The sequence below is a fragment of the Callorhinchus milii genome, unplaced genomic scaffold (genome assembly GCF_018977255.1).
Source record: "Callorhinchus milii isolate IMCB2004 unplaced genomic scaffold, IMCB_Cmil_1.0 Scaffold21, whole genome shotgun sequence".
Taxonomy (NCBI): Eukaryota; Metazoa; Chordata; class Chondrichthyes; order Chimaeriformes; family Callorhinchidae; genus Callorhinchus; species Callorhinchus milii.
Window position 1 is genome coordinate 7,136,441 of NW_024704762.1, and position 121,896 is coordinate 7,258,336.

Genomic DNA, 121,896 nt, shown 5'->3' on the forward strand with positions numbered 1-121,896 from the left:
GGCTGTCTTTTTAATAATCGTAATCTTTGCATTTCATACAGCGCCTTATCATGTCCTTAAGACATACAGCGCCTTATCATGTCTCAAAGCGCATCACCGAATATACTATAAAGTGTAGAGATTGCGTATTTTGTGGGAAGCCAATTGCGCACAGCAGTGTCCCACACGGGTCAAGGAGTGAGCGGCCAATTTTTGTTAAAACATCTTTTTTTTGAAGGGATTGTTACCCCCAGAAAGCGATTTACTATTTGACTAATAACCAGGTTCCTACTTATTCCTTGGTAAACAGAGGCGTAAGGAAACTTTTGCCTTGCCCGGGCTTTGAACCCGGGTCCTCTCATTTGTGAGGCGAGCTCATTAACCACTACGTAACAGGACTCCACATTACAGCAAATAAAACAGATTAATGCAAAATCATTTTAAGGCAAATACAGCTGCCATTTTGCACAGGGTGTTTCTCCTGGTTGACCACGAAACCGGGAGAGACACCCACCTCCAATAATGTTATGGGATCTACAGGCTTAGAACAGGTGGAATTTTGGGCCACGGATTGTGCAATGACCATCCCAAAAATCCTGGCGAGAATTTCTACCACGGTCTCAGCTCCGAGACGGTCTACGCCAGATCGACGCATATATAGGAGTTATTTAATCCCATTTCCCTAACACTTTTCCCATTGTGACCAGCTCTTCCCTTGTATTGCTTCAAAAGTTCATCCAATTCCCTTTTAAGCCTTGTTACGATCTCGTACGCCTTCTCCCTGCCGCTACACTCTTCTCACAGGCACAAACCAGCTTCAGGTTAGCTGCTTAGTTACTGCAGTGCGACCACTTGTGCTCTCTGATCTCCCGCAGGTCGGTCCAAAATCCTGGACGGGGACCTGGCAGAGCTGATCGTGGGGAAAGCAGTGGAGCACGTGTTTGAGAAGGGCGACGGGACTAAGAACGAGTGGCGGGGGATGGTATTGGCCCGAGCACCTGTCATGACTACGTGGTATTATATCACCTACGAAAAGGACCCTGTTCTATATATGTACCAGCTGCTGGAGGACTACAGAGAAGGGGACCTCCGCATCTTGCCTGATTCAGGTACTTGTACAAGGGCTGCTTCCTCAGAACAACTTGCATTTATAAAGCACCCTTCACGCCGGGTAGTGTCCCAGAGCGCTTAACAGTGGCAGAGTCTGACCCCGAGACAGGGGGGAGGTGACCGTAAGCACGGTCAAAAAGGAAGGTCTTTAGGCGGGATTTGAACGTGAGGAGGGAGGAGGCAAGATGTAGGGATTGAAGGGGAGTGTTCCAGAGCTTCGGGGCGTAGAGACTGCATTACTCTCCACTCAACGTGCATGTAATGCAGAGTGCCTGCTCTGCAAAGGTTATTAGCGTCGTTAGTGTGTGTACTTATATTGTGGCACTAACCATAATAATATTAATAATAATCATATTTGCGTTCGATGGAGCGCCTTTGAGGACGTCTCAAAGCACTTCACAGGCTTTACAGTGAAGTGTAGTGACTGCGTTTTTATGAAGGCAGCCAGTTTTGCTCACAGCAATGTCCCACAATCAGCCATTAACTGAATGGCCAATTTTAACCGGGGGAGGATTGCTGGGAGAAAGAAACTCCATCCCCTTCTGATTAGCGCTGTGGGATCTTTAACATTCAACTGAACAGGCAGACGGGACCTCAGTGTAATGTTTCATCAGAAGGATGGCACCTCCGACAATGCAGCTCAGCCCCAGCACCGCATTGGAGAGTCAGCCTAGCCTGTGAGTTCAGAGTCCCGATGTGGGCCTTGAACTCTTCTGACTCAGAGGCGAGTGCAAATAACTGAGCCGGGCTGACACTTGACACCCATTGTGGAGGAGTGTGTGGAGTGAGGAAACTTGCCTAAGGTTACACAGGGTGACCGAAAAGTCGTGATACTATTACAGTGTCTGATAAGTCTTACGAAATGATCAAATATATTTGTTTTAGATAATAGGGTAGATAAAACGACTTTTTGGCCACCCTGCAGTTAGGTTATAGGCAATATAGGCTTGATGGGCTGTAATTTCAGTGATTCTACGCAGCTACTGAATGAGACTGTAACTATGCATTTCTTTCCATTGGCAGAGAATAAGCAAGTGTTGCCAACCGAGCCTGGGGAAGTGATCGAAAGTCTCGTGGGGAAACAGGTGGAATACGTGACAGAGGACGGGACCACGAGAACTGGGTTGGTGATTCATCAGGTGCAGGCCAAACCGTCCGTCTACTTCATCAAGTTTGACGATGATTTTCACATTTATGTGTATGACTTAGTCAAAACCTCCTAGCTGCATGTAACCCTACTCATTGCCTTCACTGGAGAGGTCTTTACTGTGAAGAGTGAACAGATCCGTAAAAGAGACTATGTCCTTTCTGTTAGACCTACGTGTATCTTCCAGACTTGAAAAGCAAACGCCCGTCTGCCTTCACCCGAGGTTCAGCCAGTTTAACCTGTTAGCAGCTGAGCCAAATACAGGGTGTTAGGCACAGGTTGGAATCCTGAGTTAGCTGATCTCAGGCAGGGCAGTAGATGGGGTGCTACAATTGGCCTGGGTGCCCCTGGGTTAGGGAGGGATAAATCAGCCAGGGTCCCTGCTCCTCCTGATGGTTAATTTGTGATCGTTGCTGGACGGGAGGGTTGAAGGTTGGGGTGAGGACAAGATCAGGACTCGGTTTGTGACACACGCGCACACACACACACACACTCATGGCGTGCAAACCCCTTTGCACTCGCTCACTGTTGAGGCTCGCACAGAGGGCACCTGTGGAACCAAATCTGGTAAAAAGAAAAAAGGAGTCAAATGCCTCGGGGAAAGGCGGTGGGGGAAAAGTTGGTCACACAATTTTACCGTTATCGATGGCGTTGGCTTCTGTTTTCATGGCCAGCTCGGTTCCTGGCCTGGTTGTGTCGGACAGCGAAAGGTATTTTCTTCTCACAACAACGCCCGATCCAGGTCTGTGCAACTGAGCCTTGCTGGAGTGCTGTGGAAGCTAAGCTACCTCACCATGGACAGTGGGGTAAGCTAGCCGAGGCAGGTGTGACGTCAAACACCTTCCCCTAGCATGTGAGCAACCTGATAACTTACTGTATTTAGGCTGTTACATGAAGTTGTGGATGGTGAGCATTGGGCGGGGGGGGGGGGGGGCGGAGGTGGGGGAGGAGGGCAGGGAGAAAATAATGGAGTAAAATCTAAATTGAACATAAATTTGAACCTTAAAGAGTAGAAAAATGAAAATCGTGTTTAGGCTCAAATCTAATTAAGGGTTTATGATTATTGTTACTCGTTTTCACCCGAAAAGGCAAAACATAGTGTGTTAGGAGATGGGGTTCAGAAATTAGTGCTTGCTCTGATTTGACTGAGAATTTTTTATGGGGAGGGGAGACCTGTATTGTACTGTATTCAGTGAGAAACGTAGCCCCTCACTCCCTACAGTCTCTGATCCGATCTCTTGCTCCCTCAGCAATACAGGAACCAGGTAAACCATGGCTTGCTAACAATGCACTTTTTCTCTGGTGCCAAAGATCGTGTGGTGGAGAGGGTTTCTGTGTTGTCACAGGACACTGTGCTATGTTAGCACAGCGCCTCCCGGCCTGTGGTTAGCGCATGTACCTGCGCTGTGTTAGGTAGCACTGAGCTGTGTTAGCACAGGACCTGTGTAGTATTGGGCTGTGTAAGTACAGGGACCTGAGCTGTGTTAAGGGCAGCAAGTGGACTAACAGAAAGAACAGTGTCTCTTTGTCGTGCAACTTTTTTGCAAAATTCATCAGACATTGAATTTGTCTTTAATTTGTGTCTTTTCATTTTATTGTACAAGTAAAGGCAAATGGTTTTGCAGTTATGTACTGTACCACACTGGCTTCATCCACCTTGGTCCATTTGCAAAGCCCAGCGTGTGTTGGAATGTGAGCGTGACTCTTCCAAGTTTATTTTCGGGTGGGTTCCGGTGTAAGTGCAGTACTGAGAGGGACAGGTGATCACAGGGTCTCGTCAAGAACCGATGGACAGTTTCTGGCTTCTGGCTACCATCACAGCTCGAGACTGGTGTGACTCATGAACCAAGATGCACTCCCAGCGCTGGTGACAATCTGGATACAAGCTGCTCCTATCAGATAAAGGTTGCATGTTTGTGGAAAAGTAATTGCAACTGTGGTCTGACCCTACACAAAACACCTCCTCCCCAACCTGGACCCTCACACACACACACCCTCTCACACACACACACACACACACCAGTACCCTCTCAAATACACTCTCCAACACACACACACAAATATCCCACCACACACAATTACCAATTACCAATTACCAACCACCCCTCTCTCTCGAACACACGCGCACAAATATACCATCGCACACAAATATCAACACCACCCCTTCCCACACACACACACATCCCCCACACACAGAATTCCCCAACACAGACCCAATACACTCAAACCCATTAACCAGGACAACTTCTACATAAGCACACACAACCAGCTAGCTCATGTGCCATGGCTTATACCATTCTTGTACCCAAAGCGTTATACAGCCTGGGTTGTTGATATGAGTCAATTGGGATTCGGCTGCTAAACGGGCTACAAAGCTGGGAAATTCTCAATTCCTCCAGGGAATTCTTCTAAGCCCCAGTCTGGTGCTCACATAGTTTGGGAGAGAATTTCTGATCTGGAGTTGAATGGGTGCGAAACAAAACAATGCTCCAGTAATCACCACCCCACCCCCCCCCACACCCCGAGGCAAACTGTCCATTACATCAGCCGTGTACTGAAGAGGCACCGCTTTGAAGATGCTTTGAAAAAATGTGAAGTTTTAAGATTTAAGAAATCGTCATTCTTACCTAGAGTAATTCTGGATACTGGAACTCGGGGGAGGGGGTGAGGGGCTGGGGGAGGGGTGAGGGTGTTAAAGAAGGTAAATGAGAAAGGTTTGGAAAAGATGCTGTGCCTGTGTGGGGTAAAGGGAGTGGAGGAGGCACTGTGTGTGTATGTGTCAGTATATGTCAGTCGGTGATACGGAACATTATATCCTCCCTGTCCATCATCTCCATGCTTAACTGTTAATTTCGTGCTATTTTAGTTCAGGAGCAATCAATGCTTAATTAAACCGTAACCAGCTGCAAATCTGCCCCGGTGGCACCTCTGTTGTGGCCATCGATATGTTCCGGTGATTTAGAAGCCAAGATGCTTTGCAATGTATAGTGAGTGTAGTAACCGAACCTGCAATACTCTCATTTGTACTTTACTGTGGTTTTGTTCTGTATATTAACAATGTGTGTGTGTGTGTGTGGTGGGTATCCCGATGGGTTTGGTTTTTTTTACACGAATCCTTCCTACACTGGCCCAGAGGAGGGAGGCTGTGATATTTCGGTGCCTTTGTTGTTCTTTCTGTTATCTAACCATAAACTTTCAAAAAAAAACTTAAAAACTTTACATTTTTGCTTTTTAACTGAAGTTTAGCAGCTTCTACACTAGTCCGTTCCTGTTTATTCTTTAATACATGTTCTTGAGTGAGTATCTGTAAGGGAGGGTGGGAGGGGGGGGGTATTGTTTCTGGTGCATGTACAGAGGGTGAGCATAGGGGTAGGGGGTGGAGGGGATGGAACTCAGGTGCCTATTCTAGATGCATGATGGCAGGGATAGCAGGTCAGGAAAGGAAGTGCAAAGTACAAGAAAGAGGCATGTGCACACCCGTCTGTGTCAGCCCAGATATGCATTCCTCTGATGTGAATAATTTCAATGGAAGATTTAAAAACTTACCAGATTGCCATTCAGAACATGTGTTGGGGCCTTTGCCTCCAAAAATAGTCACTACACTTAACAATTACTGCAAAGCACTTTGAGATATTTTGACGCGATGAGGCGCTACAAAAAAAAACGCAAGTTCTTCCTTGCCCCAAAACATAATCAATGTAACGTAGCTTCACTGCATTTTTTTTTCTCCTGTGGTTTTAAGTCCAGGAACGCTCTCCTCTGCTTCTCTGCACTGCGAAGGGAATGATTCTCTAGTTGGGTAACAGCGGCTTAAAGAGACTGATCGTAAGAAAGGGGAAGAGGAAGCGACCTCAGCACGATGCTTGATGCTGAACGGTTGCTCTGTGCAGGAGGCAGATGGCAAAGGTTGGCTCTTGTAAAGCAGGGTGATCCAACTGGCAGCCCACGGGCTGCAGATGGCACCCACCCACCCCCATTTCATCTGGTCCCCCTGCTCCCTCCATAAACTGCAAATGTTGTCATGTTTCTGGAAGGGAAACACAAAATTATTGCTTATGCGGCTCGCGGATGTTTGTCAAATAGGGCATCCTTTTTGTAAACGTTAATGGTTTATTATTTGCGTTGTGGGTGTTTGGCGTTGGAAAGGCTCGCAGTCCTTCACTGCGCAAAGGACCGATCAAATCCAGTGATGTCTTATCTGCAACTCACAAAGCCCCATGTCTTCACCCGGCTGTTCGCTTTGTTTTGACACTGCAGCATCTTTGCAAACCGTTTACCAATTTTAGCAAGACATTGACATTAACCACTGTACATATATTCACAGCCTAGTCCGTGTACGTGCAGGATTTAGTGTTAAAATGTGACCTGATATGATTTTAAGTGTTTGAAACAAATTTCTGCCCTGAGGTCCATCACTGATGCACGTTTCGTCAGCCTCCCAAGGGTACAAATCACGTCAGTTGAAATAAATATCTGTAAATCTACGATAACACAGGTGTGGAACAGCTCGGGCGGAGGGAGTGCAAGTCTCTGACCTGCTTCACAGAAGATGCCACGCAGGAAAGGCGCTCTGTAAATAATTACTGTGTTTCACATTTAAGTATTCAGTGTTCGAAGCGATATGGAGCAAACAGCTTGCAGAGTAATTGCATTAATGAAACCGGCACCAATTTTTGCTGCTTCTGTGTGGCAGTATTTAATACAACAATATGTCTGGTTGGCATTTTTTGATGTACTGCAGTCATTTCCATGGAGAAACGCAAAATAAAAGTCCATATTATCCACCCTGTGTCATGCAACTTGTAAGTTTATTTTGTACACCAACCAGCTTTCTCACGTACACCCTTCCAGCAGACGATAGCAACGAGGAACGGAAACCCTGGCTGACTTTTTTCCCCTCCTCTCCCTAAAACGTAAGACATTTGTGGAGTCCCGTAGCTTTATTGGTTAGAGTATTCGCCTCGTAAGCGAAAGGACTTGGGTTTGCTTGCCGAGCAGGGTGAAATGTTTGGCATATTACCTTGCTCCACATGCCTCTGTTCACCAAGCAGTAAGTAAAAACCCGATTGTTAGTCAATTAGTGGATCGCTTTTCAAGGTATCAGTCCCTTCAAAAAGAAATAATAATAATAATGTCACTCAATCCACAACTCAGTAGCTAACTATGGGGCTGTGACTGTGGCTCTCATTCACTGAACACAACGACATTGCAATTTGCGACGCCTTTCAACGTCGGGAGGAAAGAACTGACTTCACCGTGATTACCTGAGTATTGAACGATTTTAATTCCTTTCCCAGTTGCTCAAAATCAGACAAAAGGCAAAAAACAGCGACTTAAGATTAGTCAAGATTTTTGCTTCCCGCTGAAGCGACTTATTGTATATACATTCCGACAGTCTGGGCTCTTGAACCGCGAGGTGGTAGTGCCTTTCAGTGTTCTCCTTTTGCTAGGTTCTTTATATACAGCCACCCTTTGCACACATACTCGTAGCTCTTGGCAGGTGCCATTGACAAGGCAGAGGAGCTTTTCTGAACTCCTGGAAAGAAAGCCCAAAGAATATTTAAAGAGATCTTTAATCATTTTAACTGCCAGTTATGTCCCAACATTGCCCCCCTCCTTGTCTATCTTCAGATCACAGCTGAAGATCACAGCTTCTTCCTTGCCCTCCCCTCTCTCCCTGACTCGATGTTATGCTCCGCCACTGAGAAGGGCTTCGAGATGCTACCCCATGTGAAGGGCGCAACTTGTATTAATGCAAGTTGTTGTTGTTTAAAACTGGTTACAAGATTACACCATCCTCCATGCGGGATATGAAACAGGCAGGATAAGGAAACCAAGTCTGCTGGTGAAATGTTGCTTTCTAAACACCGAACTACATCACCCAGCTCCCAATGATTTGTAGTGGTGACACAGACAAAGTCACAATGCCTACCACACATTATTGCAGCTTTTAAAAACGAGTGAGCTTTGCATGTCAAATGAATTGTTAACCTCCGCAGGCTCCAAACAACTGACATTTTGGAATTGTTTACCTGAATTCCAGGCTTCGCAGAGAGAGAAGTTTACATTGGGAACCGCTGGCAGCTGTGAAGAGAGAATAAGCTCACATCAGATAAATGTTGTCTATTGGTGCTTTGTGTTAATACAGCCTCTCCCAAATATCTGCAGCAGTCTGACAGCAAAATACTTTTTTTGTCTCAGAATTCCGGACTTAATAATAATAATCCTTGCATTTGATATAGCGCTTTTCACGTCGGGAGGATGGCCCAAAGCGCTTCACAGAACACACTGTAAAGTGAATTGACTGTATATTTGTGGGCGAATGCGGCAGCCAATTGCGCACAGCAATGTCCCACAAACAGTCGTAGATTGAAAATGACCAATTTATTATTGTTTTTGGTTTTATAAACCCTCCGTTTCCCCCCCACCCCATCAAACAATAACCTAAATTGCCTTTTCTTTGGTAAAGATGCCCATTTCTTGATCCGCCCAGGCACAAGTTATGGCTATCACCAGTTCTGTTCCTTTATAGAAAGCCTTGCAACACCTGCCCATCTCTCTCCCACCCCACCCACCTCGGGTACTGCCCTGGAGTGTTAGCCTGGCCTGCGAGGTCAAGAGTCCCACCTTGGAGCATGTGTTAGTGACTCCTCCCTACCTGCAACCGCAGATACTTGGCCCATTCCTCCACGGCGGGTGGCAATGCCCCAAGCACTCTGTGCAGCACTGCAGCGCCCTGCTCCGTGTCACCCAGCAGCCCCTGGTCATGTGCCAGGAAAACACTGCCCCCACCCAGCACCAACTTTGTCGCCAACCTGCCACAGAAAGGGAATAAATCAAGACAAGAAAGGAACGAGGAACTCATATATTTTAACACCTTCAATGTGTCAAAACTCCTCAAAGCACTTCACAGATATGTAGGGTATGTAGTGACCGTTTCAATGGACCAGTGCAACAGCCATTCTACTCACTGCAAGGTCCCACTAAGCACCAAGGGGTGAATGACTGATGCCCGCTTGTTGAAGTAACCCTCTTCACCAGATTTATTGTAATGTTAGATTTTTGTAGGCAAATGCGACAGGCAATTTGCACATAGTAATGTCCCCACAAACAGCCATTAAGCGAATGACTGATGTTATTTTGGAGGGATTGTTGACTAGAATACTGGTGGAAACTCCTTCTCTTTTCAAATAGCATCGCAGGAGCTATAACATCTAGCTGATCAGGCAGACAGAAACCTTGTTATTTTCAACACCTCCAACAATGCAGCGTACCCCAACACTGCACTGGAGAGTCAGCCTGGGCTGTGAGCTCAGCCCAGTGGAGCTTGAACCCACACATCCTTCTGACTCCACAGATGAGACCTACGAACATATCCGGGATGATACTCGATAATAACGACGACGACGACAATAATAATCCTTGCATTCGATACAGCGCCTTACCATGTCATCAAGAAGTCTCAAAGCGCTTCTCAGGATATACTTTAAAGCGGAGTTACTCTGGACTTTGTGGGCGAAACACGGCAGCCAAATTTTGTGCACAGTATGCGTCCCCACAAAACAGCCTGGGAGTGAGCCACCAATTTTTATTTGGGAGGGGGGCTATTTGTTGGCCAGGGAGACCCCAAGAGAGTGTGAGAGAGAGAAACAAAAATCTCTTTTCAAATAGGGTCGTGGGACGGGATCATTAAGCGTCCACCCCAACCTCGGGGGCGACGGCGGTGGGGGAGGGGAGAGGAGAGAGGGGACGGTGCCGCGTGTTCCGGGTCGCCTCCCCGCGGGCTCGGCCTCGTGCTCCGCCACCGTCGAGCGCTCCGGGCGGGGGATGACGAACACCGACCGTCGGTTCTAAACCGACGACCTCGCGACGGCGGTATTCGGGAGCTGCTTTTTGTTTTGGGGGGGGGGGGGGGGAGGTTCGCCCCCATATATATATATATATATATATATAATACACATATATATATAAATGCAAGTTGTTGTTGATGATGATGGGGATAATGATGATGATGGGGATGATGGTGATGATGGTGATGATGTTGGTGGTGATGATGATGATGATGATGGTGGTGGTGATGGTGGTGGTGATGATGATGATGGTGATGGTGGTGATGTTGGTGGTGATGGTGATGGTGATGGTGGTGGTGATGGTGGTGGTGATGGTGGTGGTGATGATGATGATGGTGGTGATGATGATGGTGATGGGGATGGTGGTGGTGATGGTGGTGGTGATGATGATGGTGGTGGTGATGGTGATGGTGGTGATGGTGGTGATGGTGGTGGTGATGATGATGGTGATGGTGATGATGGTGGTGATGATGATGGTGATGGTGGTGATGATGATGGTGGTGGTGATGGTGGTGATGGTGATGATGGTGATGGTGGTGATGGTGATGGTGGTGATGGTGATGATGATGATGATGATGATGATGGTGATGATGATGATGATGATGATGGTGATGGTGGTGGACACTGCACTGGGCCCTGAGCTGAGGTGGGGTTTGAACCCACCTCCCGCTGATCCTCGGGCTGGACAGAGAGAGGCCACCGACTGAGCCGAGACTCGCACAACAACAACAACAACAACAACCTCAGGGGCCTTGAACCCGCCTCTATCCCCCTCCACCCGCCCGCCATAAAGCCCTCAGACGTCGCCCCCTCCAATACCTCAGCGCTGCCAACGTCGCCATCGCTCCCGGGCCCCGTGTCACCGCCACAAGGTCACTGACGTCATCTCCCGGGGCGCCGACCTGCTGCGCCGTCGCGTCATCAAACCGCGACTACCGGCCACCGTCACCAGCAGCCGCTTCCTCCTTCTCCTCCTCTTCCTCATTTATTTCCATTTTAAACGACACCCCCCCCCCCACTCCACTCCACCCCACCCAACCACCACCCGCGGAGCAGCCGCGGCGCGGTTTTCCCGTGCCCGCGACCCTCAACCAGGAACGTTACCCTGGACCGGCAATCGGCAGCTGGGTCGCAGGGCGCCGCCATCTTTGATCCTGGCGGTGCGCGCCATCTTTGATCCTGGCGGTGCGCGCTGCCTGCCGGGGATTGTTAATTGTCGTCGGATTTTGCTATATCAAATGCAAGGATTATTATTATTATTATTATTATTATTATTATTAAAAAGAACCACGCTTCTTCACCGTGGCTCGGCTCGCCATGGGCCGGTGGCAGGTTTGCGCGGCGGCTGCTGCCTTCGGGGCGTCGTTCTTTGCCCTGATGGGTCGAGACGCTTTCGATCCCGGTGAGACTGGTGATGTTTTTAGTTTTCGTTTCACTATAATAATAATAATAATAATAATATTTTATGTGTTTGTGGGTTAATAGCCTGTTTGTGGTGCAATGCTGACGGTAGGTTAAAAACTGGGGCAAAAAGTTTCAGCATTCATTAATAATAATAATAATAATAATTAATCCTCGCATTTGATACAGCGCTTTTCCCGTCGGGAGGACGTCCCAAAGCGCTTCACGGAACACACTGTAAAGGGAATTGACTGTATATTTGTGGGCGAAGGCGGCGGCCGATGGCGCACAGCGATGCCCCACAGACAGTCGTGGATTGAAAATGACCGATTTATTATTGTTTTGTTTTTTGTTTGGAGGGATTATTATTATTATTATATTCTGTGTATTTTCCTTTTTTGAAGGGGTGGTGGGGGGGGAGAAAAATCGAGGCTTTTCCAACCTTTTGACAAAGTCCAATCGTGGGTTTGGATCTGGAGTTTGCTCTCTCTCTCTCTCCCGCTTGGGTTTAGAAAAAAAAAGAGGGCGATTGAAAGTGCAACGTCCCACAAACAGCCACTGATTTTTACTTGAGGGATTTGCTGACTTGGAGAGAGAGAGAGAGAGAGGGAGAAACTCCCGTCTCTTTTCGAATGGCGCCACAAGATAATAATAAATAAAATAATAGTAATAAAATATTAAAATGATAATAATAAAATATCAAAATAATTATAATAATAATAAAATAATCATCATCTCCTCCACCTTCCACATGCTCTCCGTGTGTTCAAAGCCTTTCTGACCTTGCTTTGATCTCCTTCCACCTCCCACACCATCCATTAAAGAGTTTGCATCAATCTTGTAGACAAACCATGACTTTTTTTTTGCTCCTGAGATTCAGAGCCCTTTGACAGGCCCTCCTTGACAATGACTGGCACTTTATAAATGTAAATTGTTGTTGTCTCTAAAACAAGACACTTGTTTTCCTGTACTGGTTCAGTGTGATCAGCGATTTTCCTCCTCTCTAGGGTCCCTCTCGGGCACCCGGGTCCTTCTGACAGGTGCCAGTAAAGGAATAGGGGAGCAGCTGGCGTATCAATATAGTGGATTTGGGGCCGATCTGGTGATAACAGCACAAAGAGGAGATGCTTTACAGAAGGTTTGAGCCTGCCTCAAGAGTGCGCAATTTTACTGGATAAATGTTTCATTCAACAATTTGAATTTGCAGTCGGGAGACGAATATCCCACACTGACTGGGACAACAACAACCACAACAAAATTACATTTATAGAGCACTTTTCACGTCGGGAGGACGTCCAAAAGCCCTGAAAGGACGTCCCAGCGGACTTACTGTTGTTGTGGAAATGAACATATTCAGCATATCAGGGCTGCGTGTGCATCTCTCTCTCCCTCACTCTCTCTCTCTCGCTCTTTGTGAGTGTGTATCTGTGTCTTTCTCTCTGTCCCTGTCTCACATTTATTTCCATTCATATCGGGGAAGGTCGCGGATAAGTGTTTGGAGCTGGGGGCAAAGAACGTCCGCTCCATTGCCGCTGACATGGCAGATCCGAGGAATCCCAAGAGAGTTGTGCAGTTTGCTCTGGAGAAGCTGGGTGAGTGCATGAGACCCGGACAAGTTTGTTTCTCCTGCACCGATGGGTGCTGAAACCATGTGGCCCCCCAAGGAGGGGATCTGATAGTGGTCGGAGAGTTGGATGGGGATGAACAATACTTGGCTTTCAGTTGGGTTTATATTCCCTTTCCCCAGCTTCTGATTCATGCGATTTCTGTTGTTTGCAGGCGGTCTGGACTATCTGGTTCTGAATCACATAGGGGCCACCCCTTTCCAGATGTGGGACAGGGACTCTGAGCACACACGCTGGCTGATGCAGGTCAGTCCGTCACTGGGCGGGTGGGGTGGGGGGCTTGTCAGCCGGGTGTCTTGGCACATGCGGAAACCCATCACCGTGCTTAAGAGTATCCAAACCAAACTGAGTAGATAAACTGTTGAGTTTATGGCTGCATCGAAGCACTTGTACAGGTCCTGTGTTGCACTTGTCATTGTGTAGCACTGTTTAAAGGAGACATCTGACTTTGAACATGTTTGACTCCATTCAGACTCTCTTTGGAATACAAATCTCATGAGGCTGTCATGTGAGGTCTCACCTGCTCTTGTACAAACATCAGTAATGAGGCCATTCAGCCCATTGCATCCGTTCTCTTCCCATGAAGGCTGATCCCAAATGGAATTTCTACTCCACCCTGGCCGTTAACAGCATTTCCTTCCTTTTCCTGTTCCAGGTGAACTTCCTGAGCTTTGTGGAGCTGGCGGGCGCTGCTCTGCCCCTCTTAACCAAAAGCAATGGCTCCATCGTTGTCGTCTCCTCTCTCTGCGGTGAGTGAGGTCACGTTCCTGTCTCTGTGCAGACCTCCCATCGCTTTCTCCCACCTTTGCCCATCTCTGCCATCCCCCCTCACCCCCATCCTTTCCTCCCGCCCATATTTCTTTATTTAAAAATTATCCTTTTAAACTAACAGAAGACTGAAGACCGTCCTCTTCGACCGTGCTTAAGATTACCACCTCCGTCCCATGCCCACACCCACCCCTCCCCCCCATCCCCACCACCAGTTAGGCATCATGCTCCGCCACCGTTAAGCGCTCCGAGACGCTGACATGTAACTGATTTGCCATTTCTGTCTCCTTCCCTCCCCCCGACAGGGAAGATCGCTACGCCATTTACCGCCTCATATTCAGCCACCAAGTTCGCTTTGGGCGGCTTCTTCACCTCCCTGCGACACGAGCTGGCCATGCAGCGGAAACATGTGTCCGTCACGCTCTGCTTCCTCGGGCTGATCGACACCCAGTCAACCCTCGAGAAAATCCAGTCCGTCTCTTGCGCTGTTTGCAGACACGTGCTCATGCACATATACACACGTGTACATACACATGCTATATGATTAGGCGCTATATCAAACCCAAGAATTCTTATTATTGTAATATAAATTTTCAGACATGTTACATATATGCACACACACGTATATTATATCTAAATACACATTATATATTACATGCCCAGTTCAGTGTGGGTTCTCATAGGATCTACAGTGAATCCCACTGATCCGAAGCTCGACCATCCAGCTTCAGGCACTGACCAGCCATCTTCCTGCCTGTTGCACAGGAACTATGGTGGATCAACAGTGAAGTGAAGAAACTGGTTGTAAAGGCTGAATCCACATGACTGAACAAAGACTTCCACGGGACGTGAAAGGCGCTGTATAAATGCAAGTTGTTGTTGTCGGAGTGGTGCTGACAGTCATAGAGCTTTGCTCTGTACCTGATCATTGCTTTGTCTTTTTGCTCCAGGGGGATATTGTCCATGCAGCCATATCCAGCCTCCGACTCTGCCCTGGCCATCATCAAAGGTGGGATGACCAGAGCGCGTGAGATTTACTTCCCCTGGTGGGTTGATTTAGTCTCCAAGCTCCATGACTGGTTCCCGGAGGCGTCTGATCAAATGATTCGCAATGCCTACAACTACAGCGGTTGACATGTAAAGAGGAAGATGATAAGTGAAGGTTATTGCCATTCACCGTCCCTATGTGTGTGTCGTGTGCGTGTGGCGATAAAGGGAACCTTTCTCTTCTGTTTACTTCTTTTCTCCTTCTCCTCCCCCAAGCCACTAATAGGGAACCTGCTCTTTGCAGTTTGTAGGATATCAGAAAGTTACCGCACAGAAAGAGCTCATTTGTCCCACAAAACTTGTGCTGAGTGGCCTGATATAACCCCGCCCTCCTGCTCCCTTTCCCCGGACCCTTAGCATTCCCCTTCATCAGAAATCAAGCTCATTCCCTTTTCAGAAGAAGACTCGGCCTCAAACTACATTGTTTTTCACAACCTCGTCCCATCCTCATCCTCACCCGTCACTCTTCGTCTGCTCAGCAACCCAGTGTACAATGGCTCCTGGATCCTGGGATGGAATTGGGGCTTTGTGTATGTCCTAGAAGGGCAGGAAGTTTTTGTAAACTCACTGATAAATGACACTGCAGACTTGGGCACTTGGGTCAACTTGGGCATTCATTCCAAGTCTACTCCCTGGAAGCATCTTTTGAGTACTCGGGTGTAATGAGCCATTGCGTCCACAGGGAGGCACTGTGATCTGCTCCAGTTAAACAATTCCTTTTTTTCCGCACAGAAGGAGACCATTGTTCCATTTCTTGTCTGTTTTTTTTCTAAGTCGTCCATTTTTATTAATCCTACTTTCCAGCTCTTTCATCTCTTAATCCCTTAATTCTTTGACTGCTCAGGGACTAATCCACTTCCCCTTTGCATAAATCTCTTGATGATTCATGGTTTATTGGAGCCGAACAATTAAATAAAATCATTTATTTCAATTCTGGCGTAATTGTGAAGGTGACTTGATCTCTTATTGTTGAACTGTTTTCATTACACACACTCACACCACCTGTAAAATGCATTAAAATGAATTCACTTCATAGCCTTGCTCCTCCCTACCTCCGTGACCTCCTAACCCCCTACTAACCTACCTGCTCCCTCTGCTCAGCAGGCTCCAGCCTGCTTCACGTCCCCCGCCTCGCCCGCCCCACCATTGGTGGTCGATCCTTCAGCCTCTCTGCCCCCACCCTCTGGAACTCCATCCCACAGTCCCTCTGCATGGCACCCTCGCTTGCCTCCTTCAAGACCTGTTTCAAGACCCTTCTCTTCAAACGTGCCTTTGGTCACCCTCCTTCCCCCGCCCTCCACTCTCCCCGATCCTGACCCCCAGTTCAGCTTTGAAACTGATTGTCCAGCACCTTGGGACGTCCTTCTGATGTGAAAGCTGTTCTACAGCTGTAATTTTGTTGTTGTTATCATTCGGCAGAATCAATTGAGAAATAATTAGTTTCATTTGGTCTCACTTCTAGGAACTTTTTAAATTTCATTTTTTCCTTAATGTATAATAATCCTTACATTTGGCATCAAGCCTTCACATCGGGAGGACATCTCACAGAGCTTCACAGCTACTAGTGTAGACTGTAGTGATGTGTGTTTTGTGGGCAAACGCAGCAGTCAATTTGCACACAGCAATGTCCTTCATGTCCTTGAAGTGAAATCTGGGATGGGGGTACTTGGCTAGGTTTCTTTCCAGGATATCAACAAACTGGTTGGTAAAATGATGGATTTCTTTGATTCAGACTTGGATGGGTTTAGACTTGCAGGGTGGATGGTGAGGTGGTCAGCACATCATAATAAAAATAACGCTTGCATTTGGTACAGCGCCTTATCACATCAGAAGGACGTCTCAAAGAGCTTCGCAGGACTTACTGCAATGTGACTGTATTTGTAGGCAAACGTGGCAGCATAATCGCGCACAGCAATGTCCCACAAACAGCCATGAAACGAATGACCAGTTTCATCTGGAGGATTGTTGGCCAGGACACCAGGAGAGAGAGAAACTCCCTTGTCTTTTTGAATATCGTTGTGAGATCTTTAACATCAACCTGGACAGGCAGATGGGGACCTCGGTTTGACGTCTCACCCGAAGGACGGTAGAAAGTATAGGCTTGGCGGCAAATCTCTGCCATCCGGAGGCGCTGTAAACCCAATGCCCGGCAACTAATACAACAGCACCACCTGATGGCCCCACCAAGAAACCCAGTCCCTAAGAACCAACTCATCTCAACCTCAAAACGCACACAAGTAGGTAATAATAGCCCGCCCCCTTCCTCTTTCAATAATAGGGCCAAACAGCGATTTCTCCTTGCACCAATTCCTCGGAGGAATGTTCCTAACACATCTGCATTTTTAGTAAAAATATTACATTTTAAAAATAGGCTTGAGGTGGATTCCATGCAGTCAGTTGTCAATTTGCTCGTCGATGAGGTTGCAGTGCACTACAGTGATGCTCTTTATCTAATTCCTTAGCCCTGTAAGGTTAGAGTTGGGACTGGGATGCTCTCAATACATTGCCCTCTGTGCTCTGTAGACTTTCTCTACGTTCTCACCCACAAAGAGTGAGCGTTCTGTGTGTAAACTGGCAGAATTTCTTGGCTGGATTGAGAAAAGTTGCTGAGAGGTGGCAGCCTGACTCAGTCATTGCCGCACTCAATCTCAACAACAGCAAATGATATTTGTATAGCGTCTTTCACATCAGGAGGACATCCCAAGATGTTGGGACAGTCTCGGGATCATCAGGAGGTTGGGTTCAGGAGGGCAGGGAGGGTAGCGGTTAAGAGGGTGACCGAAGCCGCGGTCAGAAAGTTGTGGTTTCAGGACTTTGAGCTCACAGTCTACGCTGACACACCAGTGCAGAATTACAGGAGTCCTGCATTGCACAAGGTACTGTCTTTCGGCTGATGTGTGAAACTGAAGTCCTCTTCTCTCTACCCGTTGACCTCAAAGACCTGCGATACTATGGGAAAAACCAAAAGGAGTTTCTCCTGGTATCCTGGCCAACACTCCTCCGGTTAAATTGATCGGTGGCTTCACGGCTGTGAAATGAGTTGTGTCTTGCGGTGTGTAAAAATGCCTGTCACATTTGCCTACAAATACACAGTCACTGTATAGTTGACAGCAAATTCCCTGTGAAGCGCTGTGAGACATTTCGAAGCGATAGGTGCTATTGGGGAAAAACGAGCAAGGGTTATTGTAAACCATCTGGGTCTGCGGCAGCGGTGGGAGAAACGCCGCAAACATCACTGCTCTGTGATTTATGCCAGATTGAGTGGATTCCCCCCACCTCTCTCTCTCTCTCTCCTCCCCTTTGTCATCAAACCCACTGCAGGGAAATGACCTTTGCATCTCATAAGCCTTTGTTTGCAGGGCGCTTATTATGTGTTCAGCCCAAAGCTCCCTCCCAGCGGATCAAACAGAAAGAGGCCCTTCCTGGGAATCTGACATCGAGCACCTGCAATAGATTAGTGGTGCTAATGTTAGCCAATAAAACCTTGCCTGTTGCCCCTCCTTTTTGGAGACTTTTCACCCCCTTGTATTAACCCCCCTCCCCGATCCGTGCGGCCTTTATCCCCGCTCTCTGGGAGACGTTTCTCTCCGTGCCATTCAAATGGAAAACGCAGAGAAGCTGCAGGACCTGCTCCGTGCTCTTATCTGACAAAAAGAAGTTTCAGTGTTTGTAGTGGAGCCGGGAGGGAACCCAGAGCAACAAAAACATGTGTAAAAGCAAGCGTTTTAAAAGACAGTGAATCGTGTGTCGCTTTCCCCTTCATACCCCACTCTCCCCTTCCTCACCAGCCCCCAACTCCCCCCCCATCCAAGATTTATTATTATCATTATAACCTTATTCCGTGAGAACAAGGCCTACATTAAAAATATATTTGCATTTCTTTCCCTTCCACCAAGATTGTCTGACCCCAAAAATGTTTCAGGGGAGGAACGCTATATCTCAGCCCCACCTGGACACCAGAAAGTTTCGCCCACGAAATACACAGTCAATTTGCTTTACAATATATTCCACAAAATGCTTTGAAGCGTCTCAACGAAGTGATAAAGTGCTGTATTAAATGCGAGGATTATTATTAATAGTAGTAAGTTCCGAGACATGCACATCGAGGAGTGGAACCCTTGGGGAGCTTTTCAGTGACTCAGAGAGAGAGAGTTCCTCGGAATAATGAGGGAGTCAGGACATTAAGCTCTTTTGCTGAGACGCTGATGTGTTTCACTTAAGTCTGTGTTTGGATGGCGACCCCAGGAGATGAAGCCGGTTTCATTTCATTTTAAGGACGGTGCGGAAAGCGTTCTCACACCTTGCGGTGTTAACCTCACTAACTGGTCTCTCTCTAAACCGCCTAATTATGGTTGGGAGGATTTTTTTAAAAAAAGCTGCAGTTTAGTAGAGATCGTCCGGCTCAGCGTGGAGCCAATGTCAGGACAATTGGCTGTTTCTCTGATGAGGACACTGAACAGAACAAGAAGGCTGTTGTGTTTGTGTGTATGTGTATGTGAGGGGGGGGAGGAGATTTCACTGTATGGCAGTTAAACCTGCCAGACGGACTGAATTGGAGGATAGAGGGGTGAAAGGAGGGAGGGAGAGAGAGACAGAGAGAGAGGGGGAGGGAAGGAGGGGGAGATTTTCAAAAACCCAATTAACAACGAATAGTCCGTGACCCGTGAACGCTGTCCCAGCGTGTGCTAACTAACGCTCAGAGCAGGAACGAGGATTTTTTTAAAGAAAGGCAGGGAGAGTGATGCTTGGATTCCCAGAGCAGCAATTAACATTGCCACCTCCAGTTCCCCTCCAACCCCAACACACACACACGCACACACACACACAGCTGCTGATGGCCAGGGTGTTAGGGTTAATAGCGGATGGCTGTGGGGAATTATTCTCCATCCTGTACCCTCTTTCATGCCAATGCCTTTCCAATTGAGCGAGCACTCAAACACTGATGTCAGATGACTTGGACACCTGTAATGGGCTCCGCTGCAGACATACAGGGTGTTCACAAAGTCCTGTTACCACCCCCACCCCCCCACCCCCCCACCATGTTTATCTTCTACAGCGCACTGACCAACAACTGAAACATGTGGAAGAATGATGATGATAATTGTATTTAGAAGTTACTTCATTGTATTCAGTGCAAGTGTTTAACTGTATGTAGACATCCAGAGGATCGGTGTGTGAGTGTGTGTGCGTGTGTGTGCAATCGCCATCGTTTTCATGGCAGATAATGATCCGTCACCATGTTCGGTGTGACATCGTCTGTAACGTGGATGGAGTGAGGAGGAAGCTATTGGAATCAGACAAGAAAAAGAAATTACAATAACTTGTCACTCATATCCACGACTGTTTGTGGGACGCTGCTGTGCACAACTGTGCCAGAAAAAACACAAGGGTGGGTAACAGGACTTTGTGAACACCGTGTACACTGGATGTTCTGGAATGGGAAGTGGATGGGGGTTTCATTAACATAGTTGCTAATTAACCGGGGGTGGGGGGGTGTTATTCTTTCTATTCAACATTAACCCATTCACCAACTGTCCCCCCAAGCCCCACCCCAACCACGCTCCCCCCCCCCCCCCGCATCCAGGGGTGCGAAGGCCAATTATAGCGCTGACACTGATGTTGTATGTGTGTGAGTGTATGTGGGAGGGGAATCACTCATGTTACACTGGCCTGGGAGGCGTGAACTCTCATGATGTGGACACTTGGCGAGGACCGGTGTTAGAGCTCAGCCCTGATGCCTCCCATACACTGTCCAGCCTCACTCCACGTGTGAGCAATGGCTTCCAGTGGACAGAGAGATAGAGGAGGTGGAGAGGGAGTTACAGGATACTATCCATCCCAGGCACAAGCCAGAGCCTTGGGGAGAGGAGAAGAGGGGAAAATTGGCAGAGTAGGCAGGAGAGAGGAGGGGGAGGGAGAGTGAGAGAGAGGGAGAGAATCAAACAAATAAATGCCTTTGAGTCAGGAAAAAGTCCGAACAGGCATGAGCTGAACTCTTGATCTCTACAGGGAACAACACTACAAACGCAATGTTTGTAGCCTCGGGAACTACAGGTCACGTTGTGGTCTGATTACAGGAGGCTGTTCTGCCCCTGGGGCAGCTGGAGCTGTGGTCCTGCGATCTGACTGTCCCCTGTCTGCTCACACTGATAATTATAATAATAATAATCCTTTCTTTTGATACAGCGCCTTATCACGTCTTCAAGACGTCTCAAAGCGCCTAACACGATACACTGCAAAGTGAGTTGACTGGGTGTTTTGTGGGCGAAACAATACCAAATTGTTAATTTTTTTACCGTGAGCAACACCTTGGCACCAGGGGCTGGCAGCGGGTTTGCAAAACTTAATTACGGATGGCATAAGATGGCATGCGAGAGACGGCCATGGGTGGATTTTCACAGACTGATAATGAGCTGGAACGAGAATGCGGGCAGCGGGGAGGCGATGAAGGGGAAAGGCCGACGTGTTAGCAGCCGCTCGTAGGGTCGGTGGAAGATCCTGCAAAAGGCTTGTAGCTCATTGTGTTGGAGGACAATGTCTGCCAGGGTGAAGCTGGGGTCACTGTATCCTTTGCGATGCCTGGTGATGGAGGAAGCTTCGCGATTCACCAATCGTCTACACACTCGTTCCCTGTTCACAGACTTCCCCCCCCCCCCCCCCCCTTAAAATACAAATTGACAACTAACTGCTTTATATTCTTTTCACACAGCAACGAACACCTCGGAGAGTTTTGCTGCGGCCAAAGCGAGTGCCAGACAGGGAGAAGAGGATAGGGGATGAGGGCAACGGTCGAAGAGAGAGTTTTAAAAAGGGGTTTGGAAGGCAGGGAGGGGAGGTGCGAAGCAAAGGGGTTTGGTGAGAGTTCCAGAGAGCAAAGGATAAAACAGCTGATGGTGTGAAGATCAGTGATGAGACAGAAGGAGTTAGGAACCAGCATCAGACCAGAGTCAGAAGAGCAGAGGTTTATATATTAACAGGAGCAATTCATCCACAAAATACACACCTTTCACTTTACAGTATGTTCTGCGAAACGCTTTGAAACATCTCGACCGATGTGATAAGGCGCTATATCAAATGCAAGGATTATTATCATTATTATTAGGAGCGATTTTGAGGCAGCCTCAGGATCCCTGTGCTGAGGTCAATCGGTGTGGAGGGCAAAAGAGTTTAATAAAGTCCAGCTAAACCGGTCAAGGGCTCACGGGATGGCAGTGAACGAGTGACCTGCGCTGTAGCTCTGAAGTCAAACGTGGAGCCAGTGAAATCCTGGATTTTCAATCTAATCAAACTTCAAAGCACAGGATGGGAATGACACTGCCCATTCATTTCCTCGTTCATACATTGTCTGTTTTCCCCATTAGCGGAACGCTTTAGAAACCACCTTGAACGCTCTCTGCGTTTCCCATATCGGGATTCTCCCGGGGGGGGAGTGGAGTGGAGTGGGTTGGGGGGTGGGGGGTGGGAAGAGAAGGTTAAATAGAATAGTTTAACCCTTTCAGAGAATGTATACAACAGCGCTCAGCGCAGGTCTGACGTGAAGAATAGAGGCTCACGTATAATGTTGCCTGATGCGGAGCCTATTTTATTTTGCCGCACCATAGCACCGGATAAAGTGATGACTTTTGTTGTGCCGGCAAATAAAATTACTTTGCAAAGCATTTTTTTTAAAAGAAAGAAGCCCCCCCACACCTTCTCTTTCTCCTCCCCCCAGCCCACATCCCCCAACCCCCACCCACCCGCATCCACCCCGACACCTGTCCAGGCATGGTTTTCACGGATACCCTCTGGCACATCGTCTCAATCCACGACTGCTGCTGTCCGCAATTGGCACCTGTCGATATACAGTCAATTCACTTTACAGTGCATTCTGTGAAGCGCAATGAGGCGAAGACGCGATAATACGCTATAACAAGTGCAAGGATTATTATTATTATTATTATTATTATAAGTGTGAGTACCAATCCTATCCTCACTCAACCACCTCACGCATGAATGTTCCAGCCAAGAAGGTGACTGAGTTGTCATTAATTCAGCACCTCTAGGGTTAATGCCTAGCCTCGTTGTGCACTCTACCCCCACTCTGACCCTCCCTGCCCATGCATGGATATAACCAGCGCCTCGGAGTACTGCTACCTCCCTCTCTTTCTCTCTCTCTCCTCCCCAGCACAGCAGAGTTCGGAGCATTGAGAGGGGGAAAGAGATGGGGTCAATAGATCAGACCAGTGTCGTTCAGCTGAAAAGGGGGAAAATAATTTGCTAATTCTGTAACTTGTACCCATGGTCAGAGATGAGTGTGGTGAGCTTCAGCTCACCCAGTGACCAACGGGTTTTCAACTGAACTGAACTGCACAAAATGATTGTTTTTATTCTATCGTCGTACACCAGTGTCTGGATGGAAGACAGACAAAGCTAATTGCTCTGGGACTTATTGAATCGGGGAACTTTGAGCTCACAGTCCAGGCTGACACTCGAGCGCAATGGTGGGGATGGGGGTGGGGAGTGGGGATAGGGGGATAGGAAGAAAGAGAGCTCTGCATCGTCTAAGGCACTGACCTTCAGATGAGACGTAAGACTGAGGTCCTATTTACCTGCTCAGATGGACATTAAGGATCACATCACTATTGGAAAAGAGAATAACATTTTTCCTGAAGTCCTGGGGATATGGGGCAAGGGCACGTCATTGGACTTGAGGTACAGATCAGCCATGATCTAATGGAATGGCGGAATAGGCTTGAAGGGCTGAATGGCCTCCTCCTGTTCCTATGTTCCTATGTCCTGGCCAACAAATCAAATTGGTCATTCGCTTCATGGATGTTTGTGGGACGGGGCGATGCAAAATCGGTTGCCTCTCTTACATGCAAAATACATGGTCATTACACTTCCCGTTCAGTCTCATCCAGGCAGGTACAGAATGCGTTGGATACAGAGTAAAGCTAACAGTCTGCACTGTCCTGGCAGGCATTCCCAGGTCAGCTGCAGCACAGTTTAAACACACAGTAAAGCTCTCTCTTTGTTGGTCACAGGCCAGTTCTTGCTTGTGTGTAATTCTGTATATGTCCATCCGAGGGAGCTTGTCACGGGCTGCCTGTGAAATGTTTTGCTTGTGAGCCAGGAAACTATACTATAGTGTGACGTTAAGGTTCACAAACTGCCCCACACACAGCCCTGAGCTGCGCGTGGAACATGCAAACCCATTATTTTTAAAAATCAAACATATTGGCTGATTTATTTCGCCAGTCATACGGTTCAGTTTAATCATTGAGAGCAAATGATATTTATCGGCCCTGTGAGGGCACAAACCTCAGCTCCCACTCCCAGCTCCAAAGCAGGTCCAACACCCAGCTCTGCATCTAGCCTCAATTCCTCGGCCCTCCCTTCCCAATAATAATAATAACAATCCTAGCATTTGAGTAGCGCCTCATCACGTCATCGAGACGTCTCAAAGTACTTCACGGGATATACTATAAAGTGGAATGACTGTGTATTTTGGGGGCGAAACGCGGCAGTCAATTGTGCACAGCAGCGTCCCACAAACAGCCATTGAGTGAGTCACCAATTTTATTTGGGGGATTGTTGGCTGTGGGATTTTTAACCTCCACCTGAACAGGCGGACCTTAGTTTAACATCTCGTCCGAAGGACAGTATCTCTAAGAGTTGAAGATGGGTTTGTAGAGTTTGTATAAAGGTGCGATATATGTACCAAATTTTACGGTAATTCCTAAGCCATCTCTCAGTTAAATGGGACCATTTTTTTTTATTGGTTATTTCCATTGGCCTGTAACTGCTACACATCTGGGTTTCCAAGTGGGAAAACAGAGCGAACATTTTGAGCTGCAGATTTTGAAATTATTGGAATACTATTAATAAATCAGGTGCAAAACAAGTTGGTTTTTTGACAGCCCAGCTGTAATAATATCCAACGGACATTACATTCACACAGCGAGTATTAATAAAACTGGCAGGGTTGAGGGAAGGAGAGAGGGGATCTGGGCAAAATCTCCAAATCTCCATCTACCGCAATATTCATAAGCAACTCCCTCCATCTGATCCCTGCAGCCTGAGCCGCAGAGAACGGTCAGAGATGGAGTGCTGTGTTAACCATGTGTACAGGGGGATATTACAGGTGGCCTTGACTATGCAATGAAAACTGATGGAAAGAAGCATTGATTAATTAATTACATAATTGTGGGAACTTCCTGAGAGTTGGGGAAGGAAGGGGGAAGGGGGGAGAGGCAATAGTAAGGGGAGGAGGGTTGCGTTAACATAGCAACAAGACGTTGCCAGAGGCTTCTGAAAGGACCGCAGTTCTTAGCAAACTAACCCAGGTTTGCGCTGAGTGTCTCATGGCTACTGCATTTGAGGGGAGGAGGGGGGGCGAGGTATAACAAAGGTGTGTTCAGCTGCATCATTCAGATGAGCAAAGACCCCCATCTGCTCCACTGCCTTCCCCCCACCAGCCCGCCTCCCCCATACTAACAACAAGACTCATCGATCAAGGGGTTTGGTAGTGGGGGGTGGAGTTCTATACAGAATAAGGGAACCCCGAGGAGTGAGATACAGACTGGTATTTAATTGAGAGATCAAGTGGTTTATATATTGTATAACTAATAAATAGGAGTGAGATTACAGACTAGAATCCGATTGAGAGGTGGGTGAGAAGGGGCGATGTGTCCCAGGGAGTGATTTACAGGCTGGTATCCGACGCAGGCTTCAACGGTGTTTCTAAAGATATTATAGAGAGTTTAAGGGAGTGATTCGGTTATGATCCTAATCCCGTTTCTAGCGGTTCATATGGATTTCCGAGCAATTTCTCAGGTGGCTTGAATCTTGGGATGAGATTTTAAGCCAATTAATGTCAGCAATCAGCTATGGCAGCAACGTTTCTAATGACGCGTTTGGAAGCTTGCAGTTTGCTTTCCGACTGCTGTCTGCCCGCGACCCTCTGCGGTCATCGCTTTGAAACGTTTTCCCGAACAGGGACTGAAGTGTACTCGGGGCTCTGGCTCTACGAGGAGGCACGTGGACCAAAGCTCCAGCCGCTCCCATATAGACCTGTGGCTATCACTGCTCTCATTGTGTGAGGCCAGCCTGTGCACAATGTAGGTTTTCAAAAGAGGAACTTTTTTTTAACCTCCAATCTGCCCACCAGGGGCCTCTGAGGAGAGAGAGGCTGGAGGAACCCTTGCCAGATTCCTTGTCTGCTCTCTCTCTCTCTCTCTGGCTGCTGGAACACGGAGTTCAAGAAAGTATGTATATTCTCTGAAAAGGCAACAGAGAGAGAGAGAGCGAGCGAGAGGTGCTGAACAGATGGTAACGCTGGCCTCCAGCCAGAGAGGCCCAAGATTTCAATGGACGAAAAAATATCTCCGCACAAATGTGCCATTGCAAACTGCTCGCTGCTTTTCCAGCTCAGAGTTAACCCCTTACAGACCGGGGCTTCCCACCTCTATGACCGGGCTTGTGCCTGTCTCCCTCTCGAGAACCACAGAGCAAAATGTGCAACAGAAGTTAAAGGACAGTTTAAAGGACAGATTTAACCCCCAGTGAAGCAGCGGAAAGTGAGGAGAATGGGTTTAAAGCACACAGATATAAATCTTTTTCGGCAGGCACTGGCCTGCTCCATGTCCCCCAACTTGCCTACCCCGCCATCAGCAGTTGGGCCACCATTGTCGGTCAAGCCTTCAGCCTTTCCTCCCCCCAGCCTCTGGAACTCCATCCCGGAATCCCCTCGCCTTGCTTCCTTCAAGACCTGTCTCAAGACCTTCGTCTTTGACCTTGCCTTCGGTCGTCCTCCCACCCGCAAGTGCGGTTCAAAATACAGTCATTACAGTTTATAGTAAAGCCTGTGAAACACATTAAGACTTCCTCCCAGCGTGAAAGGCCCTGTACCAAGTGCACAGATTACTATTATTCCATTGGAAAAGAGAAGGAAGGTTCTTCCTGTGTCCAGCCAACAATCCTCTCATCACTCATCTCATGGCTGTGTGTGGTCACTCACCTCTCGCCTTTAACCATACGGAAGAGTTAACTGTTCAGTGAAGCGGTTGTATCACATTGAAACGTTTCAAAGTGCTTTACAGGTAATTACTGTCAAGTGGAAAACACAGCAGCTATTTACACACAGTAAGGTCCAACAAACAACTGTACCTCAACTCCAATTACCCATACCCCATATCCCTTGATACCCCGACCTATCAAAAATCTGCCCAACTCAGTCTTAAACATTTGAATGGATCTAGCATCCACAGCCTTTTGGGGGAGAGAGTTCTAGATTTCCTCTATGCCTTGTGTGAAAAATTTGGAGTGTCTACACTCAAATGTCAAGGAGGGAGGTGGGTGAGGGTTGAGGGTTTGAACCCACAAACCTTAGGTGTAGAGGTGAGAGGTGAACGAACGAGCGAGCGAGCGAGCCAGGCTGACACAAAGTAAATGACCCCAGAGACCAGCTCAATTCACCTTTCTGTCATGACCTGGCTCTTTTTAGCTTATTCATCATTCCTTTAGCATTCTCCAAACTCCTCTCCCCCCTTCCTTCCTTTCTTCCCTCCTTCCCTCCCTCGCTCCATCCCTGCCTCCCCTTCCAAACACATTCCTGTGACAGGACAGCAGCTGCTGGTAGCAGTCTGAATGAGCTTTTATTATCCGCAGTCGATGAAAGTCTCGTCAGAAGCCCCTTTTGTTCCAGCCACAGGTGTTGGGACTTTGTTCCTCCTCCATTCACTGCTGTTTGTGTTTCCGTCACCAGCAGAGAGCACAATGTCTTCGTTTTGTTTCCCTTTTCCTTAGCAAGAAACACACACCGGCGCCCTTGCCTGCCCTCCCTCCTCCCCTCCTCGCCTCTCCAGCTCTCCTTTCTGTAAAGCTGCCTTTCACGAATGAAAGCTGAGCAGTCCGTGCTTGGAATTCCAGCAGGCATTTCTCAGGGAACCTCTCGTGACCCTTCCAAGGCTTTTGTGCGACGTGTCAATGTGCTGATGAGCCTCACCTAATTATTTGCCTGAATTCTTCCTCTGGCTTATTTTTATTTACATTTTTCGAACTTTTGTCATCCAACCTTCCTCCCTTGCCCTTTCCGCGCACACAAAAGGCCACACACCTCAATGCAGTCAGTCAGTCAATCAGTCAGGCAGGCAGAGCGGACAAATGCGCCAACACGTCTCTTGTTCTATATCCCGGGTGAAAGGAACTTGTGTTTCCACCCCACGCGAGCGCAGAACCAAAGGCAACTTGTGCGGGTGAACATCTCATGTCCGATGGAAGCTTTTGCTCAGTGACTTTACCTAAGGTTGCTGAGCAAAAGTGCCGGTCTAAGAGATATGTGCAATAATGCGGTCACTCAATCCTCCACTGTTTGGCTGCCACGTTTTGCCCACAAAACATACAGTGAATTCATAGTCAAAGAACTTAAGAATTTGCAAGGCGAAACAAGACCAAGGTCCATCCAGTTCGCCTTCCCAAACTATATATTAAACGCCGAGATATTATTTCCAAACAGAAATCCATCTGATTTGTTTCTGAGTGAGTCGAGACTTTCTGCTTCCACCATAAGATTCCACTCTTCCCAGCGGGAGCTGAAGAACACGCTGAGGCCTAAAATCTAGGCTCATCCCCTCTCGGGAATGCAAGCTGCTCATGGAACGTTGGGAGCAGCGAATTGGGAGCTTGTGTGTATTTTCCTGTGGGGAATTTGCCAGGAGCGAGAGGGAAAACAAAGGCCACAGCTGTTTTTCTGCACATCTGGAAGCATTTCGTGGCATCCCTGACCCCATCTCCTTCCTCCACTCTCTATTTCCAGGATTATTTTGTTCCGAGTCCCGCATTCTCGAGGTAGAATGGCGGGCCTGGAATCTGTTCCTGACCCGTACACCGGTTGCTGTGGCAACGAAGTAGACATGACTTGATTTCCCCATCCTCTTCTCCCCCCACCCGCTCATGTGTGTGTAGAGACCAGGGAAAGGGAGCACTGTGATGCCTTCTTATACACTGTGCGGTGCTGGGGGGAGCTCTGCAATGTCCTTCGGATCAGACCGAGGTCCCGTCTGCCTGTTCAGTTGGACTTTAGAGATCCCCCACGGCACTGTTTGCAAAGTGAAGTGGGTTCACCCCATCTAACAATTCCCCAAGTCAAATTAGCCTTTCAAATCGAGGCTGTTTGTGGGACTGTGATCGCTGTGTACAAATTGGCTGCCATGGTCACCCACAAAATACTGAGCCATGCCACTTTATAGAGTAAAATCCTGTGAAAGAGTGCTACATCAACAAGCGAGGCTTATTACTATAAGGACCAAGGACCCCATTGCTTTAAGAATTCATTTGCCTTCGACTTTCTGCAGCGCATGGCAATTTTTTTTTCCAGGAACCGAGACTCGTAGGGTTGGAGATCATAAAGCAGCTCGAGCCCACACACACACACACACACACACACACACATTCTGAGTGCGAGGAATTCACCCATTTCAATGTTTACCAGCCCTGGACTCCTGGCACCGGCTCTGAATAAATAACTCGCGTTTTTTTTTCCCTGAGCAAAGTGAGGGAGAGGAGAGGAGAGGAGAGGGGAGGAAAGGGGAGGGGAGGGGAGGGAGAGGGAGAACGGGCGGGCGGTTACATGAACCAAGGAATTAAAAGCCTGGTCTGTGTAACGTACAACATGTGCACTTGGTGGATTTCACATGTCTGTCTGCCTGCAAACGCGGCCAACATTCCCAGCTGCGGCCGTCCTCCTGAAGAGGAGAATTTGTAGGGAGCGCGAGCGAGCCAGGGCGTCAGTGAGCACTGCACACAGGAGGGGGCATTGTCATTGCGTCCGAAAGCAATCACTGAGATTTCCGTGATTGATGAGGGTGGGGAGGGTTGGCTGCCAGGCGGAGGGGTGGAAGTGGGGGTGGGGGGGAGTGGGGGAGGAAAAGAAATCAAATGAATAAATAAAGATGGAATGGAAGGGGTGGGATGGAAGGGGTGGGGTGGGGGGGGTGGTGGGGGGCAAATTTCCAATGCTAGATCAGAGATTTAAAGACACAATTTCCAGTATCTTGGTTCTACCCTCGCTGGAAAACCGTCATCGAAAAAACAATAGAGACTGTATTTTCTTCAAGGAAATGTGCAGCCAGGGTTCAGTTTGTGCAGTTTCTTAAACCTTAATGAGATGGATTCTTTACATTGAGAACCCAAGTTGCACAAATGGGGGATCTTTTCACCAGGAACCGGAACTAAGTGAGATCCTTCCGTGGGAACTCCATTGGACGAGACATATTCCCGGAGCTCCGTGCAGGTCAATGGAAATTCTAATGGGAATACTGCACTGTGAAAGAACTCCACAAATTAGACCCAGTTATTTTTTTTAGAGGGCAAGCACTGTACCTCCTCACGGTGAAATCAACAGCTGGAACAAGTTAGCAGGGAAGGTGGAGTATAGCCTGACGCTGTAATGGGAGGACGTTAGGTTTGGTTCTCTTGAAGGAGGAGATGAAATGGGCCGAAGGGGCCTCTTTCGATCCCCAAGTGTACATGAGGTTATGGAGCGCAGAATAATTATAACTAGCTCCACTCGGAGAGAGTGAGATGCAAATCGAGCTTGCCAGAGACTGAGATTAAGGTGGTCTTGTTACCAATTTGTGGCTTTGAGGGGGTTCATTTTGTTTTTTGCCCACAAAACGCATCGTCACTCCACTTTACCCTATATTCTTTGAAGCACTTTGAGACGTCACAACAACATGATAAGGCGCTATATCAAATGCAAGGATTATTATTATTATTATGATTATTATTTAAAACCAATGCTGGAGATTATCCAAAAGATTCCAGCACCTGAACACATAGCAAGAATTGATCAGTAGAGAGCGATCGTGCTTATATTTGAGGCAAAGACAGGGAGAAAGGTCCAAGGAAGTGGAGAATAAAGTAAAAGAAAGAACTTGCATTTGTGTAGGGCCTTAACGTTCCAAACTGCTTCACGGTGACTGTTGCCAAAATGTAGTGACTGTGTTTTTTATTTTGCAGGAAAACATGGCATCCATTTGCACACTGAAAGGTTTCCAACAAACAGCCTTGAGGTGAATGATTCATTTATCTGAGGGGATTGTTGGCCAGGAGACCAGAAAAAAAATCTGTGGGTTCTTTAACAGGGAGACAGGGTCTTGATTTAACGTCTCATCCGAAAATCTCTGACAATGAAGCGCTTTTCCCCCCTCCCCACTCCCCACCCAAGGTGGTGATGGTGGAGGGGGGGGAAACCTCTAGCACTTTGCACCCTGCAAGAGAAGTTGAAAAAGCCTTAAACCTCCTGCGTGCAGACATTTCCAGGTACTCTCCTTGGTCCCAGACGTTAGGGGGGAGTGTCCATCTTCCATCTTCAGCCATCTCCTTTTTCCTGACTTCGAACGTCCAAGGGAATGAACTTTTTTTCCTCTTCGGCAGGAACCTGGGGCCTCGATTATTTGCAGTTGTTGGCAGGAAAGAGATGTCCTGACTTTGACCAAGTGGCCCGAGTGAGTGATGGTGAAGCCGCTTTGATCAGAGGCGGAAGAAACAGCTGCAAAGCATTAATGGCAGCCCTATAGAGGAACATGACTGACTGGAGAAGGGAATAGTTTCTCCGCTGCCCTGGGGCCATTCCCCCCCCTCCCCAATCCTTTTAACATCCCATCATGTTAGGAATTTCTTGTTTGCATGCAAAAAAATTCCTGTTGAAAAAAGACCCTGACTGCAGCAGAGCATCCTGCCTGTTCAGTAATTAGCACCATCACACCATGATTAAACGGAGCACTATTCTCCAACACAGCGTTGCTTTTGAGACGGACGGAGAACAGGATCTTCCCCGAGAGGTTTTTTTGTTAAGCACCAGCAAAACCTCCGGTGTGCCACAGGACGTTTTACACACTTTCCAGTCTCTTTAGAGCCCAGGTGGGGCTTAAACAGCCGCAGTACTGAAATTCCAACCCCCCCCCCCCTTCCCCACTCACACCACACACACACACACACACACACACACACTCTCTCCATCTCCATCCAAATCCAGGCTTTGCTTAAAAAACTGAAACAGCTGAAAAAATTATTAAAAGTAAACTGTTCACAAATTCTCCCGGCCTCCCTGAGGCTACTCGAAATAAACGCTTTGCCAGGTGTCTGTCTTTTTGTCTTTTTGTGTGTGTGGTGTGTCTGTCTGTCTGTCTGTCTGTCTCACTGTCTGTGTCTGTCTCTCTCTCTCTGTTTCCCTGTTCGCAGTCTGGCTATCTCACTGTCTGTCATCTGTCTGTTACACTGTCTATGCACTTGGCTATGCACTGTGAGTCTGACGGCCTCACCGTCTGTGTGTCTGTCATCTATCTCCCTGTCTATTCGTCTGTCTGTTTCACGGTCTGCCTGTAGATGGGTGAAAGGGTTTGAGATGGAAGGAATTTGGGAGGCAATGTCTGATGCTGAAAGCTTGGCTGCGGAGGGTGAAGTGGATGAGGCAAGAGACGAGCAGCAGATTTGGGGTTGGGGCACAGAGGGAGGAAGTAGGACGGAGAGTGAGGCTGGAGGAGATTGCAGGGAGAGTGAGGTGGGACAAGAGCATGGGCTTGAAGGTCCGAATGAGAGCCTTGAAGTGGATCTGCTGCAGCAGAGGGAGAGGGAGCCGGGTGAGAAAAAGCAATGGGTAGGATCATGGGAACATAGGGACAGGACTGGGCCAGTCATCCCTCGAGCCTGTTCTGCCATCCTATTAGATCATGGCTGATCTGTGCCTCAACTCCATTTACCCGCCTTTGCCCCATAATCCCTGATACCCTCACCTAACAAATATCTATCCACCTCAGGGTGATGGACAACCCAAAGATCATGCTCCCACGTTGTTTTGTGGGAATCCAAAACATTTCCCTTCATCTGTGCGCAAGGTGAAAGGTTATTATTTCCTCCCATTAAAAGTAATGGCAGCTTTTAAATGTAATTTCCCCTGTAGTTATCTGTTGACCCTTTGTTTTCTTAGTGTAGATCTGCTGGTACAATATCACAATCCAGGCCCCTCTGCACCCTATCTGCCCTCTGAAGTTCAGGAGGTATTGTCTGTTACCTCAAGATGGGATTACCACCCAAGGCTAACATTTTGTGGGTGAAATGCAGCAGTCAATTGCGCACAGCGGTGTCCCACAAACAGTTGTGGATTGAGTCCACATTTTTATTATTCATTTATTTTTGAAGGGATTATTATGCCCGAAATAACAATCCGCCAATCGCCTAACAACCGGGTTCCTACTTAATGCTCGGTAACCGGAGGCGTGTGGAGTAAGGAAACTTGCCTAAGGTTTGCCAGGCGAGTGTCCTAACCAATACGCTACAGGACTCAATGTCCCAGCCTATTGCCCAATGTCCCAGCCTAACAATTCTCCAGTCTGATGTCTGACTATGGCGCCCTGCCGTGTTACACGGTCACTACACTCGACCACAAATTCCCCGTGAAGCACCTTAAGACGTTTGGGTGTCCGGCTCTGTATCAAACAGTAGGTTCATGATTATTTTTCTTTCGGATGTAAGATGGCTTCCCAAGCCCAACTGGTGACTGCTCTGTGACAGTGATGGGTCAGGCTGTGCATTCTCTGCCTCTGATCTGTCCAGTGTTTGGCTTTGACAGGCTTTTTCCAGTCAGTCCCATTTAACCTTTACCCCCATGGGGGTCAGTTGTATTACTGCCAAGGTATAAGGTTACCGTTGCTTTTGTGGCCCTCATGTGGACCTTTTCTGAGAGTCTCTCTGCATGGCTGCCAATAGCAGACGCTACAGTGGATCACCACCTGTCAAAGCAACAGTGCCCCAGCTCCCAGGGCTTGAAGGATGAAGAAAGCAAACATATTTCCTTTTCTATTTCTATTCACACTGCACCTCCCCCCACTCCCCCCCCCCCCCCCCCCCCCCCGCCTCACTCCCCCCTCCTACAGACATGCTGGTATATGAAAAGGAAAGAGAGAGAGAGAAAATAGTTAAAAAAAAAAGAGAAGTTGGCTGTGTTTTTTGTAGTCCCCAATTATATCGAACTATACTGTCCTCCGGATTAGATGTTAAACCGAGGTCCCGTCTGCCTGTTCAAGACGACGTTAAAGATCCCATAGCACTATTCGAAAAGAGAAGGGAGTTTCTCTCTCTCTCCCGGTGTCCTGCCCAACAATTCCCCAAGTAAAAAAAAAATTGGTCACTCATTTCACGGCTGTTTGCGGGACATTGAGAGCTACGAGCAAATGGCAATTTACTGGTTCTTCTTCACAAGTGCTGTATCAAATGCAACGATTATTATTCGGCCACAAATACCCAGTCACTGCACTTGAACAGAAAACACTGGGAAGCTGCTTTGCGATGTTTCGACGTGGTAAGGTGCGATATCAAACATGCGGATTTGTTTATCTTATAATTTTTATTTTTATCTGTTTCCCTCCCTTCCACTGGAGGTTCCCTCCACACAGATTTCCTGCTTCCAGGAACGCTGTGTGTGGTGGGTGGGTGGGCGGGGCGGGGGGATGAGAGAGAGGGAGAAACTCAGTCCATTTCCTCCACAGCTGTTGAATTCGTGAAATTAAACCCTTCCCAACTGTTAAAGCAGTGGTACGATGCTAAACTGTGTGTCTGTCAGGAATGTCTGTCAGGAATCGTGCTGCGTGGCCTCATCCAAGAAAAACCCACCGAGAAATATTCACGACGCTAAACATAACTTATTTTGATTTTTTCTTTGTCACCGCGAATGTCAAAACACCCGCATCCAATCCACGTTCTCTTGGGCTATAGCCAAGTCAAAGATTTCTCGTCTTCTTTCGCCCGCTAAACGTGGCTACCATTTTGTGCATCGCAAAGCCCCATAACCGGTTGACGAGGTGAATTGGCTGTTCATCTGGAGCAGCGTCAAATCAGGGCACCAGGAAAAACAAATGTCTTTCTCTCACTGGATCCTTTATAACAATATTGCGCCTGGTGTCACGCCTTTCTCATCGGGAGGACGTCTAAGACCACCTCACAGTGGACTGTTTATTTGTAGGCGAGCATCTTTTTGGGTGGATGTCTAACACATGTGGAAACCCATCACGGTTGCTTGAGAGCATCCAAACCAAACTGAGAATTCCATGCCTCCCACCTACACATGGAAATCCCAGGGATACATTGTCGGAGTGGAATGCGCGCTCTCTCCCTGGAGGGAAGCATGCAGCTTACCTAATTCCAGAAAGTATTAGAGCCCAGGTTGCCAAGAGCCAAGGCTTGGGGGCAAACATCTGGAACAACTAGCCTTGGTTCAATGTGGCATCTGAAGGATTTTATCTGATAGTGTAGAGCTCCCCCCACAACTCCCCCCACAATTCCGCCCCCCCTCATCGGCCTTCCTAACTCTTCCCTTCACAAGCTGCAGATCATCCAAAAGTCGGCAGCTCGTGTACTCTCACGCCCCCTCCTACCTCTCTGACCTGCTGACTCCCTACCAACCTGCCCGCTCCCTCCGTTCATCATGCTCCGGCCTGCTCCATGTCTCCCGCCCGACCCGCCCTACCATCGGTGGCCGGGCTTTCAGCCTCTCTACCCCCACACTCTGGAGCTCCATCCCACGGTTCCTTCGCCTCGTTTCCTCCCTTGCATCCTTCAAGGCCGATCTCAAGACCCTTCTCTTTGACCGTGCCTTTGGTCCCCCTCCCACCTCTCCGCCTTCCCTCCCCCCTACACCACCCCTCCCCCATGCTCGAGCCCCGACACCTGACTGTTCAGCGCTTTGGGACGTCCTCCCGACGTGAAAGGCGCTCTATAAATGTAACTTGGTTGTTGTTGTTGTTGTTAAGCTAGCTCAAAGTCTCACCACGAGGCTTGAATCCACAAGCTTCTGACCCACAGACAAGAGGATTGAGACACAGCACCGAGTTGGAGCAAAGAAGACAATAACATTCTGAAAAGCAGCTTTCCCGCAATCATTTGCGATGTCCCTTTAATTTATTTCCTGCAGGAATCAGAGGGAAATGAGATTGAAACTTTTTTATTTGCACTGTTTCAGAATCTCCAGACGTTACATCATACAGACCAAAATACCACAAGCACGTTTCTGGAAGTGAGGCTGCAATTACGTACAGCAACTTTCACAGAGAGAGAGAGAGACTCTGTTACTCTGATGATCTGTTGGCCCTTGTGTGACAGAGATCCCACACTGCGTAACGTTAGCCCCACAATTCATTGGCACCCGACCTAGCATTTGTATTGACACCTCCGGAATCTGGGTGAAGGTTGATAGCAATTTTCTTTGCCAACTCTATCTTCAGCTGAATGCTCTGACTCAGGCTTCATGGAATAATTCCCAGCAAAGAGTGGAGGGAAAATAATAATAATAATTCTTGCGTTTGATGTAGCGCTTTTCACGTCGGGAGGAGGTCCCAAAGCGCTTCACAGAACACACTGTAAAGTGAATTGACTGTATATTTGTGGGCGAACGCGGCAGCCAATTGCGCACAGCAATGTCCCGCAAACAGTCGTCGATTGAAAATGACCAATTTACTGTTGTTTCAAGGGATTCAAGGGATTGGGATCAGGGCTTGATGGAGAGGGGATGGGGAAAGAGCAGGGGATTGGGATTAAGAACAGTCGCCTTCATTGAAGGGTCCACACACTCGGAATTCATACACACGCACGCACGCACACGCATAAAGTGCTCAAGCCACCCAGGGCTGGGCTCAGATAATCGCTTCCCACCTCCTTCAGTGAACGGAGAGTGTGAGGGGGTGGGGAGGAGGGAGGAGAAAACTGCAAGGATGGGACAGGATCGGAGGAGTTGGAAATGGAGGTGCAAATCGGCCGCAATGAGGAGATGCTCAACAACTGCAACAACAACAACAACAATAACAACTTGCATTTATATAGCAGGGTAGCGTCCTGGAGCACTCAGCCCAGAAATTGGGAGGAGAGGGAAAAGGGAGGAGGGCATTTCACAAATTTATAAGGAGATGCGTGTGTGTGTGTGTGTGTTCGCGTGTGTGTATTGTGTTGTGCGTGTTGTGTGGTGTTTGGCAACCCGTTCTCTTTCCTTAGCCATCCCAATGCATTTAGGAACATTGCAATTTTCACCCCACAATTACTGCGGGTTTTTTTGCTGCTTGAAAATAAAGGCAGGTCCCTCCATCCTGGCTCAAAACAAATTGATCTCTTTTACAGAGTTCAGTCAACACGAGAGGAACTTTCCCTGCTTCCTGGCTTAATATGAGCTATGTGCCTCCCAGAGAGAGAGGGGAGGTCAAAGCTGCTAATAACGTTTAATTGCCACACTTTGCGGCCACCCTTCCCCCTACCCCCTCGCTCGCTCTCCTCTGGAAACAGGAAGTGTACCATATGGAACCAAATCACATCAACACCTTGCCTGTTTCAATGTTCCACCTTCTCTGCCCCATTTAATTGCAATGTTTTTTTTATTTCTTATTCACCTTTTCTTGAAAAAAAACTCTACTAATAAAAACACACTGAAAGCTTTAATTTGCAAACTTCCCCTTTGCCCCCCGCCCCCTTCCCCCCTTCCCCGGGGAAGGTCTTGACGTCTGACAAAACAAGGCTAAGAAATCGCGAAGGAAGAGACAGGAAGTCAGACCCGAGCGATCGGGGGCGACCGATAATTGGGAGGTCAGGAGCAGCACAACATCACTTCCTGTGGCTGTTAGCACATTGAAGCTACTAACCCCAATGGCTGCCAATGGCCGGAATCTACAATGGATGGACTCAGGGACGAGACCGTCTGCAGGCCCAACTATCGGCTCCTTCAAGGTGTTTACGTCATAATAATGATGATGCTTGCACTCGATATAGCACCTTTCACGTTGGGAGGACATCTCAAAGCCCCTCGCAGGATTTACTGCGATTTGTAATGATGACTACATCAGCTGCCCAGTGATTTAAGGGTCTCTCGAAGTTGAGGTTTGGGATCAAATCTGATTCTGCCCTTAGCTGATCTCCTCACACCCCCTGTGTGAATTGGTCACTCAATCCACGAGTGTGTTGGGACGCTGCTGTGCACGATTGGCTGCTGTGTTTCAGCCACAAAATACTAACGTTTACAGCATATTCTGTGAAGCGCTTTGAGACGGCTCAATGATGTGACAAGGAGCTGTATCAAATGCAAGGACTATCATTATTATTATTATTAGCTCAGGAGGGGAAACCCTGGCTAATCTACTACTCCCTCACTTTCACCAACCAACCCAGGAGGTATTGGGGCTAACTCCAGTCAGACCCATCACACAACACACAATTTGGCTGAAGGTTGGGGTTGGCTGAGGGTAACCTGGTGGGAAGGTGGGGGGGAGTGAAGCAAACTGTGATCTTGAGTCTTGCTGCATCTCGCTTGTCAGTAATGTGCTGCTCGATGCTAGGGGTAGGGGGGGTGGAGAGGGGGGGCAGGAAGGAAGAGAAGTGGGGGTGTGTGGAGCTCAGATGAAGCTTAATACAGCTGCGCCAATTTCTCCCCCCAAAAAAACATTGCTAAGTGCTGCCATGTGGGGAATGGAGTGTAAATCGGAGATTTTGTGGGTTTGGTTTTGAGGATCCTGTTTTTTTGTGGCTATGAACGAGGCACGGAGTGTTTTATTGCAGTTGGTTGTAAAGCAAGAGGAGCCGGCTTCCTGAGAGAGGCAGATTTATGTGGACAATGTTCACTTGTGACGTGCAGACGAGCCCAGCTCCTGGTCCCCTCCTGCCCCCGCTGGGATTAATAAACAAACAAGCGTGAAATTGTGCATGAAGTTGTACCAGAGAGGGCCTCTCGTCCAGATCTCTTTGGGTTTTCACCTCGAAAAGGCAGAGAGAGAGAGAGAGAGAGAGAGAGGGGGAGAGAGAAAAAAAGAAAAAGAGGACATTTCCCTTCTCTGAACTCAGCAATCATTTGGTTTTGCAAATAAAAATACGGCGACAACAATAATAATAATAATAATCCTTGCATTTGATACAGTGCCTTATCACGTATCCGAGGCGTCTCAAAGCGCTTCACAGGATATACTGTGAAGTGGAGTGACTGTGTATTTTGTGTGCGACATGCGGTAGCCAGTTTAATTTAATTTAGAATGTAAGTTTGTCCCGTGCTGCATTCCCAATTTGCACCTCATTCCCAATATTTGCAGACCTTATTTGCAAATTCTGGATATATCTTATGCCTGAGGGCACAAGTACATATAAACACAAGTTGTTATTGTTGTAGCTTATTGCAAGATGCACCCGCACACCAGGTGGTGGGAGGGGTGGTTGGGGGAGAGGAAAAATTGCTCTCTTTGCATTTGATATAGCACCTCATTACTTCTTCGAGACGTCTCAAAGCGCTTCACAGAATATACTGTCGAGTGGAGTGACTATCGAGTTGAGTCGAAACGCGCACAGCAGTGTTCCACAAACAGTAGTCGATTGAGTGACCAAAATATTTTTATTATTATTATTATTTTGATAGGATTATTACCCTTGGAAAAGTGATCTGCCAATCGACTAGCAACTGGGTTCCTACAAGTTACTGCTAGGTAAAGAGACTAAAATAATAATAAATTGATTCAAAATAATTTTGAAAAGGGCACACGGCTGGGTCGGGATTGAAACTCCTAAGCAGCAGAACATGCGTTTATACACACAGAGCAAATTACAGATGCCCAGAGGTAATGCTCAGGCCTATTTCAGGCAATTTAAATAATTGCTACCTTCTTCAGAGGAAAAATATCAGTGGACAGGCAACAGCCAATTCGCTAATTTTGCTAAATCACCCGCGCCTGGCGCAACAATGCAGGTCTTCATCGCGCTCTGTTCCCGGGGCGACTAGAGAAGGATGATGGATTGAGTTATTACTGTCTGGGCCTGTCACTAAATGTCAGTTTATTGGCCAACCCAGGAGTTAGCACACCAGCGCTTCGTAAAAAACGATCGAGGCAGTGAATCTCGCACCTTGTCATCCCCTTCTTTGCCGTTGTTGTTGTTGTTGTTGTCGCCTAACCCCGTGCCCCCCACCCCCCCCCGCCCACATAGTACACAGTCAATCCACTTTACAGTATATCCTGCAAAACGCTTTAAGACGTTTCAATGACATGACAAGGCGCTACACCAAATGCAAGAATAACATTAATAACAATAATAATCCTTGCACTTGATATTATAATAAATCATAATAATCCTTGGATTTGGCACAGCGCCATATCACGTCTTCTAGACGTCTCAAAGCACTTCACAGAATAGTCTGCAAAGTGAATTGACTGTGTATTTGTGGGCGAGACTCGGCAGCCAATTGCGCACAGAAGTGTCCTACAAACAGCGGTGGACTGAGTGACCAAATTATTGTTGTTTTTTTTCTTGAGGGATTATTATCAGGCGTGCGGAGTAAGGAAACTTGCCCAAGGTTTTGCCCTGCCAGGAATCAAACCCAGGTCTCCGGCTTGCGAGGCGAGTGCTCTAACCACTGAGCTACAGGACTCCACTTATTGCGCCTTATCACATTGTAGAGACAAAAGTGAATTGACCGTATATTTTGTGGGCAAAACATCTTTATTATTGTCTCCAGTCTCCAGATTCTCCCCCACCACCAGCCCCAAGTACGTTCGACTCCCAGACACGGTTTGATCAGGTTCCCAGGTGATGGATCTGAGCTATGTCAGAGCACAGTAGCCTTCTCTCGAGGTGGAGTTTCACACACAGTTACAGGCGTCAGGTAGGCCTAGTTTTGAGAACCAACACCCAGTAACATCCTAGGACGGGTGCTAGAGGTGTGTTCGTTGTAGTTCATATTAATTCAGCTGATAGCATCAGCATGGAACGTGCCCTGTAACCGTGGAGAAGGGAAACACCAGACTTTGTGCCTCCAGACTTTGGGTGTCCAATTGACAAATCTGCCTCCAGCGAATCGCTCAGTGATCAATCCCTCCGCCTTGCCTCCTCTTTCTCCTCTAGAACACGACTGAAGACCCTCCTCTTCACCTGCTCCCACCTCACCGGCTCGGCGGATAGTTTAATTTCGAAATTTTAAAAAAAGGCCAAGCCAATATTCCTTTCCCATCCTGAAAAAAGAACAACACCAAAGCTGAAAAAAATGTTGAGGATTTTTTTTCGTGTGTGTTTTTCCTCCCGTTTTTTTACTTGGGAGCGTTTCCAAATCGTATGAATATTATGTTCCAGATTAGCGGTACCGGATGTTTGAAGGATGGGGTCAGAGGAGTCCATAGGGGGAAGTGGGTGGTGAGGTGGGGGTGGAGAGGGGTTCAGGGGCTGGCTGGTGGGGGGGCGAAATGAGCAAACTGTTCATAGCTCATTGTTTTACTGTCGAAGCGACACACAGCTGTGTACTTCGAAGACCCGAGGCCTCGCTTCCTGTCAGAAAATGACAGACAGGTTTGCCTAATAACGGTCAATGTCAGCCTTACATCTTTAAAACAGTCACAGGTGCAAACGGGCTCTGATGGGGAAGCGCTTTTATGTGAGAAAATGTGGGTGTAAAAATATACATGTGTTCTAAACCTAAAAGAATGTCACTTTGATCTTTCAAGCACAGTTTTTTTCTCAAGGGTTTTGCCCTGTGACAGACAAGCCAGCTAAATGGATATCCCACAGCCTGTGAATGGGTGACCAGAGGTCCGAAATTCCACTCCGTCTCAGCCTGCAACTCATTTTCTTGTCTTCAAAGTTACGACTGTGCAGAATGGTGGAGAGAGTTGTGCCTGTTCACCCACAAAACACACACTCCTCTTTACGGTATATCCTGTGAGGTGATTTTGAGATGTTCTCCCAGTGTGAAAGGTGCTATATCATAGAATATTACAACACAGAAGGAGGCTGAGAAGTCATGAGACTTTGCTGTGTACAAAATAGCCATCGTGGTAATATAGCATTTGATATAGCGGGTTTCACGTTGTGAGGATTTACTGTTTAGTCATTGTGTATTTTGGAGCCGTAGTCCAGCATGCAAATTGACAACAATTACCTGTGAATCATTTGGAGATGTTATGGTGTGATTGGTGCTATATCAAATGCAAAGTACTGTACTGTAACAAATACCCCTTCTATGTAACATCTGACCAACTCTATGTTATGGTTTCATTTTGCCTGAGCGCTGTATACTGCGGCTTTATGAGTAGAATTTGGTAATGGCTATGAGCATTAAATGTAATTCACCATCATTGCGAAAAGATCGGAACATAAACTGAATCCTCCATGTCACCAAAGTACAATTAAGCCAGGGTGGCATTCCTATATCTGTCCTAGCCTGTGGAGTCCTGTAGCGTGTTGGTTAGAGCACTTGCCTCGAAAGTAAGAGGACCTGGGTTCAACTCCCGGGCAGGGCGAAATGTTAGGTAAGCTTCCTTACTTCACTCGCCTCTGTTTACCTAGCAGTAAGTAGGTTGTTTATCGATTGGCGGTTAATAATTCTTTCAAAAATAAAATAATAATTTGGTCACTCAGTCCACGACTGTTTGTGGGGCACTGCTGTGTGCAATTGGCTGCCGCATTTCGCCCACAAAATATAAAATTCACTTTACAGTATATTCTGTGAAGCGCTTTGAGACGCCTCAATGACGTGCTATATCAAATGCAAGGATCATTATTATTATTATTATTACAGCAAATAATGGGGAACAACCTCCTGAGCTGGAGGCTTGAGTGCTACCGGCCGAGCCAGGCTAACGCTGAACAAAGCTGCCCCTGTGGCTTGTTCACAGAAGGGTCCCTCACTCTCTGCAGGTAAGAACAAGTCATCTGGAAACGTCAACTGACCTTTCGGGCATTGAGGTGGTCCTAAGGTTCTAACCCAAACCCCCTGCTCGTCCCTACACACTATGCAGTGGCTGTTAGATCCTCACTGGAGAGAGGATGAGCATCTGAACAGGTCCCCCCCTGTTGGTCTATTTCTGGGTTTTGTTGTGTTTGCACAGCTGTCCGCATGTCACTGAGCCATCCAATGGATTCTGCAAACACCATGTGTGTCTTTCTCTGTTGACTGCTGGCAGCGGTCGGGAGGCCTGGCAGTGATCACTGTAAACGTTGGGAGTAATGGGTTGCCCGGATGTGGTGCATAATAGGTGTGCTGTACAGGTGTATTCTATAGGTATGTTTCACAGGTATGTTATGCAGGAATGTTGCACAAGTATCTAGGCATGGTGTACAGTTATTAAATACATGAGCCCAAATCTAAAGCTAATTTTTCCCTTTTCAGCTCTTCCCCTATTAAGCTCCACCTCAATCCTCTCCAAACCCCCTCCCCTCAAAACCTCTACCCCTCCCCCCATCCCCCTCCCCCCTCCCCACATGGTCGATTTCCACCCTTTAAACTCAGCTATCTTTTATTCTTGAACGTGTGTGGTCCTTTTAACTTCCTCTAACATGTAACTCACATCTGCTAAAGTCACATTGCACTGGTGGGGTTTACAATGAAGAGTGTGTGTGCACACAGGATGAATCCACAACTCCTTCTCAGCTTCCCCCCTTCCCCCCTCCTTCCTCCACCCCTTCTCCCCCACTCCCACCGCCCCCTCTCTCCCCCCCCCCAACCCAGGACAGCTGCACCAGCACAGTTGCAAAGTGGATCTAAGCCAAACCCATGATGTGCGAGAGAGCAACTGTGGGCAAGGGCCACATCTGCTTTCCGTGAGGAAGAGGGTACAATGTGGAAAAGGCGGGAGTGGGGAATGGAAAAAGGGGAAAAATATATGTACATATATTAATAGAAGTGAAATGAGGGAGAGGAGAGATGCACAAGATAAACGAAGTAAGAGCGCAATGTGTTCAGACAATTAAAGGGAAAGATGCACATCGCCCTCGCGTGCTATCTTGATTCTGGTGAAGGAAGAATGTTAGCCGAGTATTTTTTTTCCCAGTTGATGTATTTGGCTGCCACGTTTCGCTCACAAAACCCACAGTCAATTCACTTAACACTAAATTTTGTCAAGACACTATATCAAAATGCAAGGATTGTTATATTATCATGCATCTAATCCCATATTTCCTCAATGTGCTAGTTATTGTTAATAATAACAGTAATAATAATAATCTGTCATTTGATATAGCGCCTTATCACATCGTTGAGACGCCTCAAAGCGCTCCACAGAATATATTGTAAAGTGGATTGATTGTCTATTTTGTGGGCAAAACGCGGCAGCCAATGGCGCACAGCAATCAGTTAAGGGGCAATGTTTTATTAGCCGTCAAGGCATCGGTATCAAGTGCCCCCACTGACCTGCCCTTGGAGTGAGTGTCAAAGGGTGTCTTTGTCACTCATTCATGCGGGGGGGGGACTTTTAGCTGTTTGCGGAGGATGATGGGGCAGCACAGGAGGTACATAAGTCGGTCACAAGATCTCCAGCGCTGTGAATGTAAAGAATTTCTTCTATCCCCCCCACCCCCTCCTCCAAACAAAACCCTCTTAATTTGGACCATCTGGAAGCTGCACGTTCCGTGAGTCAAAGTTTCCAGGTTGGTGCCATTGTCGTTGATGTTAATTACAGCCAGTTAGAAGGTCAAAGAGACTTATGTTGAGAATCCAGAGTCCTTTCATAATAAGTTACCAGAACTGTTAGCAATTCCTGCGGAGGGGGCAAGCTATCAAAGTGACCTTGCGACTGAGACCCAAGGCTACAAATGTTCCCACGGATGATAAATCTAGGCCGGGTCTCAAGGCAGCTCACTATCTGTTTGACTGCAAAAGTAAAGACAGGTGGAGGCAATTCCAGGGAACCGAGCAAGGCAACAGCTGAGAAAGCAGAACCTTCTTGCCCTGGCCCTTGGGCTATTTGTAGAACCCCCACCAGGCTTGGCAGTGGAATAATACAGAGTAGGGAGGGGTGTGGGGAAGGGGCTAGGGGAAGGGAAAACTGAGAAGAGTTAAGCAAGAGATCTTACAGCAATGAAAGCTGCACAAACACAAACTCAAACTTGACATACTGTACCATTGTGATTCTTTTTCACAGATCAGTTCGTCCCTGTATGTATTGTGTCACTCACTTTTTTCTCTTTGTTGCATTCTTACCCTCGCCGTTACCACCCACCCCCCCCCCCCCCCACCCCACCTTCATCCACCACCGCCATCCCTTGCTGGCAGGATGTGGGTCGAGCGATTGCCGATCGACTGCCTGACCCAAAAGGAGGACCTCCCAAAATCCCATTGCCTTACGCCCTCTCTTCCTGCCTTCAAAACCCTCTTGAAAAACAGTCAAGATCCCTTCTCCCAATTGCTTGTTGATCCATGTTGTCTCTCTTAAGTGCTTCGAGATGTTCAACCCACCTAAAATGTGCTACACAAATGCAAGTTGTTGTTCTATGTCCAGATCTTCCACCGTATCACCACTTCTCAGCTCCACTCCAAGGTGATGCTAAGATCCCAGTCAGGTTTTTCTGCAGCTCTGAACTGAGAAGGAGAGCACGGCCAATGTGAGAAGGCAAGCAGGAATGTCAGGGAGCCCAGAAGGTGACTGTTGGTACAACCAGATCTGGATTAAACCCCCTCTGGCACCAGGGGGAAAGGGGTGCACAGACTTTTGCTCCCTTCTAATAATAATAATCCTTGCATTTAATATAGAACTCCATCATGTCTTCGAGACATCTCAAGGCCCTTCACAGAATACACTGCAAGTTGAATTGACTATATTTTGTTGGTGAAACGTGGCAGCAAATTGCGCCCAGCAGTGTCCCACAGACAGTAGTGGATTGAGTGACCAAATCATTATTATTATTACGTTTGAAGGGTTTGTTACTGCACAAAGTGCTGGATCTTTCAGCAGCCCTTTGCAGACCCAGAAACCCTTCCCCCCCAGCAAAACCAAATTTCCTTCACAGCCAAACATCTGGGACCAATCGCAATGATTCTCCCAGCTCCGCTGAACACAGTGTCCGGCCGTTTCCAGCAGTAAATCTCTTGCCCAGCTTTCAAAACATTGACGTTTCCACCGCACAGACAGGCAAGGAGCTTGTTGAACAAAACGACCGATAATTAGCCAGCTCTCTGAACAATGCGGTGGAGTTTAGACCGACTTCCAGCAGCTGAACAGCCACTGCTCTAATTTCTTAACTCGCAGATGTACAGATGTCACATTGTGCCACTCGCAACATGAAAGAGGAGAGCGAAATAAACTGAGACCCTGAGATAGATCAAACCTTCAGGGACGTTTCAAAGCGCTCTCCAAAAGGAACAGAACTCATGTGGCTTAGGGAGAGTGGGAGAATCTCTATCTCTAACCCTGATCATTCATACGCTTTGTGTTTGTCTTTTGTTGCATTCGGTACATTGAGTTAGATACCAAAAAAAAGATAGTGGGGATGAATGTCATGCAACCGTGAGCAAAGGGCAAGCACAAAGGACATGAAATCAGTACTAAGGTGTGGGTTAGGCCTAACTTTTAGGCAATGCCAATTTGGGAGAAATCAGCCCCACTCTTGGGGCACAAAATTCCTCATGGTCTCATAGCCTTAACCATTGTTTTGAAATGTAAAATATCAGAGAATTTAATCTTAAACTGGAACCTTAATCTTACTCTGTTTTTCCCCAGTTCTCGAAAATTAATCCACTTCCAAATGAATTTTAAGAATTTTCTCAAATTCCGCACAAACTTGAATGTCAAGACACTCATCTTAAGGCTGAGATGATGAAAGATTTGGGGCCCTCTGATCGCTACCCAACGCTATCCAGTTGCACGGTTAATGTGGGGACCATCACACTAATGATACTCCTAATAATAATAATCCTTGCGTTTGATACAGCGCCTTTCATGTCGGGAGGACGTTTCAAAGTGCATCACAGGTTTAATGTAAAATGTACTGACTCCGTATTTTGTAGGCAAACGCGGCAGCCAATTTACACACTTCAATGTCTTGCGAACAGCCATAATAATAATAATCCTTGCATTTTATATAGTGCCTTATCACATCATCGAGACCGTCTCAAAGAGCTTCACGGAATATAAAGTGGATTGACTGTGTATTTTGTGGATGAGCCATGAGGTCGACAACCAATTTGATCTGGGGGCTTGTTGGCCGGGAAATGATGAGAATCAGATGATGTGAGTTTGGCCACCAAATTCACAAGGAATGGGGTTCAATCTGAATTCCCATCATACACATCACCTGAAGGAAGGTCCATTACAACAGCTGGTGGGTCAGCTTATTCCATCCATTCCCTGCTCCCGTGTTAAATGAATTCTTCACACCAGCCTGAGTGAGTGAAGGCTGTGAACAGGTTCCAGCTCCAGCTTAAACTGACTTGAATGTATAACGAATGCAGAGGCCAGCAAAGCATGTTAGTGGGAATGTGAAAGCAGCCCCTTCCCATGTTCTACAAGAACACGTCTGAAACATGCGTCTTTGTAACTTGGTTGTATCATCTTGGCTCAGTCAGTTTGGCTCAGAAGACTGAGATAAAAGAGTCACATCAGGGCTTGAGCTTGCAGCTTAGGCTGACACTCCAATTCAGTACTGGGGGTGGGGGGGGTTAGTGGGGGTGTGGTGAGGGCATTGCAATTGGTAAGGTGTTGTCCTTCAGATATATGTTAAAACCTCTTGTTCAGGTGAAAGCTAAAAAATAGTGACACTATTGTGAGTTTCTCTCTGGTCAACAATCCTCTAGGTTAATCTCTCAATCGTGTGGGAACTTGCTGGCTCTAAATGGTTGACGTGTTTACCTATCAAAACAATCACTGCACTCACAAGCAATTGCAGCACTTGCAATGAGGTTTGGACGGAATAGGCTGAATCAAAAAAAAACAAGTTCTTTACTAAAAAAAACAACACTTTACAGTAGACTTCAGACTTGAGTGTACGCCTCATTGCTTCGGGCTTTTTGAGTACATTTCCATGGTTGCCATGGGAAGCCTTCCAGCCCTTGATGTTGCAAACACCTTACAGTCAGTCACAAGACAGATCGCTCCTCTGGGAGATAAGACATCCTGCGTGTAATTAGCTTTTTCAAAGCACCAGAGTAGTTGAGGTTCGGGCCTGGTCGTGCTGGGAGTGAGGAACCCAGTGCCTGGACAGCAGCTGAGCTATCAAATTCAGCATTAAATTTCTCAAAGCTACCGTGTCTCTGTTTGTTGTTTTACACCAAAAGGCCTAAACCCACTGAAATGACACGATTTCTCTCAAAGGTTCCGTGTCATCCGGAACCTTTTTCTTGTAATACAAATTGAAAACACTTTGTTGAAGTATCAAATGTGGGTGGGTGGGGTGGGTGGGGAGGATTCACGGAAGGAGTAAGTAGGCTGTGAACTTTGATGTTTTTACGCAGTTTAAAAAGGTTACTCAGGCATCTCCTGGTCCAATGCTGAGACACAGTCATTGAAAGGTCCCATTGAGCCTTTGGTAGTGCGTTCAATGGAAGTAACATAACCTTAATGATTGCTGTAGTTTAGGACATCATTTGAGTTATTGAGTGGTCCCACGTTCCATTGTGATGGGTGCCTGATCTTAGCTGGGTCTACAATCGGACTTAGTACCTCCTGGGTTAGGGAGGGAAGAAAATTAACCAGACTTCCCAATCTGCTACCCAATGTTGTCTGTACCCACCCCATAAGGTTGAATGTATGGGCATCAGGTAAGTTCATGCTGTGGTGCCTCAGTTGATTCCCATTATCCAGTCTCGCTCAGGCAAATCCTGCCAAAAAGTTCCCAACCTGGAATTGGAATGGTATCTCTCCAGCACCAGGTCAAAGGCATTCCCTTCCCCAGAAAACAGATGAACGGAACAGGACCAAACACAGGGCTGCTGCCTTCAGTAATCCCGGTGCGACAGTGAGGGGGAAGAGTTGAGAAAGGAACCTTTTGGCAATTGCCACAAAACCTTCAACCAAAATAGAATTTATAGGTCACATTAAAACTCTTCAGACAATGATAAAAGCAAAGGCTCCTAGACTTGTGTCCCTGTGTAGCGTGTAACAGATACGTGGCTTTAGCAACCTGCATGAAACACAACAGATCTCAGAGTTATGCGCCAACAATGCCTTTCATTAGCGAAGACAGCTGGCTGGGGACCGGAGAGCAAAATGTTGGGATTCTCGGAACTCTTTGATCTTTGACTTTTTCTGAAGCTTCTTTCTATCCTTTGGCTAATTAGAACCTTTGGAAAGATACCTCTTATTGGCTGGAGGGAAGGAAGCAGAGGCTCTCTGTTAGGGGAGATAGGGCAAAATGGGGAGCGATATTAAGGGGTCTGTACTGGGACCCTCTTGTTTCTCCTATATAGTAATGACTTGAATTTTCAGACCCAGTGTAAGAGTAGTTAATTTTCTAGATGATACCATGTTGTGGGAAATTGTGGAATCAAAAGAGGCAGCAAGAGTCCTCCAAAGAGAGCTTGATAGGGTACATATGCCCAGTAGTGCACTGGAGGATCAGCCTAGATCTATGAGTTCAAAATCCCACGAAGGGGCTTGAACCCACAACTTTCTTACTCAGTGTTCAAATGATGTCCTAAACCATAGCAATAAATAAGATTATGTTACTTCCATTGAAAGCACTTCAAATAATTGCGATTATTTGCAATAGACCCTATGAGGGCATCTGTGATAATGAGCTCCACCTGCTCAAAGAAACATTGGTGATGGGCGATCTTCAAATCTGACTTCTAGTGCTCTGGTACACTTCTCTGCGTGATGGCAGCTATATAAATGCAACTTGCTGTTGTTGACTTCACGAGTTACAATTTTGGCTTTGGACTTTACAGTCTGAGCCACAATATTGTGCCTGGGGGAGAGAAGAGAAGTAAAAATGAAAGGTTCAACCCTAAGTAGATTTCGGAAATCCATTGACTGAGTAGCTAGAGGATTTGGCGAAATGTTTCATACGTTCATTTTTCTCGTGCCCTAGCTTTGCTCGAAGCTGCTTCTCCCTAGAATTATGTGGCACTGAGAGAAGCTGGGAGGTGACTGAACAGAAACCAGTATAGCATTTTCCCCACACACACACACACATACACATAACCCCCCCTTTGAGCCAAGTGGTGACTGGAAAAGAGCTTCCCCTCCAGTTGTCCTTCAGCTTCGACTGTGAGCAGCTGCAAGGCTCAACCCAACAAATCCAGGCAACAGAGGCAGCACATCCCTGTCCCCTTCACTACGCAGTTTTTTCCCAAAGTCCTAATGTCATGGAATAACTTCCAACGTGACACATGTTCCTTGCTTAATCACCGTCCCCTGTGCCCGAGGATCAGGGAACGCTGCAATTTGCTGCTCCCTCCAGAAATCCCGGCTTCTTAAAAAGACAACTGCGGGGTCACTCATTCTGTTAGAGCTGGCTTTCTCAGCGTCGGACTCACACACCCTGCCATTCGCTCGCTAGCCCTAGTAGTCTCCAAAGAGACTTTCTACCTATCCTCTGAGTGCTAACAGCACAACAACAGATCGTTCCTTCTGTCCAGGTAAGGCTCTTATGTCTGTGTGCGCATGCGGTTGTTAGAGCAACCGCTGTCTAGCATTTAACTCGGGACTTTGTCTACAGAGTCATATATGTAAAGAACGAAATTGTCAGAGTGATTCGCTGCCAAATGTAGTGGCTGTGTGTTTGTTGGTTAGACCCAGCAGCCTTTTGCATCCGCATGAGATACCGCGCCCAGGCACTAGGCAAATGACCGATTAATGTGATAAGCACATGAGAAGACACTGCTTTCTGGGTTGAAATATTATCATAAGTTGTTTAACATCTCCCCTGAACAAGCAGAGGGGATCTCTTTAATGTCTCTTGCTGAATGATGGTGCCTCTGACAACTCTGTGCTCCTCCCAACACTGCTCTGGATTGTCAGCCCGGTCTAAAGTCTATGAGCTCAGTCCCGACCCTGGGCTCGAAAACCACAACCTTCTACCCCAGAGGCAAGAACGCTTCCGTCTGACACGGAAACATGCTCGGCCCATGAATGGTGTAACTTTATAAATGCTGCGTTAAGAATAAATCAATTGCAGAGAATCGATCCGTGGATGTAAGAGTCAGGAAGGTAATCACCAGCTGTAGTAACAGAACACTGTGACAAGGCGTGGATTTCCAGTGCAGAGTGGATGTTACTCCTCTGTGCTTTTCACCAGTTGCGCTGAGGTAACAGGATACTGCCTTTATATCGGGAGACTTTAAAAATAACTTGGCCCCTTCCCCAAATTGAGGCAAAAGGTGACACTGCGACTGAGCAAAGTATTTGCAGTGTGCAAATCACAATGTGGTTCACACCCTAAGTAAGACCTGTTACTAACTGGAAGAGTGAACCCGCTTGTAACTGGGGAGGGGGCTTTAGGTTGATACACAGACGTGTAGGTTACGCTATTACAGAGCCCCAACTCCGCCTCCCCCGGCTATCAGACTTCAGTTCTTAAGAAACTCTATTTAAAAAAATGTTCACTCATTCCACCACTGTTTGTGGGGACGCTGCTGTGCGCAATTGGCTGCTGCGTTTCGTCAACAAAATATACAGTCAATTCACTTTGCAGTATAGTCTGTGAAGCGCTTTGAGATGTCTTGATGACGTGATAAGGCGCTGTATCAAATGCAAGGATTATTATTAATATTATTAGATGAGATATTAAACTGAGACTCTGTGAGTCCCTTTCAAGTGGATGTTAAAAATCCCATAACACCACTTGAAAAGAGAAGGGAGTTTCTCTCTCGCTCGATCCTTACCAACAGGGAAAATTGGTCATTCCAGTTCATGGCTGTTTCTGGGACATAGCACAATTTGGCTGCAGCGGTTGCCAACAAACTGTACCGTCACTACGCTTTACATTGTATACGGTGAAGAGCTATGAGACATCCTTCCGACATGAGAGCCTCTATACCAAACGTAAGGATTATTAAACCACAGATTATCTGAAGGAAAGGGATCTGCTGTGTGTCCAACTATAATAAGTCTGTGAAACATTCCTTAAACACATAAAGATTTCACCCACAAATAAACAGTCAATCCACTTTACAGTGTATCCTGTGAAGCGCTTTGAGATGTCACAAAGACGTGACAAGGCAATATATCAAATGCAAGGATTATATATTACATTCCCCCACTCCCCGCCACATACACACACACTCTGTTCTCTCCCCCCACTCACCCACACACACACACACTCTGAAGCAGTGAAGATCAGTGACATTTCCTATTTTCTGTTACTATGGCAAACATGCAAGACATTGTGTAACTGAGACCCGGTGTGACAGGTACCAGTATTGCTCTGTGAATTCCTGGTGAGTGAATGACATTCTGTTACAAACTGGTTACTCAACTTGTGGGGAATCTGCGGGGATGTTGGCTGAAGCAGTTGGCTGAGTCCTTTTACCTCTGACAGGCTGACACAATCCAAGTGTTCTTTCTCTCGCTCTCTCTCTTGCTGGCTCTGTGTCTGTTCCGCGCTGTATCTGACTTGGCAGTGCCGGATGGGACAGTGCAGATGGGAGCTCATCTCTGCATCTGTAGCTTGGTGTCAGCCTGGCTCAGCTGGTTAGCAAGTCTCGCTTCTGAGTCAAAAGATTGTGGGCCCCCGGTCGTTAGTCGATTGGCGGATCGCTTTCCGGGGGGAAATAATCCCTCAAAAAAAAATTGGGTCACTTTGATTCATGACTGTTTGTGCTGTGTTTAATTGGCTGCCGGGTTTCACTCATAAAATATACAGTCAATCCGCTTCCATATATTCCATATATATTCTGTGAAGCGCTTTGAGACGTCTCAATGACATGATAAGGCGCTATATCAAATGCAAGGATTATTATTATTATTATTATAAGAGCAATCAGCACTGAAAGGGTTTAAAGGCGCTGCAGAACTGGATGACCGCAAGCTTGTCTAATAAAATTTCAGGGACATTTACGGTCATCTCACCAGGAGGGAGATTTGACAAGTGTGGGCGGTGGATGAGATGTGTTTAGCTTTTAAAGAGAGAGAAACAGAAGCAAATATTTTTATCCAAATGAGTGGGAGCAAAGGAACGAGGGAGGGAGCGATGAAACGAGGGAAGGAGATTGACAGGGCATTGAGGAGTGAGGGAGGTAAAGGAAGGGGGTTCTACAAAGATGGCTTGATATCTTTTACACTGTGTCAGCGCTTGAGGACAGAGATAGAACGAGACGGTAGGAGGTGGAATTGTTGAGAGCATCAAGGTGATTCTCCTGCAGTCTGCCTCCCCTATAATTATCTTTATTGTCTAATAAAGATTTTACAGATCCACATTCAGATTTGGCAGCTGAGCAGAGTAATAACTCAGCAGTCATTACAGAACAATTTGTTTTCTGTCTGTTGTTTCCTCCGAGCCCCAGGGCCTGCAGTTGGGCAGGGAAAGGCCAGGCGTGTTACTGAAACCCTCTTTCAAGCCAGCCACGTAATTTCAGGTTGCGCGAGTCATCGCTCTCAGTACAGGAGAGAGATGAGAGCAGGGAGAGAGGCTGAGCAGGTGGGATCCTTAGAGAAACTGATCCTTCCATCATGGGCTTCTCTACGTTTCTCTCAGTCTCCCTGCAGGTATCACAGCACCAGCTCACACATGGCCTGAAGGTTATTATAATAATAATAATAATAATAATAATAATAATAATAATAATAATAATAATAATAATAATAATAAACTAATCCTAGCATTTGATATAGTGCCTCATTATGTCGTTGAGACGTCTCAAAGCGCTTCACAGATTATGTTGCAAAGTGAATTGACTGTGTATTCTGTGGGCAAAATGCGGCAGCCAATTACGCACAGCAGCGTCCCACAACCAGTCACGGTTGAGTGGGATTTTTTGGAAGATTATTACCCCCTGAAAGCGATCCTCCAATTGACCAACAACCGGGTTCCTACTTACTGCTTGGTCGATAGAGGCATGTGTTGGGTAAGGAAATTTATTGAAGGTTTCACCCTGCCCGGGAATCAAACCCTGGTCCTCCCGCTTGTGAGGCGAGCGCACTAACCACTACACTATGGGACTCAACAAGGTTTAGAGGCTCCTTGGCTGGAGAGAGTTTGCATTAAATCACGAGCAACAAACATTGCTGGTGGGACTTTATCTGAGAACATCCTCAATAACAGGCCTTGTTGCATTAGGCTGTTTCAGTAACTTCAGTAATGTTCAGGCTGGGGGAGACACTAATCACAAGCCCCCCTACCCCCCNACCACCCCTCCCCACTCTAAAATGCACTACTCCGGGGTCAACCCATGGATGACTGCAACCCAACAAATTGCACATTCATTCCGAAACTCAGGAATTCTCCTGCCCCATTGAGTGGATTCCATTGTGCATTGAGGCTGACGTTCAAAGGTCAGACCTCAGGCCTGTGTTACAGACACAACCGGGAAAGATGGGTTCACAATCTCGGGTGCACAGACGGTAGGGAGGGACAACAACAACAAACAAAGATCTCTCCTCCTTCCCCCCCCTCCCATCCTCCCAATAGCTAGTCGCCGTGCGCAAACGGCAGCCACATCGTCTAACAAAGCACACAGTCACTACACTTTACAGAATATCCAGTGAAGCAGGTTGAGACTTGCCCCTGATGTGAAAGGGGCTATTTCAAATGAAAGGATTACTCTTCCTCTTCACTGTCTGTACTTTTCACAGAAGGGTGTCCGTGGAAACCGCCACATATCACCCTCCCCCACCCCCTCCCCCCCCATTCCCCTACCCTTTTCCTAATACACCTCGAGCCGTTGCCTGCAGGAGAGGAAGTGTAGAGCACTGGAGAAGAGAAAACAATTCTCTTAAGTCTCTTTTTCTGGTGAACGGCCTCTCTCCCAGATGTTTAAGATCGTAAACACAGGGAGAGAAATCTTGTGCCAAGGCTCTGCTGTGTGACGTTGCATAAACCTTCCTAAATGCAGCGCTCACTCCCCAGCATCAACCCGGGCCCTGGTGATGGATACGCTCCATGTTGCTCAGACCTGAGGGGATAAAGCCTCTATTGAAAGCCACGGGCAGAATGGAGCCATTCATCTGAGCCAAGGGGAGGAGGCAATCCAAATACTTCCCACAAACTAGTCTTGGCCGGAGTTTTAAGCACCTTCAGTCAAGGGGCAGGTACCGTGTCTTGAAGCAGAGTCTTCCAGGCAGGGTCTGTAAACGTTCACCTCAACCGGCAATTATAATAATAATAATAATAATTGTATTTGATATGGCCCCTTATCATGTCATTGAGACGTCGCAAAGCGCTTCACACAATATACTGTACGGTGGATTGACTGTATATTTTGTGGATGAAACACGGCAGCCAATTGTGTACAGCAGCGTCCCACAAACAGTCGTGGAATCTTTTTTTTGTAATTCATTGTACTGAAAATAAATATTTTTTATTCAGTAATTATTATCACTGAATTAACCGTCCTCTTCAGGAACTCTGTTGCCCTTTGCTTTCGAGTGCTGACAGCGACACTCAGGAGCCTGGCGTGCCTCTCCACAGCCCCTGGAAGGGTGTGTGTAGACATCGAGTGAGGACATGTTGGTCCTCGCTGGCTGCTCTCATTTTATGAAGAGTGAACCTGGGCCGAGGTGGTCTCTCTCACGCAGGTCAGTAGAGGGGAGAGAGAGAGAGAGAGACAGCTCAGCAAAAAGCCTCAAAGTTATATCCGCCCAGCTATTTTTGAAGAGGTGGGAATGGCATCTCCCCCCAAGTCCCTAGCAGCTGCCTGTGTAAGAGAAGACACAAAAGGAACAGCCAGTTGTAGGGTTTATTTTACACACACGGACACGCACACACATACGCACACACTCACGCACGCAGTAAATGAGGGAGCTTTACACAGAGAGGGAGATCCAGATCATTGACGATTCAAGCAGTGGGCAAACCTCAGCCATAAAACCACCACCACCACCAACAGCAAATTACATTTACGCAGCGGCTTTCACTTCGGGAGGACCTCCCAAGGGGTTTCGACCTGACTGAGATGGGGTCGGTGGGGAGTGTGGGTGGGTGGTGACTCGAAGGCAAAAAAAACGAGAGGAGTGACCGAGCCCAACCAGGCGTCAAAAAAAACAGGCGTCAAAACACAGGGGCTTTGAGGAAGAAAAAGCTAAAAAGTAATTGAAGGAAAATATTGCGAGGGACGGTGTGCGGTAGATTTGGAACGTTTAATTGAAATATTTGCGAGTCGACCATGACAAATATTTGATGGCCCCTTGGTGAATAGGAGTTTCAATTTCAGGCTGTAGGTTTGGGCCGTGATGAAAGGCTTTATTGCCGGCCTCCTGTTACAACTGTGGGCCATGTACTACCCCCCCAGGAGAACCCTCACAATATTTATAGCAATTTGGGAGCTCCGTGTTATGACTAATCTATTTTGGGCTCTTTTTTTAAAAAAAAATGTAATTTTAACTTTTTTTTTGGAAAGTACAAGGAGAAATCAGTCAAGTCATCAAGAGTTGTAGTTTAAGCCAGAGCGGGGCTGGGGTGAATTATGGGCAGAGGAGGCCATAACTTGTACACTGTGTTGGAGTTTTACGCGATCCTCATGGGAAAGTCGGTTATTTTAAACATACTTTTCCCTCTGTTGGCCGCCAATGGGGCTCCCAGGTCAGCTGCAGCTTGGTTTGGATAGAGTAAAGCTCTACACTGTCCAATCTAGCACTCCCAGGTCAGGCCCAGCACGCCATGGCTTAGTACAACAACAGCAGCAACTTGCATTTATATAGCGCCCTTCACGAGGGACAGTATCTCAGAGCGCTTAACAGTGGTGGAGCCCGATGTGGGGGAGGGATTGGGGGAGAAAGATCCAAAGCTTCAGGGCGTAGTGATTGAAAGTGCAGATGCCAATGGTGGGTGGAGGGAATGAAGGACAAGCAAGACTCCAGATACAGAGTGAAGCTCTTTCTACAATGCCCTATGCAGAGTCTAGCTGGTATTTTTTTTCTCCTAACCCAGGGAGAGCTGAGGCCAAATGCAGCCCTTACTGTGGCCCCAACTGAGATCAGTAGCTCAGCACCAACCACAGACTGAACCACACTGGGCAGTGGGAACACCACCTGAGCTGTAGTGTAGGGGGAGTTGCAGTTTGTTGTTGTCATCTCAGGAATGGAATCGTTGCAATGAGGTCGGTTGCATTTCTCAAGGTCCGAGCTAAACATCCCCGTGAGGCCACTGACAGAGAGAAGGAAAGAGAATGCAATGCAGAAGCAGAACATTGACCAGATAAATCTACCTCCTTCGTGACTGCCGTTAGGCAGCAGCTGGGAGGACACTGACTGCAATGTATAACCCAGCACCCCCCCCCCCCCCCCGATTCTTAATAAAGCACCAATGCTCCCTGACCCCGGGGTTTAAGCCGGCCTGAAGATACGTTTGAGTGGGTGAAGCTGGAAACAAATAAAACATTTTTTGGTGAAAGGAGATTAAATCTTGCGCCGGTGTTGTTTCTGTGTGAAAACTGATCTTTATCTGTGTTTCTGAAGTCCAGAGGGAGTCGAGGCAAAGTTGGACACCTGAGCTCAGGTGTGGGTCAGTGGGTCGGCCTGGTCATTCAGACAAAGCCTTGAAGAGAAGGAGCTTTATTTTGACTTTGCTGCTTAAAGCCAGCTTTTGGGGCTTCAGTTACATTGGGAAAGCCCGCTTGTCAAAGCCAGTCTGTTATGCTTTGAGAAATGGAGATTTAAATCCCATCGACTGTTGACTGACAGACCGACAAACCGACAGACATCTAAATTAGGATTTTTTAAACTTAACTCTTCCCCCCGCCCCACTCCCCTCTATCGTCCAGAGTGTTGTATGCACTCCCTTTCGGTGTATGTGTGAACATTAACAACAAATTACATTAAAATATAGGGCTTTTCACCTCGGAAGGACGTCCCAAGGCTCTGGACAGTTAAGGGTTTGCACTCGAGCTGGGGGTTGGAATCAAGAGGATGGAGGGTAGTGTAGAGGGAATGGGGGTGGCCGAAGGCGCAGTCAAAGAGGAAGGTCCTGGGATGGGCCTTGAAGGAGGCGAGGGAGGGGGTGAGGACATCATTTGAACACTACTGGAGGCTATAATGCTCTGACAACCTCCCCACCTTAGACCAGAGAGCAAAGATGAGGGTTTGAACATAAAGAAATTGAGCCACATCCCAGTGTGTGGGAGATTTTTATAGACGCACTAAATCTCAATGCCAAGAACCATTCACTCGCGAGAACCAACATCTTCACAAGACAATAAGAGGGAAAGGAAGAGATCGTTTGTTGTTTTATTGCCTTGTTTGATGTTAGCGACTATCTGATGAGCCAGTGGTGTAAGCTACCCCACCCTGACCTTTTGTCTTGTACAGTGGCAATACTTAAACAGGAAATGTTTATAGAAAGCCCTTATCTTGTTTCTCTAAAGACCTGCATAACTCTTTGGTGACACCTCTCACTTGGTTCGTGTGCTGTTTCAGTATCATTGAGTATCGCAGAGTGTAGAGACCAGATAGCCTTGGCTGGGCTACACCTGAACGCACCTCTGGTGAGATAAGATTCTATCTCCTTGCAGTAAAGATGAGGCAATAAACTGTACCTGTCACTTCACAGCACAGTCTCACTCGGCCTGGCTTATCTCACCTCCTTGCCACTGCACAAAGTCAATACATTTATTGTTTATTTTAAAAAAGATGCCAACTGAAGAGCCCTCTGAGGATTAGAGCTTATTTGCGTGCAGTTGATATTGTACTTTAAATAGCTTTGATCTTAACCGAAGCGCAACTATATGGTATGGTTTATCATTTAGTTATCGATATGGTTCTAACCAGGATTAGACATTGCTGTAGCTAACTTTAAAAATGCTGTGGAACTAAGTCAGTAGATCTTCAAGATCCAAATGTATAGAGCAATTGGCTGCTGCGTTTTGCCCACAAATATACAGTCAATTCACTTTACTGTCTATCCTGTGAAGCGCTTTGAGACGTCTAGAAGACATGAAAAGCGCTATATCAAATGCAAGGATTATTGCTGTCATTATTATTTGCCTCCAAGATGTAACTTGTTGATCCTCGTATGGTCTCTTTGTTCACAAGGTTAATCAATAAAAATCAAGCTGTAATATTCCACAGCTTGTCTCCCCACTGTCTCTCCTCACTGCTCCACCCACAGACAATCCAGAACTTTGCAGCTTGTGTCCTCTCCCGCACAAGGCTCCACGATCCCCGGACCTCAGTCCTCACTCGGCTCCATCGGCTCCCCATTCAAATCTCTCCACGGCCTCACCCCACCTGCGACAACGCCTCTCCTCTGCTCAGCAAACCCCGGCAATAAGTCATGATGATTTATGCAAAGTATGGGTTACGTCAAACTTGCATTAAATACAATGTCTTGAACGGGACTTGGATGGATGTGCGACTTAAGTGATTAGACAATTTATACAGATCTTACTTCTGCATGTTTTAGTGTAATAGTCCTTAAATTTGGTATAGCGCCTTTCACGTTGGGAGATGTCCCAATGCGTTTCACAGTATATAATGGAAAGTGCAACGACTGTGTGATTGTGTGATTAAAAAAAAGAAGGACCGGCTTCCAAAAGGAAGACTCGATTTAAGAATTTTCCAGAGTTTGTTTTGGCAGGTTTGTTTTTTGATGAAATGTTTCTTTACAAAGTAAAAATGTAGTTAGCGCTGGTGGTGTTATGTGGAGTCAGGTTACTAGCCGCGCAGGTAGACGTGAGCAGCTGGTGTAGAATTTGAAGGATGTGTGGATTGTTTCCTGCTTCCACACACCTGCAGGAGGCCAGCAGTGAGGAGGGAGATTAAAAAGGTAAAAGAGGAGAAATATTACTGATGGATCCTAAGGTTGGTATCACACAGATGAACAGTCCTATATTTAGTGTTTTGCCACCCACAAAATACACAGTCGATTCACTTATAATAATAATAATCCTTGCATTTGTATGGTACATTATCACTTCGTCTTTGAGACATCTCAAAGTGCTTCCCAGAATGGACTGTATGTTTTGTGGGAGAACCACGGCAGTCAAATGCGCAGTAGTGTCCCACAAAAGTCATGGATTGAGTGACCAAATTTTTTTTCACTTTACGGTATAATCTGTGAAGCGCTTTGAGATGTCTTGATGACATGATAAGGCGCTGTATCAAGTGCAAGGATTATTATTATTTAACTTGAATCTTTTCCAACAAAGACTAAAGGGATAGGACTCAAGATGATGAAGATGATCTGAAGTGCCGGGCAGTTGAATTTACCTTAGAGGCAGACTTGGATTCAGTTCAAAACACATCCATCACAGAACGTACTATCCCCTCCTCCTGCACGATGTTTATTTTATCTGACGTCTCATTCCCGTGGAAATCTCTTCTTGTTCTTTGGCGAGATGGAAGATGGTGGTCACTGAGTCATTGGGGTCAGTGGAGGATGGGGGGGGTTCGAGACCAAAACATTGGATTCATTTAAGAAACAGCTCGATGCTGTGAGTGATGAGAAGGTGGTAAGTTGGGAATCCTAGAAGGATGAGATCAAACAGCCTGAGTGAAGTGACCACCTGATCACATTCTCCCATCCCAACAACCCACGTAATCTCCCTCTCTCCTTCACTCAAACTTTCTCCCACAAAATACACAGTCACTCCACTTTACAGTATATCTTGTGAAGTACTTTGAGACGTCTCGATGACATGATAAGGTGCTGTATCAAATACAAGGATTATCATTATTATTATTATTATCTATTGTGTTCTCACAAAAAAAACTATTTATGGAGTTCAGAGGCCTTTTCCTATCTTCTTATAATAATCCTTGCATTTGATATTGTGTCTCATCACGCCATCAAAACGTCTCAATGAGCTTCACAAAATATACAGGCACTACACTTTTAAGGCACTATATCAAATGCAAAGATTATTATTAGTATTTTAAATAGTAATAATGTAAAGCGTAGTGACTGCATATTTGTATGGGAACGAGGCAGTCAATTTACGCACAGAAATGTCCCGTGAAGTGATTGAAAAATTGTACCAGGGGCGAGGGAGGAAGTCTTTTTAAGTAGCGTCACGGGATTTTTAACGTCCACCTGAACAGGCAGTTTAATTAACGTCTCATCCGAAAGATTCTTAGAATAAAATTTGAGCTTCAGGCAGTTGTTTCCTTGAGTTAATCATTGGCATTTTTATATGACGTGTTTGCCTCCTTAAAGTTAGCCTGCCTACACTTTAAGAGCGCGGACTGGGGAGTGTAACCCAATGGGAGTGAATAGAAAATAGTTTGGCCCATGGGAATTACAGGGTTGGATCAGGAGTCCATTTATGTGGATTTAATCCACCAATTGAGCTGCATTGTTTGATTTAAGTCTAAGGGTTAATGAAAAAGCCCTCTTTTTTTGTGCCTTGCCCGCGAAAACGACTCAAAACTATTCGGTTCAAAGGCAATGCCTCCAGGGTGGACTGGCCTATCAGCCTACAGAGAAGAGCTCCTTTTTATTCTGTCTGCAAATACAATTTCACACCTCCCCGAATCAAACAGACCCAATTCAGCCCAGTCGTCAGCCACACACAAAAAAAGAGGGAAGAAAAGAGCCCCGAAAATTATTTCAATGATAAACAAAAGCAAATGTTAAAGGACGAGAGAAGGGCCAGAACAAGAGGCTTTCCAGGCAGCACAATAGTCCAGTGTGTGGGGGGCTGTTTTGCAGAAAAAGCATTGTGGGACTGACTATACCCTTTCTCTCTCTCTCTCTCTCTCTGCTTCTCTTTCAGGAGATGAGGAACATGGTGAGACCCCAGCACAGCTCCCAGAGGTAGTTCTTTACTTGCGTTTCAGCTTCGTTCCACTGCACTCGCTGCTTGGAAAGTAGGGGGCGGGGAGGAAGGGGAGTAGGGGGTGTTGGGGTGGGGGGGGTGGTGGATGTTGTGGATTTGAACTGACTGACAGCGCGCAAGAAACATTCTGTCCCAAGCAGCTTAGAAATATTCCCAGCAAAAGCTCGTGTGCACAGAGACACACACACACAAACACATTTTTGCACACATCCACATGCGTGTGTGAACTCACACGCAAACACATTTGTGTGCACTCGAACAAATGCGTACTTGTGCACTGGGAGAAACTCCCTTCTCTTTTCGAATAGCCCTTTGGAGTCCACCTGAACAGTGCAGACCGGACCTCGGTTTAACATCTCAACAACAACAACAACATGGATGTATATAGAGCCCTCCACGCTGGACGGCGTCTCAGAGCGCTTCATCTCATCCAAAGGACATCACCTCCGGCATTGCAATGCTTCCACTGCATTGGATTAGACTGCGACCTTAACCCTTAGAGAGCCAGCCAATATCACACCAGGAAGGGTGGGCATGGGATATCTCTTCCCGCAGCCCAGGGTAACATGAACAGGAACAGTTAAAAGGTGTAATATTGAAGGGCATCATCATTAAAGAGTTTGCATCAATTCTCTTAATAAATCTCTACTTGTTTCCCCACTCTCAAACCCACCCCCCCCACCCCATTTCCTCCACTCGGCGAGTTTCACAGATGATTCGAACTCGAGGCCTTTCCACCTGTTTCATTAACGATCACTTTCTGATCTTGTTTCAAAGAAACCCCCGTGCTTCCTGTTCAGCCCAAACGCTGGATACGACTGATTTCACAGTGACTGCGAGAATCACAACGACTAGCAGCAATGAGCCACATTTCCTCGGGGCCTTTCGTGGACGGTGCGAGCCTGGTTCCGCTGTGGTTCAGCACGCTCTGCTCTAAATCAGAACCCACTTGGAGGCTCCGAGGCACAAAGGCCTCAGTTTCAGCAATGACACTCCAATGCGGTTCTGGGGAGGAACGCTGCATTGTCAGAGGTGCCGTCGTCCTTCGGGTGAAACATTACACCAAGGTTCCTTATCTTTTCAAACAGTGAACAGGCACGGTGGGGGGCGGGGAGGAGAGACCTTGGTTCGATGTCTCTTCGGAAGAAGCCACACACCTCTTACAACGCAGTGCGCCGCCCGGCACTGCTTTGAAGTGTCAGCCTGGGCTGTGAGCTCAAGCTCGAAGAATGTTTTTCACCCACAAAATACACAGTCAATTCACTTTACGGTATATTTTGTGAAGCGCTTCGAGACGTCTCAACGACATGATATCAAAATGCATTGATTACTATTATCATTCTAAGCAGAGCAGAGATAAAAGCACAAAGCAGCGAGCAGGCTACGGACTGACAACCAGCGCTATTCCCTGCCGCGTCGGGCCGCGGCATTGAAAGGGTTAAATAGCATTGCTGACCGGGCGGGTAACCACTGACTATTCTATTTGGTTCACAACATCTGTGGACTTTACAGCTTTTAGCAGATGGTAGCTGGAAGTTGAAAGAGACATTATCCCTTTTGTTTGAGCTACACTGGCTGTTTGTTCCCAACTCATAAAAAACAATTCTCTCTGACACCCTCTCTCCACCTCGACCCATTCAAACCCGCGGGAAAGAGAAGGCTTTTCGTTCATTCTCCGAGTCCTTTAGAGTGTTCATTGTATCAAAAATCACGGAATTAATCCAAAATCACTTTTTACAGATAGTCAGATTTTCATAAAAAGAAAATGTTACTCTTAAATTGAATTCAGTTGCTCGACTTTTGGTTTCAGAAGTGTAGTTGAATTAAAAAAAAACTACCTAGAAACAGCCTAGAGACTAGAGGGGGAGAGGAGAACAGAACAAGAAGCCAATGTCAATGAGCAACCCAGCTTGCAACCCCCAACCCCCACCCACCCACTGAGCAGGGATTGTATATTACACCACCGATGGTTATAGATAAGCAGGAATGAGGGTACTAGTGGTCTTCTCTCTCTTTCTATATTCTCCCACTCGCTAGGCTGACCACTGTAGGTCTGATTATAATTATTTTTAATAATCCTTGCATTTTGATGTAGTGCAATATCATACCAGCGAAAGCCTCACCCCCTCCCTTGCCTCCTTCAAGTCCATCCATTTCAACCGCGCCTTCAGTTATCCCCCCCCCCCCCCCGCACCCCCTTCCACCCACAAACAGTCGTGGATTGAAGTGACCAATTTATTAGGGAGATAGGGAGAGTTGCCACTGGAAGAATGATCAAAAGCAGTCTGGCTATTTCCCCCTTTCACGCCAAGATGTGATTTTAATGGGGTGGGGAGTAATGAAGACACGTAGAGCAGCGTGTGTGGAGATTTCAGAGCAATTTCTGTATTTTCAGGCAACTAAGAAAAGCCCTGCTATCTGTTAAATTTGCATTGTTGCGGGCGCGTGTGTGTGTGTGTGTATTCACCAGCGCCGGGGAAGCAAACAAAGTGAAACACAAACGATTCTTAAAAGTTTCTTAAAGATTTGCTGAGGAAAATCAATTCATTCAAACAGGGACCGGTGTGTTTAGGTGTTTAAAACAAATAGCAAAAAGCACGGTCTGGGATTACAGTGTTATTTGTCTATGATGTGGTAAGAATCCTGCTACATTTCATCCCCTCCTTAGCAATTTAATCAACACCTTTTGAGAACAGTGTTTTATGGGAAAATGTTAGTTAAATGTGTATTACATTATCTAGACAAACTTTACACCTCATTACGTTTGATAGCGCTGCCCCAAACTTCACCTCTAACCCAACAACCCTCTTGTCTGATGTTGGTCACTGATAAGAAGGGTTTGTAGATTATGTACTTGTAAATACTCGTCAGTAGAACTGATTGCACCCAGTGGGATCTCAGTAATAGGCAAAGGGAGGCGGGGTATGGACTCAACAGCTCCCACATCTGGCCTAGATCCACCCCTTAACCCTCCTCCACCCCAGACACCTCTGATTTGCTCCTCAACGCTTAAAGGGACACGGAAAAAGGCCACTGCTATTTTGCAACCACCACAAAAGTTTTCATACACGTTTCAATAATAATCCTTACATTTGATTTTTTTTGGGGGGCGGGGGAGGTCAGATGGGCACCTGACACATGCGGGAACCCATCACAGTGCTGAAGAGTATCCAAACCAAGCTGCGATTTGCACACACGCCTACACATGGAAATCCCATTTGATACAACGCCTCATCACGTGCTTGAGACGTCTCAAAGTGCTTCACAGAATACACCGCAAAGCGGATTGACTGTGTATTTTGTGGGCGAAACACGGCAGACGATTTGCCCACAGCAGTGTCCCACAAACTAAGATGTGGTTTGAGTGTGACCAAATTTTTTTTCGTTTGTATTGTCTCGAACAGAAAACAAACACGCTTTGGCAGCAAATCATCACAAACTTTCTGTACTGCAAGTCAAAAAAGTCCTTTTTTCTTTCTTTGATTCTCTTCTGTCGGGCACATGCAAAACCTGATGGATTGGGAAATAAATTAAGTTGTTATCAAAATGGGGATATGAGTATTTTTAAAAAATTATTATTGATTTAATCCTGGGTTTGTGGGGGGAGGAGAGGGGATTGATTTGTTTTGTTCACGTACAGTTGTTGGGTTCGATTGTACAATGCTCTTAACATTTAATTTTTTTGAAACAAAATTTAGATATTTTGCACATTCTCACTAAAATTTTGCATCGATAAATTTGCCATTTGGAAGGAGGTGAGGTAAGCCTCCCAAGTGTTTTACTTAAAATGGCAATCAATACTAGCTCAAGGGGGGGGGGGGGGGGGGCGCGAGACTACAATGATTATTTTTATATATCATTTTTCTTTTAAAAGAAGTGGGATTGTTTTCCAATCCCATAGAAACAATTGGGTGCAACTTCTCCTTTAATGGTGAGAGTTTTGGTGGGGTTGTGAATGGTCAGGCTGGATGTCATTCAGGATGGGCTGTTCCCAAAAATCTTTTGAGCGACAGGTTGAGACTCAAATTCCTTAACTTTTCCTTCTCAGAGCAAACCTCCTCCACTTTGCTGAGCAGTCGACAAACTCAATCGGCGCTGGATGGATTGGCATGGGGAAAGGAGGATTTTACCCTTTGGCTAAAAAGCTCTGGTCATCTGCCTTGCTGATCTTTTTCTCCATGTGTCTGAGTTCAGGTAATAATAATAATAATAATAATAATAATCCTTGCATTTGATATAGCGCTTTTCACGTCGTGAGAAGAACAAGTCAAACATTTTTTTTGCGTGTGTGTGTGGGTCCTGCAAACTTTTTAGCCATTTAGAGTGAGAAGTTGGGAAGGAGAAGAAGAAAGAAATGCTGTTGCCTCTGTTGTGTGTGTGTGTGTGTGTGTAAGAAAAAAAGCACATCAACTTTTCCAGGCGAATAATTATGTGTTTGTTTGGAAAGAAAACTTAAGTTATTCACCCTTACTCAAGAGAGTGCAGCGAGAAAGAGAGAGGGAGAGGGAGGTAGTTAACTTGTTTGGTAGTTTGCAACGTGTTTTCAAGAAGTTAGTTAGACAAGTCTGTGTGTTTGTTTGCAAACCAAGAATTGGGTCTAACGTTGTTTTCTTCTCTTTCTCTCCTCCCCAAACACACACACACACACACACATCCTCTCTTTTTCTCTCTCTCTCCCTCTCCAAAACACACACACACACATTCTCTATCCTTTCCTTTGGTTCCCCCCTCAAAACACACACACACACTTTCCCTCTCTTTGGATTCACCCTCCAAACACACCCACATAAAAACATTCTCTCTCTCTTCCTTTGGATCTCCCCCCTCCACCCCAAAAACACACACACACACATATACACTCATTCTCTCTTTCTCTCTCCCTCCATTTCAATGTTTTCTTCTGTCTTTCCCTTCCTCCTCAAACACACACTTCTACCCCCAACACCTCTCTCTGTCTCTCTCTTTCTCTCCCTTTGGTTTGATGGTGGTGGTGGAAAAAACACGCACACACACATTGTTTGGCCAGTGCATTGCCAACAGTGCAGGATCGAGAGATGTAACGCGGAATTCGTGGCTGCCACAACTCCTAGGAACGGGTTGCAGGAGGACCTGGACGGAATCGGTGGTGGAGGAGGAGGAGGTGGTGGAGGGGCTGATTTCTGCATCGCCCTGCGATCTTACTACCAATGTACCAAGAAGACAGCCAAGTCCTGCCGTGGAGACCTGGTGTATCACTCTGCCGTGTTGGGCATCAATGATCTCATGGCCCAACAGAACTGCTCCAAAACAGGACCCACTGCCCCAGCCAAGCCCCCAGCTGGTACTGAGAAGAGCAGGGTGTCTGACTTCTGTAACTACGAGAGTAGGATGAAGTTTGTGAGAGGTGGGAGTGGGCAACAACAACAACAACAACAACAGCAGCAGCAACAAGTCCCCAAGTTTGCCCACTGCGGGCTGTTTGGAGACCCCCATCTCAGGACGTTTCGCAACGAGTTTCAGACGTGCAAAGTGGAAGGAGCCTGGCCCCTGATCGACAGCAATGTCCTCTCTGTCCAAGTCACCAACGTGCCTGTTGTGCAAGGGTCAAGCGCCACCGCCACCAGCAAGGTACCCAACTCCTCCAAACAATTTCACCCCCAAAGTCATCCCAAAAGTTTTTCAATCTTCTCTTTCTCGGTCTCTTTCACTCTCTAACTTCCCCCTCCCCCCCCACCCCACTCCCCCCCCCCTTTCTCTTCCCCCAATTTTTCTTTTCCAAAATACTTTTTTGGGGGGCTAGTGGGGGGAGATATAGAAACTAGCTTCGTCTCACAGGAGCCAACGAATTGCTAGTGCCCTCTGCTGAGATAGTTTGGGATTTAGAAAAACAACACCCCCTACACTCTTCCTCCCCACCCCCCCCTCCCTCCCTTTGCCTCTTGCTGTTAGCACACAGCAGGACTTGCTTACACAGAGAGAGAGAGAGAGAGAAAGAGAGGGTTTAGACAAAAGTTTCTAACCAGAGACTTTTATAAAAAAGCTGGTTTAAATGCACACACACAGAGATAGATCTCTGGTCTGAGCAACTATTCCTTAAACCTCCCCCTCCCCACCAACCCCTTCCCCTTTTCACAGGCAGAAATGGTGTATTAGGTTCCCAATTCAAGTCTTGCTTTTTTTTGAGGGGTGGGGGGCAGATCAATTGTTTGGAAAATCAATCTGAATTGTGATGATTTAATCCCAAAACACACACACACACACACTCTCTTTGAACTATTTCTTAAGCAGAGCCTTGTTTACACTGATTATTTCAGAGATGGCTTGGAAATCCTATCAACTATACCAGTTTATAGTTTACTGCAGTGAGCTGTGTGTTGTTTTATTTTTTTCCCCTTGTTTTTTTTAAAAAAAGAAATTCAGATTTAACACTGATTTATCTTTTTTTCCCCAAAAAAATATATATCTGGCTCCTAACTTCACACAAAAAAAACTTCACAACAATTGCAGGCAGTTCACTTTCATTCCCTCACACCCACCCACTCTCCTTTCATCAGTTCCATTTGAGTCCCAAGTCAGAGGGGGGGGAAAAAAATGGTCAGTGCAATTCATTGAACTTTCTAACAAAAGAAAACGAGCTGAACTTTTAAATTTGTGATTTTCTTTTTCAAAAAATCTTTCTGATGAATTTTAAAAGTGTTGTCAAAAAAAAATTTAATCTCATTTTTAAGGGTGTGAGTCTTGCAAATTGTTCTAAATAACTGGATGGTTGGGGTGGGAGGAAGAGAGAGAGAGAGAGAGAGTAAAGCCAGGGAACTATCAGTTTTAACCCTCAACTCTTTTTTTAATTAATTTATTTATTTACAATATTTCTGTTTTCACATAACCCCAAAAAATAGCCTGACCCCCCCCAAAAAAGTCTCCACCAGTCTGTGTTGAGTGATGCATTCAATTGTTTCAAGAAAGAGAGAGAGAGAGAGAGAGAATAGATTAGAAACGCTTTGTAAATCATCCAGAGAGAGAAAGAAAGGGGGGGGGGCAGAAGAAAGAGAGAGCAGTGAAGTTTACAACAGACTTTCTGTGTTGAATGGGGCCAGAGCTGTGAAAAGAGGAATGTTTTATTGCAAAGCAGGACAGTCATTGGGTGTAGAGATTTAAAGGGAGTCAGTCTGATGCATTTAATGAGCTTTGGATTTTATGTGTTTGTAAGTTAATAGCCTGTTTGTGGTGCAATGCTGATGGTAGGTTAAAAACTGGGGCAAAAAGTTTCAGAATTCATTAATAATAATAATAATAATCCTTGCATTTGATATAGCGCTTTTCACGTCGGGAGGACGTCCCAAAGCGCTTCACGGAACACACTGTAAAGTGAATTGACTGTATATTTGTGGGCGAAGGCGGCAGCCAATTGCGCGCAGCGATGTCCCATTGAAAATGACCCAATTATTTTATGATTGTTTTCGGTTTTGGAGGGATCATTAATGTGTTAACGTGGTCTCTTTCTCTGCTCAGGAAGTTGTGACTGGAGAGTGTGTGTAGTTTATACTATACTGGAGGCCAAGCTCCCATTATGCTATCTCCTCCTTATCACAATGATGTGCTAGAGAGAGGCTGATAAGCAAGAATCTCTGGCTCTCTCTATCTGCTGAGCCTTGGAGGCATTTTCACACTTAGCTCCCCCACTCGCTGCTGTTTTTAGGGCAGCGTGGTTTAACCCTTTGAGTCAAGTTCTTGTCATTTATTTCCAGCCTGGCTTGGTGGGTTTCTCACTTTACCGCACTCACTAACCAGCCAGCCTCCTGTCTTCCTGTTGCGTTTCCATATAAAAAAAGCATTTTGAAAGTTGATGGGAGGGAGGAAGGTACAAGCAAGCTATTGTTTCCTGGGGCTTGTTTCCAGAATATAGCACTAATAATCCTTCCATTCGATATAGCACCTTATCACGTCGTTGAGATGTCTCAAAGCGATTCACTGAATGCACTGTAAAGAGGAGTGGTTGTATATTTTGTGGGCCACACGCAGTAGGCAGTTTAATTTAGAGCTTCGCCGGTTGTCCCTTGCTCTGTACCCAATTTGCATCTCATTCCCAATATTTGCATGTTATTTGCAATTTCCGGATAAGGCTTACAAGCGAGGGATGCTACATAAATGCAAGTTGTTGTTGTAGCCTATTGCGACACACACACACATACATACACTGGGGAGGGGGTGGGGGGGGGGAGGGGGAGGACAAAATTGCTCTGTTTCCAGCAAATTGTCCCTTTGGCTGATCCCTGCATACTTCAAAGTCACACTTAGCACATCAAAGGCTTGTGCGAGTGTCGCAGATTAGCCTTTGATGTTGTAACGCTGCGCTACAGAGTTTCTAATCATAATATTATTATTATTAGACACTGTAGCAAAAAAGAAAAAAATACACTCTGAAGCAGAAAGCAAATCGAGTGTCTACTGAGGACGTTTGGGGGCGAGGGGGTGAGGAAGGACAATGAGAGATCTCCTCACTTCCATTTCAGGAAAAGAAAGCTTCACTGTCAATGGAGAGAAAAGGGGAATCTGGAGCAGTCATGTATGCCCCTCCTCACCCCACCCCACCCCACCCAGACCCCCACATCAGCTTCTGGGTCCTAAACGCACCCGATCTGCATTCGACGGTACTTGAACGCAGAACTTACAAACACTTTTGCAGCATCCACATACACATCATGTCTGCCCGTTACTTGTCTTGTTTTGCTGTACACTGGGCGTCCCCATCAGGCTCCTGCCAGCACTAGGAAGGTGACTTGGTCGCTATTCATCCAACAATAAAAGCAACAACTTGCATTTATATAGCGCTCCTCATGCAGGGCAGTGACCCAGACCACCAGGAAGATTAACTGGAACCTCTTTTCCCCCATCATTTTGACACTGTTGCTCCAAATGGATCGCATTTCTCATAAACACCAGTCCCAATGGGGCTGACGTTTATGTGGAAAGTTGATCCATTTGGAACAACACTCCACAGTCTGGCTTGAGGCTTGCTGTTCATACGTTAGGAAATGTGCAAGACTGGTGGAGGGAGGGTGGCAGGGGTTAGAAGACCAGTGGGGGGGGGGGGGGTCATTACAAAGTTAAAAAAAAAGTATATAATGGTTTCCCTCTTGCTCTTGTACACTTCACTTATTCTGTACGTGTGTGTGTGGGGGTGTGTTACTCTACCTCTCTTATGGCCCTCCATCATTTCTTTAACCAAATATCTATTTATCTCGCTCTTGAATTTGCTTCCGTGGTATCACAGTCTGTTATATTCACGGTTCATTGTCCAAACACACAAATCTAAGCTCTTCAGGTGAAGCTCCCTTCAACCAGTTTTCTCGCATCTTATCCTTCCAGAACACTCATAGCAATTGCTAGACGAAAAAAGATCAAGGTCCATCTAGTTCGCCTTCTACCATCCTGGTAGTCATATGCTACAATAGTGGAGGTGTTGAAAACAATTAATTCTGTATGGATTAGTCCACAAAGGGGTTACAGTACAGAGTGCTGACATTGTCATTATCCAACATAGCAGCTTGCATTTATATAGCGGACTTCATGTAGGATAATATATAGGACCACTTGACACACAGGAACATTTAAAATGTGTCTTAATGGTTGACTTAGTGGCTTGTTTGCTTTGTTCCTTAAAGTTCAAAACAAATACTGTTACAAAACAATATTTTCACAAACTATTTTCTTAACCAATTTCCCTTTAAATTACAATGTTACACTAAACCTACAGAACTCACTGGGTTAATGGGATACATTTTGACTTTATTTTTTTTGACAATTTTGGGAGGCTTCCTTGCATCATGTGCAAGTGACGGAGAAAGTCAGATTTAATGCAAAATTAGGGTCAGGGTCGAGCTTTGCTCCTGATCTATTGAGTGTTGGGACGGCTTATTGGTAGAAATGTATATTTGAATGATCCAACATTCAGTATCTGACCACAGAGTGTTAAATCTGTACCAGGTGCTGGTTCCTGGTGTGGATGAGACCTCTGGAGTCCAATTGTATGCAACATTATTCCACATAATTGCTGAGTCCAGGAGTTCATGATCAGGGAATGGAAGGAGCTCAGTCACTGAGGTGACACGGCCTTAGTGTTTGGGGTACCATTTCCTTCTGTAAAGCAGGGATTTGAGTGGGGGTTCAATAAACAACAACAAATTACATTTGCATAGCGCCTTTCAGGTCAGGAGGATGTCCCAAGGCGCTGGACGAAAACCCATCAAAAGTAGAGTTGAAATGATGTTGGATGGAGGGTCAATGGGACCTGCGCTGGAGGGAGTAAAGACTCGATGAGGGATAATCTTAATCATATTCTGCCCACCACCCTTTGGAACTTGAGGGCACTGATTTTAAGAAAGTGGACACAGGGAGTGAATTAGGAGATTTTTGGTTTACACCCAAAGTTGTTAAGTATGTAGAATGCTTTGTTGGGTGTGTTGGTTGAGCTTTCAAGAGGGAACTGGATAGATATTTAGAGAAAAATAATAAGGGGACGAGGGGGAGGAGAAATGTTAGGTAAATGGGACTGAAAGGGCCTTTCAAAGAGCCATCACAGCGCACATACGATGGGCCAAAAGGCCTTCTTCTGTACTGTAAATTGCTGTGGTTCTAAATCAACAGTAAACCTCACGTAAAATGCAGCTTGTGAAACACACGGCAGTTAGTGCTTCCGAAGCTGCAGAGAAGCAGGCGAAACGGGGGCAAAAAAACTGATCTGGCAATTCTGTGCTGGTGGAAATGAGTCAGCAATGAGTCAGGAAACACTAGCGATCTGTGGGTCACACCCAGACCTTATCTCTTCCAGATGTTGATTGAGTAGCTGTGCAGTCTTGACTTTTTTTTGAGAGGCGGTTATTTAATGCTTGTAATGTAAACTTGGGATTCTTGTAGTGAGGAAATCATTGGGAAGTGGTTTGGTTCACGGGCGTTGGGAGGGGTGTGTGTGTGTGTTTATGAACCTCTTGCACTTCTATTCAACACTCCCCATAAACCAAGATACTGGTACAGTCAAATCCGAATTCTATAGAGATAAATCAGGGATTGTTGGGAGCAGAATGTTAGGAATTGCGCTCATACTAACCCTTCGCTGAGGTGGGTGGGGAGAGAGTCAAACTGAAGAATTTTCCAGTTGTTTTTCCTCACTTGCTTCCTTCAAGTCTTGTCTCAAGATTTTCCTCTTCAACCGTGCCGTTGATCACCCTCCTACCCCCTACCCTCCCCGCCCTCCACCCCTCCTGATCCCAACCCCCTGCTCAGGTGCACATCCTTGACTATCCAGAGCCTTGGGACGTCCTCCCGACGTGAAAGGCGCGGTGTAAATGCAAGTTGTTGTTGTGTATGAGCTTAAAATGGTGTTGGAAGCTAAGAATAGGTGGAATGTTAGAGCCTGCGGAGCAGCACAAAATGGGGTGCAGATAATTGTCAGAGTGGGCTGACGCAAAACGATTGTCCTTTTTCCCCCCCCCACCACCCCGCAGGTGACGATCATATTCAAGAGTTTCCGCGGCTGCACGGAGCAGAAGGTGTACCAGGCGGTGACGGGCGACCTGCCCTCTGCCTTTGTGGACGGCACGAAGCACAGCGGCAAGCGGGACGGGGAGAGCAGCCTGCGGATCCTGGAGAAGGCGGGGGGCTCCCAGGTGGAGATTCAGGCCCGTTACATCGGGACCACCGTCATCGTGCGGCAGGTGGGCAAGTACCTGACCTTCGCCATCCGCGTGCCCGAAGAGACCCTCAGCTCGGCCGACGAGAACTGGGCGCTGCAGCTGTGCGTGCACGGCTGCCCGCGGAGCGAGCTGATCCGCGAGCACACCCTGCCCGGCCACCTCTCGACCCCCAGGCACCAGGGGGCGCTGCGGGCCTACACCGTGGAGACAGCCACGGCCAAGTGCAGAGAGACCCTGCAGGTCGAGGACGTCTACTTCCACTCCTGCGTCTTCGACCTGCTCACCACCGGGGACCCAGCCTTCTCCATGGCCGCCCACGGGGCTTTAGAGGACCTCAAAGCGTTGCACCTGAACCTCCTGAAGCTGCAGAGCGCCCCCCAGACGGGCGAGGGCAATGGAGGGCCCCCGTCCCAGCCCCGCATCCATCCCCTTTACGTGGCTCTCATGATCCTTTGCGCCACGCTCCTCATGCAGTGAATGTGTATGTGTATACCCGCAGAACCCAAATTGTCTATATAATAATATATTGAGACGTGTACATATGTGTAAAGGTGCCTGTACATATAGTGTGTTGAGTGTTGCCATTAGCAACGGTTGCGTGCGTGCGTGCGAGAGTGCATGTGAGAGCGTGTTCCTGTGTACTCCTGTAAAGCAAAACACCCTTAATTTTCGGGATGTGGTAATGAGGGGGGAGTCTGGTCTGTGACTTTCCCTTTTATTAAAAAAAAATGCCTCCTGCCATAAATCACTGTCCCGCCATCTTCATTTAAAAGCTCATTGGGGGGTTGGGGGTGGGGGGGAATTGCTCAGTGCTGTGATGGGGTGGGTACGTGTGAGATTTTGTTTGGTGTCTTGACACATGTGGAAACCCATCGCCATGCTTAAGAATATACAATCCAAACGGCGTTCCATGCATCCCAACTATGCATGGAAATTCCTGAGATATTTATTGGATTCTATTTGTTATGAGTTGCCCTGGGACTTAGGGTGAGATCCAAAGGGCCAAAGGGCCTTCTTCATCCAAACCGATCTTACGATCTAATGCCCCAGTGACTCTGTGCTGCATTTGACGATTATAATTCTGACCTTACTCAGAGCATTGAATGTCTGTAAATGTCTTATGTGGAAGGTGGTTTCTCAGTGCAATTATTTTTCCATACCTGCCACATTGCACCGTGAATTTGTGCTTTGGATAGGTGTTGTGTTTTGCTGTCCCACATTTGTGTCCCAATTATTGCCTTTTCAGCCAGAGAGAGTGACTGCTGCCTTGGTTCCCCCGAATGTCCATTCTCCAGTTTTTAGCACCCCCACTGGGCACCCCCTCCGCACCAACGCCCCCTTTGCATTTCCTGCCTAAAATGTCCTGCGCTCTGCTGAGGGAGATTACCAACTTTTTATGGGCTGCGAAATCAAACGCACCGGAAACCAAGTTGAAATGCCCAATACGTCAACGCAGGAGCCTTGTACTGACAGTCGTGTCTCACTGCAGTGTGTGTGCGTGTGCTTCTGTACTCTCACCATTTCCAGAGCCGTTAGATTGAGGACGTTGAAGCCCAATTGAATTCGCACACCCAATGCCCAACGTAACCAGCTGTGAGTACACGTAGCTGCGGTACCGTGTATTTCCTGCAGGCAGTGCTGCTGAGCTAGTTAACGAAACGTCTCAACAGCGACACTTGTAGACACACTGCGGCACTGCGGCTTCAACCGGTGACAGACTCTTACCCGGTTTGTTTATTCCCCACGATTGGAGTAAAACGCCACTGGGGTCCAGATTTACTCCGTTAACGCAGCATTTCAGGCTGTCAAATTGCTCGAAAGCACTTTTGGTTCACAAAAGGTTCCGCAAAGGAATTTACAGGACGGGCCGGGCCGCAAAATTAAAGGTCGCATTTAGGAATTTGACATTCTGGAATGCTCTGAAATGTTACCTTAATGGAGTAAATCTAGACCAGCTGGAATATTCCTTCGATGATTCCACTATCCAGCAGTTAATCGTTCACAGCCCTGGAACTAATGCATCATGCGGACTGAACACACTCCCAACCATTTTGCAGCCTGACTTGCTCTTTCTGCACTCAGCGAAGAGACAAAGCATGTGGGTGGGGTAGACAGGAGATTAAATGAAATAAACTGGGCTTTAAATAGGCTGGAGAGTGTTAAAGGATGGGAAGTTGTGGGAGGGTGAATTGCAGTCTCAGATTTCATTGGCGTGATTAAGTTTCTTGCTAATTTCTCATCTCAACTCTGGAAATCTCAGAATTAATGGCTGATTTTTTTTCCCCCTCTCGCTCTAAATTTTTTACATCTAACCTATGTTGTAGCTATTCTTGGGCTCTCGATGTTAACACCCAGCGGGGAGCATGAGTTCGAACCTGCTCCATCACGTACGCTGATATCCTGAGGGGATTGGAAAGAGAGCTAAAGGGGTGGGGGAGAAGAGGAGAGACTAAATCACATCAAATTTTAAGGCATCGCTTATCTCCTCCACCAGAGTCCAGGCTGCTATTAAATGCTGGGACTGAAGGAGGGAGAAGGAGGTGTGGGAGGCAGCGAAGAGCGTCCGTTCACGGGTGGCGCTGAGCTGCCTTTTGCGGCTCTTAATAAGAATAATTAAAAACCTTAATTATGGTATTGAGACCAATTCGCTGCAGCGAAGGGCTGTTTAACTGTTTACGCTCATTACGACAAAGAAGGAGAGGGAATGGAGCAAAATCGCTGGCCTTTGCTTCACTCCATTTAAAAAATATAATTACCCCCGTTATTTAAATGTCTTTTAATGTAGGATACAGTATCTCTTGTCAGCCTGAGTGAATAGGGCATCAGTTTACTTATGTTTTCAAAACGTATCTGTCATGAATAGGTAGCACACAATAACACGTTATTCAAAGAATGCAAATATATATATAAAAAAAACCTGTACTACAGTCCAAGGAGTACAAATTAAATAAAGTTCTTCCGCAACGTAAACCGTACAATAAATATATAAATTATAAATAAGTCGGAGTATGTACAGAGATACCTGGAACATCGAGAGTTTCAGCGTGAGCTAGTTACTCGTGGAGCGAGGCAGGATCTGGAACAATCCGGGAAGGGGAGGGGGAGGGGAGGGCGGGAGTGGGAGGGGGAAAACCACCTGCAAACACTCGATCCCGCTTCTAAATTGTAAACATTAAAAATCGCAGGTTTCCACCAAGTTACTTTTTCAGCATCTACCGAAAGGTACTGGTCGGAATCTCGGATGTAACGGGTTGCCGGTAAGATACCAACGGCTGACTTAAATAGAACGGGGGTGCGGGAAGGGGGGGGAAGAGAGCAAACTGGGGCAACTTTGAGTTAGCAAGTGCCCGTCACCTCCAGACCTGGGTTCGAATGGTGACCAGACTCGTTGAGTTGCAGGGTGTTAAGGGGTAAAACAGGATAACTGCGCTGCCCGCAAATGGGCCAAAAAGGGGGCGGTTTAGAATAATGACTTCTTTACATAGAGGATGAGGAAGGAAGAAAAATATCGTCACCTTTCATCCGAAATAGAAATTTTCCAACACACAGACCACAATGCGACATTCCAAAGCAACACGTTGCCACGGAACCCCTCAATCCCAATTCAATACAATTCACATTTCCATACTGTAGCACCTTTCACATCGAGAGGACGTCTTAAAGCGCTTCACACAGTTGGCTGGACACCCAAGCTTGTGTGTGTGCGTGTGTGTGTGTGTGAGAGACTCAAAGCGTGGTCAAAGAGGTTAGTCTTGAGGCGGGCTTTGAAAGCGGGGAGGGAGGGAGCAAATCAGTCGGAGAGACTCTGGGATGGAGTTCCAGAGATCGGGGCAGCAATAACTGAAAGCTCGCCCACTGATGGTGGGACAGACACCCTCCCCCTTCCCAGTGATGATGTGATGTGCACATTCCCTCCCACCTGTGTTGACAGGCTCACAATCTGGAGGAATAACCAGTAGCTGGCAGTCAATTACAAGCTGTGATCCAATTGTAGGGTTAAGGTGAGAGCTGAGCCCACACTTGATGCTGTCAGATGAGCTCCTGAATTGGATTACCGGCGTGTAATTCCCTCAGAGCAATCTGTTCATAACGTGCAGAAAGCTGAAAATGTCCTCGTAATTCTCTAAGGAGCCCAAGTCAATCCAAGCTTTGAATCCCCCTCTGAAACCATTGCCTATAAACCACACAGTCATTGCGTTTCACTGTCACGTCCTGTCAAGCGCATTGAGACGTCTCAACGACGTGATCAGGTGCTGTATAAAAATGCGAGGGTTATTTAATCATTAATCTTTTTTTTAACCTGGGGAAGCTCACACACTCCTGGCCAAGACGCAAGAACAGGCTCCGTGTTTTGATCTCGTCCCACCTCCACCATTTCTTTCCCTTCGCAGACTCTAATCTTTCTCTATTGCTGATAGTTTTGTGCTCATTGCTCTTCCAAACCTTCCCGTCTCTCTCCCTCATCCAACATTCTCCACACCTTCCCTCCTCCCCACAGCCTCAGCATTGAGATTAAAACTCATCACGTAGGCTTCCCTTTTGACTTGGTTCTTTCCCATAAAACTGTGGAACTCCCTCCCATCCCCACGCTCACAGATGAATTTGAGCGAGGTCGGGGGTGAGATTGGTGTCCGAGCAAAATTCGGGAGCATGGGATGCAATTTGCCCAGGATTGGGAATCTCAGCCCCTGCATCTCTTCCTCTGCTAAGCTTAGCAGATATGTTGCTGTGTGTCTGTAATGATGTTTTAGATATATAACGTCATTTTTTTTTGCTGACTGTTATTCCAAGGGTTGTTTGTTAGCAGGTAGTTGCCTAATCTTTTTTTTNAAACTCGGTGAGAGCAAATCTCTCGAATCCCAGATCTGAGAGGTGAAAAGTCACTGTTGCCCATCCAACCATCAATCGCATTTGAAGGTTGTAAATTCAACGTCTTAAGCTTTACAACACAAAAGGGGGTCGATAGACAATACGGGCGATTAGATCGATCTAAGATTTACCCTGTGATATTGTCAAACAAAACTATGCTAAAGTGATTCCCCCCCCTCTCTACACTTAATATTCTACAGCTTTCAAACCATGCACCAAGGCTTTCCTGCCCCCCCAATTTTTTTAAAAAAAGAACAAATGTAAATCAGAAAAAAAATAAGTAAGAATTTCAGGTCTGCCGTCACTCGAACATGAGAAATCTTTTGCACTGACTCGACGAGAGCAAGTCCGTTCGGAAAACAAAACAAGGGAGCAAAGACGTGGGTCATCTAATCCCCATCACTTATCGCTTTCATGCGGCAAACCATGCCCCCCCCCACCTCCCACCCCCTCCGTCTCACAAAAGTACCACAACGTCCGAAAGCATCATCGAGGAATTTTTCTTTTTAAAACTAACTCCATATAAATTTCTACTATATTACTTTTTAAATGAGATTTACGAATTTTTCCCTCTCTGGTATATGACCTACAGCAATACATTGTTTAGCTTTTTCTCCCCCCACCCACCCTCCCACCCCCCCCGCGCCCCCCCCCCCCCCCCACCCAACCGTACTCTATCAACATATTAAACACGTGAATTTATGCTACATACAGGCCCCTTGATGTTTTTTTTTTAAAAAAATCGAATTTGGTCCTTTGGTCCCTAGAACGCAAGGAGGATGGAGAGCGTGTTGCCGTGCCAACCGTACGGTATCGCACAAAACCATGGCAACTGTCGCCTAGGAGACCGAGTCGGGTGCTTGGCAGCACAAACCGGTGTCAAAACAGCTTTGTCTTTGATGCTCGTCACAGGCCCATCCTTTCAGTTTCTTCATCACTACCATTTTCCGTCTCTCTCTCTCTCTCTCTCTCTTCTCTTTCTGTACAGTCGCGTCTCTCCCCCCACCTCCCTCCCTCCCCCCCACCCCCCCCCCCCCCTCTCTCTCTCTCTCTCTTTCTCCAGTGCCACAATCCACATTTTCACATTTCCAGAGACTCCTTCAAATGTCCTCTTTTGACGCGTGTGGGTTTCAGCAATATAACCCCCCTCCCCCATTCCCCTCCCCCCACCCCCCACTCACAACCAGTCGCTCCAGACTACTTCCTCCCATTCTGCACATTCCCAGCCCTGTGAAAGAAAGGAAAGAGAGGAGAGGAGAGGAAGGCACATGGTCAGTGAACAGGACTAAGAGGCTTTGTTTGCAGTGAGATTTGCCCAGAGGAGCATATTTTGGTACAACACACACACACACACGCACACACAGCCCTCTCTTTCACACTCTTTAAGCCCAACATTCGCAGTCTAAACACCCCGTCTCTTTTTGTCTTTGGATATTATGGTGGCGCAGAATCGTGGAAAATTCTTAAAATTCTTCCATTTTAATTTTATTCCTTTTTTACATTTCCCCATTTCCCTCAGTGACTGAGCAGTTGACAGCCAATATTTGGATGTCAGGCCAAATCACAGCCTCCCTCCTGGCCCTCAGCCCCACATCCACACACTCGCACCTTACAGAGGGGAAAGGTGGGGTTGGGGGGGGGGGGTGGGGGTGGGGGAAGGAGAGAGAAGAGTCTCTGGACAGGACTAGGAGCAGGGAACCTTGGCTGATTTCCCCCTCCCTAACCACACACATGCAAACCATCACCCACCCCCAATCTTTAAGCCAATTGCAGCTCCGCTCAGTCACTTGAGCACAGACTGGGGATGGAACGTGGGCTCAGTGCTGCCCCCCTCCCTCCGGATTAGAAGATCAAATCCTGGTGCGTGTGCGGAGTGGGGTGGGAGGGGGAAAGGTGGCGGGTTTGAACCCACAACCTTCTGACTTATGAGGCCAGAGCGTGACTGACCTGACTCAAAGCCAGACTGACTGACGCTCAGAGTAAAGCTACAGTAATGTCTCCTTACCCAGGAAATCACAATCCAGCCCATCTTCACCATCAGTCAGTAAGGGCGGCTGGAATCTTTTGGCCGTTTTAGCTGAACTTTTAACCTCTTCATCCCAATCTGAAAACCGTTCATAGCTTGGATGGCAGCCTGAGCACTGGTGGGGTTATCAAAACTCACAAAACCTTGATTAAAAAAAATTATAATAATAAAAAATAATAATCATACACCTCACATTCTTATATAGCTCCCTTTATCACAGCCCAAGGTGGACGGGATCGGTTACAAGAAATGGAACGAGGGTGCGAAACAGAGCTGCAATATTCAGCAATAAATGCTTTGACTCAAAACGCCTTCAATTAAAAAATTATTTCAAAAAAGGCCCCTCAGACTGAGCCAAACGGGAAGCCAGCTCTGTATCTGCCGAGCAGCAGGTTCATTATTGGTTCACTTCTCCTGCGTGAGAATCGCTCACTCCAGAGAACCTCATGAATTATTGCCACGTGGCACTCAGTTTAAAAGCAAGAGCACAGCTTGGTCGCAAGCGCGGAAATGATGGATGTAAACATCATAGCGGTTTGACAGGAGTGTCCCTTTAAAGAAGCCGTTAAAGTCATATACACCCCCCACCACCACCCCCTCCTCTTCAGCGAACGAATGGAGAACCTTTGCTTACAGTGGTATTTGCCCAGTGGTGCATTTTGCTACAGCACACACATACACACACACATACACAGCCCTCTCTTTCACACCCTTCAGGCCCGACAATCATAGTCGTAGCAGTTTGACAGGGGTGTCCCTTTAAGGAACCTGTTAAAGACGCACCCCCACCCCCTCTCGCCCCACCAGGATTTTTTTGTCCCCACATTGGGAGCACTCACCGAAGCACTTGCTCTGATTGGTCGCACGATCCATGAAAACCTTGGACGAGATCACGGAGCCGAAAGGCAGGAACATGTGCATGAGCTCAGTGTCTCCAAACTCCTGGGGCAGGTGGTAAATGAAGAGATTGCAGCCTTCAGGGCCTGGGCGAGCAGAGGAAAACAGTCAGGAATTAAACACTCCACTGGCCCGCAACACACACTGTTTAAACTGCGCCTTACAGTATCGCCTCACACTGCCTCAAAGTGCTTTGGGACGTCTTACGACGTGAAAAGCGCTGCGCCAAAGTTATTATTATTATCATCATCACGTTATTACATTTTAAATCACTCTGTAGGGGTAGTGCTTGAATGGCCACTCAACGTATGTGTGGGGTGAGCAGGGGGAAACGGGGCAAATAGATTGCTCGTTTAAGAGAGACACGATAGGGCCATACGGACCCCTTCTGTGGTTCTACGGTTAAAGGTATGAAAGGTGCAAAAAAAAAAATGCTTCTACGATTTTACACTCGTTACGCTCAATTACGATTCAGCTGAGACGTCTCGGCAAATGATCGGCAGGATAAGCAGAGCCTGTGATCTGAAGCTCTACAGTCCCGCTGGGATCCAAGCAGGTCGGGCAATCACACACTGGAGTGTGTGTCCCTGCGGAGGATGAGTAAGTAGCACGGCTCCTGTGGCTCCCTTCTATCAGAATATACTGTAAAGTGAATTGACTGTATATTGTGTGGGCGAAACGTGGCAGCCAATTGCGCACGGCAGCGTCCCACAAACAGTCGTGGATTGAGTGACCGATTTATTACTATTTATTTTGTTGGAAAGAATTATTTCTCCCGGTAAAAGCCATCCGCCAATCGACTAACAACCGGGTTCCTACTTACTGCTAGCTAAACAGAGGCGTGTGGAGTGAGGAAACTTGCCCAACGTTTCGCCCTGCCTGGCCGAGAATCAAACCCGGGTCCTCTCGCTCGCAAAGGCGAGCGCTCTAGTCACTGAGCTACAGGACTCCACAATGCGACTCACCTTCTCTCTGCTGTGTTACCACAGGAGCCGGCTGTGGGAAGGCTTGGCTGATCTGGCCAATAGCTGTCGGGTACATGGCTGCCGATAGATAGCAAGAAATAAAACGCAGATTAAAAGCCAATGCACATCTATTAACGCAGCCGCTCGCTGACATTTACCCTCTAATATCCCTGCTCGTCGTAGTCGAAAAACCCACTCGAGAAAGTGAATGGTCTCGTAACTTCTGGCATGTTGCCTCCCGCCTTCCTACCTCTGAGCTGCTGACTGTAACACGTACAAGATTTAACTAACACGCGCGGAAGCAACGAGGCTGAACACCCGAAATGCTTAGCACCTGATAATTGTGCAACAGATTCAGTAAAGAGCCCGGTTTCAGCACCGCCCGCGGGGGAAAGCGAGATGTTAAAGGGAACTTCAAACTCGTGGGGAAAACGGGAGAAATATTAAAACGTCCGTCACCTGTGTATTGTTGGACGCCTGTAAAGGCCTGCTGGAGGGCATCGGCTGCTGATGGGCTTTGTGCTGTGAGAGAGCGGGAGAGAGAGAAAGAGAGAGAGAGAGAGAGACGAGGAGGGGGAGAGTGAAGAGGGGCAGACATGGAGGGGTCGAGAGATATGGAGGGGAAGAGGGTAGGAGAGAGACGAAGAGAGAGGAAGGGACATGGAGGACGAGGGAGGGAAAAAAGAACACATAAAATGTAAGAAAAAGGACAAGGTGGAATTTTCAAACCAGTAAAGGGTTATAAAAAGAATAATTATGAACAGGGAATTAATTTTTTTTAAAAAATTAGAGGAAAGAGAGATGAGGAAGGGGTAAATCAATAAGGGAAGGAAAGAGAGAGCAAAGATAGAGGAGATAGAAGGAGGAAGAGGTAAATTAGTCAATGTCCTGTTCTCATGAAGACATTTATCTTCAGCCAACAGTATTTTGACAAAAGTTTGATCGCAAAATGTTCCCAAAAGGTCACATCTTAGCTGCAGTAATAGCTTCACTTTTTTTTACACACACACACACACACACACAGTAAACTCCCGATGATATGACCCTGGCTTAACTAGTCGCCACCACTTAAGTCATCACGCTGTCAATATCTCGGTCACATTATTTATGTCTTGATACACGTGCCTAACTCGCCACCCCTGATAACTCGTCACTGAGCCCTTTTCCCTTGGAGTGACTAGTTATCAGGAGTTTGTGGTAGGTGCTTTTAACTGTGTTCTGGGCTCAGAAAGGGGCTATTCCACAGCAGGAGGCAAAGCAGACGAGGAGAGAAGTAACAACAGCAGCAGCAGCAGCAAATTGCATTCATTCAACGCTTTTCACGTCTGGAGGACGTCCCAAGGAACGAGCGGTGATTTTGCCCCAACAGAGATCAGCGTTGTTAACTGCAACATAGGAACGCAGGAGCAGAAGGTGGCCATTCAGCCCCTCCAGCCTGTTCCGCCATTCTATTAGATCTGTACCTCAAGTCCAAATACGGCGCTAAAAAAAAATCCAAGGTTAAAACCCACCTGGATAGGGGTGGATTCCGTTGGTGTAGACTGCCTCCACTGTGTGATGCCCGTTGGGCTGGGCGGACAGGCCAGTGAAGCCGTTCACTGTGATGGGGGACACGATGCTGGGCACGGGGGGGGCTGCCATGCCGGGTGGTGAGGACAGCCCTGAAACGAGAGCGACGTCCAAAGGAAGAGTAAATCCTCCCTTCAGGCTGGCAAGTTATTGGCACAAACACATTGCGCCCTGACTAGAGGCTCTCGCAGGAGATCGTGACACAGGTTGGTGCCGAGAGTAGCTATGAACCTGGCTGCGTTGGAACCAAAGGCAACCGGGAGCAACTCAGGCTAATCAGCTGGCTTCCGCAACGCCCCCACCCCCCTAGCGCTCCCCCCGCCCCCCACTCCCCGCCCTACCTCCCTCCACCTGTGAAGTAACCGTGGCGTTCGGGTACCCAGAGACATTCCATGCCCCGCGCGGCCTCACCTGAGGTGGGTGTGATGGGGGTGGCAGTTAATCCGTTCAGGTTGATGGCAGCCACGTGGTGCATCTGTGCTGCCGGAAAGGCCGGGCTGGGACTCAGGTACCCGGTGTGTGTGCTGGCGGCCATCAGGGCGGCTTGCTGCTGCATCAGCTGCCTCGCAGCAGGGAGAGAGCAGGGATTAGTGCGTCTTTCACACTGATACATCACCTGCTGCTCAACTGCCAGCCACGTAGCAAAAACCACTCTCACCGTCAGCTACAACACGGGTTAGACGCACAGCAAAGCCGCCTCTACACCGGCCACTCAACGCTCCCTGGTCGGAATATATATGGTACGGTATATAAAGTGTAGTGACTGTGCATTTTGTATTTCTGTGTAGCGACCGATTTTATCTGGGGGGGAGGGGAGTGGGGGGGAATTATCAGCCAGGATGCTAGGAGATAGAAATATCTTTCGCTTCTCTTTGCAAATAGCGTTATGGGATCCTTAACGTCCACCTGAACAGGCACAGGCAGGACCTGGGGTTTAATGTCTCATCCGAAGAACAGCACCTCCAACAAGGCAGTGCAACCCCCAGCATTGCAGTGGGGAGTCAGCCGAGACTGTACAAGTTCAAAGTCATAATCTTAAAAGTTCTCAAACATAATATTTTCCACTCCAGTGAGGGGTGGGAGGAGTGGTGCGGTGGGGATGGAGGGGAAGAAGAAATAGGGTCGTACTTTCGAGATCTCTCTTCATTGTTAAAAAGAAATCCCATTAAAAAATACATTACAAAAAGTCACAGCAAGATGCCTCAATCCAGGAGCCGACTGACTGCCTGTCTATTGATTGTTTAACCTGAATATCACGTCTCCTCCCAGTGTCCCAAGCTTGGCTTTAAATCAGACGCCCGGTCTCCATTCAGCAGTCATTTACCTTTAAGCAAAAGCTGTCACATTAGCGGGCCGAGGGCAGAGGGGGGCCAGCGATTCCCGAAGCAAACACGGGTCCTCGCAGTCCCGTTAAGTCAAGCCGCGTCGAGGTAAATCTGTAAACTTAGTTGGTACTTTCGCATAATATTTCCCTGTTGATGAATGAGGAGCGTCCGTTGTGTGTTTACGAGGATGAATTAGTCTGGAGAAGGCGAGGTGATGCCGTGGCACTGCTGTGAATTTTAATTGCTTGTGCTCCTGTCTCACGGGCTAAGGCCTCCTGCCCGTCACTGCCAGGCGCGAGGATTTGTCACGTTTTAATGCGTGGCAATGATATCTGCTCCGGGGGCTCGGAGTCAGATGGGTCCCTGGCGTGTGTGATGTTTTTAAAGGATCAAACCCTTAACCCCTTTTTGCACGGCGCTCCCCATCCGCCCCCCACTCCTCCCCCACCCACCCACCCACCCAACCATCAGCCCCCACCCCAACTTGCCCACTCAGCGATTTCTATTGCACGCTTTCTTAGAATTTTTACAGCGCAGATTAAGCTGTGTTGGGCCCCTTATGCCAGCTCCAGCTCTCTCTCAAAGTGTCGCTTAACAGCAACGTGCATTTACCTAGCGCCCTTCACGCGGGTCAGGGTCTCGGAGCGCTTAGCAGCGATGGAGCACGACACCGAGCTGGGGGTGGGTGGGGGGAGAGGGGTGGGGGTGGAGGAGGTGACCGTAAGCACGGTCGGAGAGGAAGGTCACGTATTGACTCCCGCTGCACTGAACTCAAGCGGGTGTCGGTCTCAAAGGCAAAGGCTCTCTCTCCTCACCTCCCTGTCCTCCCCCACTCCAACACAAGTAACAATCCTTGCATTTGATACGGCGCCTTATCATGTCTTCGAGACGTCGCAAAGCGTTTCACAGGATACACTGTAAAGTGAATTGACCGTGTATTTTGTGGGCGAATTTTCGTTTGGACTCCAGCACTCCGCAGTCTCGCTGTCTCGGTTACTTACCGCCTGAGCGTAGGTGCTGTACGTGTTGTTAAACTGAAACGCCATTGGGTTGAACATCCCGAACTGTCCCACCATGTGCTGCATACGCCTCAGCGTACGCTCCTTGTCTGTGTCCGCAAACTTCACCACCAGGCTGGAGGAGGCTCCCTGGAGAGACGGAGAGTAGAGAGACCGTAAAAGGCCCAAGGGTGAGAGTGCAGGAGCCCCAGGGTGGAGAACCCCTAGAGTGCAGGAGCTGTGCTGGAGCTCATAATCAGCTTTAAGCAATAATTTATCCTGAGAGGATTGTTGGCCAGGACACCAAGAGAAACGTCCAAATAGCACCTTGGCATCTTTGCTGTCAGGCAGACAGGAACTCAGATGAACGTCTGATCTGAAGTACAGCAGCTATGACAATGCAGTACTGCACTGGAGTGATTAACGTAGACAGTGAGAGCTCAAGTCCGGACACAAAACTTTATCCCACAACCTTCTGACCCAGAAGTAAGAATACTAACACTAAGCCTTGGGAAAGTGGGGTGGGATGGGCGTTAGTCTCGGGTCCAGACCACAGATAGCTGCCTGGGCGACTGACTGAGTTGCAAACTCTGTGGTTGAGGGAGTGGAGATGCGGAGCTGGTGAATGGCAGTGACCCAACTAATGGGACAGCTCGAATCAATCAACTAATGGGCTGCACCCAGTGCTTAACTCACAATCTGCATCACTCAATTGCTTCTTAATACCACGGCCGTCATTATGCTGAAAATACTCCTTTTAGAAACATTGTTCTCAGCGTTAATCCCATTCCCTCCTGGAGGGGAAAAAAAAGGTTCCGAATGTGGAACGAGTACTGAACAGAAGACGGTCTTCTGCAATGAGTTTAGCTGAGACACTCAACAACAAGTTACATTTGTGCCACTCCAAGGCTTTTGCGTTGGGAGAGGATTTGCAAAGATTCAAAGGGAGTCGAGCTGGGTGGATGTGTGTGTGTGTGTGTGGGGGGGTTGTGGCTGAAAGCATGGTGTAAGAGGTAGGTTTTCAGGTGAGATTGGAACACAGGGAAGCAAGGAGGTGAGGGATTTCAGGAGAGTTCCAGACAGTGGGAGCAAAGAGTCTGATGGCTTGACCACCAATGGTGGGCGGAGTGGCGTGGGGCATATGAAGCAGGCCAGAGTTAGCGCAATAGAGGGAATGACCGGGTAGGGCAGCAGGAGATTGGAGGAGGGTGATCTTAAACCCGCCCAGCGTGGCGCTCACTCAGATATGGCCGTTCCCTGCCAAGAATTTCCTCTTGTATTCCCAGCGTCGCACTTCTTCAAAACAACGGCACTCGCTGACTTACGTTCTCCCAGGCAACACGAACACAAACAACCGCAAACGATCAGCGAAGAAGCTGAGGGGAACGTGGATGGAACCCGATGTCAGAAACTCACCGCCATAGTCTGGCTCCCATGAAGCGCATTGATTGCCACCTGAGCTTCCGTGTGACTGGAAAACTTCACAAAAGCACAACCTGCGGAGAGAACGCAAAAGAGAATCTCAGTCCTCGGGAGCCGTTTCCTGACCCTGGATGTGGGGTTCGTCCCAGGCACAGGCGGGAGCTGCTCTTACCGTCAGCAAGTTAACCCCGGAAAGAAAGAACCTGCTTTTTTTTTAACAGCAAAAAGTTCCAGAGGGCATCAATAGAAATTACCGTCAAGAGTAGCGAATCAAGGGGTGGGGGGGGGTGTGTGGAGGGTAGGCAAAGGGGGAGTGTGGCCGAAACTACGACCAAAGAGGAAAGATTTATAATAATAACCCTTGCATTTTGATATAGCTCCTTATCACATTTTCAAGACGCCTCAAAGAGCTTCGCAGAATATACTGTAATGTGTAGTGACTGTGTATTTTCTGGGCGAAATGCAGCAGCCAACTGCGCACAGCAGTGTCCCACAAACAGTCGTGGATTGAGTGACCAACTTTCCCCCTCCCTCTCTCTCGCTCTCTCTTTATTTCTTTCTTTCTTTCAAAGCAGGAAAGGTTTGAGGGAAAGAAATATCGGAAGGAAAGGGAGCCACTGCTGTTCCCCGCAAGGTTTCACCCATCTGAGCGTCAAAGGAGAGCTCCAACAGTAACACTCTCCTCCGGCTCCTCACCTTTGCTGTTGCTGTCGGGGCCTCGTAAAACCGTGCACTCTTCAATCCCACCGAAGGGCTCAAAGAGTCTGTACACGTCATCCTCCGTCTGCTGCTTGTTCAGCATCCCCACAAAAAGCTTCCTGTCTTCTGGAAAGAAACAGACTCGTTTAGTGCAGCTCACAACCCTGGGGCTGTTTTGTTTTTTTTGGTCATTCGACAATTGCAGAAAACCGTCACCGTCCTTAAGATTATCCAAACCAGACTGAGGTTCCATGCATACACTGTTATAATAATAATAATAATAATCCTCGCATTTGATACAGCGCCTTATCACGTCGTTCAGATGTCTCAAACCGAATTGACTGTATATTTGAGGGGCGAAACGCGGCAGCCAATTGCGCACAGCAAAAACCTGTTCTCCCCCATTCGCCAGATCCCAAGAGAGATTCGGGTGAATCCTCGGCCCATTTGGCCTCATCTTCCAGAATACCAACCTAACCTCACTGTCTTCTCATTGCAGCACCTTAAACAAGTCCCAGTTTCCTGGTCCTTCCTGGTAACCCACTCCAGCTGTTGATCACTCCTCTTTACAGTAAATCTCGGCATGCGCTATAAGACGTCTCGACGACGTGATAAAGGTGCTACACCAAATGCAAGGATTATTATTATTATCATCATCATCATTCATTTTGATTATAGAGAGGTGGGATCAATCACATTCCGGTCAGGAAGGTATTGCTCGGGGTTAAGGGAATGAGCTTAGAAGATGCGGAGAGTGTTTTTTTCCACTGTTAAAAGGTAAGGAGCTGAGGTTCTAATCCCCTGAATGGAAGCAGAGAGCCGAGCCAGAGCACAGAACAGACAGAAACTTATCTTGTGCAGCAAAACGATTCAGAGCCAATAAGACAAGGCGGATTTAAAATGTCAGCGCTTCAGGAGAGCGTAATCTGGAAGGTGTGACTGTAAGAGGTTTTTTTTTAAACACACACACACACACACCACCAGCTTAACTTCCAGGAAATAACAAAAACGCTGCCGGTTTCTTTCAGGTCTGAGAACAGGGATCAAATGGAGGCAGAGGAGTCGAGGCAACCGACATCATGCCATTTTTGTGGGACACTGCTGTGCGCAATTGGCTGCCGCCTTTCGCCCACAAAATATAGTCAATTCACTTTACAATATACACAGCACATGTGTACCATCTTAATGCCTGCCTGCCCCCATCTCTCTATCCACCTACCCCTCACACATCTATCTGTGCTCATCTCTTCCCTTGTCCTGTACCTTTGTCTCTGATCTGGTCTATACACCCACCTCTAATGTAGTGGGCTTAGCGCCTCTCTCTGCTCCTATTCCCCCCACCTCACAATCACCTGCTTCTGTGCAAACTCCTGCGCTCTCCTCTTTCACGACAACAACAACAACAAATCACATTTATATGGTGCTTTTCACGTCGGGAGGACGGCCCAAGGCGCTGGAGGGTTTGCACCCGAGCTGGGGGTTTTGGGTGGAGGGCAAAGGAGGCCGGGGGGGGGGGCGGTGCGAGACGGAGGGCTATGGGATGGAGTCCTGTGTGCACCCGGTCACCAGACCCCAGTCTCTTTGCCACATCCTCTCACTGGAGTAGCTGCTGAAATTATTTTTCCTGGGAGACAGATGCACATTTACGGTTCTAAGGATTACTCGCAATCAGATGCACATTTACGGTTCTAAGCGCGCAATCAGGCGACAGCAAGGTTCGTCGGATTTGTGAGGAAGGAAGACCCATTGTCTGGGGGAAATGTTTAACCCCAGTGTTTTCCTCTCGGTGTGTAACTCTTAAAACAGTAATTGTGCCGTTTGGATTCCAGACAAAGAGACACAAAGACAGGCCCCGCGATGCTGCAACAAGGCAGACAGAGTGGGAGAAATAGGCCATCAAGAGGGATTGTCTTGAAGTCTGTCCGAGGATCATCAAAAGAGATGGAGAGAGAGATGTGCACGGATGTGCGCGCAAGTACACACACATGCATATCGTGCGCGCACACGAACACACGGACGCGTGTGTGTGTGTGGGGGGGGGGGGGGGGGCCGGAGGAAGGCAGCAGTTTTTATAACAGATAAAATATTGATTCCATCCTCGCCTCCAGCAGGTGGCAATGAACTTTCCGTCTCCCCCCTTCCCTCCCTCACACCACCCCAACCCCCACCCCCCCACCGCATCAAGCAAAGAAGATGGATTCCACCCTTCAGCACCGAGGCAGGCAGTCAGTGCAGCTCTGACAACAAGAAAATGATGAGCAGCCGAGGAGAGAGCGAGACTGCAGGAGCAACAATTTGCACTTATACATCGTCCCTCACGCAGGGTAGCGTTTCAGAGCGCTTAAGCGCGCAGGAGGGCCCGCTAAAGGCAAAGCAGTCTCCCTGACCCGCTGGCAACACATGGTTAATTCCTGGTGTTTCACTGTCATCTGGTGACCGGGAATGAATGCACTGAATTGCGGAGGCGGACGGGCGGCAAGAAACCAGGCGAGGTTTTTATTTGCAGTGTGCCAGTGCCCCTCGCGTGGTAGAGTACCAACGCACAGGGCGCTGAGAGCGGGCACCCTGCCGCTGTGCTGGCTGGTGCCAACGCCGATGTGCCTGTGCCCTACTGGATGGACAAATCGATATGCGGAGAATGTCCCAAGATCGCTGCTCGCTCAGGCAAACGTTCCTGCCGGGCCTGATGCTGAGCTAACGTCATAGAAAGTTCACTGCCACTGCCCTTGCCTAATTTGTGCTGATTTGCCCAAATATTTTGCGATATGCCAAGACAGCGGGACAAGGGAGCACAAGGCACAAGGGCATGCTTAGGGCAGACACCAGGAAGTATTCCTTTACACAGGGGGTTAATCAACAGCTGGAACAGCTGTTACTAGGAAACATACTTGAGGCCAGGGAAGGAAAGTCTGCTTTCTCTCCTCAAGGTGGAAAAGTAATACATCAGTTATGAAATGAAAATACTTTACATACACCAACAACAAGAAATCCTGACATTCCTTCGCCATCCAGCCCAGTTTTTCCCCCACCCTTGCCCAGAATATTCAATATCCGTATTCTCCAACACAACATTTAGTCCATCAAAATAGAATTAAAAGGTGTTTCTTTGCTGAAAGATGCCCTTTGAGAGGAGAGGTGAGCACGGCTGGCTAAGTGCTTGGGTAAATGGCTCATTTCTTTCTTCTGGTTATTAAAGAATTGCTAACACGAGGCAGCTTTAGCCTGAATATTAAAAAAAAACTGAACCGCGGCAGTAAGTCACGGAGGAGATTTATTTTGCTCTTCGCACTCTGCGCTTTTTTGTCACACAAATTGAAGCTAATTATGATATGAGTGTTATAAAATTCACTTTGAGTGTGTAATGGCCTCCTCTGTATCTGCAGATGAAGCCCTTAATGAAGGTTCCTCCATTACGGAGCTGTGCTGTCCTGCTAATGAGGTCTCACACTGTTCATCCATCTGCCAGCGGGCCACTCCATCAGCTGCCTGATCTGTTTGGATAAGGCCCTTTCGGTGCGAGCTTTCGAAAGCTTCATTCATACCCCGTGCTCATTACTTAACTCTTTTCAGTGCCACAAATTTGCAATGTAATTAAAGTGGTTCACAATTCTATTTATAACACACTACAGCCTGCTCCACATCTCCCCTCCCCCGCCCCGCTATTGGCGGTCAGGCCCCTCACCCTTTGCAACTCCATCCCACGGTCCCTTCGTCTCACTCCTTACCTCACCTCCTTCAAGGCCCGTCTCAAGACCCTCCTCTTTGATCACGCCTTCGGTCACCCTCCTACCCCCATCCTCCCTGACCTCCACTCCTTCTGATCCCAACCTCCCAGCTTGGGTGCAAATCTTTGACTGTCCAGCACCTTGAGACAGACATTCTCCCGACACAGACACAAAAGGCGTTGTGCAAATGTAATTTGTTGTTGTTGTGATATGCTGTATGTTACACGCTCCAGCCCGTGTATTATCCTGTGTGTATCCAGGTGCTTCTCTTCTTGTTGCCTATATCCTCACTACTGCTGAAACCAAACTCGTCACACCATCTACTCCTCCAACTCTTTCTTCCCCAGGACCTCAAATCAATGGATTCTTTCTTCCCCCTCAGTCTTCCCTACCTCCTTTACTCTACAGGACTCCTTTGTCCCTCATCCCTCTCTTCTTCCTGAAGGCTACAGGTTTTTAAACCCCAGCTTAGCTTTGCCTAACCACCACTTGGCATTGGTTCGTTTGTGCTCTGCAATTTTACACACCTCTGCAAATTACTTATAAACATCAATCGATTTTGTGTCAAGCACAGTATTAAAGACACAGGAACCCAGGCTGGCCCAACTGACTGAAAGCTTCTCTCTCTCTTTTTCTCTCACTCGTGGCTGGCTCAAGTACTGGGTTTGGGACAGTGGAGCAGGTGTTTGCTCACAGTGAAAAACCAGCACTAACACTACATTTGATGTAGCGCCCATATAGATATAGTGCTTCACAGATGATTGCTGTTAAGTGTAGTGAGTGTGCAGCTGTAGGCAAACGTTGCACCCATTTGCCCCCATCAGAGTCGCACACAAGCCCATGAGGTGAGTGATGAATTTACCTGGATGACTGACTATTGCCCACTGACTATTAAGAGTTGATCCTTTTTGCACACTGTACGGTTAGTTGGAGAACGAGTTAGGAGATGGAGATGGAGCAAAACTCCAGCTTCACCTCCAACATCTCTGCTGTGTAGGCACAAATACCCCTCGACCAAAGGTCCCCTCTCCCCTTCCCAACGCTGGGAAGGGCGGGGGGGGGGGGGGGGAGGGGGGAAGAGGAGGTGGGAGGGAAAAACTCAATCCATTCAAAACAGTTAATAACTGAATCTTTATCTCACCCTCATACACACACACACACACAGACAGACACACAAACACATACACAAACAGTGTGATTAAGTTGTGGTGAATTGTCACATAATCACTAAACGTTGGCTTATTGCTGAATCTCATCCACTCAGCATCGATCCTCATTGTGGTACTCACACACACACACACACACACACGGACACACACATACACAGACATACATGCGCACACAGCTAATAAGCCAGCATTTGCCTACAGAGGGGGAGGTCAATGGTGACCGGTTTTCCAAAAATCTCTCTCTCTCTCTACCCTCGTCCGACTCTTAGAATTACAGTCAACACATCTGACAGGCAACTTGATTGGGCTTCAAGCTCCTTCCAGCAACGGGCAGAATTTAACACCAGCAGCCGCTGGTGAATTTACAGGGGTTTACGCTGTGTGTCAGACCTGTCTCCAGCGAGATTAATGAACCCTTCACAGATGTGCTCCGGGTGTAAGCTCTGTTTGTAGATGGGCTGATCTGCCATCGCCCCTCACTCCAGCTAACGCTCAGGACTTAGGCACAAATCCAAACAAAATTGGATTTCACACACACAAAACGCACACACACACACACATACACACACAGAACCGTTTCACAGATAACTCGGGGAGTGTGTTTTTTTTTGGAAAACAAATCTCTTTCTTTGAAAACTTTTTTTGAATTTGATCACACGTAGCCCAGCTGGCAGACTGATCCCGCTATGCGATGTCGAATGGAAAGAAGGCACGGCTTAAACGGCTTTTTAAATAAGTTTACTTAGGACTCATTTACGTCAAACTTCAGTTAGGACTCATCTGCAACAAGCCTTAATTAGCCTTGAAAGTGGCTCACGCCCAATGGCTTGACATGTTATCCTTCAGGTCACCTCTTACTCGCAAATAAAATGCTTGTTGTGTGTATGTTTCTTTTTCTCTAAGTGTGTGTTTTTCTCTTTCCACGTGCATGTCTCTCTCTTTAAATCTGTCTCTCTGGGTGTCTCTCTTTCTACGTGTGTAGTTCTCCCACTATCTTTGAGCATCTCTCGCTCTCTCTCTTTCCTTGTGTGTGTGTATTTCTTTTTCTTTCTGTATGTCTTTGCATGCGTTTCTCTCTCTCTTGGTGAGTGATTGTCTCTCTTTCTCTCTCTCCTGCTCTGAACATTTGTGTGTGTGTGCATCCCTCTCTCTGTGTTGACATAATAAACATAACTGTTGAGGACAGTATGGGGCAGAGAGAGGGAGTGAGAAGTGTCCTATTGCTGCACCTCGAACAAGATAAGTATCCACTGCTGGGTTTGGGCACTGTGACCTTTTCCACAATAAACGAACAACATTGCAGACATTCACACAGAGCAATTTGACCTCAATAAAAGCGTAGATTATAATGAGCAAAAAAACGGGTCAGTCACAGAGAAAAAGGAAACTGGTACCTCCACGGCTCTCACTGTCAGCCGGCTTCACCTGGATGGGACGATTCATCTGTGGAAACGAAAAGGAAACTGGATATCAGAACCTGCACTGAAAGCGCAAACTTCAGCCAGTTTACACATCGCTCTCGCTTCACACACAAGGAGCTCCCGACGTGTGGTTCACGACCGCTTAGCCTCCAACAAAAAGAGATTCACAGCAAACTACTGTAAATACATCACTGGGTAAGGAGAGAGAACGATATTGAATCATTCATTCAAAACAAAGCGTTTGCTTCGAACCTGTGCCACTGGGTGTTTTGAACCCAACCCTTGGGGCTCGACTTGAGGGACGGAGAGTGTAAGTTGGGGGGAGAGAGCTCATACAACCTGTAGCAATTGAAGGAAAAATCTGATAATTTTATCTGAAAAATAATAGTAATAGTCCTTGCATCTGATTTGGTGCTGTTTCACGTCAGGAGGACATCTCAAAGTGCTTATCAGGGATAATAATAACAATAATAATCCTTGTATTTGATATAGCGCCTCATCACATCTTCGAGGCATCTCAAAGCGCTTCACAGAATATACTGCAAAGTGCAACCATTTTGGTCGCCCAACAAAATAATCACAGAAATAACAAAATAGCCATAGATATATGCCGTGAATCAAGAAATATTCAATCGAGAAGCAATTTGTTTTGTTGGTTGGCCAAAGAGGTTGGCCACCAATGGTGTAACCAATGGGCCTTTGGTAGGAAAAGCCACGATAGCAAAGCCCAGGATTGTTTGGAGCTGTCACTTTCTTCCTGGCAAACAGGCATCACATCCATTCGGATCCCGGGAACGCTGCCAGTTCCAGCACTTTGGGAAGTCCTCCCGGGAACGGTTTAACTCCACAGCACATGCTACTGAGAAGCAAAGGGATTCTGAGATGGAATTCCAGTGAGTGGGGGCAGAGAGGCTGAAGGCCCAACTGTCATTGACAACCTACATACACTGCAAGTAAAAGGCGCTTTACAAATGTAATGTGTTGTTGTCGTCTCAAAGAGCCTTCACGGTTTTTATTAACTGTAACGTGTAGCGACTGTGTATTTTTGTAGGCAAACGCGGCAAGGAATTTGCACCTATCATCGTCCCGCACACGGCTACGAAGTGAGTGACCAATTATTTGTCTGCACCACAGCGTGAAGTGGGATGGGGCACGTCGGAAAATACTGACCGGAGCGCGAGCCGGAATCTCCGACACTCGGTGCCTGTGCTGAGCCTCCTTCCCGCGGATCTGACAATTTCCTGTCTCCGGCTGCCCGAGAAACTAGGACTTGGCAGCTTAGCTGCTGCCGGCAGGCTGGGCGATGACCCACATACACTGCAAGGAGCTACCTGGAAATGTCACGTTTACCGACAGTGAGCCTGCACTTACACATGTAGATATCAGCCTCCTCCAGTGGAAATAAATATAAAACTGCACGCAGGCCGTAAAGAGTCCAGGTGCACTCGTCACAAGTGCCTTGGGAAGTTCTCCCGACGTGAAAGGCGCCAGCTATGTAAATGTGATTTGTTGTGGTCGTCGTTGCACTCACCCAACATGTCCTCATCCACCATCTGGTGGGGAATGCGAGTGCAATCCGCTCAGTGCTGATGGCAGGTTTCAGATCAAAGAGTGCGCGTGTATGTGGGTGTGCGCGTATATATTTGGCTTGGAGATGGAAACGGTTGAGTCCACAGCACTCGCTGCTGAGAAGCGAAGGGATTCTGGGATGGAGTTCCAGAGGGGAGGAGGGTGGGGGAAAAGAAAGGCTGAAGGTGGGATTGGGCAGGGGACGTGGAGCAGGCCAGTGCCTACCGAAGAGGAGAAGAAGGGGAAACTCTGTCATTGGAATGATTGACGCCTCATCAGAGATTTTATTCCTGGAGTCTGAAGTACTGGGGCGTAAAGGATTAAGGTGCAGAATGATGGGACTTATGGATTTTACTGCCTTTAGCAAAAAACAATCTGACGTATCTTAATCCAGCAGTGCCATCCCATGCAATCCAGGCTTGTTGTATCTCTTGAGGGGAATCCACAGCTGTCTTTATACACAGTTTCTTCCCCTACTCGACAGACGGTCACTACACTCTGAAAGTAATTGCTGTGAAATGCCTCGAGACATTTCTTCACTAAGAGCTATAAAAATGCCAGCTCTTTCTCCGTTTCTAAATCAGAATCTCTTACAGAGCTCACGGCTGCTGCAAACTAATCCCCAGGGGGAGGTAGGCAGGGCATCCCTGTTATAAGCCTGGTTTAACATCTCCTGTTCCTAATGTTCCAATGTCTCTTCACATCCCAAACTGTTGGAAGGCAGGGAACTGCCCACATACAACAGTACCTGGATGGTCACTGCCACACATTCATCAAAAATATTGCCTCAAACAGCAATCCGGTAGTTCTCATTGGAAACAGGGACAGGAATAGCACTGGAAGAGTTAAGGAAATACTTTACCACCTATAGCGGGGGAGTGGGACTGCTATAGCAGCGGACTGGGACTAGTTGGATAGCTCTTTCAAAGAGACGTCACAGGCACGATGGGTCGAATGGCTTCTTTCTGTGTTGTAAGAATTTAGGATTCTATGACTCTCAGTGCTCGTTGAACCTGAGGCTGTAACGTATAAAATGGATAAATATTTCAAGCGGAATATAAAAGAATACGAGGAAAGAGCAACAAAATGGGACTGGAGGAGAGAGCTCCATTGGGGGGGAGCCAGAATTGGCACAGGATATGCAGCAAGGCAATGGGATGATAGCAGTGGGGAGCTGGCACCAAATTGGGTTCAGTGGCCTCCTCCTGGGCTGTGATTTCTGTGAAAACGCTGAATATTTGCGGTTACAGGCCACCACCCACCAACTGCCAGCAGGAGACATCTCTATCAGGCTGGCGCTGAGCGAAAGATTCTTCCGTCATGAGTAACAGAGACAAATAGAAATAATGAAAATGGGGTCTTTGCTTTGCCAGTCCGGCTCCATAGCGGAGAACGCAGTACACAGGAGCCACAAGTACTATTCCACTTGTCCGGCAAATACCAACCACATTTTATAACAAGAACAACAAAATTACATTTGTAAGGAGATGTTCTGCTTTTCGATACAAGGTGAGATGCATCTTGATGAGTAGTTGCATTTGACTTGCATTTGATTTAGTGCCTCATCGCATTAGGAGGATGTCTCACTTCCTATCATTCCTCTAAAGAACAATGACTGCCCGTTTTGTGGTCAAACACGGCAGCCGGTTTGTGCACAGCTATCTCCCATGAACAGCCATGGAATGAGTGACCAATTTTACCTGGGGCATTGTCGACTAGGACTAGAAGTAACTCCCTTCTCTTTTTGAGTAGTGCCACTTCCAAAAACACAGCACTCTCCACCCTCACTCCCCCCCACCCCCATCACTCCCAAGCAATACACTGGAGTATCAGCATAGACAATGTGCATTCAAACTCCTAACTTGGAGGTGAGAGTGCTACTGACTGACGCAGATATATTCTCTGGCCTAAGTATCTATTTTACAATATTTTGCCTCCATTTCCAACTGCCTCTTATATTTACACACCAAGTCTATATGACACAAGGCAAAACCCTCTCCCACCCACCTTTCTGCCCATGTTAATTAACAGATGACACTGACAGTAGGTTTCAATAAGAAAAGGCATCAAAATGATCATTTCCACTCCTTGGTTCCCTCTCACTGATGTACCATGGCCTTTATTTGAACTATTTTATTTATAAAGATTGTATTTGATGATTTAGTGATTTTAATGATTCCATCTTTACATTATTTATTTAATGATTTATTCATATATGCACGGGCACTGCAATCTTCGGGTTTTGCAATTTGTTTGATGACAGATTTATTAGCTAATTAAGAACAACTATACAAACTCATTCTTCCCCCCTCCCCCAACTTTCTTTTAGAAAATACACAGCTGTGCTTTTGTAAAGCAGTTCACTAGATAGCGAGTCTGTTGAGAACAGTATGTTGTGGACCCACAATTATTAGGAGTTCTTGTTTTGGGGTTGGGGGTGGTGGTGGGTGGGGAGGGAGGGGGGGGAAATAACACCAGCAAAGACACATTCTTTCTTCCCCCACCCTACACAATTTGTTGGGCCACTCACAAACGCAAGCATGGTAAACCAGAAAGCTTTATTGTAATGTACAGGGCCACAGAAAGTTGTGTTTTTTTTTATAATTTTGCCAAAAAAAGCCAATTATTTTTTTTCTTTTAAGGAAACCTGACACCGTGGCTAACTAACTACTCTTGCTCGCCCCTTCTCCAGCCTGCTCTGGCTCTCCGAGCACATTGCATGTATGTCCCCATTGCATTAATTAAACACAAACGCATTGTCTCGACAGCGTGGGCAGAGAGGTTCAGCGCAAGCAAAAGAGACAGGCAAAAGGTCAAGCCCGTCAGTCTCCTAGTCTGTGCTTCGTCTGCCAATTAAGGCATGACACAAGGAGCCATTGTTATTCAATTAAAACCATTTTTGTTTACCCCTCATTTTCAATTAATTTGGGTTTTGTTTTTATTTCAAAATGGGGGGGGGGAGGGGGAGGGGGGGCTACGGTCCAGGAGGAAGAGTTCTGCAAAAGCTGCAAATGTTGAGAGCCATAATTCTGCTTCAGAGCCTCCAGAATAATGTATGTGTGCGCACCTGTGTGTGCATGTTCTCATGTGCCTTCCTTGTTCAGTGTCTATCCCCGGCCCTGCACAGCACTCTTGAGACATTACCCTACATGAAGGGCGCTATATAAATGCAAGCTGTCGGCGGTATGGGTGTGTGTGTGTGTCTGTGGAGGGAGTGGGGGGGGGGGAGAAGAGAATAAAAAAAAGGAGAGAAAAAAACATCACCCTGGTTTCATGCTCCTTATCTCAATCCTCTGAAACTCCCTGCCTCAATCCCTCCTCCTCGCCTTCTTTTTTGCCCGCTTTCAGATGGCAAGCGAAGACTTTCTCATCGCCTGTGCCAGTTGCTGCCCCTTTCAGCATAGGCTTGGCAGTGTCTTTGAGGAGTGTCCAGCCAATTAGCTTCGGTTGTTGAGGCTTCGTTGGCAACCAAGTTTGTGGCCTCTGTCTGATGCCAACTCAGACTACTGTGTAGCATAATTCTTTTGGTGAGGAAGCATAGTGAAGGGACAAGGACCTGCCATTACCAGCGAGAGAGCGGGCACGGTAATCAGAAAGGTCAGGGTTTAAATACTGTAAATCATGGGGAGGAAGGATCGCTTTCCACCATCCTTTCAGGAGTCCTGTAGCTCAGTGGTTAGAGCACTCACCTCGCAAGCAAGAGTCCTGGGTTCGATTCCCGGCAGGGCGAAACCTCGGTCACTGCATCCACGACTGTTTGTGGGACACTGCTGTGCGCAATTGGCTGCCGCGTTTCACCCACAAAATTTACAGTCAATTCACTTTAGAGCATATTCTGTGAAGCGTTTTGAGACGTCTTGAAGACGTGATAAGGCGCTGTATCAGATGCAAGGATTATTTATTATTATTTATCCTGGCAGTCGCTTGGCATGTCGTGTCCCAAACTATATACTGTATAGTATTCATTGAGTGGCCACCTCTCCCCAGGAATGGATGGTTCTCTCCAGCACCGGAAGGGTTAAAGCCCGTGCCGAAAAGCGTTCAGACATCGGCTGCCGATGGTTTAAGAGTCGCTGAATCAGCAGTTTTGAGCGGAGCTGCACAGCCCAGCACGTCCTGCCATTCACAGAGCCATCAATCTTCAGAAGAAAATGAATTCTCCAGTTCGCTTCCCATCTCCTTTGGCTTTTTTTCTCTCTCTCTCTCTCTCTCCCCGTCTCCATCAACATCATTTATTTGCATTTTGATGTCGCCTTGCCCTCAGCGAACGGCTGGAGTTGCAAACGTGCTGACTTTGCAAAAAAAAAAGACATCCACATTCCCCATCCCCCGCTTAAATTAATTGGATGCTCTATTTCCACAATTGCCCAGTTTTTTTTTGGAAAAAAAGGGACTCATTATAGTCCCACGTGTGCAGAGCTCACTCTCTGCAATTAAGAGCAATGATGCCGCTGTTTATTCTCGGCTCTATCAGACAAAGCGTAGAATGAGGAGAGCCAACAAGGATGGATGCAAGTTACGGTCCAGATAGAACGGTATCGCGGCAACCAGTGGAAAAACCTGAAACGTTGACTTGGCGTTGCCCAAGTAACGTCTCACAAGTGATGACTCAGCACAGGACCTGGGATCAAACCAGGGGAGGAGGAGGAGGGGGGGGGGGGGGGGGGGGAGAAAGATTCGGGTCTTACTTGCGTTACCAGCATGTCATCTTTATTGCTGTAGCTGTAAATAACTCCCTCTTCCTTTGTTCCCCACCCCCACCCGCCATTCCCTCTCCCCTGAGATTGGAGACTGGCACCAATTACCCGCAATTCTTGGCAGGAACAAAAAGCTATCAGGGCCACCGAGTTGCCCTAAATAATTCACCAGCAGGCTCCGTGCCCAGCCCAGCGGAGTAAACCAATCCCTCACCCAACGGTCCACCGCCTTTAAAGCGGAAGGAGGTGTGAGTTATGAAAGTAAGTTTGGTCTTTCACTCTGAAATCAATACAGGCAATGCACAGCCCAGCCATTACCTGCTGCCATAGCCTCCACTCAACACTGGGGGGAAAAAAGCAACTAATATGTATGCAAGAAGGGAGGTGCTGGGAGCTGCATTGAGTGCGAGTGTGTGTGTGTGTGTATCCCATCATTAGACATGGTTAAGAGTTGGGGGAAGGGATTGAGAGGGTGTGTGGTTCTTTCACAGCCAACGGTAAATACATTAAAGAACGAAAATCAATAGCAACAGCGACTTAATAATAATAATAATCCTTGCGTTTGATACAGTGCCTGATCACGTCTGTCGAGACATCTCAAAGCGCTTCGCAGATTACACCGTCCAGTGAATTGACTGTATGTTTTGTGGGCGAAACGCGGCAGCCAATTGCGTACAGCAGCGTCCCCACAAACAGTTGTGGATTGAGTAACCAAATTTTTTATTTTGTTTTGAAGGGATTGCTACTCCCTGGGAAGCCATCCGCCAATCGAGTCAAATGCCTCTTCACCACGTGTGTGCCCTCGTCACCGGGACTCTGCAACCCAAGGTATCAAATGCATTCTGGTCCCTGGTTCTGCTCACAGGCAAAGGCTGCAGAGAGTGAGCGTGACAGAGGGACAGCAATGGGTGATGTCTGTAATCCCCTACAGACCGACCAGCTGTCAAAAGCAGCTTAATGGGTGGATTTACTGCACTGACATAGTCCACTGCCCGCCCTGCTCCCTTGGGGGACACACAGCATATAGTTCAACAGGAACGTCAAGAGGGGGGGAAAAAAAAGTCATCCAGTTTAGTAGTGGGAAATGCAGCAATTGGGAAGCAATTCTTTTTAAGAACCGTAGGCTTCCAAATTAAGCCGGAGTTTGAAGAATATTCAGAAATTGTGAATTTATATCATTCTTAATTTTTTTTTAAGACGATTAAAACCATAAGGAACCTCACTCCTCAGAAGCTGTTAACTTGGGCCAACTTTCATTTGGCTTCCCTCATGTAAAAATAATCCTCGCACTGTACAGCATTTGATATACCGGACGTCTGCCTCAAAGCACTTTGCAGAAATTACTTTGAATTGCAGTGACTTTGTGAGCAAAACACCGCAGCCAATTTTACTCACAACATCTTACAAAACAGTCATTAAGTAAATGACTAATTTTATTGTTTATTTGTGGGATTGTTGGCCAGGGATCTGGGAGAAACTCCCTTCTATTTTTGAATAGTGCCAAGTTTTTTTTTGGTCAGCTGGGTGTCTGACACCTGCGGAAACCCATCACCGTGCTTAAGAGTCTCCAAGACAAGCTGAGAATTGGGACGCTGCCTTGTGTGAGGGGCGCTATATGAATGCAAGTTGTTGTAGTAGATGGAGCCAGTGAGCCTCCTGGTCTGTTGGGCACAAGAAAGCCTTCCATTAGGTTCTCCAATGGACCAAAAATAATGCTTGTATTTAATAGATCACGCCATTGAGAAGTCTCAAAGCGCTTCACAGAATGTACCATAAAGTGAACTGACTGTATTTTATGGGCGAAACACGGCAGCCAATTACGCACAACAGTGTCTCACAAACAGTCACGGATCGAGTGACCAAATTATTATTCGTTATTTTGAAGGGATTATTATCCCCGGAAAAGCGAATTAAAAAATCAGTTAGCCAATCGACTAACAACCGGGTTCCTACTTACCGCTAGGTAAACAGGGCGGTGTGGAGTAAGGAAACTTGGCCTAAAGATCCAACAACACTAATTTCAAGATAACGGAATGGAGTTTCCTCCTCGCTCCCCCACCGCCCACTCGCCGATCAACAACTCAAAGTGGTCATTGTCTTCAAGGCAGTCTGCGGAAACTTGCTGTGTCCAAATTGGCAGCCCACGTTTGTCTATAAATACAGTCACTACACTTTATGGCAATTCCTTATGAAGCGTTTTGAGATATTTCACCATTATAGATGCAATATGAAAAACGCACATACAGTCAATACACATTCTCACTCACACTCGTGCCATATTTCATACCCTCTCATCTCCCCTCCACTCCCATTGGCTTTGGGATCTACATCCACTCTCCTACATACTTTGTGCAATTTTTAAGAGTTCCTCAACCTTCTTTAACCTATTAACTGTAACTAACCTCAACAAATCAATAAAGAGAAGGCACTGGCGAGATTTACCACACTGTTTATCCTCGACACTGCAACATTTCAGACCCTTTTTAAGCCATACGTTTCAGAACTTCTCCACAGTGGCCACAGTTTATATAAGAATATAACACATGCCTTCCCCATTCATCCAGTCCTACGGGACACAGCACCCGTTCACCTGAGGATTACAGAAGACAACAACCCATTCTCACACTGTGAATCCCAACAGAGACAACCTCCTCCCCCTCTCCCCACACACGCAGGAGACATCCAGTAATAAACCTTGCATTCAATATAGCGCTTGCAACGTTAAATGTTTCAAAGCACCACACAGGGAACTGCTGTCAAGTGTAGTGACGCGTCTTGTTGCAAATATAGTATCCAATTTGTGCACAACAACAGCTTGCATTTATATATTCCTTACCCAGGGAAGCGTTCCAGAGTGCTTACATAGCAAAGTCCCACAAACAGCTGTGAAGCGATGTGCAAAGCCATTAAAATGTATACCGAGGATTGTTCGCCAGGCCACTGGAAGAAATCCATTTTCTTTTCGTGCCGCAGGAACTTTCAACACATCAAACCGACCAGGCAGACGAGACCTTGGTGGAACACCTCATCAGAGATGAAGGATGGCACCTCTGCCAATGCAGCAGAGAGCTCCCCCAGTCTTGACTGGAGAGTCAGCTTAAATTCCGAACTCATACCAGCTTCTCATGTGTGTCCACCTATAAATACGGTCACTACGCTTTACGGCAATTCCTTGTGAAGTGCTTCGAGATATTTCACTGTTGTATATCAAACGCACACATTGTACAGTCAATGCACATCCCCAGTCGCATTCGAGCCACATTTCATAGCCTCCAGTCTCCCATTCACTCCTCTACTCCAGGCACTGGATGGTCCACTCTCCTGTCAATTCAGTCAGTTAATTAGTCTGTAACTGAGCCAGTTGCACCTCCCCTTTTTCTCTGAAGGCACAATTATCCCGAGACACCTCACAGAGGAACTGCGATCAAGGGCAGTGACACGTCTTGTTGCAAATCCTTCTTACAGTGTGTATAATAGAATTGGACTCAATACTTCAACGTATGGTCTAAGTAAATGGGGACGCTACCCTGAGAGAGCGTTGTTGTTGTTGAAGACACTACGTTCACAAACGTACACGACCCTGTGCAGGAATTTTATTTTGTACATAGTACAAACAAGCAATCTACAACTGCTGTCCAGTGGACAGGTTCTTGGTATGAAGGGAACTTAATTCCTAAAGATCAAGGATCCCAAACCTGATCAATCAATCAATCCTTCCAAGACTTTGCCCCAATTTACCTTTTGAATCTCCTCCAGCTCTAATTTCCTGCTCAATCTCAAGCCTATTGCACGTCCCTCAACCTTTCTGTTCCACCATCAACGGCTGAGCTTTCAGTTCTTATCCCCAGCTCTCTTGAATGCCCTCTCAAACTCTCCCCGCCTCCAAAACTATCCTCAAAAATCCATCTCTTCGGCCACGCTTCCGGCCGACAACTCCAACCCACCTTTTCTACCTTGCTGAGCATCTGCGGGTAGCACTTTGAAACACTACCCTATTTAAAAGGAGCTTATATAAAACAACAAGTTATATTCGCATAGCGCCCTTCACTCAGGGCAGTGTCCCGGAGCACTTCACAGTGGTGGAGTCTGCAAGCTGTTATATGAACAAAGTACCAAACGGGACTGGAGCTTTGGTGGCAAACCTTATGGTTAGGTCAACGCTAAGGAAATCTTAATTGGCTGCAAGAGGAACGGACCCAAGAGCAATTTTGTGAATCACAATCAACTATCCTTTGCAACAAGAGACAAGCTTCTCACCTCCCACCTCAGATGCGAGCAGGCAACAAATTCTCCCGGCCTATTGATCGCAGACAGAATTACATGTAAGTAAATGTCTGTCTGTGGTAAACAATCTCATCAAATAATAGACGTTGGCGCATTACAGCAGATAGGAATGAAATGGAAAAAGGCTATTTAATCTGCATTGCTTTCCACTTTGAAGGGGTGATGTTTTCACAGACTAATCAATACTTTCCCAGCTCACCCGCAGTACTTATCTCTCTAATGCAGCAGCTCAAGGGCCATCCTTCGACCAGGGAGGAACAAAGCTGTGAAGTTTAACTAGGCTGTGCCAGAAACAGCCATAGCAATGGTGCCCTGTGACTGAGTTGGGATATCTGCAGGCTTGTCATGGACTTGGGAGCGGTGGGGGGTGGAGAGAGACACTTTGAATACAATTAAAGAAAGAACTTTTTGTAGCACCTTAAGTCAAAAATTTCTCAAAGCAATAGAGCATTGTAGCGACTGTTTTAATAGGCAAACCCAGGAGTTATTTTGCATTGAGCAAAGTCCCAAACACAGCCATGTTGAATGCTGATTAGTCTGGTTGTTTTTTTTTTGATTGGGATACAGGGAGAAACTCAATCTTTCCTAGCGTTGCAGGATCTTTAAAGTCCACTCAAAGATGCACTCAAGTACTCCTGAATACCTTATCCAAAGGATAGCACTCCTGACAATGTACTGTTTCCCTCACCACTCCAGTGTTGAGCTCAAAAGCCCTCCCCCCAATGCAGAGTTTAAAACCACATCATTCTGACCCAGCAAGTTCCAAGGACTGACGTTTCTCCCAGTGTCCCAACCAACGAACTTGCACGACAATTGTGGTTACGCACCTCAAGGCTGTTTGTGTGTGGGACGGTGCCGGCACAAAATGGCTGCTACATTTGTTTGTGAAACTTAAAGAGTAATCATTGAAGGTGCTTTAACTACAACAACTTGTACGTTAACATAGCACCCCTCACGCAGGGTCCCAGAGCTCTTGACAGTGACGGAGAACGACTCCGAGCTGGGTGCGGGGGGGGGGGGGGGTGACCGCAGGCACGGTCAAATAGGAAGATCTTCAGGTGCGACCTGAAGATGGGGTAGGAAGGGGTAAGGTGGAGGGATAGAGGAAGAGGATTCTAGAGTTTCGGGGTGCAGGGGCTGAAAACGCAGCCACCAATTTTAAGACGTTCTTTGCCGTAATAAGGTGCTCTGAAAATGCAAGCGGTTTCTTTGTTCACACCATCAACTACTGGGTACCTTTAATTTCAGGGCTGCAGAAAATAAAATGTAGGTTTTCATGATTTAAAAAAAATCCTCTGCAGTTTTATCATAATGTGCTCTCAACTCAGAAATTAGAAAAGGACCCAACTGATCGTGACCAGCCTCACAGCAATGCCTTGTAGCACAGGATTATGCAAGAGACTATATTAAAGCTTTGTGACCTATATACCATTTTGGTGCATTTAGAGATGGAAATTAATTTGTGTTGTTATGATCATAGTAGCAATGGTTTATGCTCAAAGTCCTGGAATTGTGCGCAGTTGGCTGCCATGTCTCGTCCATAAAATATAGTCGATTCATTTTACAGTATATTCTGTGAAGCGCTTTGAAGCATCTCAAAGGCGTGATAAGGCGCTGTATCAAATGCAAAGGATTATTATTATTATTGTGAATGTTTCTCTGAATTGCACCTAAAGCTGCAATCCTTTGGGAATTTAGGGGACCACAAATCTTCCCTCAGTAGAATTCACACAAGAACCCCCAAGGGGAGGAGGATGGGGCAGGAAAGCTTCTCGTCCGATTAAAGCAGACAATAAAATGTCATGGTTGAATATTGACCCTGGGCTATAAACATCACGCTGCCTAGTCCCAATCCCATATCTCTGATACGTGCTGGTCTATTGATCCAAGTACAAATGCCAAATATCATGAAAGGAATGAGGAGGCAGGGTGGGGAGGGGGGAGGGGAATGGTCTAAAACATGGGATTTGATGGATTTGCATAGAATCCACAACTATCAAATCCTGCCAATGACTCCACTCAATTTAATTCTAATTATCGTTAATTAATCGTTATTCCTTTCCCCCCCCGCCCCACCCCCCACCACCACCTCTGCTTTCAACCTTGGTAACACCCCGCCATGTGGGCTTGGACATTTCACATTGGTGTTCAATTCAAGGCACGACCTTTTGGAAGAGTGAGAGCCAACCTCAAACAGTGATGAGTGGCGAGGCAATGGGTAGCCCATGTAGTGTGGGCAGCAATGGGTAGCTGAGCAATGGGTAGCAAAGGGTTGCCAAGCAGCACCCATCAATGGGTCACTTAGCAACGGGTAGCCAGAGAATGGATAGCAATGGGTAGCCTAGCAACAGGTAACCAAGCAACAGATGGTGACGGGCAGCCACATAGCAAGTGTGGGATGGGGATTGGGAGAGGTTCAAACCTACAGACTGGGAGAACAAACCGACTGGATAAATTCTGGGATGTTTATTCAGTCTTCAAAAATCTCAGTGGAAACACTATCAAATGGAAAAAGAAAAGGGAATTTCTGTTGCCTGCACTGGGCAATGGAGAGCAGGGATAAATCAGTGACCCACTTAACATCTGCAGAACAGCCATAAAAATTCGCAGAGCACTCCACTAAATCCGACTGTTGATATTGTGGCTTACACAATATCAAGTCAGTTTAATCAGAAAGTTAATCCAATCAAATCTCCAGTTCCATTAACATATAATCCTGGACATCATCTCTATTGCTCTGTCACACATGAGCAGTGCAGTCAGAATGTTTCAGCCCAGAAGACCAATAGTCAGCCCATTACATCTGTCCCCCTGCTACATTATTTTCTAAATCACCTTTTTTTCTGTTCTTTCCCCACATCCCTTAATTTTTTTATGAACTCCTTCAAAAAAAAATCCACTTAACAGTCACTACACTTTACAGTATATCCTGTGAAGCGCTTTGAGACAGCTTGAGGATGTGATAAGGCACTATATAAAATGCAAGGAATATTATTATTATATTGTCTACGTGCTCTGGGATGCTATCCTGTGTGAGGGGCGCTATAACCGCAAATTGTTGTTGTCCAGTTCCCTTTTGAATGTTCTCATGGATCCAGCCTCGACGGACACCAGTGCTGATAAAAGTCCTCGCTCTTGCAATTGCCCGAGGGAAGAAAGTTCTTTCAACCTCTTCTCCCCCGCGCACCCCATCAACGTTTCGTTACCAATGCTAGCCTAGTTCGAAGTCTAGTCACAACTGGCCTGATTACCTGTCTGGGTTTGGAACGGTCACTAATTCCCATTTGACCAGGTTGAAGAAGGAGCAGAACCTTGTTAAATGTCTTGAACAAACGCTGTAAAGGGGGCAAGAGGGATTTGCTTTCAACCTCAGGCCGGCCTTTCATCAAAATCCCGACACATCCACCAACACCTACATGTTTTCCTCATTAAGAGGCTTTAGGAGAATCGATAACTATTATCGAAAGTTGAAATAGGGAGCTCATGTTTTAAACATGCCCATTTCCTGTTTTGTAGTGTTTATTAATTCTATGACGAAGCATTAAAACCAAGGAAGGGTCCCATCTGCTCAGTCACGTGGACGTTAAAGATCCCGTGACACCCTTCAAACAGAGAAGGGAGTTTCTCCCGGTGTCCCGGGCCAACAATACTGCACATAAATTGGCCATTCGCTGGACGACCGTTTGTGGGACACTGTCGTACGTAAATTAGCCGCCAGGTTCCCCGACAAATACACTTTGCAACAATTATCTGAGAGATACTTTGAGAAGCGCCATCACATCAGAGCCTCATTACAATAATAATATTAATAATTCGAATATTCAATACAGGCGCCTTATCTCGCTCAACGCCAACACCGGCTCTTGTGGGGTTAAATATGGACTGATCTGACGTAACACCACATTGCTTTGTGTTTCCGTGGCGACGGAGATCTAAGGCATAACCTCAGCAACCCGGTCCCTGCTTTGAAATGCGTAGAGGCACAGATGCCACAGACAGGCGAGAGGAAAGTGCATGGGCTTAACGTGGAGAAAGCTCCAAATCAGGGTAGAGACAGGAAGAAAGATTTTTGTTTTCCCCCCCCTTTCCCCCCCCAACACCTACACTCACACTCGGTAACCGTTACGCAGGCCAGATCCATCGCAAAACCCGCACAAATTTAACTCCTACAAAAAAAGATTTCTCCCACGCCCAAATTCATCCACAAAAAAAATGAAAAGATGACATCCGGCCGTTTTCTCGCCCTCTCCCCACCTCCGTCGTCGCTGTCTAAGGGGCACGAACCAAAGAGCACTTTGACCAGCAATCATAACCAGCACCGTCTCAAGGTGCTTCGCGGGTGATTGCTATCGACTGTAGTGACTGCGTATTTTGCGGACAAACACTCGACTTAAAAGTAGCTCGCTGCAAGAAGCATTTTGAGGCGTTGTGACGTTTTGAGACTTAAGGCGCTTTGAGACTTTAAGGCGCTGGGCAGCACCTAAATATAATTTATTAGATAAGTACTGAGTCTAGCCGAGAGCAGTGCTGGAGGACATCAAAGTAAGTGTAGACTCAAGATAGGCACACACTCCACTAGTACAATGGCTGTTCGTGTGTGTGTGTGTGTGTGTGTGGAGTGAAGAAAGAGATGGAAATTTTGTCCGATGAGGCAATGAATCCAGTGGCTGAACTGTGCAGATTGTGGGATGAGTATTCTGGATTTTTTTTTAATATTTTATATTTTTTATATATATATTGGATTACCTTTGGGGAGGATCAGGCAGGTTTGACATAAATCCACCCAGAAGCCGTTTAAAAATTCCATCTCATTAAAATTGCAATCTTTCCTAATTTTTCTTTTTTTTAAAACAAAATTCAAAATTCGCTGTCATTTTTTTTCGGGTGCTGGGGGCGCGGTGGTGGGGGGGGGGGTGGCGGGAGAGAACAAAATAGAAACGGCAAGGGAGGGAGGGAAAGAGGGAAGGGGGTGAAGGGGAAAGAAAAAAAATGGCGAGTGGTTGTTTTGGTTGGATCTCCCTTTGAAGAAAAATAAAAAGTCCTCCGTGCTTTTGTTTCGCACAGCTGGGGTTTTGCCAAAGCGCTGGCAAAACCCAGGGCTTTGATGTAGGTCTTAATTAACTCTCAGTTACCTGGGCAACGCTGCCTGCTGTAACAGCCTCCTTGCCTTGACAATGTCGTCCTGATTTTTCAGTCCCTTCACCCTGGGGTGAGAGAGGACGTCCGCGGATCAGAGACAAGGCGTGCATTGCATGCAAATTGGCCGGCGTGTGTGTCTGTGTGTCACACACACACACACACACACACACACAGCCTCCCCACATGAAAGGCACTCTACAAATGTGATTTGTTGTTGTCGGCCGTTGTCGAAGATGCCCTCGTCTAGGGAGGACCGCTTTAAGATGATCTGACATCGAAAGCACTGTCTGAGGGACCTGGGAGCTGGCACGTCGCCCCAAGCAGGACAACATGGGAGGAATTTTCCATGACTCACCCTCCGTGAAGCCCAACTCATAGCTCTGCACGAGGAAGACACGTGCCTCAGGGGGCCCATTAACGCTTCACGTCCCGCTGTCATCCCATCACAAAGCCGGACGCCTCTCACAAGGGATAAATATTTTTCTTGGCTTTACTTTTGCTGCCACTGGGTCTCGGCTTGCCATCACCAGACCTCCTTCCATGAAAAACATTCTATAAAATTGCCTTTATCTCACTACCCGCCCCCCCAAACGCTACAAACACATACACGCACGCGCGCACACACACAATCCTGTCCTCCACACCATTCCAGAGGCTTTCACAACCTGTCGGCGATTGATGCCTATTACTGTACTGGGATCCAACAAATATTGATCCATATTGTAGTAATTGGCAGCGGGGTGTCAGCTTGGCTCAGTCAGTCACACTCTGTCAGAATGTTGTGGGTTTTTCTTTTGGTCAGCTGGGTATCCTGACAGACGTGGAAACCCATCACTGTGCTGAAGAGTGTCCAAACCAAACAGAGTTCTATGCATCCCACCCACACATGGAAATTCCAGAGATAGATTGTTGGAATGTGCACTCTCCCCCTGGAGGGAGGCATTCTGCTTGCCCAGTTCTGGAAAGTATTAGGCACAGGTTGACAAGAGCCAAGGCTTAGGGACCCCAGAGTGTGCGTTGGAGTACTGCTGGAATCTAAACAGCTAAAAACATATAGCTTGCCATTAAGCACTGCCTCGCAAGTTTTCCTGCTGTTTGTCCTGCTAGGACTACCCTACCGATTAGGGCTTTGGCTTGCAGGGTTAACAGGAGCTGAGTGGGATGATTCCATGCCCCCAGTAACTGGTCTGCCCTTCGGAGTCCTGCCAATGAGTCAGGCTGGGCTGTGCTGTCACCAGCAGTGTCCTGGAGTACTGCAAACCCACCTGGCTCAGGAACCAGACTGGAGACCACCACAGAGGGGTGGTTCGATTCTGATAATCCATTGCCAAATACATCACCATGGAGCCAGTTCAGTTCCAAGGACACCGATATCAGGGCTTGCGTTCAGAGTTTAAGCTGACATTTCCCCTAACTAGCATTCAGGAGAGAGCTATACAGTGCTGTCCTTCGGATGAGACATTAATTCAAGATCCCGTCTGCCTATTCAAGTGAATATTAAAGATTCCCACACCAATATTCAGAGAGACAAGGGAGTTTCTCCAGATGGACTGGCAAACAATCCCCCAGATAAATTTGTCATTCACTTGGTGGTTGTTTGTGGGACCTGCTGTGTGCAAATTGACTGTGAGGTGCAAATTGGCTGCCTTATTTCCCTTCAAACTGATAATGCACGTGATATTGCTACTACAATGTCAAGAAAATCTGTATCATTTTAGGCAAACAAGCCACCGGATTCTCACACAGCAATCTCTCACAAACAGCTGTGAAGTGACTGACCGATTTTATCCAGAGGATTGTTGTCCAAGACAGCCTTCGCTTTTCAAATGGCGTCAAGGGATCTTTAATATCCACCTGAACAAGCAGACAGCATCTTAACCTAACATCTCATCAAAAGGACGTTAAACCCAGGTCCCATCTGTCTGTTCAGGTGGACGTTATAAAGATCCCATAGCAAGATTTAAAAAGACAAGAGAGTTTCTCCCGGTGTCCTGGCCAATAATCCCTCAGGTCAAATCATTTCATGGCTGTTTGTGGGACATTGTTGTGTGCAAATTGTGCTGCCGCGTTTGCCAACAAATACACAGTCACTCCATTTCATGGTAAATCCTGCAAAGCACTTTGAGTCGCCCTTCCAACATGATAAGGCACTGTACCAAATGCAAGGATTATTATCAACATGATTTTCAGTGTTTTCTTACTTTGGATCTCAATCCCCACTGTGCACTCACTGAGTGACTGATCTCAACTGGAACTGGGGTGAGGGGGATGGGGATGAGAAGCCCTAATGGTCTCAGTGCCCCCTGGACTGAGGGACCGGGGGAGCAAAATCTGCTAGGTTTCCACTTCTATTATCCATTACCACCCCTCACCCCACAAAAAAAATTAAAAATATACACAACATAATTTAATACAGAACGTTCTTCTTAGGGGCAAATAAATCACAACTGTATCGATTCAAATCAGATCCATGGACAATAGATTCAGATCTGGTCCATCGACAGACGAGACAGGATTCAGATGGAATGAGAATTGCCTTTGTGTTGCGAGTGCTAAATAGGAGACTCTTGCTCCACACACATTCAGAGCGTCTCATCTCCGGCTTCATCGTCACCGAGTAATCAGTGCCTGAATTTGCAGCAGTCTAATTATTTATGCATCAGAAGCTAGGAATACAATACATTTATTAAGCTGACCCATCTGCCAGCCCAGCAATCCAGTCAAAGGTTTGTTTGCTGGGGTTAAAGCCCTCACCCGTAATAATGCTAATCACGCCAGTCTCCCCCGCTGCTATTACCTCGCAATTTAATGCAATCCTCTCTCAGCCAGATGTCATGGTTTTTCTCCGCCGAGACCCACTCTCCCCAGGACTCAGCAACAAAGACTAAATCCCAGCTTCTTCCTTCAGCCGAAGCGTCACGTTAACCCCTTCAGAGTCAGAAAATTATTGGTGGGGGCTAAGGAGAAGAGGAGGAAGTCTTTGTTCCTTTGCTTTTGTCTGTACAGTTCCTTTTTATCAGGAAAAAAATTGGGGAAGGGATACAAATTTCCATAACACAAGCGTGCTCAATTTGCCACAGATTTTCCCTCGGAACCTGTGATTATAATCATTTAAATCATCCTTACACTTGATAAAGTGCCTTATCACGTCGTTGAGACGTCTCAAAAAGTGCTCCACGGAATATATTGTAACGTAACGTGATTGACTGTATTTTGTGGGCAAAACACAGCAGCCAGCTGTGTACAGTAGTATTCCACAAACTGTCATGGATTGAGTGACCAGATTTTTTGGGGGAGGGATTATTACCCCAGGAAAGCAAAATGCCAATAAACTAACAACCAGGTTCCCACTTACAGCTAGGTAAACAGAGGAGTGTGGAGTAAGGAACCTTGCCTAAGGTTTCGTCCTGCCTGGTAATCCAACCCAGGTCCTCTGGCTTGCCAGGCAAGTGCACCAACCACTACACAATGGACGATAATTCAGTAGGTGTGATGTTCAGAGCCTGGCAAACATTTACAGGTGAAACATAGCTCCTCATGTCCCTCCTTCTGCTCATACTCAGCTCATACCCACCCAGCTCCACATTTAGCCATAATTATTATTCATTAAATTTTGAATACAACAAAACATGGAAGTCGAGCAGCAGGTATCGCGATGTTTGTTTCAAAATTCCCATTTGCATCCCAAGAATTTACATCTGAAAACAACCTTAGGGTGGAAAAACGTAACTTTCCAAAACAGATCCAAATTTTTTTGTCTATTCCTATGGGTGTAACCGCACATTCTTCCTCCCCCACCACATCCACCACCACCGTAGTTGGGCTCAAAGCTGGTTCCAACTTTCCTGCATTGTTGTGCTGTTATGTGATAGGGAGTCAGCAGAGCCTGGCGAGGAGTCGTGTGATGGGGGTACAGAGTATGTGAGTATACAGGCGGCGGAGTTCTGAATTAATTACACTGAAATGTCACGTTATTTATTAGCCCAGCAGCCAAGCTCCAGCAATGGATGGAAAAATGTGACTTAATGACAGCTTCAATAAATATGCAATCTCTGGGAGCAATGCATTTTCCACCACATTGGAGTTCCTCGCTCCATGGTAACCAGTTTGAAACTGATGTCTAAGGATTGGTGGCTTTAAAGCACATTATTTCAATAGAAAACGCACATGCAGTCAATTCACTTTACACTACGTTCTGTGAAACGCTTTGAGACGTCTCGAAGACATGATAAGGCGCTATATCAAATGCAAGGTTTATTATTATTACACCTAGCGAATCTTCCGTTTGCTGAGCACTGGAATGCAAGGGCACAAACCACACAGAATTACCACAAGTCTCACACCCAACACGTTCACAGCACAAGCACCCAGGCAAACTCAAGTGCTGTGGAGCCCCTTGCACACACACAGTGCTGCTGGCAGGTAATTTACAAACTGGGGGGAAAAAAATGAAACATTGTGCTTAGCTGCCTTTGAGTTTCCTCCTGTTAATTGAATATCTCGGGGCTGTAAATCCCTTTCCACTCAGCAGTCTGGTTCCCAGAGAACACCTTATTCGCCGCCCAAATTACCGGCGTGTTAATTCCGACCCCACATTCCTCCCTAGGCCCCGATTATTTTTAATACCTCGATTATTTTAATAACATTTGTGTTAAAATGGAGAGGAATTAATGTTCGATAAATTGTAAGAATACAAGTGAATGCCCGGCTTAGCAGTGAGCACCTTTTAAAGTACGCTCTTATTACACCCCAGGTGCCCATCTAGTTTGGCAATAATAAAAGTTTGTTCCAATGTACAAAGAAAATTAATTCTGTTTGTCTCACAGTCCAGAATGACACTCCAGTGTAGTGCAGGGGGAGCATTGTATTGTCGGAGATGCCATCTTTCATACGTAATGATAAACTAAGGTCTCATCTACCTGTTCTTCAGGTGAAGATCCCATAACATTATTATTCTCTCAGTATCCTGGCAAACCGTCTACCAGATTAATCAGGTATTCACATTGTGGCTGTTTGTGGGACCATAAACTCTCTGCTTATAAAACCAGTCACTACACTCAACTGTTTAGGATGCACTTCGAGATGTTTTGATTGATAAGAATTCCATAAAAATGCACATTCTTTCTTCCCTCTATGAACACCCCCGATGACAAGATAAGGCGTTATATCAAATGTAAGGATTATTATTATTTATTTCCCCATTAACTTTCCAATATTCTGTTCTCAACGAAGCCTGATGCAAGAGAGATTGCCAACCTAAAGTCATGCCTCCTGTATAATGGAGCTTCCCCAACAGCTCGGTGGGTAAAGGCAGAGCCCAGGGCACCACTGCACAGTACATTCAGTTATCCTACTGTTAAACATTCCTGAAATCCGCTTACAGCATCTGAGGATTACAGGACAGGATTTCATCATCAAATGCTCCAGCAGAAATGGAATAGAGTGAAAGAAGTCATGGCATCGGATACAGCAGAAAATACTCTGCACCTTCACAGCAGATTGGATCCCACACTCTAACCGTGATTTATGGGCATCTTTCTAACAAATTAAATCTTCGCCCAAGCTCCCTACTTTCAGCACCAAGGTCAGATCCTTCTAATCAGTCAGCCTGCTGCTCAGGGTCTCCCTCCCAGTCACCCATGGACTCAGGGATCAGCTTGACCTTAGCCATCAATCAGCAAAGAAATAAAACACGTGAAGCACCTCCCAGCAGTTCTGGAGACCGAGACACAATTGCATCACATCTTCCCTAAAAGAAAACTCTGCAAACCTAAGCGCACAAAGCAAGATAAGTTCCGACTCTAACCTGCGCTTGTTAGCAGTCTCCTCAATTTTCTTTGTCAGATCCGATCAACCCACCAGCTAATTTTATTATGGATTGTCCACGTGTTCATTCTTTGATGGAAATGCTTGTTCACAGCCCCCACACCACCCACCCCATTAAAGTGATCCAGCAATCGACTGACAACCAGGTTCCTACTTACTGCTTGGTAAACAGAGGTGTGTGAAGTAAGGAAACTTGCCTAAGGTTTCACCCCGCCCGGGAATTGAACCCAGGTCGTCTCGCTTGTGAGGTGAATGGAATGGAAGTATCCCCTCTCCACATACCACATTTAAAACACTGTGATTCCCTTGTTCATTCGTGCAAACGTTCAGAAATAAAAGTTACAAATGAGATAATGTGATTTTATCAGGTTAAGTTGATTCAATCCCAAGGAGGAATGATTCATCCGAAACAAATCTAATACAAAGCGGAAGACACGTCAACTCAGCTTTTTAGTGATGGTCTTTAAATCCATGTAGAAGACGTTGTGAAGGCAGCTCCGATAATAAACCTGCGAGTACATTCACTGTGCAGTTTTGCTCCAAAATTAAAACCGATAAAGACCTCAGTCTCCAGAGTATTTAACTTCAAGTCACATGAAGCTACTCTCCAGGCTCGTTGGCAAATGGCAGGGTGCAGTTTTGAGCTCCCAAAAGGATTTATGGACTTGCTGTGTGCAATTGGCTGTCCCGTTTCACCCACACAATATACAGTCAATTCACTTTACAGTATAAACTGTGAAGCGCTTTGAGACGTCTCAACAACGTTATAAGGCGCGATATCAAAAGCAAGAATTATTATTATTACTACTACTACTGAAATGCTGGAGTGGATTCAGAAAAGAGTGAAGGGGATTATTCTGGGATACGCAAAGCAAAAAAATCAAGATCCACTCCACATTTCAGTGCTCACAACAGCCCCAAAGCCAGCCACATGATCTACTTTGGTTCAGAAGGTTGTACGTTTGACTCCCTACACCCAGACTCCAGCTCTGAATCCAGGCGGGAACCTTCAACAGTTCTGGTTGGGAATGCTGTGTTGCTAGAGATGGCATCCGCCTTCAGAAGGCTATAATCACAGCATGAATGTTTAGGTAACTCAAGTAGACATTGAAAATCGTGCTGCACTGTTTGGAAAACGAGCAGCGTCCTTTCTGATATTCCTCCTATATCCGAACCCACTAACCGATGAATCGGCCTTATATCACTCAGCTGTGTGTGTGTGTGCCGGTCCAAATGGCAGCCAGCGGGCCTATTTCATCCTCCCCTCGCCCCGGCCCACCCTCCCTCCAGTTCATCTGGCCCACCAGCTTCCTCTATCACCTGTAATTGTTAGGTTATGTTTCTGGAAGGAAAACGCAAAATTATTGCTTATGCGGCCGTTTCTCAAATAGGGCAGCCAGCCCTCAGCAGCCAAAAGGTTGAACACCCCTCGGCAAGATGTAGCTGGTGAAGATTAGTTGTAGCTGTTTTGTCTACATGAATAATCGCCACACTTCAAAGCAGCTCCTTGTTTGACATCGACGTGATGATGCCAGATATTAAACACAGAATATTTCACAGCATTACTACAGGGGAATTTTAACACGTTAAATCTATTTGCAAAAAAAAAAACACACACACCACTCCCCCCACCAAAAGCAAACAAAATAACACAGGAGTTAAAGTAGCAGACACTAGTATTATTTCTTTTCGAAGACATCAATTCAGTGTGTGCGCTGTGAAGACAGATTTGGTCCTGCAATCAATTGGACAAAGAATATGATTCTGGTTAAATGCTCTCCTCTCTCTCTCCCGTCTCTGAATTAGCGACTTATATGCACATCAGATAATGTGAAAATCTTCCGAACAAGAAGTTCACACAAACTACTTTTAAAAAAAGCAGCCAGCCAGGACACAAGCCATAATCACAACCTCCTGCAGTTACTCAGTCTAAAATTATCCTCGAGGGACATGTACATTCCATTAATTATAATGAAGCCTCCAGTAAAATACATATTCAAGCCTCGCTCAGCTGTAAACAAGCACTGGAGTTGGTTAGGGTCTGTTAACCTACCAGCCAATTTACAAAACTGTCAGAATCGGGATTACTTGTGGGAAACAAACGGGGAGATAATATGAATCCGATATCTAGTGCAAACTTGTACCACTCACCCCTGGCAGAGTCTTCTGTTCGTGTAGTGCATTCTGCGCCTTGACAGCCGAATCCCTTGCACAGTAAGTCAGGAAAGCACAACCTAAAAAAAACACGCAGGATATAAGGCTGTATTCCACAAGCCAATTGAGCTCACAGTCCAGGCTGACACTCATAGAATGGAATCATAGCATCATACAGCACAGAAGGAGGCCATTCGGCCCATCGTGCCTGTGCTTTGAAAGAGCTATCCGATTAGTCCCATTCCCCACCCGGCTCTTTCCCCGTAGCCTTGCCATTTTTTCTTTTCATGTATATATCCAATTCCCTTTTGAAAGTTATTATTGAATCTGCTTCCACCACCCTTTCAGGCAGTTGCAATCCAGATCATGACAACTTGCTGCTTTTAAAAAAATCCTCATCTCCCCTCTGGTTCTTTCGCCAATTATCTTGAATCTATTCCTCTGGTTACCGACCCACCCGCCAGTCGAAACAGTTTCTCCTTATTTACTCTATCAAACCTGCTCATAATTCTGAACGCCTCTATTAAATCTCCTCTTAACCATCTCTGCTCTAAGGAGAACAATTCCATCTTGTCTAGTCTCTCCACTTCAGCACATACTGGGGGTGTGAGGGAGGGGTGAGTGATTGGGAGGGGGGGAGGAGGAGGAAGGACAGTAATGTAATGTCAAAGATGCCATCTTTATGGCAACCTATTAAACCGAGGCATCACCTGTCTGCAAAAGTGGACTAAAAAAAAGATGAGTTTCTCAGCAAATTCAAAACAGAACTTGCTGATCGAAAAATATTCATATTAGTTGTGTACAGGTTAGCGGGAGTAATAAAATACCAAAAAAAAATCAACAATCCTCCCCTTTCATTGCAGCACCTTAGTATCTTTAATGGTCTCAAAGAATCCAATGCAACGAGTCCCTTTCAAGTGCAATGACTCTTAAACAACTGATCTACTTACATTTTACTTACGGATTGGATTAGCGAGATCTGGAATAGGATTTCTAACTAACAAATTGGTCCCAGCTCAACACACCTTAGCACTCACTTCCCAGTGCTGTGTACAACACACACATACCCTCACCCCAGCACCAGCCTGTCTAATAATACTATACATCCAAACATCCTATAGCCTGTGTAATACAACCCTTTACTGCCCACACGCTGTGTATCACACACATCCCAGCATTTCCCCAATCCTGTGTGTTATACACACGAGCACCAATACACAGCACTGTGTACAACACACAGCAGCCACTTATCCACAGTCTGTGTAGAATGCACTTCTGCACTGCCCTGTCAGTATCTAACACACTCCAGCACTAACCAACACAGCCTTATCACAACCTCCTTAGCTTGGCTCTCACCATGGCTGCTGGCAAACTCTCTCAGTTACACCATAACAGGTAGAGAAACAAGGTCTGGGCTCCCTTACGTGGAACACAGCCCAGGTAAGTCACATCTAAAAAAAAAACCTGTAACACGTCTCACATTAGAGAGTTTTTTTTTGTTTCAGTGAGCTCCTGTCTCTCTCGACCACCAAAAAAAAACAGAGTATGCTAATACAGTAACTATAGATAACAATTGATTGGAAGATAATCTTGATGTGATAGCTCTCTCCTAAGGCTTCAGCACTGTTCACCTAAAAAGGGACAGGCTCTTAGACGAGGAAAATAATTGCAATGCAACAGCAGAATTTGCATCAAATTTCGCCTGGTCAAAAATAATAATAATAATAATAATAATAATAATAAAACCACCACGTTCTCTAACACAGGATTTTAAAACGAGGGGAAACAAAATCACATCCCGATTGACTGCTTCCCACAGATAAACAGATTGTTCATTTCCAGGTGAGGTTTGCAAAGGTCTGTCTAGTGATGGATGAATTGATTTCAACCCACAAAGAAAGAGAGAGAGAGAGAGACAGACAACGGATTTTCTGGTGGTAAAACGCCCATTATTCAACCCCAACCCCTTTAGGGAAGAAAAGATAGGGGGGGGGGGTGGGTGTGTATAGGGGGGAAATATGGAGAGGAAGGATTTTTTTTCCCCACCCCCCCAAATAAAATAAATAAATAAATGGGGTTTAAACTTGGGAACACAGGCAATTCGATTTAACATGAAACAAAGCAGATTTGATGTAAGTGAAAAGGGAACTGGGGAGGGGAGGGGGGGGGGGGTGTCTGGGGCTGAAACGTGCACAAGAGAGACTGTGAGATGGCAAATTTTATATTTCTCATTGAGGGAGGGAGGGAGAGAGAGGGGGGGAGAGACAGACAGAGAGAGAGAGAGAGAGAGAGAGAAAGCATTGTGTTGCCCTTGTTATAATAATCCTTGCCATCGAATAAGGTTTCCAACAGAAACAAAAGGTTCATTGATCGATTGCCCCCACACCCCCCCCCCCACCACCCCACACCCCCCCACCACCCCACACCCACCCCCCATTCACTCCCATTGGAGATTTAAAAATGATATATATATATTTTTTTAAAAAATACAATATACAGTTGGAGAAGGGGGAGAGAGAGAGAGAGAGAGAAAAAGAAAGAGAGAGAGAAAAAAGCCACATTATTTAATAATAATAATACTAATTAACCAATTTTTTTTTAATACCCAGTGGGTGGGTGGGTGGGGGGGAGGGGGGGGGTGTTATGAAGGGGAGATGCTGTTGACCAGCTGAGATAGCACCGAGTTGGGTGGGAGGGGGGGGGGGGAAGAGTGGAGGACCTGGTGGTACTGATGTGCCACAGACCTTTGTGCATCCCTGTGAAGCGGTCCTTGAGGATGGTCAACTCGTAGATCTTCCCGAACTCCTCGAAGAGCGGCTTCAGGTCGTTCTCCTCCAGGTTGCGAGGGATCTGGCCGATGAAGAGCTTGATGGCATCGTGGTCTTTCATGGGAGTCGGGCTCTGCTGCGGATCGGCACCGTTCATGGGCTGCTGCTGCTGCTGCTGCTGCTGTGGGGTTCGGTCCGCCTCTCGCAGTCTGGCCATCGCTGAAGCCACAGTGTAGAAGGCGCAGCCACTCACCTCTTAGCTCTGTGTGTGTGTGTGTGTCTGTCTGTCTGTGTGTGTGAGTGTATCAGAAAAAAAACCCACAGACTTCCTGTTTCAGGCTTATACGCCTCTCTATGGCTACACCAACCTCTTCCTTCTCTCTCTCTCTCTCTCTCTCTCCCCCTCCCTCCTCCCTCCTCTCCTTTGCTTTCTCACTCACTCACTCACTCTCTCTCTTCCATCCATCCCATCCCATCCATCCATCCATCCATCCAGTCAGTCTGGAGAAGCTGATCATGGATGTACATGACCCAATCCTCATTACGCACCCCCCCCCCCCCCCCACACACACACACACCCCCACACCACCCCCCACCCTGTGCTGAATTTCTGAACCGAACGCAAAAGCTTTTGCTCAAGAAAATTGGCAAAGAAAAAAAAATTTTTTTTGGTCAAAATAAATAAAAATGATAATTTCTGGCACTTTTTTTTTCCAAAAAAAACCCACCAAACCACACAACGGAAGAATTGGCCCGGGCAAAAGGAGACCGAGGTCCATCCGGTTCGCCTTCCACCAAATCCTGGCAGTGGCTCGACGTGTGGTTCTCCCGAACACGACCGCACGACACGAATTAAGCATACAATGGTTTAAACGTGTTAAGAACAACAACAACAACAACAAGATTCCATTTATAAAGAACAAGAACAACAACAACAACAAGAAACACATGACGGACACCGCTCGGAGAAATTGGTCGTCTCTCATTTCTCCCACAAAATACAGTCAACTCGTTTCACGGTTTATTCTGCGAAACGATTGTGAAACTATCGATTTCAAAGGATTATTATTAGCAAAACAGCTTTCGATTTGTTAAATATGGAGGGCCCCCAAAAAAATCAAATGAAATTTTAGAGGCTTCCCAAGTTATTTTTTGGGGGG

The 121,896-nt window shown here is 46.8% G+C and overlaps 5 protein-coding genes and 1 long non-coding RNA gene across 12 annotated transcripts in view; 3 read left to right on the forward strand and 3 right to left on the reverse strand.

Moving 5' to 3' along the window:
• The window catches only part of spindlin-1, a 9,717-nt gene extending 6,561 nt beyond the window's left edge, over positions 1–3,156 (forward strand). For both annotated transcript variants that reach the window (XM_042342645.1, XM_042342646.1), the window contains exons 4-5: positions 855–1,088; positions 2,113–3,156. In XM_042342645.1, the coding sequence (XP_042198579.1) occupies positions 855–1,088; positions 2,113–2,312 (434 nt within the window). In that variant the 3' untranslated portion in view covers positions 2,313–3,156. The remainder of the gene's footprint in view (positions 1–854; positions 1,089–2,112) is intronic.
• Positions 3,157–7,496: 4,340 nt separating this feature from the next.
• micos13 (mitochondrial contact site and cristae organizing system subunit 13) lies at positions 7,497–10,984 on the reverse strand. The gene is made up of 4 exons (XM_007898743.2): positions 10,906–10,984; positions 8,895–9,051; positions 8,269–8,320; positions 7,497–7,772 (listed from the first exon to the last, which is right to left on the reverse strand). Exons 1-4 carry the CDS (start codon positions 10,926–10,928, stop codon positions 7,666–7,668), a joined length of 339 nt encoding a protein of 112 aa, XP_007896934.1. The 5' UTR covers positions 10,929–10,984; the 3' UTR covers positions 7,497–7,665.
• A 281-nt stretch (positions 10,985–11,265) lies between these two features.
• hsd11b1la (hydroxysteroid (11-beta) dehydrogenase 1-like a) lies at positions 11,266–15,862 on the forward strand. Its single transcript, XM_007898745.2, has 7 exons — positions 11,266–11,488; positions 12,495–12,625; positions 12,968–13,079; positions 13,267–13,358; positions 13,768–13,861; positions 14,186–14,351; positions 14,831–15,862. The coding sequence occupies exons 1-7, from the start codon at positions 11,404–11,406 to the stop codon at positions 15,012–15,014; spliced, it is 864 nt and encodes a 287-aa protein (XP_007896936.2). The 5' UTR covers positions 11,266–11,403; the 3' UTR covers positions 15,015–15,862.
• A 24,534-nt stretch (positions 15,863–40,396) lies between these two features.
• On the reverse strand, positions 40,397–52,267 carry LOC103181946. Its single transcript, XR_488262.2, has 2 exons — positions 52,149–52,267; positions 40,397–40,924 (listed from the first exon to the last, which is right to left on the reverse strand). It is a non-coding gene; the product is annotated as an uncharacterized LOC103181946 (long non-coding RNA).
• Positions 49,905–73,959, forward strand: rgmd (RGM domain family, member D). Its single transcript, XM_007898747.2, has 5 exons — positions 49,905–50,256; positions 61,483–61,523; positions 65,594–65,739; positions 66,572–67,152; positions 73,026–73,959. The coding sequence occupies exons 2-5, from the start codon at positions 61,486–61,488 to the stop codon at positions 73,689–73,691; spliced, it is 1,431 nt and encodes a 476-aa protein (XP_007896938.1). The 5' UTR covers positions 49,905–50,256; positions 61,483–61,485; the 3' UTR covers positions 73,692–73,959.
• A 5,172-nt stretch (positions 73,960–79,131) lies between these two features.
• On the reverse strand, positions 79,132–121,144 carry celf5a (cugbp, Elav-like family member 5a). Of its 6 annotated transcripts, none has more exons than XM_042342712.1 (13): positions 120,713–121,144; positions 117,966–118,048; positions 94,273–94,321; positions 87,982–88,107; positions 87,280–87,359; positions 85,867–86,013; positions 83,952–84,099; positions 83,483–83,632; positions 82,431–82,493; positions 81,972–82,049; positions 80,949–81,092; positions 80,089–80,252; positions 79,255–79,311 (listed from the first exon to the last, which is right to left on the reverse strand). In XM_042342712.1, exons 1-12 carry the CDS (start codon positions 120,951–120,953, stop codon positions 80,125–80,127), a joined length of 1,437 nt encoding a protein of 478 aa, XP_042198646.1. In that variant the 5' UTR covers positions 120,954–121,144; the 3' UTR covers positions 79,255–79,311; positions 80,089–80,124. The 6 variants fall into 6 exon arrangements, with proteins under 6 accessions (XP_042198647.1, XP_042198646.1, XP_042198645.1 ...); XM_042342711.1 differs by having other exon boundaries at positions 87,982–88,110; XM_042342714.1 differs by lacking the exon at positions 120,713–121,144 and adding an exon at positions 118,919–119,073 and having other exon boundaries at positions 87,982–88,110.
• Between the last annotated feature and the right edge of the window lie 752 nt (positions 121,145–121,896).

Excerpts from the sequence above, each read along its gene's own strand:
- celf5a (XM_042342711.1), bottom strand. The coding sequence starts at position 120,953 with ATGGCCAGACTGCGAGAGGCGGACCGAACCCCACAGCAGCAGCAGCAG. Across the intron at positions 86,014-87,279 it reads ATGGGAGCCAGACTATGGCG|GGAGCCTCCTCCAGCCTGGT; the intron begins GTGAGTTTCTGA and ends CCGTCTCTCCAG. Across the intron at positions 81,093-81,971 it reads GGTAACACAGCAGAGAGAAG|GCCCTGAAGGCTGCAATCTC; the intron begins GTGAGTCGCATT and ends CTGCTCGCCCAG.
- rgmd (XM_007898747.2), top strand. The coding sequence starts at position 61,486 with ATGAGGAACATGGTGAGACCCCAGCACAGCTCCCAGAG. Across the intron at positions 61,524-65,593 it reads CCCCAGCACAGCTCCCAGAG|AGCAAACCTCCTCCACTTTG; the intron begins GTAGTTCTTTAC and ends TTTCCTTCTCAG. Across the intron at positions 65,740-66,571 it reads CTCCATGTGTCTGAGTTCAG|TGCATTGCCAACAGTGCAGG; the intron begins GTAATAATAATA and ends TTGTTTGGCCAG.
- hsd11b1la (XM_007898745.2), top strand. The coding sequence starts at position 11,404 with ATGGGCCGGTGGCAGGTTTGCGCGGCGGCTGCTGCCTTCGGGGCGTCG. Across the intron at positions 13,080-13,266 it reads GTTTGCTCTGGAGAAGCTGG|GCGGTCTGGACTATCTGGTT; the intron begins GTGAGTGCATGA and ends TGTTGTTTGCAG. Across the intron at positions 13,862-14,185 it reads TGTCGTCTCCTCTCTCTGCG|GGAAGATCGCTACGCCATTT; the intron begins GTGAGTGAGGTC and ends TCCCCCCGACAG.
- micos13 (XM_007898743.2), bottom strand. The coding sequence starts at position 10,928 with ATGGCGACGTTGGCAGCGCTGAG. Across the intron at positions 8,321-8,894 it reads CCAAGTATCTGCGGTTGCAG|CTGCCAGCGGTTCCCAATGT; the intron begins GTAGGGAGGAGT and ends CTCTCTTCACAG. Across the intron at positions 7,773-8,268 it reads CTGCGAAGCCTGGAATTCAG|GAGTTCAGAAAAGCTCCTCT; the intron begins GTAAACAATTCC and ends CTTTCTTTCCAG.